The sequence below is a fragment of the Urocampus carinirostris genome, chromosome 18 (assembly GCF_059441175.1).
Source record: "Urocampus carinirostris isolate Australia breed hairy pipefish chromosome 18, RoL_Ucar_1.0, whole genome shotgun sequence".
Classification (NCBI taxonomy): Eukaryota; Metazoa; Chordata; class Actinopteri; order Syngnathiformes; family Syngnathidae; genus Urocampus; species Urocampus carinirostris.
The window spans coordinates 10,428,694-10,572,872 of record NC_142366.1 but is presented as its reverse complement, the minus strand read 5'-3'; the positions used below and the strand labels follow the sequence as shown (position 1 = coordinate 10,572,872).

At 38.1% G+C, this 144,179-nt stretch overlaps 3 protein-coding genes across 5 annotated transcripts; 1 reads left to right on the top strand and 2 right to left on the bottom strand.

The window, feature by feature from the left end:
- The first annotated feature begins 32,070 nt into the window (after positions 1-32,070).
- Positions 32,071-39,680, top strand: LOC148348342 (xin actin-binding repeat-containing protein 1-like). Its single transcript, XM_088322860.1, is given in 4 exon segments — positions 32,071-32,190; positions 32,385-32,597; positions 35,488-39,020; positions 39,022-39,680. Coding segments are annotated over 4 exon segments (4,053 nt in total). The 3' UTR covers positions 39,209-39,680.
- A 1,735-nt stretch (positions 39,681-41,415) lies between these two features.
- On the bottom strand, positions 41,416-102,977 carry map3k22 (mitogen-activated protein kinase kinase kinase 22). Its single transcript, XM_088322385.1, has 18 exons — positions 102,629-102,977; positions 83,449-83,538; positions 81,818-81,862; positions 71,451-71,560; positions 69,373-69,410; positions 64,248-64,347; positions 63,019-63,135; positions 62,741-62,855; positions 61,183-61,316; positions 58,676-58,749; positions 57,014-57,075; positions 53,971-54,042; positions 53,486-53,647; positions 51,427-51,575; positions 49,796-49,927; positions 49,424-49,553; positions 47,598-47,775; positions 41,416-44,828 (listed from the first exon to the last, which is right to left on the bottom strand). The coding sequence occupies exons 2-18, from the start codon at positions 83,465-83,467 to the stop codon at positions 44,591-44,593; spliced, it is 1,875 nt and encodes a 624-aa protein (XP_088178511.1). The 5' UTR covers positions 83,468-83,538; positions 102,629-102,977; the 3' UTR covers positions 41,416-44,590.
- A 1,375-nt stretch (positions 102,978-104,352) lies between these two features.
- Positions 104,353-142,368, bottom strand: dlec1 (DLEC1 cilia and flagella associated protein). Of its 3 annotated transcripts, XM_088322543.1 has the most exons (39): positions 142,269-142,368; positions 141,993-142,096; positions 141,751-141,873; positions 141,523-141,679; positions 139,305-139,418; positions 139,069-139,226; positions 138,800-139,002; positions 136,095-136,179; positions 135,921-136,008; positions 134,720-134,893; positions 134,525-134,661; positions 133,691-133,783; positions 132,387-132,477; positions 132,166-132,328; positions 131,902-132,094; positions 128,613-128,689; positions 128,378-128,546; positions 126,368-126,464; positions 126,176-126,306; positions 124,786-124,947; positions 124,588-124,718; positions 124,363-124,513; positions 123,352-123,468; positions 123,159-123,280; positions 122,931-123,098; positions 121,267-121,334; positions 121,055-121,206; positions 116,831-116,946; positions 116,693-116,763; positions 116,219-116,418; positions 115,283-115,423; positions 115,091-115,213; positions 114,926-115,020; positions 114,140-114,224; positions 113,885-114,082; positions 112,316-112,468; positions 112,102-112,252; positions 110,967-111,087; positions 104,353-110,901 (listed from the first exon to the last, which is right to left on the bottom strand). In XM_088322543.1, exons 2-39 carry the CDS (start codon positions 142,092-142,094, stop codon positions 110,802-110,804), a joined length of 4,980 nt encoding a protein of 1,659 aa, XP_088178669.1. In that variant the 5' UTR covers positions 142,095-142,096; positions 142,269-142,368; the 3' UTR covers positions 104,353-110,801. The 3 variants fall into 3 exon arrangements, with proteins under 3 accessions (XP_088178669.1, XP_088178668.1, XP_088178670.1); XM_088322542.1 differs by having other exon boundaries at positions 122,931-123,280; XM_088322544.1 differs by lacking the exon at positions 142,269-142,368 and having other exon boundaries at positions 122,931-123,280; positions 141,751-141,894; positions 141,993-142,087.
- Positions 142,369-144,179: the final 1,811 nt, after the last annotated feature.

The window sequence follows — 144,179 nt, the reverse complement described above, 5'->3', positions numbered from 1 at the left end:
AAAACTTTTATCCAATAAAAAAACACTGATTTGTATAGTGGGCAAAAATACATAAACTATTATATCAATGTTTATTTTTATTTAAAAAAAAAAATACTAGGTCAAGAAGTTTGTATTTCTTTTTCACTATGGAATCCCCACTGAGATCGGCGCCATGATCTTCCGGTATCATGCCTCAACGCTCTGTCGTGTATCACCAGCTCCCGCTCACACCGGACAACACAGAGCCATCTAGTGGTTGAATATTACACATTGTAAGTTTATTATCTAGAACAAGGGTCAGGAACCTTTTTGACCCAAAGAGTCATAAAAGCAAAAATATGAAAAAAAAATGTGTGGAGAGAGCCACAACTTAGATTTTAAAGTCAAATTCAACAAAACCGCCATCCTGGCACTCCAGACGTAAATGGATTCTTTAGCACATTTTATTCCACAGTCTGATGTTTATTTATTTGATCAAATCTAAAAAAGATGAACAATGCCATAGCCTGTGTCCCATATGAATATAAATATACCAAATAAAATTTGTCTCCTTACCGCATTTACTTAAGAGTGTTGACATTTTTGTGCTAAATACTGATTTCAAACCATGGTGCGAGCAACTCTCACAAAATACCGCAAATGAAGATACCAACATATTTAGCTTTAGTGCAGACGGTGCTGGGCGAGGAGGAGTGTGCGAGCCCTGTGTATAGCTCCGCTGATTCCCATAGCACACCCAATCAAATTGCTCTAGGTACTTTGCAAGAGCTCCTGGGTGCTTAAAGATTGTTATGTGGCTTTTCATCATAATGTGTCTCAACAATTAACATAGGTTGTTTGATGAGCTTCAATATAAAGGATTGTTTAGCAATTAACAGCCAAAGCTGGGTGTGTTGGTGTGACACCTAGACTGAAAACTGGAGTCAAAATTCTGTGCTATATATAGAGTACTGAACCCAGATATCATTCAGTACTGGCCTCGCATGTACAACAAGTACTACAATTTGACAAAAAATGTTAAATAGTTGCACAAGTTCTCTTGTATCTTTGAGCCATACATACTCATGAAAAGAGCCACACAGACGCTGTCCAACCACATTTTGTATGGTAAAGGTTTATATGAGTATGTTTAAGGCTTGTATAAGAAGCCTTTATTGTTTTGTACTAAAGGAGAAACATTTAATCAAATTATATTCTCTATAAAGATGAATAAAGTGAGGTATTTTTTACTTTTTAACTTGCACTTCAAGAGGCCCTCCTCCGTGGTAAAAAGTGGCCGAAAAAAAGCGTTCCGACCATTTTCTCAAACGCATCAAGCTTTCTCATTCCACTTTCGTTTCAAAAGAAACAGCTACCCTATTGCTTACACTTTACACCAACCATATTGAATGGATGCACGAGATAACAAACAATAAAAATGTCAAATTTCTTAGCGCTGTTATCATTACACAAAAACCAGGAAGTAGAAGCTGGATTTCTTCTTCGATGCTGGGTGACCTCTCAGAGTGCCACGTGGTGGGAAGAAGCACTAATCTACTGTCCTCTACTCTGAAAAAGGTGCACACGATATCAAATGTAACTTACAGCAATGTCCGGATATTGTTCGACATCCCGAAAAAAATGATCGTATCTGCCAGAATCCGTGAATCGAATGTAGGTTGGTCGGGAGGCATTTGTATATAGCCCGCGAGTCTTAGGTTCCCTTCCCCTGATCTAGAACATAGTATTTAGCTCATTATAAGAAATAATATGGTAGAGATCACCGCAGAGAATGTATATAAAGGGCTATGATGATTAGGCAAAGGAAACACCTCTGCACAGTTCCAAAGCCGGATGGAGCCCTCTGGTGGATGGAGGCTTACTAGACTCTAACAATTTTATTCAATTATTGATCCAATACCTCAGTTTTTTCTTTGTTTTTTTTTTTTTTTTAAATTATAATTTAGTGCCACTTTCAAGTGATTTCCTTGCCCTTTTATGCAGAAATCGACCCCTCGTTTTTCTTGTCAAATCCAAAGCTGCATTTATTACACAGATTAGCATTATCTTTAACATCTTACTTACTTACTAGTGTTGTTTTTTTTACTATGTTTTCTGAGGAGGATGGGCTTTCCCAGTACACGAGCCCGCCTGCATTCCTAAGCCTGTCCGTTACTTTAATGCTTGATACTCAATTTTGAAATTGTCAAGATTATAAATGTTTCTTCTAACAAAGAACATACTAGAAATCAAACAGCTTTAAAAACCACAAGCAATGTAAATTTGGATCCCTCCTCCCTCCTCCCATCCCTTCTCCTCCTACTTCCCTCCCAGAGTGATTCCTCGACCTTAAACCTCCTCTGTGTTCTTACAATCCGCCCCAGGGGAGGCGGGTGCAAAGTCTGCCTCTGTCTGGCTGTTCCCATGGCAACCACCAGGTGAGCAGACAGACACGGCAAGGACACGTGACTGGCTCCAGATGCTCAGGAAGAACCGGAAAAAGCAGAAGTCTGAAGGTCCGTCTGCTCGCAGAGCAGATTGTGTGACTGTTCCAGGAGGAGAAGGTCGGACTACAGGGGGCAACAGATGTGTCACAAGTACTGAACATCAATGAATTGCGCTGCAGCTGCAAATAAAAAAGAGGACATGGCATGAAGAAAGGAGGACGTTTGTGAAATCCGAGACGTGGCCGTAAAAGTGGATGGGGCCCTTGGTTTATGAGGGTCTCCGAGTGGAAGGTTAGGAGCTTATGAGATCATGGGGAGGATTAATGAACAGTTAACCAATTATCGGATGATCATTATATATATATATATATATATATATATATATATATATATATATATATATATATATATATATATATATATATATATATATATATATATATATATATATATATATATATATATATATATGAAGATATTAGTGTTGACTCAAAATAAAATATTTGCCTTGGGTTTGGTCCTTTGAGTTTGATTCAATCAGTGAACAAGGGGTAAAGTGGTTTTCTAGAGGAATAAGTAAGAGTATTTTCTTTGTTTGTTTAGTTAACTTTGTACAAGTTATATATTAAAAGTGGTGTATGTAACCTCAAACTTGCATTTGCCATGTTCTGGCAGAAATCATCAATGCAGTTCCTTTTTGTGAAATTGTTAGATGTGTTTAAATCAACTCTCTTTTCCATCTTTTTTAACATTTGAACTGTATTTGAGACAGTCCTTTTCTTAATTTTAATATTTTCATTCTACAATTAAAAACAAAACATTTATTTGTTTAATGATTAACTTTGTAGCTAATACATTACATGATATAAAATATCCCACTATTGTCTTTGCAAAACTTAATTTAAGAAAATATTTTTGATCCTATGAGATCAGTGTAACAATTTATCAACAACACAAGTAAATCCAACACATCAAAATGTTTTTTTTGCTTATCAAATTGTTTTGGATTTCTTTTAATTTTTAAAATGAATAATTAACCCAATCTATAGTAAATTTTACCCAGTTTATATAGTCCAAAATTAAAGTTTGAACATATACATATATATATATATATATATATATATATATATATATATATATATATATATATATATATATATATATATATATATATATATATATATATATATATATATATATATATATATATATATATATATATATATATATACTGGACTGTCTCAGAAAATTAGAATATTGTGATAAAGTTCTTTATTTTCTGTAATGCAATTAAAAAAACAAAAATGTCATACATTCTGGATTCATTACACATCAACTGAACTATTTCAAGCCTTTTATTATTTTGATATTGCTGAATTTGGCTTACAGCTTAAGAAAACTCAAAAATCCTATCTCAAAATATTAGAATATCATGAAAAAGTATACAAGTAAGCTATTCAACTAATCACCTGAATCATCTAATTAACTCGAAACACCTTGCGAGGGTTTCCTGAGCCTTAAAAACACTCAGCTTGGTTCAGTAAACTAAATCACAAGTATGGGGAAGACTGCTGATCTGACTGCTTTCCAGAGGACCATCATTGATACCCTCCATCAGGAGGGTAAGACACAAAAAGAAATTTCTCAAAGAGCAGGCTGTTCACAGAGTGCAGTTTCAAAGCATATCCACAAAAAGTCTGTTGGAAGGGAAAAATGTGGCCGGAAACGCTGCACAACCAAGAGAGATGACCGCAGCCTTAACAAAATTGTGAAGAAGAGCCGCTTCCAGAATTTGGGGGAGCTTGAAAGACAGTGGGCTGAAGCTGGAGTCCAGGTATCAAAAGCCACAGTTCACAGACGTGTCCGGGAAATGGGCTACAATAGCCGTATTCCCATGGTCAAGCCACTTCTGAACTCAAGACAACGGAAGAAGCGTCTGACTTGGGCTATGGAGAAGAAGCACTGGACAGTTGCAGAGTGGTCCAAAGTCCTCTTTTCAGACGAAAGCAAGTTTTGCATTTCATTTGGAAGTCAAGGCGCCAGAGTCTGGAGAAAGGCTGGAGAGGAGCAAAATCCAAGTTGCTTGAAATCCAGTGTGAAGTTCCCACAGTCAGCAATGGTTTGGGGAGCCATGTCAGCTGCTGGTGTTGGTCCACTGTGGTTCATCAAGTCCAGAGTAAATGCAACTGTGTACCAAGAGATTTTAGAGCACTACATGCTTCCATCTGCTGAAAAGCTCTATGGAGATGAGGATTTCATTTTCCAGCATGATCTGGCACCTGCCCACAGTGCCAAAACCACCAGTAACTGGTGCACTGACCATGGCATCACTGTCCTTGATTGGCCTGCTAATTCCCCTGACCTGAACCCCATCGAAAATTTGTGGGGTATAGTTAAGAAGAAGATGAAAGACACCAGACCTACAAATGCAAATGAGCTGAAGGCCGCTATCGAAGCATCCTGGGCATCAATAACACCTCAGCAATGCCACAGGCTGATTGCCTCCATGCCACGCCGGATTGATGCAGTAATCCGTGCAAAAGGATTCCCAACCAAGTACTGAGTGCATCAATGGACATTTTCAAATGTTTGATTTAGTTTTGCTGTAATAAAATTATTTTTTTACTTGGTCTGTATTCTAATATTTTGAGATAGGATTTTTGAGTTTTTTTCAGCTGTAAGCCAAAATCAGCAATATTCAAATAATAAAAGGCTTGAAATAGTTCAGTTGATGTGTAATGAATCCAGAATGTATGACATTTTTGTTTTTTTTAATTGCATTACAGAAAATAAAGAACTTTATCACAATATTCTAATTTTCTGAGACAGTCCAGTATATATAATATATATATATATGTATATAAAAAGAAACACAACACGAAAAGACCGACAGTTTGACAAAAAGGACAGTGGCGTATTCCCAGAAGTAATATGTTTACAAAAAACATCCGAGTTGGCAGCAACGGTTGTTGCGGAAATACTATTCATCAAATAGATAACCCTATTGAGAGAGGTCTCCCAATCGATACTTTGATCAATAAGGGTCCTGCCCCTTAGGTGCCTATTCATCTTAATTGTTCGTTTTGGTAAAGGCATGTGGATCCAGTTCGCTAGAAACCTCCAGGAAAGTCAAGAATAAACCCTTTAAGTCAATGTGGAGCCCGTGGGTGCCCTGCGACTGTCCAGCAACCGGTTCAGGGTGTCCCCTGCCCACTGCCGAAGATAGCTGGGATGGGCTCCAGCTCCCCCGCAACTATACTGAGGATAAGCGGTGTAGATAATGGATGGATGGACGGATGGAGCCCGTGGGCACCTGGTATCCCCGTGAAACCACCTGTGGTGGATCATTGTGAGTTTCTGGAAATTTGATCAAAATTGTTGACGTAAATGAGCCTATAGATCATAAGCATAATTTAACTGCCCATATACAGTGCAGCCTATTTCAAGCCTACTTATAATAATTACAACCTAGTAATAACATACTAGTAACATAGTAACACAATCACACAATTAAAATAGTTTTTATTGCCATTGATAATAACGTAGTGAACATTGTTTGCCACAAGATTAGAGATGGTACCCCAGTAATTACACGTAATAGAAAGAGAAAGCTAAGGTAATAAAAATGTCAGCATAAAAAGGCAACATACTTAGAAGATAGTGCTTGAAGACTGGCCTCAGTTGTAAAAACAGCGCAATGAAAAATATACATGATAAGTTATAATCATCCATCCATTCATTATCTGCACCGCTTATCCTCAGTAGGGTCGTGGGGTTGTGTGGAGCCCATCCCAACTATTTTCGAGCTGTAGGCAGGGGACACCCTGAACTGGTTGTGAGCCAGTCGCAGGGCACACAGAGACAGACAACTCACTTGCTCATTCACACCTGGGGACAATTTGGACCGGCTGATTAACCTGACATGCATGTTTTTGGGAATGTGGAAGGAAACCCACGCAGGCACAGGCAGAACATGCAAACTCCACGCAGGGATGCTGCGGTAGCTGGACTTGAATCCTGAACCTCAGCACTGTGGGGCTGCCCGCTTAACACCCACCCGCCGTGCCGCCTCGTTGTTAATTATATGTTATGGAAATCACTCTAGCATTGGTGTTTAACTGACCCTATTTAAACTGATAATAATTACAATATAGGCAGTGGCCATCTGCATGGACAAAATCAACCTTCAATTCACCATCAATTAACATCCTAGCCGAAGAACAGGCAGGTTTCAGGGAGAGAAGGAGCACCACAGACCATGTTTTTAATCTATGCATCCTATGTGAGAAGTTTCAACAATACCAGAGAAACCTGTATCACGTTTTTATTAATTTCAAGAAGACGTTTGACAGACTATGGCAAGCCGCTTTATAGGCATTCTGCGGAAGTACAATATGGGTCAGAATAAGAAATCATGCAAACCCATGATGAGGGACAAGAGCATAGAAGTGAAATCAAAGCTCGGACACATGCAAGCACTGGTTACTTCCATCTTCCTCTACCCTTGCAAGACATGAACGCTTACAGCAAAAATGGAAAAGAAAATCCATGAACATGCAAAGCAACAAGAAATTTCTTCGCATCAGCTACTTAGCCCATGAGACAAACGAAACGGTGTGTAACACCATCTGGTTTGGACCCTACGAAGAACTGTCGTCGACTGTGCTCGGACGGAAACTTCAGCGGCATGGTCTTATCACAAGATCATCAGGATTGGCCAAGGGAGGAGGAGATGAGGAAGACCGAATAAGAACTGCGACAACAACATTAAGGAATGGACTGGTGCCACCTCTGCCACGACCGAAGAACAGGCCATGGACCGTCAACAGTAGAGAAGGCTGTCCAGAGTTGACTCCTCATTGATGCCCCAACACCCCATGCGGTTAGGGGATCCGTGAACCGTGATATAATATATAGTACATAATATAGCCATAATACAGAAATGACAAGTTATTTTTTAAATGCATATCAAACGGGTAGCCCTTTGCGTCAATCAGTTTAAAATAAATTATCAGTGTAAATCACCCAATGCCTTTATACACGGGAGCCCATTTTAACCCCACTTCAACATGCTTGATAATCACTCAGTCCCCTTATACAAAGCAGGGAGCTGCTAAGTGGTTGCCTGGCCCTATCCTAAATTCTAATATTTACAACTTAGTAATAACATGATGATCACATAAAATTTACAAAATACGTTAGTTTAGATATGTAGATCAAACTTGTAGCCTTTTGTGTTGATCAGTAACTAAAAAAATAGCTCTCTGTAAATCCCCCAGTGCCCTTTTACAAGGCAGTGGTTGACTGAGCCCATTCTTATTCCTACTTTAAATAATTACAACTTGCTAATAACATAATAGTAACGACATAGCACGGTAATGGCATGATATGTTGTTAATTTTATGTTAAGTAAACCATTCAGTTTATACAAGGCAGGTATATGTATTAGTAGTTGCCCGATCCTATATGAACTCCTAATGATTACAATATTGCAATAACAGAGTAATAAGGGGATCAGTTATTTTAGATAGTCATATAAAACTGGTAGCCCCTCACGCAAAACAGTAAAAATAAAAAAATAGCTCTCTGTAAATCTGAGCCTATTTTTAGCCTACTTTTAAGAATAGTATCATATTACAAAAATAGTTAAATGGTTAATTTAATATGTGGGCAGCACGGCGGCTGAGTGGTTATTGCATGTGTGGCACAGTTCTGAGGTCATAAGATTGAATCTTCCTGTGTGGAATTTACATGTTCTCCTCATGCTTGGGTGGGTTTACTCCGGGCACTCCAGTTTCCTGCCACATTATAAAACATGCATATCAGGTTAATTGGCTGGTTCAAATTGTCCCCAGGTGTAAATGAGCGAGTGAGTTTTCTGTCTGTCTGCCCTGCGACTGGCTGGAAACCAGTTCAAGGTGTCCCCTGCCCACTGCCGGAAAATGGCTGTGATTGGCTCCAGCGCCCCTGTGACCCAATTGAGGATAAGTGGTGCAGATAATGGATGGATGGATTAATTTAATGTTATTTAAATCACTCAATGCCCCTATACAAGGAAGGGAGATGTCCAAGTTGTTGACTAACCCTATTCTAACAGAATGACACTTTACGCTGAAAACAACGGTGACCAGATGACGAATGTGTTGTATCTGAATCCGGAGGCTTCTCCTACTACAAACAACCATGGGAATCATTAGTTTTCGTTTCATGTAGGGACGCAAACCCATCCTGGAGAGGGATGGGCACCGCCAGGGTATACTCTCCCTGTCATGTCCTGCACAGTTGTCATGGCGCCCAGCTGGCCCCGCCCCTTGACACCGGCTGAGACGCATTGGACTGATTGCTTTTGGAGTACTTAAACGCTCCTTTTGGGACTGCCCGTTGCGAGATCATTGTTTAACCCTCGTTGAAACCCTGTTCATGCCCGTTTGATCTGAGTAATGCTTAGTTTGTAATTTTGATTGCCTTTGAACCTGTTTTGTTTTGTTTTTGGTCCGTTTGTGTGTTGGACAACTTTTCTTTCCTAATTAAAGTGACAGATCGTCTAGGCATATGAGTACTGACTTCCTGCTTCCCCGTCCGTTTACTGACATTCCCAAGGCACACCACAAGAAGTGGAGCCCCAACGACCTAAGTGGTTAAGAGATCTGTGAACTGTGAACCATGAATTTCATAGAAGAACAACATGGCAAGACATTTTACATATGCATAAAAACTGTGAGCCTTTCGTAACAAAAAATAGCCATCTAAAAGGTTTTTGACCCCGACCCTAAGTTTTCCAGGAAAAATACTTTTTATAGCACTCTATGGACTTGAATTTGGATCTCAAATGTTACTTTGGAAGTGGATGCATCCCGAGCTGACCTGTATTTGACACGGCTGGCCCAGTGCAGCTGCCATGCAATCTAAACACAAGCCTGCTGAGAAGCATGAGCTCATAACAACACGTGCATTCCTTCACCATGTCATCACGGTAGCCGCAAGTGACACGCTGACACACCTAAGTTCACGTTATTTCAGATTTTTGTTTTTCAGTCTTTCGTCAGTGTGCCACACACACTTCCATCACCAGGAGTAAAATGCAAGTTCCCATTTTTTATTTAGGAAGGTCGTAAACAACTATATCTCTGATCCCTTTATTGTTTGAGTGAATTTATAATGGATGCTTGCTAAAAAGATTAAAAGCAGTTTATTTGGAAGATTAAGTTATTTTCATGCTCTGCAATTAATTTGATGAATTTGATCAAGTATTTAAATTATTTGCTGAGAATATTTTTAAAAACATAAGGAAGATAAAAGTTGGTCAAAATTATCCACTCTCTGCTATGTAGCACAATTTTTGGTCATTTTTAATATTTGACCGAATTTATGAGAAAAACATTGAAAATCTCATTAGCTGCACCGCTTATCCTCAGTAGGGTCGCGGGGGTGCTGGAGCCCGTCCCAGCAATCATCGGGCAGTGGGCAGGGGACACCCGGAACTGGTTGCCAGCCAATCGCAGGGCACACAGGGACAGACAACTCGCTCACTCATTTACACCTAGGGACAATTTGGACCGGCCAATCCACCTGAAATGCATGTCTTTGGAATGTGGGAGGAAACCTGAGTGTCCGGAGGAAACCCACGCAAGCACGGGGAGAACATACAAACTCCGCACAGGAAGTCCCGTAGCTGGATTTGGACCCACACAGGAGGTTCCCAAGACCTTACTGAGCCACACACGCGCTAACCACTGCGCCGCCGTGCTGCCCACAATAAATATCTTTTCACATAATTTTTTAGGTAGTAAAAAAGAAAATAACCGTTTTTACTATTCCTAATAAATGTATTAAAATTATAGTAATTACATAATTTTTTTTTTTTATATTCAATGGTAGTGAAATTATTGTATGAGAAATAAAACATGAAAAATGTATAAAACATAAATATTGTTTCAAATAGTTTTTCTGATAAAGTAAAATCATGAAACTATTTTTTTAACTATTTCAAAGGGACAGTGTGTAATATTTACTGCTTCCTAGTGGTAAGAAAAACACTTTCATTCAGGAGAAAAAAACATTGATTTGAATAATAGGCAAAAATACATGAACTACCATACCAATGTTAATTTTTATAAATATTCTTAGGTCGAGATATTTGTGCTTCTTTCACATAGCAAAATCCATACCTAGTAGTCGTCTTCATGTTTTGTCTGTCATCTTGCTGATACGCTGTGCTCATTTGATACTGTTTTTTGTTTGCATTATACAATACAGTCAAATATTACACTATTTACCTTTACGTAACCCAAAAATGTTTAACAAAAACTTTTTCCAATATCAATCTCTACTTTTCAGCACTCCATTTCTGAAAATCACTCAGTGGGTCCCCTGTGATCAGAGAGCCCGGAGCAGGTGCTTCATCTCCACCCGCCTCGCGTGTCGTGCACTTTCCCCTTCATGGCAAAAGCTTCACTGTGGACCCGTGCCGCTTTCCCGCCGGGGCCTTTTTGCAGACTCCAGAAAAGGTTTGCTCGGCGTTGCTGTGGATTCCTTACCCCTCTGCCTGCGGGCTCTATAAATAGCGACTGTCAGATATTTTCACTCCCGTGGTGTGCACACTCGGTGGGCGATGCAGTGTATTAATAACCAATGTGACCCGAGTGCTGCCTAGGGAGAGAACAGGGGGAGAGGAAAAGAAATGGCGTGCCAGAACTCCAGAGGGACCACACGTGACCGATTTGAGTGGTTGATTGATTCCAATTTGATTGTGTTTGTCAGTATATTTTTTCTAAATTACCATCAGAGACTAACGTGCCAGGTGCCTTGTTTGTTTCTTTCTTGGGAACGATCACTTATCCACTGAGGTGGGATGCGTTGTTTGAGATTTTCTTAAAAAGTTGAATGTAGAACATTTTCTCCATTAGGTATGTGTGAACAATGCCCAACTGAGTTCCTAATGATTATAATCCTTTTTTCTACAGCAACTATCTGCTTTCATTTTACTTTTAGGCATGCTGTCTGGGACATGAACCACATTAGAAAGCAGGAATGGAGGGACGTCTCGCATGAAAATGGTGTAATTAACAAAAGGCCCATTTCAAGTACAGTGCAAATGCCAACTCAGAAAAAATGAAAAAGGAGAGTTTATTAAAGCGTATTTAAGAAATGCACATACTTGAACACGCAACGTAAGGAGCTTGACACAGGCTGCAATGACACAGGCCAGGAAATGGCGTCAGCAAGTAGAGAAGTTTCAATTTCTGTACAGCACCCGTAAAAGCTGTATAGATTGGGGGTCAGCAACCTGCAATTCCAGAGCTGCATGTGGGTCTTTAGTGCTGCCCTAGTGGCTTCAGGAGCCTTCTCGGACATGTTTTAAGATGGATTTTCTTTCTTCTGTGATGGTTTCTGTAGGAAGACAAACATGACACAAGGATACTTAACATTTTCCAATCTTTTAATTTTTGTTTTAGAATAGATATAAATGCCAAATGACTTACTTTTATGCATGAATCTCCTTTTTGTTTTAATTCAAAAATAGGTTTATATGAGCCTTTTATTCTCTTTGGCTTCAGACATTTTTTTGGGTCACATATGGATCTTTCAACATTTTGGGTTGCTGACCCCTGGTCTAGATTATAAGTCACCAGGAAGCCGCCTAAGAATAAATACATGACCAAAATAATTTTTAAAATTAGCATACAATTTATACAGTAATCCCTCAATTTTTGTGGGGGGTGCCTCCCAAAAAGGCCCCGCGATAGTCAAAACCCGCAAAGCACAAACCTTCATGTTTCTATTAATTACTCAAATATGTGTACATTTAGACCAAAAAATACAACCCAATCTACAGGCTCAAGCTTTTGTTTAACAAATAAAAGTACTGTACTTTATAAACCTTTTTTTAAACTAATAGCTGTATACTGTCAAATAAATTTAAAATATTTTTGTAGCAATATTCCACAGTTGATTCAGGAAACCATCTGCTTTTTTACTTCAGATTGTCATGATTACTCATTACACTCACCCGGGCCCGCTTGTTTGGCGCCAGCTGCCGCTGGTTACCTGATTGCTTCCCCCTCCTATTTAAGCTCAGTCCTTTCACTCGCCTGTTGTCAGTCTATCAGCGAACCTCTGTTTTCACAAGGCAAGCATTTTTTACTCTGACTCCCGTCGGTCCCGTTTTGTCACCTGTTTTCCACTTGTCCGGTCCTGATTTCCCTGTTTGTCTCCTGCTACGACCGTTTTTTTGAACCCTGACCACGTTCTGATCTCCCGTCCCGGCTAACTACCTGTTTTTGTCCCCGACCACATTCTGATGTCCCGTCCCAGCTAATGACCTGTTTTTCCGTCTAACTACGCTACAAACTCCCGCTCCGAAAGATTCACTTCCGCATTCAGAACACGCTCCGATCCCATGAGCGGCTTTCTTCCCGCGTCCGGCGAGCACCGTATCGCTGGCACTGACTTTCCTCTATATTTCAATCAACTTGTGCATAATGTCACGCATCTGGGTCCTCCTTCTGTTCTGGTCTTGACAGAGATGATATTTTGTCAAAAAAAAATTGGGTTTACAAATGCTTTTACCTTCCTTTAGCATATGGAGAAGTCCAACTTTGTCGACGAAAGGAAGCATCTGCCACAGTCTTTTGGTGCTTTTGTCGGTCCAGAGTTTTGTTGACATGACGGCTTTTAGAGAAACTCATTGAAATAGATTTGCACACACGTATTGTAGGTTCGTCAATCGGTTTTACGTACATGTAGAACTCAGACCACAGCGTTATTGACGCACAGGCTGACAAAGGCAGGAGTCGGGCAGGACTTTTTAGCCAAACACAATGCAAAACACAATAAGCGATAATTATCGGTGAAGCTAAAACCGCAAAAATACAGTGAGGGATTACTGTATATGTAAATCACTCAGTACCCTTGTCCACTGCAGAAGTTTTAATGGTTGACTATACTATTTTTTTAACTTTATTCTAATAATAACATATTAGTGACAATATAGTACAACATAACAACTTGTTATTTTACAAATGCATATAATCCCTAATAGTTAACAAAAACTAGCTGATAGCTTCAAAAATGTTGGTGACCCCTGATATAAAGCTATGATGAAACGACTGAACAATACGAAAGGCTTACGAGCCTCGACAGCAGATCGCAGATTGAATTTCATACCTGAGAATTGATATCAAAGTGGGTGTAATATCCCAGATGAGTGCTGCTAATCGGCCTTGACATGAACGCATCTTGCCCTATCCGGGCCATTCAACCTCAAGATGATTTTTAGACGTATCAAGAATGAATAGTGAGCATCCCATTTTGATTTTGGACAAATACGTTTTCAATTGATTTAATTTTATGTATTTTTGTATTTATTTCCATGTGTATTCAAAATATTTACTAAATGAATGTAACATATGAATTGAGTTATTTTGATTCATCTATTTGTTTGTTTTCTTGTGTATTTACACATGTATTTACGTTTACATTTATTTGTTAATTGTATCATTCATCCATTTGTTTATATGTTTGTTTTTTATTAGATATTTTGATTAAATTATATTATTTATTATTTATGTAGGTAGGTATAAGTAAATGTATGTATTTATTTAATCAGAGAAGTCGTCTTTCATTCAAGGGTGCCCATTCACACTGAAAGATTATTAACTAAGGTGTGCCATAAGGATCCTTATTTGTTTATCTGCTGCTCTCTATTTTCATCAAGGACCTGTCAAATGCTTGTTTGGCTTTCAGATTTGTATTTACACTGTTGACTCAGTGAATGTTCAAGTTCCAATACTAGTCAATAATTGAGATTTGGTATTTTTCATTCTCGGTAATTAAGCGATAAAGCAATAAACATATTTGTTAAGAATTCAATGCCGTTCCAAATGAAGCTAATGTTACTTGTGCACAACCGTTACTTGTACAGTAGAAAAATGATAACCTAAAATAATAAAATGTATCAAAAAGAAAGATTAATGAAATTATAAATTGATTAAAAAATGTATTCATGAGGAAAATAATACTACCATCATTATTATCATTATTCGATTAATTATGATTTGATTTCTTTTTAAGTTTCTATATTTATTTTTATTTTTTTAGTTAATCGGCAAACATTACATTATTTTACAAATAGCTTTTTCCTGTAGAGTGTTTATGATCCAAACATGTTTTGTTTAATCATGATGATTGTTTTATAAGTGCTTTTTTAGGATTTATTATCATTTGTCTTGCTTTCTTTAGGATTTATTATCATTTGTCTTGCTAAATTAATTATTTTGTTCAGTATTTATGATCTGAAAATGTTTTCTGTCATGGGTGCTCAATCATCCAAATCATACCAAAATGTATTCGTATTGCACTTTTCAGACAACAAATTGCAACTCAAAGTATACTCAACGGTATGAAAGTATACTTATAGATTGACTGAACAACTCAAAGACATTCAATGTAAAAAAGACATTCAATGTAAAATAAGAACATGAAATGCCTATTTTTTCCGATCTAACATCCCAGATCTGCAAAGAAATCTGATGCAGACACAAACGAAATAAACGAAATGAATGAAATAAATAAGATAATTTAAAAAAGACCAAATAAATGAAATAAGGTCAAAGGTCTCTCAGAATGTCAAATTCATTTAAGGGTTTTTTAGCGTCACCTTGTGTGAAACTGGCTTGTAAAATATCACCACTGTGACTTCGTCCACAACTGCTTATGTAAGCAATGCTCTGCATTGCAAACCAAATGCTCACCGCCTGAGCGATAACAGATAAGCGCCCGCTTCACTTTAGTCGGTGCAGGACATTCCAGATCGCATTTCAAAAAAAAAATAAGCCGGGTGGAGTGTAACCGCAAACTTGTTTTCCGGAGTAAACTTAGTTGATAAAAAGCAATCCCATACAGCGACCTTTTATCAAACTAAAGTAGAACCACCCTTTCATTGTTTTACTCTCGTCCTTCCTCCCAGACTTCATAAATCCCGGCCTTTATCGTCATCCACTTTCCCCGGGTACCCCACCCCCCCCAACTGGCGCCATGTCGGGGTGGGGGGGGTCAGTCGGGGTTCCATCCTGGTAAAAAGAACATAAAACATGAATGAAAAAAAGAAACAAATAGTGACTCATTTGGTTTCCCCGTAAAATACAACTGGTAATTATGGTCTCCTAGCAACCTGAGCAACATGGTGACACATTTACTCATATTCTCACATATTCCAGCTCTCAAGACATTGTGTCCCTGCACCAGACGTGTTGTATGTGTTGTATTTTTTCACCTCCCATTTGACCCCTAACTTAAAAAAATTGGTATTTAACAGAAGTGAAACAGAGCAGTTGTATCAATATATATAAATATATAACTGTAAATATGTATGAGCCAAGAATCCCAAAAAGTTTAGATTTAGCAAATGATCAAGTGTAAGGTGATGAAGCACTATTAAAGTTTCCTTGATCACGTTAAATAACAGCATGCCTGTGTCTTTGATAATGATTCTAAAAAGCTTTCCTTAAAGTTAAACTAACTCAAATTAAAACGACTATGATTAAGAGTATTACATTTTTGAATGACATCACCAATATTAAAACGCAATACAAGCCAATGTTATAGTATCTTTAAGGCTTTAAAATTAAGTTAACTCAGTTTAAAACGATTTTAACGAGTTGAATTTGTGACAACAACTTTAACTCAGCAGTTGAAGCTTTAATGCTTTACCGTTGACTTCACTGATATGTGAACAGCTATATGAGCCAAGTTGTTGGAAGGTCTGAATGATCAATTTATCAAATCATTTGAGTGATCTAAAAGATTTGTTCATGGATTCCTTAACTGTCAGGGTCGTAGGGGCACTACTTCCTTTGGTGTGTCTTGGGCAAGTACATTCTTGTTGCGCCCATCCCTCTCCAGTTCGTATTACAAGATACTTAACCAATTATAATCGGACAATGTGTCAGAGCCAGAACAGATCGTAGACCCAAACGCGTAACGTTTCACACAAAGCTTTTTTGGAGAATCAAAGAAGTCAGGGGCGGGGAAACAAACAACGGCGATCCGGTCCTTCCTGGGCAGGAGGAGCAAGGGGCTCACGGGATATAAACGTGGACGGAATGCGAAAACAAGTCGAGTTGCCAGTACGGGCGATCGGAGTGTGGTCGATGTGCAAAGACGGGTCGATTAGCCGGCGGAGGAGATTGGAGCATGTTCGGTGGGCAAAACCGGATCAAGTAGCCGGAGACGTTTGGGAAGTCAGGGACAGACGAGCAAGATACTCGACAGGACGGAAGAGATGGGATAGATACCATATACAGGATGTAGGATGGTTCCGGAACAGAACAGGAGCCAGAGTCAAAATGCTTGCTTAGCAAGTGCGGAGGTTCGTTGACGGACTGACAAGGAGTGAATGGAGTACTGAGTTTAAATAGGAGGGGGAACCAATCAGGCAATGAGCAAAAGCTGACGCCAAACGAGCGGGCACAGGTGAGGGCATTGGGTAATTGTAGAACAATGTTTGGTTTATTTCAACAAATTGCCTCTTTCACCTAAGCTCCAGAAAAAGGGAAAAGGGAATATATGTACATATACAGTCATATGCAAAAGTTTGCCTACTTTTGTTTAAGTAATTATTGCACAATTTCTGTAAATCCTTTCAACTTCATTTTCACTTCTCAGATATCCGAACAACCAATGATTTATAAGGGAAAATCTTGAAAATGATCAGGGGTGCCCAAACTTTTGCATACGACTGTATACCTGTACATATAAACATATATAACTATATAAATATATATAAAATGTGTTCACCATGATTTTCTTTTCTTTTTTTAATTCCTCAGCATTGAAGTCCTATCAATTGCATACCTGGAAACACTACCACTCTCCGTGTCAGTTTTCAACCCTCAAAAACATTTTTAAAAATATTCAGCTTTTTTAAAAGTAAACAACTACAAAAATCTAAAAAATCAAAACGAGTATTTTAGTGTATGATCATGTTATTTTAAAGCGAGACTAAGTCTTTGTGCGTGAATAAACCGCTTCTACGATCACATTAGATTTCCATTGTGGTAAATGTTTGCTACTTCTGGATTCCAAAATAGGCAAATGTTGTTTCTTTTCTTTAATATTCTGGATTGTGTTTCACACGTAAATCTGGTGTGCATGATAAAATCTACCCCTTTTTAATGACAAAGGGTTGGCAAGTATCTTATTTGATTGCATACTTGCAAAGTCCAATAAACTATCTCTTTCTTCACACACATGCAAACTTTCTGATCGATCATTCCTGCCACTTCCTCGACCTACGGTAACCCCGTCGCCGTGGAGCCCATCGGGGTCGCTTGCTGACCGCATCGGCCTCCTAAACCGAGCAAAGCAGCTTAAACTTCCCCGACCACACGTGTGAAACGTGCAATACTGCTTGACACACAAAACACATGCAGGGCTATCCTACCACGCTCTGTGCAAAGCTAATGAGGTGGGCGGAGTCTGTGCCAGAGGGAGGGCGTGACGTAGAGTTGGGTCACGCCTACTCAGCTGGACTGAAGCACGTTCCTCTTCACAAGCACCTGCAGGAAAACAGAGAAAACGGAGAACACAACTCATGTCGAGTGCATGTGGAAAGCGGAGGGGGTGTTCCCACTAATGGCAGGCATGTGTTCCAGGAACGTTACTGGGTCGGAGAAAAAAAACTGACATTGATTTCCTTTAACATGCAGCAAACGAGCACAAATGAAATGAAAGCAGTGCTTCTCCGAAGTTGTTGGGTTTTTTTGTGACTCCTACTATAACCTTGTGATTTACAATTAATCAATTAAACAAGTGGTTCTCAACTTGCCTGAGTTCAGGACCCGCCATCACACCTTAATTACAAGCCATGACACAAATGAAGAAAAAAATCCACTTTGCAAATTTTTGGGAAGAAAGGATAGTGCAGATATCGTACAACGAGTAAGGTTTCAGGCGATTGTTCGTTAGTTGCTTCAGTGCAATACTCTGTATGTTAAAGGTTTATACAAGTATGTTTAGGGCTTGTATAAGTAACCTGTATTGTTTTGTACTAAAAAAAACAATTTCATAAAATAATATTCTCTATAAAGATAAATAAAGTTGAGTTTAACTTACTTTTGGAAGATGCACTCCAAGAGGTCCTCCTCCACGCTAAAAAGTGGCCGAAAAAAAGCGTTCCGACCATTTTCTCAAACGCATAAAGCTTTCTCATTCCACTTTGGTTTCAAAAGAAACGGCTACCCTATTGCTTACAATTTACACCAACCATATTGAATGGATGTCGTCAAAGCGATACAGTACACGTTGTCATGATTACACGTGAACCAGGAAGTAGAAGCTGGAGTTCTTCTTCAATGTGGATGCATGGTGACCTCTCAGAGTGCCACACGGTGGGAGGAAGCACTAAAGTACTGTCCTATACTCCGAAAAAGGTGCACACAATACAAAATCTAACTTACAGCAATGTCCGGATATTTTTTAACATCCCGAAAAAATGATCGTATCTGGCGGAATCCGTAAGTCAAATGTCTGTAAATGTGACAAAAATATGTTAGCATCCCAAAAAGTCAATCACAGCATCCTTCCATAAGTAGTAAACCTTCCCATAATTTTATAAAAGTAAATAAATGTGAGGTATTTTTGCATAGAATTGAAAGGCATTGTTAAAGTATTTAGTTAGTGAGCAGTGGTGTTTTTAAAATGTTGTTTTTTACTATTAGATGATGTAAAATTATATATACAGTGTCCCTTTATAATTCCAGTGAAGTAAAAATATCTGTTTTTAAACCCTGTGTTTAGCTTTTGGAAGGATTTTTAATCAAATACATTTTTTGCATATTATTGTTATCATTAGCGTTAGTTAGTTAGTTAGTTAGTTAGTTAGTTAGTTAGTTAGTTAGTTAGTTAGTTAGTTAGTTAGTTAGTTAGTTAGTTAGTTAGTTAGTTAGTTAGTTAGTTGGTTGGTTGGTTGGTTGGTCAGTGTTGAATGCGTTTTTCTTCAGCATGTTTGTTTTTCTGGATTTTGAAAAGCAGTGACATATTTTAATATTACAACATTAACTAACTTATGCCTCTTTTGCACTACATGGCCTCAGCTAAGTACTTTTCCGAGTCTCCTTTTCCATTATAGTTGTACCCATGGTACCGTGATTTGATGTCATCACCATGTACAGGCGACATACTCTCTCCCTTGGTCAAATTTGCGACCTACAATATATCAAATTGGCTTATTCTCCATCCAAACTTGTGACTATAAATATTTTCAGGTGTCACATATAAAGTGTACTCAATTTTAAATGATTAAAAAAAACATATAAAACAATATATGTGGGGTTGTAATGTATTACTGATGTGTCTCTGGGGCCATAAAATCATACTACAAGAGGAACTAGTAGCTCTAAATTTATTTAATTTGATAGGATCTTGTATTAACTCATTATTGTTTAGGCAAGAGGACATTTTTTATTTTACTTTATTTTATTTTTTCTACTGTTAACTGTCTTTACATTGTACTGTTTACTTTATATACACTTGACTACAGTACGATAACTTTGTACAAACAGAAGGTATTTCAGTGATCATGTTGACTTGTCAGTTTTGAGTGCAATGTCCAGTTGTGTATGGTTTTTATTTCAGTTGTGGATACTTTACATGAGAGGTGAACAATTTATATCTTTCTATTTTTTAGTCTTTATGTGGTGTATTTTTACGAACTGTAGAACAACCGTAATTTCATTGTCGCAATACAATGAAAATAAAGATGATTCTGATTCTCAAATGGGCACATCAGCACATACCTGTAATTCCTGATGCAGTGTTCGGCCTTCGTCCCTATTTATAAATTATTGCCAGGAATAAATGTATTGTTTTGTAACTTGAAAGACACGTTTTCATTATAGTTTATATTAAGGATTTAAGTATTTAAAATGCCAGAACATTTTAAACAAGTTGAATAATAATAAAGGAAAACACTTGTATGTAAAAAAAAGTATTCATTTTATCTTCTCACAAGATTGTTGTAATAAAAATATATTTGTACACAAAAGAGTCTTTGGCTGGGTCTACAGGTGCATCGATCTCAGGCAAAGTTGCAAAGGTGAATGTCTCTTCTTGACTATGTGGTGCTGAAACCTGGAATGCTGACAAATTTTTTTTTGTATTTTGTTTTTTGTCAGACTGATCCCGTTTCGCCCATTTTGGCGCTAATCCAGATAGTCTCACTTACTGGAAGCAGACCAATTGTAGATTGTTATATTGCAGTGTTTTTCAACCAGCGGGCTGGGGCACACTTGTGTGCTGTTGTCTAGTGTACCGCAGAAAATTTCCCATTTCATCTTTGCAAAAAAACCTGCCATTGTTTTTTTCTTCATATGACCACCCAAATAATTGGCAGCAGATTACAATTTTTATATACTAATTATGTTTTTCTTCAGATGTATGATTTTCTATAAAGATTAGATTAAAAAAAGGCAACTGAAAGAAAATGTAAGATTCCACTACAAAAATGATCAAATCAAAGATCTTGTACATCATTTTCCTGGTGTAGTTGTTCTTAATTTACCCAAAAAATGTCTGAAAAAAGTTAGAACATAGTAAAAAATGTTTTTTTCCCCCTGGCAGATATTTTGTTTTCTCATATTAAGTTTGTTGTTGTTATCATGTTTCCATAGAAACAAGATAGAAATGTTGTGAAACATGAAAAACAGGTTAAAATTGTGGTAAAATTACAGTAAAATGGTTAACTATAATGAAATGAAGAAAACCTTTTGTAGTATGATTTTAGTGATCTTATAATTTAAGCTTTAGAAAAAAATGGTGCCGGGAATGAATTTTTCAACATTTTCAACAGATGGTGCGCGAAAAAAAGTGTGCCATAAGGTCCAATAAACCTGATATATTGTCATGTTACACTGGCAAATGTTATCCTATGGAAGGAATCACAAACTCTAATGTTATTTTGAATGAAGTAGATCGACTTTATTTTATATGTAATAAGACAAAGAGACCAGTAACCTCCCACCGGATTTGTTCATTGACTGCACCACACCAACTGGCCAACTGAAAATAATTTTTCGAAAAGGTAATACGCGGACACACTATTGCGGCTCTGTTTTGGATGCCGCTCTCAGGGAAGATCCGTCGCTGACCAATCAGTGGTCTGCAGTGACCCATGTGACATTTTAGTCCCCGGGATGGTGTCCGGGAACAAGAACCAGGTACTTTTTTATAATGGAAAACCAAAAAGGCAAGGCAAGGCAAGGAAGTCTAGAACTGTGTAGTGGAAAAGTGCCTTTGCTATCTAACTAGTTAGTTAGTTAGTTAGTTAGTTAGTTAGTTAGTTAGTTAGTTAGTTAGTTAGTTAGTTAGTTAGTTAGTTAGTTAGTTAGTTAGTTAGTTAGTTAGTTTTGTTCTGTAATGGAGTGGTAAGCACATTCGCCTAACACACGAAAGGTCCCCGGTTCGACACCTGGTGGAAACATATGCTGGCCTGGAGAGGGTTTGGTATATATGTACATACACTCGTTTTTGCATTTTACTGGAGCTTAGGCGAAAAAAAGCAATTTGATGAAACAAACCAAACATTGTCCGATTATAATTGGTTAAGTAACTTGTAATACGAACTGGAGAAGGATGGGCGCCACCAAGCTGTACTTGCCCAAGACACATCACAGGAAGTGGTCCCCCTATGACCCTAGTGGTTCAAGGATCCAAACAAAAAAACAAACAGATGGTACAAGTGTACAGACGCTGTATTTTTAATATTCCAACAAAGTGGGTATTTCAGTTTCTTAACCTGTTTTTAAAATATTGTCTTTTAGCTTTTTAAAAGGTTGCTAACTATGTGTAAGATCGAAGAGAGACCCTTATCTTTACTTTCTTTTATTAAAAATGAGAAAAAACTGGGGCAGCACGGCGGCGCAGTGGTTAGCGTGTGCGGCACAGTTCTAAGGTCTTGGGAACCTCCTGTGTGGGTTCAAATCCAGCTACCGGACTTACAGTGCGGAGTTTGTATGTTCTCCCCGTGCTTGCGTGGGTTTTCTCCGGGCACTCCGGTTTCCTCCCACATTCCAAAGACATGCATTTCAGGTGGATTGGCCGGTCCAAATTGTCCCTAGGTGTGAATGAGCAAGCGAGTTGTCTGTCCCTGTGTGCCCTGCGATTGGCTGGCAACCAGTTCAGGGTGTCCCCTGCCCACTGCCCGATGATTGCTGGGATGGGCTCCAGCACCCCTGCGACCCCACTGAGGATAAGCGGTGCAGCTGGTGAGATGAGATGAGATGAGATGAGAAAAAACTGTAACATTTCTCCCTGATTCCTAGAGATAGCCCGTATTCATGGAAGTTATAAAACATCCTTTTGGTTCACATTTAGCAATTCACATGTATTCATTGTACAAACAACCCAACTTTCAATTCCAAGTTCTCTAGAACTTAGTAGAGATGTTCTCGTAATAAACAAAATACCCCCAAAAAATGCACCCTTACCCAGAATGCTTCAAATAGCTTCCTTAGAATAGAAGTAACGCGACTGCTTTGGAAAGACTGCACATTATTTTCCTGATCAATCAGTCATGTCAATTTTAATAATAGAATTATGAGTCACGCACACATGGACGCATCCTGGTGCAAGGGCGAACTGTTGCATTGCATTACTTAGTATTCGAGTACTGCGCACAAGAAAGCGCGTCAAATAAGGAGAACAAGGAGCAAGATGAGGTTCTGCACACATATTCAGAGTCGCTACACAACAATGTGCTGTGTTTACGAACTGAACTGAATTGAACCCTGTTTCTCACTGACTCAATTTGGCCTGGACTAACCTCGAGTCTGTACAAGGAAGTGCGTTAGTCTGGTCTTTAGCACTCTCTACTGGAAAGGAGAAAAATTGCTCCTTGATCAGCGTACTGTACTTTCATAACATGTTTTGATTGATTGATTGATTGATTGATTGATTGATTGACATTTAAAAAAAACACAGGATTACAATGAATTAAAAATCAACTTCGACAAACAATTTATAAAGCAGAAGGGGGGAAAAAAGAGCTGACAGCCCACTTTTCACATTAATCAAATCATGTAAATAGGTTAACAAAATATTATTATATGACAAATGCATCACATCATATTATCATTCAAAAGAGAAAGAAAATAATAATGAACGCTTGAGTTATTATAAGGTCAGATGATAATGTAGGATTATAAATTCTCACCACACCATTTGATTGAACATAATCACACACAAACAAACACAATGTTGATAAATATATAAATGTATGTTTATATGTTTTTTGTTTGTTTGTTTGTCCTTTTCATTCATTCATGCATGGTTATAGTCGAACAATATAAACGTGAAGTGTCAAAATGACCTGGCATTTCTAGTATGATTCATGAATCGAGTCGTTCTCAAGTAGGGTTAGACCTAGGGGTCGGGAACCTCTGGCTTGCGAGCCATACTGTATATGGGTTTTTTCATGAGTACATATTGCTCGAAAATAAAATAGGACTTGCGCAAATGTTATTATGTTGCCTAATGCTAAGCCAATAGTCAAAGCCAAAACAATACTTTTTCATGATGGGTTCGGTCCAGTATATAGGAGGTAGTTCTTCCTAGGGGGGTATGCCAAAGAATAATTGAGAAGCACTGGTTTAATGTACCCTTCAATCAATTTTGCTTTATATTCTCTCTTGAGGGCAGCACGGAATAGTGCGTGTGTGGCACAGTTCTGAGGTTGTGAGATCAAAAATTCATGTGTGGAGTTTGCATGTTCTCCCCGTGCTTGCGTGGGTTTCCTCCGGGCACTCCGGTTACCTCCCACATTCCAAAAACATGCATGTCAGCTTAATTGGCCGGTCCAAATTGTCCCTAGATGTGAATGAGCAAGTGAGTTGTCTGTCCCTGTGTGCCCTGTGAGTGGCTGGCAACCAGTTCAGGGTGTCCCCTGCCCACTGCCCGAAGATAGCTGGGATGGGCTCCAGCACCCCCAGAGACCCTACTGAGGATAAGCAATGCAGATAATGGATGGATGGATGGATGGATTCTCTCTTGAAGGTGTGAAGGCCTAACAAGTTTTTCAAGTCATTATCCAAGGTGTTTCACAAGTTTGGTCCATTTCAAGTAATGTTTTTTTTTTGTTTTGTTTAAGTTTGTCATATTTCCCCAGAATTGTTTTCTCTGAAAGAAGCATCGTAAATATGCTGGTAAGCTTCTGTTTGCATTTCTATACATTATCATCTGAGCAATTTACTTCATGATCAAATCATGTAACTGTGTCTATGAATAGGTTATGAGTATGTGCTCTATGGCTAGTTTCAAAAAATATTCTGATCGCTTTTATTCTGTGTCATAAAATGAGGATTTCATGTTTGTAATGTAGATAATAATTCTCGGCTGGTTGATTAAACCTTCAATGTGTTTTTTAGGTCTTTTATACCTCTGCGGGGTTTCCAGTCCAAAAGATGGCACATCACAAATTCCTTTTCATCTGTGAAGCGCGTCTGAGGCCGAGAGGGTGGGAGCGAGGGTTCCAGTCACGGGAGTATTCGCCTTTTGTTTCTTGCCTCAGGGGGGAATGCTTCTTTCTTTGTCTCAAGACTTATTAGCAGAATTGCAAGAAGAAGGAAGGGTTTATGTGTACCGACAATAGCTGCTATTGTCTTCCAGAGCTCCACGTGAATGACACGTTTTTGACATATAAAGAGCAAGTAAATTAAATCGGTGATAGCAGTGTGGTAAATTATACTCAGCAGTTTGCAAACCTGATTAGTAAATTCAAATATGTGAACAGAATGGGTTGTGCTATTTTATTTTATTTTTTTTGCTTATACTGTTGCCCTATAGCAGTGCTTTTCAATTATTTTTTATCATTATCTGTCACGTTCCCACTCTTAAAAAGAAACCCTCTCCCCGCTAATTTAAGTGCAAATGAGCAAATGATTTAAAAATGTCAACGTATTTTTCTGATTTTAAGTATTTTTTTAAATTAAATGTTTGACTGAATTTGGAGACAGTGCTGTTAGATTTCATATCTATAATAGAAAGGAGCCAAAAAAACTTTTAAAAAAAATATGCAAAGACACCAATTTAATTCTATATGTTTCGTAATTGTCAAGACCAGAACCGAAGGAGGACCCAGATGCGTAACTATACTCACAAGTTTATTGAAAAATAGAGGAAAATTAGCGCCAGCGATCCGGTGCTCACTGGATGCGGGAAGCAAGCCGCTCACGGGATCTGAGCGTGTTCTGAATGCGGAAGTGGATCTTCCGGAGTGGGAGATCGTGGCGTGGTAGATGGGAAAAACAGGTTATTAGCCGGGACGGGTGATCAGAACCTGGTCGGGGTCAAAAAACGAGTCGTAGCCAGAGACAAACGGGGAAATCAGGAACGGACGAGTGGAAAACAGGTGACAAAACGTGACCGACGGGAGTCAGAGTCAAAAATGCTAGCCTTGTTTAAACAGAGGTTTGCTGATGGACTGACAACAGGCGAGTGCAAGGACTGAGCTTAAATAGGACGGGGAACAATTCAGGTAACCAGCAGCAGCTGGCGCCAAACGAGCGGGAACAGGTGAGTGTAATGAGTAATCATGACAGTAATACCTTAAAAGGCTCGCCTGGGACTTTGATTTCAATTGAAATAATAATAGGATGGGTTTCATCATTGTTTTCTGATTGATACAGGGATATGTAGAACATTTGAAATGGTATATAAATGGCAAACACAGCTTTGGGACTGGCGACATCTAATGGACATACTTGAGATTACAGGCCAAAGAGCTCATTTTCCTATTGTGCTTCTCTCGGAATTGTCTCGCGTAGTGTTTTATGTTTGATTATATGTTCAAATGAAGACTCGCACACAGATGTATGTTCATCAGCTTTACCGAAAACTTCAGTGCCTGCATTACAAGTTGGTGCACCTGTCAAACTGCTCCGGGTAGAACACATACATTGTAACATCTTCCCTTTTTTTTTTTTCTTTAAATCCACCCCCCCACATTAACATTGAAAGCAAGGGCTCATGAGGTAAACACAACACAACAATCCAACATTTACAGGTAGATCGTCCCTTTGTGTTAAACTAAGTCCCGGAGGTGTGTTAACAACCCTGCCGCATCTGCTGGTGGTGACACCAGTCTGGGCCATCTGAGGATCCGGCACAGCTGGTGAGCAGGGTTGAGGTGTGTCTGTGACTTGATCACCACCACTAGGGCTGAGGTGGACGGGACCCCGCTGACCGCCTCTGCTGATGGTGAGACCCCTGGTGCTGGCCTCAGGTCTCTACGGTTGCGTCTCAGCACAGTCTTATTATCCAGCTTCACCAAATAGGACCCACTCTGGTCCTGTCATACCACCGATGTAAATGTCCAGACAGTGTGTCCAGCCACTTGTTACTGTACTTGCACCTGATCTCCATTCTGCAGAAGCCGTTGCCCGTAGCCCCTCTATTGTAATAGCGAGCCTGTCTGAGCATGTTTTCCTGCACAGCGTTATCAGTGTCCACAATTGCAGGTTTAAGCAGATTTTCACACATTGGGCAGTAATGTCTTTGTCTGTCGACTCATCAGTCTTTGTGCAAGACTGGCCTGGAAATCCTGCGCAGGGGTGTTTATGTGAGCCAGTATGGCTAAGTAAGGGTCCAACTTTGCCTTCAGGGCTTCCCCTATTAATCTTTTAGCCGTTTTGACGGTAGACTCTGCTTTTCCATTGCTTTGGGGATATGTGGGCGATGATGTTACGTGTTCAAATTCCCAAGACTGGCTGAATCTCTTAAACTCCTGTGAGCTATATTGTGGGCCATTGTCCGAAAACACCACATCAGGCACACCATAGCGAGCGAAATGTGCCTTTAATTCGTGGATAACTGTGGTGGACTAGGTATCGGGCAGATAATCAACTTCCCAAAAATTTGAGAAATAGTCCACAGTCACTAAGTAGTCTTCATCATTAAAGGTGAAAATGTATGTGCCCACTTTTGCTCATGGCCTCAATGGGAAGTATTGGCTCTTTCTGTTGCCATGTGTCTACTTCTTTGCACACTTTGCACTTCCCATTATGTGTTTTAAATTGTTCATGCACAATACCAATACACACATTCGCTTACTGTTCTTTTGCAGTTTTCAATCCCTAAATTTGAGGCATGAATCTTTTCCATAATTTCTTGTCTTAGAGCTGTTGGGACGACAGCCCTCTCTCCCCAAAACATTGTTTTGTACAGTTAGCTCATCTCTCATGGAAAAATATGGCCTCATCTTGAGCTCAACCTGTCCTTTATCCTCCGGTCATCTTGCAGTATTCTCTGTTTCAGCACCTGGAGGGCCTGGTCCCGTTTCGTCTCACCTTGGATTTTCAATTTCAATTGTTTCAATTTCCGCTTCAACAGAACCCTCAACTGCATATATTGGAAAGTATGCTCTGCTCATCGTATCTGCAACAAGCATCAGCCTGCCTGGAACAAACACTACGTCTATGTCATATTTCTGAAGCCTCAATAGCATTCTTTGTAGCCTCTTTGGGGCACTAAGCAGAGGCTTCTGTGTGATGGTTTTGAGTGGTTTATGGTCAGAGTGCACCTTTCTGCCATGTGTGTATTGGTGAAATGTTTCCATTCCAAATAAAATGGTGTGGAACTCCTTTTCAATTTGTGCATATCTTCTTTCTGTAGAGGTGAGTGCCCTACTGGCGTATGCTATAGGTTGGCCTACCTGCAAAAGTGCTGCGCCTAGCCCAATTTCGGATGATTTATTGGAGAGTGAGTTCCTCCATAGGATTGTAATACTTCAATACTGGTGCTGTGGCTATCACCTCTTTTATTGTTCAAGAGGCATATTTCTACATGTCAGTCCATTTCCGGGATCACATCCTTGTGTGTCAGTTGCCTCATGACCTCACAGCTATCCGATAGATTTGAGCAGAATTTTGCGAGATACTTCACCATTCCAAGCAATGACCCTTGATGTCGGTGGGTCTTGGCATTTCTTGTGCCTTAAGTGCCTGTGTCAGCCTGTGCTGAAATACCCCAGAAGCTGGCATGATCCCCATTGGCATTCTCCTCCACCTGAACCTCCGGAATGGCGTCGCAAATGTTGTCATGTAGCTGGAGCGCTCTGTCAGTTTCACATGCCAGAATCCATTTTTTACATAACACACCATGAATACCCTGGCATTTGCCAGGTCAGGCAGGACATCCTCAATAGTTGGTAATGGAAATTGCTGTCTTTTTAGTGTTCTGTTCAGAGGTATGGGATCAATACAGATGGAGCAGTGGTTAGCGCGTGTGTGGCACAGTTCTGAGGTCATGAGAACGAATCTCCTGTGTGGAGTTTGCATGTTCCCCCATGCTTGCGTGGGTTTCCTCCGGGCACTCCGTCTTCCTCCCACTTTCCAAAAAATTGCACGTCAGGTTAATTGGCCGGTCCAAATTGACTCTAGGTGTGAATTAGCGAGGGAATTGTCTGTCCCTGTGTGCCCTGCGACTGGCTGGCAACCAGTTCAGTGTGTCCCCTGCCCACTGCCTGAAGATAGCCGGGATGGGCTCCAGCACCCCCGCGACCCTACTGTGGATGGATGGGTAGATGGATGGATCAATACAGATCCTCAGCTTTCCTGATGGTTTCCTAACCAGGACCATGTTACTGAACCAATCTGTGCTCTTTTCAACTGGTGTAATTATTTCTCTTGCCACCAGGCTTGTCAGTTCCTGCTTTAGCTTTTTCAGACCTAATGCATCCATTGTCTTTTTACGTTCGTTTACGCTGTCCTCCGCTTCTTCTTTCACCTCGCCTTCTCTATTCGACATCTGTTCGCGTATATGAGTTCGATAGTACCGCTGCCAACATGTTTTATGTTTAATATTACATTTAAATTAAGACTCACACACAGATGTATGTTCATCAGCTTTACTGGAAACTTCAGTGCCTGTATTACAAGTCGTGCACCTGTTAAACCGCACTGGGTAGAACACATACATTGTAACACGGGGCACATAAAATGGTGTGGCGGGCCATGTTTGGCCCGGGGGCCATCAGTTTTTCAAATGTGCCCAATGGTCAAAATCTATCAAAGCACCTTAAAACAACACTTGAGATGCGAAAATTAATTGTCCCATATTTTTTATTTAAACCTTTTATATTGTTATATTTTTGCTAAGAAAATATGTACAGTAACGCCTCAACCTTTAAAAATGGCAATATAATGTATAGTTAGAAACATACGGTATCCTTAAATGAAGGGCGGACTTTTGTAATTGAAATTTTGTATCGTGACGTGAAATTTCAGTGGTCAATGTCGAAGACACAAGAAAATAATATTGGAAAAAATATTAACATAAAAACCTTTTTTTACTTTGGAGTGTCGCATCAACGCAACGTCTCTGATCTTGACATGTGACTTTAATTGCAACCTAAGCCATGGTTGCTTTACATTTTTTATTTTTTTAAATGTTACTTTTATATTTTTTTTTGTTTTAAGTACATCCAATTCACAAATGTAAAATATATTTTTAAGTCAAAATTACGCAACATACTTTTCATCAATCTTTTTTTTTTCCACATGCCATTAACAACGAGTGACAAAATGGCCGCCTTTTGGAAATGGATGAAAGGTGACAATAACATTTTGCTTTTTAATTTATATTAACAAGGGAACTTATAATTGTATGTCACACAATATGTTAATATATATTAACTTGTCAATGTCCTTTTGGAAGTAGGGTTAATTTGTGAAAGTTAAGCGTTAAAAACTATTGAAAACGCACATGGCCACTAAGCTAATTCCACCTATGGTTTATTTACCCCTAATATCAAATTGATTGATTCCCACTTCACCTTGAACCACTATCTTAACTATTTTATCTTTCCCAAATTATGGAGCAGCCCACTGTTTATAGATTCACATGTAGAGGGGCACACTGTTTTATTTGTGACTGTAAATTAGTCAATGACCGACTAAAAAAACAAGCCCGGTGTTATGCCATATTTTCCAACTCGGGCGAATTTTCCTACCAGAGGCTGATTCGACCAGAACAGTAGTACAATATTTTCATTATTCTTGTGTATTTTGTATAATATATATTCAAAAATAATTGATTATTTGTGTTGATGGGTTCAATAATGATAGCTAAGTATTTAGTGTAAGAGGCAAAAAGTCGCACAAAAGCGCCGTTTTAGTGGCTCGCAAACGTCTTTCTTTGTAAAGATGCCGCCGGTGTTCTACCCTTCTTGCTACTAAATATGTGTTATTGAATCTATGTTTCATAAAATATACGTAATGAAAATGTTATATTACTGATATAGTTCATCTGGAGGGATGAAAGCATGACCAACTTGGGTGCCGAGGTGCTTAACTTGTTTGGGTGTTTTGGTATTTGAGTTGGCCATGGTCCAAAAATGTGTGTGTGTTTTTTGCTACTTTTTCCCTTTTTTATTTTCTTTGTTTTTGTATGTGTTTGTCTTGCTTTCGGTCACGCCTCTCCAGGGATACGACCTGGGTAGGTAGGTAGGTAGGTAGGTAGGTAGGTAGGTAGGTAGGTAGGTAGGTAGGTGGGTAGGTGGGTAGGTAGGTAGGTAGGTAGGTAGGTAGGTAGGTAGGTAGGTAGGTAGGTAGGTAGGTAGGTAGGTAGACATAGTCGAATGCTTTGGTAGGAAAATTCCCCTGAGTAGGAAAATATGGCAGAACACCGGTTTAGCTAACCTGCTGTCGTGGATATCCCATTATTGATCTCGGTTCTACACAGCGAGCAGAGTGACATTAGCAGGTAAAAAAAATCCAATATTTAATAACCGACCTGTTAGTCCGATCCGAAAAATAATAATACATAAGTATATTGACCGGAAATTTATTTGGAAACGGTCATTTTCATTACCTAAACTACCATTTAAAGCTAGCATGAATGCCAGTCCTTTTTGAAATTTTAATTTAATCATAATTTAAACCAGTGATTTTCAACCACTGTGCACTAGTGTGCGGTGAGAGATCGTCAGGTGTGCCGTGAGAAATTATCCAATGTCACATTTTAAAATTTAGATTTTATAAAACATTTATGAATCATTTTCTGCAAATATTATGTCATTGTCAAGTGTCTGTGCTGTAAAAACTGGGGGTATTATAAATTATAATTAAACGTACTGTTCGGTGTCATTTTATAACATTTTTGGTAAGTGGTGTACTGCAAAATTTTTCCAATGTAAAAAAAACGTACCCTGGCTCAGAAAAGTTTGAAAAACACTGATTTAAACAATGATTGATAACAGGTATCCAGTTTTCATTCAGTCGATTCCAGTTTTTGCATAGTTTTTGCGCCCTCAAGTGGTCCTAAGGTGTATTGTGACATAAAATAGAATACAGAGAGGGCGCCGCCAGGCTGTTCTTGCCCAAGACACACCACAGGAAATGTTGCCTCTCCGACCCTAGTGGTTCAGGGATCCAAACATACAATAAGTTAAGAATATCGTACTTGTCATTGATAATAATGTTGTGAACATTGTTTACGCCAAGATTAGACATTGCATCTAGGATGAACATGAAATAACATATTTAACAGTTTTAGAATTAAATCTAATACTAGGATATTAGGGCAATATTAGGCTCTGTTTTAAACTGTGCTCTTACAACTTTGACATTGAAGTTTGAAACGGTTCTAAATATTTTCAACAGTTTATTTGAAAATGGAGTGGAAGAGCACACTCATGCGTACCCAGTCCCAACGTAACATCCACTCATCATACGACAAACCTTGAAGGACATATGCCCGGATACTCAGCAGGGCTGTGTCTGTGTCTAAGTTTGTAAAACAAACACTTTCCTAATTTATATATTTCAAATATATTGCCTCTTTAATGCATTAATATGACCCCAGCAGATATCAAGCTGCAACTGAAGATACTAGCACTGGTTCCATAAGTTATCAGTTCAAAAGGTAGCTTTTTATTTTGAGGCACATTTAGCAAATTCAATCTAGCATGTTCTTCCCTGATTGGAGAATACATCAATGACGTCGCTCGTCAACGGCACACGGGAAAGAAAAACCCTTCAGCTAGAGCTTTCGAAGACCACAGAGGAAAATGGATCGCTCTTTGCACAGAGCAAGTCGACAGGGAGCCTTCAAAACCACGCTGGTGTGTCCATTGAGGCCTTGAGGGTGTGTTTTGAGATGAGCAATAAGCCAGCTAAAACCCTCACAACAAAAGATGAGGCAATGCTTCCAAAGATGTCAAGATGGCCTTGATGGGAGAGATCAATGAGTCTGTGGCGGAGTGGCCCGGCAAGAGTGATGCAAAGGCAATGAACTCTTCACCTGAGGTAAAGAAAGATTGATATCCTGAGTCCATGGTATTTATTTCATACGTTCGATTATTTCCAATATTTATTGATAATAAAAAAACAATTATGGGAAAACTATATATGTTTAATATTATATGTTAAAAACCTTTCAAATATTTTGGTTAGCAATTAAATATGATTTATGTAGTTATAATAGTTAAAATACAGACCCTTCCCTACTTACGAACATTCGAGTTACTAACAACGGTACACACAAACATTTTCTTCGGGATGTCGAAATATATCCGGACATTGCTGTAAGTTAGGTTTTGTATTGTGTGCACATTTGTCCGAGTGGAGGACAGTGCTGTCGTGTTTCATTCCGTCGCGTGGCGCTGTGAGAGGTCACCCAGCATCCACCCCAAAGAAGAAATCCGGCTTCTACTTCCTGGTTTGTGTGTATACACACTGCACTGTATCTCTAGCATGTTTATCTTTCGGTTTCAAAACAATACAGGTTACTTATACAAGCCTTAAACATACTTAGATAAACCTTAAACATACATTCCATACAAAATATAGCACTGGAGCAACTTACGTACAAATTAAACTTACGGAGGATCGTTCGTAAGTAGCGTCTGTAGATATAAATTACATTCCCTGTAAGAAGAAAATTAGGGCTTCAAAATGACATTTCCATTAATTCTTTAGAAAAAAAGGCCTCATGACATTGATTTCATATTGATTAAGGGTTATGTCATTTAATTCAAATTAATTAAGTCTATGTAAATATTAGACACAGTTTGTAGGAAAAAGGTTGACTTGTCATAATATCCTAATTTCAAAACATTTCCAGAAATGTTAATGTGAAATGATTGTTTTTCTTCACTTCTTTAAAATATGTTCTAAATACATGTATTTTAAATAACCTATATAATATGCATTGTTATTATGTATTACATCTTATAATTACAGTATTTAAAAAATAAGCCTTTGTTTTATTTTATTTGCCATTTTCATTATCCATGTAATAATGGCAGATAATTTTCAATGTACATGAGTTTTAAATGATGAAAAATTCAATTTTTTACTACAGTGCAGACATTAAAAACGCTCAACAGCACAACATGGGCAGCAAAACGTATTTTTTATTTTAAGCGGACACAAAGTCGAAGTACTTGGATCTTTTAGTTGAAAGCTCCTATAATGCATTTCACTACACTCAATAACAACGTAATGCTTCATTTTTTTTCCTTTTGTCAACTAATTGAGTGCAATAGTGTTAAGAACCAGATATCTTTTACAATTATCTGCCTTTGTGTGAATTAAACGGCCTGCTTTGCATAGATAATTATAGCTTTTTTTTTTTTATTACACCATTGAAGGTGGTGACATCAACCTGGACAGGGAAACAGAAAATAGTCGCAGGTACCAAAACTGAAGAAATGGCAGCCTCCAATTTTGGTGGTTTGAATAGTACATAATCATTAACTATGGAGCAACACACACCGATGTACATTTTGAGCATCAAATTCGCATTCGTGTTCAATACCATAAACATGCCAAACCTTTCAGACATTATCGTCAGTGTATTTTTTTGCACGGATGAACAGTCATTTATAAGCTCTACAGATTGTTTTAAGCCCCTAAACTGTTCCTATGTGGGTGTACCATTCTTGCTACATGTAGGATTCTTAAAAAGTTGTCCAGCTCCTTAGAAAGCTGAATGTGACCATGTCAATGGAAAGAGTAAAGGGGTGAGATTGGATTGACTCCACCTTGTGTGACCGTGGCTGAGTCCTCTAGTGCCGGACGGAAATAGTCGGCCGGGGGTGGGCCTCTTACAACAGTCAGCTGTCACCAGAGCAGGAGCGCAAATCAACTTGTGGCCACAGCACGGATACGTAATGGGATATTATTGAGAAAATACTCGGATAACTGTTTTTTTTTTTAAAACAGGATAGCTAGTTGGTGGTGAGTAGCCTTAGAACTATTAATCAAAACTTGATAAAAATGTCTTCCTTTTAGGAAAAAAAGAGACTAAGTGGATTTGGAATGATTCGTTGGGGCAGGAAACATACTGCTTTCTTATATGTTATATTAGATTTGAAAAAAAATGTACAGTATTTTGTCAATGGTTAACATGCCCCTTTAGTTCTCGGTGAGTGAACTCAAGCGGGTTATTTTTAACCGACACGTAACAGTTGCTACAAAAAAGCACCAGAGCAAATAAAATCTGACCTGCGTTCAAGAAGATTTTTTTCTTTTGTTTGATTTCATCTTAAATTTGTGCTCTGTCATAAGTGAAAGACTGAGATCAGTTTCTGACTCCCAAAAATGATCTCACAAGGTGGCTAAACAAGACAAAAAGCAGAGAGCATCAAAATTACTAATGTCTTCCTTATTAAGTAGTGCCAATAAAGTGTGATTTTGATAGGTTTAAGATTATGCCTGCTGAGCGTTCTCTAAATGTATTATTTGTAATATTCTCTCTTTTTAGTCACAAGCTCGGTCATCTGAACTTAAAAGAGGAGCAAAGCAACTGAAGGTAAGTTGATTTTACAAGCAAGACTTGATGTATTGGACTGTCCTGACAAAACAGCTGCATGTTGTTTGTGCAACACTCGCTGTATCGTTAGGCTTTACTTTTGGAGTGCCTACAAGTATGGAGTCCAGCGCACTAACTGCTGCTTTTGCGCATCAATAAGCTGCTATGAGGAAGATCCTACAAGCATTAACGGAAGCATGTTTGCACATGTTGGAGCACGGCACCTCAAAACAGACTTTGTTTCAAAAGATGACTGTCGCTCTGTTCTCATAAGATGGAGAAAGACACCCAGCTGAAAAGGGAAGACCGCCTTGACCACGGACCACATAACAATCCTGAGACACCATCACAACAATTTCCCCAAGCATCTATGGAGAGCCTGCAACACCAGCGGCAAAAAATTGAGCTAAAAAGACTCCTCAAGCACACGCATCCTGAGCTGAAAATGCTAGACGATGTTGTTGATGAGGTTTTGAGCTCAGAGGTTGAAGAGACAGCTGATAAAACTGGATATGAGGGGGAGGTCCATTCCAGATGCCAGATATTTGAGAGCTGTTCTCAATATTCATTTGGGGAAGTCAAAAAAGGCAATATCTGTTGTTCATCTACAAACGAGAGACCTGGTCTTGATCTCAGTAGAGACTCTGAAGATGACAAAAGAATTGATATGGATGTAACCAAGAAAATCTTTAAAAGTCAGTGCTTGGATCAAACAGCGTCGAGTCCCAAAAAGGTTTATACTCCTGTTGACTTACCCCAAGAACACCTAAGACAGGATGACAACCAGGAGCAACTAAGACCACATGAAGCTGGCAACATTAGAGGAGAAGAAAACGATGAATTATACAGTCATGATGTCCAAAAAGAACCCCAGGGTTGTCTGAAAATGAGGGCATCTTTTATCCAGAACAACCCATTTATATCTAAAAACGTTGATCATTCCTGTGCTCCTGAGGCAAAATCCAAAATGACAACCGAAGAAGACTACGCCACCAGGGTGAAGGACAGAACTAATTTGTTTGAATTAATGCCGTTTGACAAAATCAGACACCAAAACAAGGACGAAGTGGAGATACTGCTCGAGCCGCTCAAAGAATCGCTGAACTCTCTTCATCACTTTAATGCCATTCACGCTGACGGTTCTATTATTGAGGTGAACGAGACCACGCGGGCAAAAAAGGCCAAGTATACAAGAACAGCAAACGGACCCGAGATTGATTACGACAATGTTTCTGAGGGGAATTTTCAAAACTTCATACTTCGGGTGCTACCACGAGCAAAGCTTAAACCTCAGGTGACTTACATGATTGAAATTTGCCATGGAGTGGTTAAAAGCACATCTGTCAATGTACCGGTGAACCCGGATCAGTTCACAGGCACACAAGAGATGGAGTGTAACACCGCCAATGTGGTTCAGCTTGTGGAGGACATTCTTAATCGAGACAATTCTCTCAGGAAAGGAGTAATCATCCAGGAGGCTGCTGAAAAGTCGGCAGATATAATTGTTTACTCTCTGTATAGTTTTTTGGATGAGGAAGACGTGCGACGATATAGTCCACAGGACTATTCCGTGGAAACGTATCAAAGAAAATCATCCTTAACTCATCTAGATGATGATGCCTGTCAGGTGTCTCTCAGACCTGAAGTGACAAAGAAAGGGAATGTGAAACTATTTAAGAGTTATATTGAAAAAGGCCAGCTGAAGGACATGAAAATTCTTCAGGAAAAGTCAACAGTTGAAAGAAAGGAAGTTCCTTCAAAACAGATGTTGGAACAAGACTCTGATAATGATCCTGAACAGACAGTTGATCTTGGCGGTACTCCAGATTGGGTACCAGTGGATATAAAAAAACTGAGAAGCATGTTCTCTGACAATAAAACACCAGATCAGTCCAATCAATTAGTCAACAAAGATCTTCCATGTACAAACACGATGTCCAAGATTTTCACAGGACACAATGTGTCCATTGAAAAAAGTCCCCTACTTGCAGTGAATGACACTGGAAAACATGATGAAAACAAAACGTCAAAGTCAAGTAGCCAACTAGAACCAAAACCAGACTTCATTTCTGTTACGCAGTGTGATTACCGAGCACACCAGGAAAGTAGAAAGCCAAACGGTGAAGATGAAACTTCAGACCTCAAAATTCGAATCGATAACCTCCAACAAACCACAAAGGAAGCACAATGTCTACATGAGTCATTGCAACGAAAACAGAAATCCAAATGTGTAGAATTTATCGAGCAACCGGTGAATGTAGCACGTGACTTCAATTCACAAATGAATGATCACAAGCCCCCAGAAGATATTGGAGATGCACTAAAATGCCTGGGTCAAATGGTTCCAGAGGAAGACCATTCCCAAGCTGTTGAGGTTATTTCAAGAGTTTTGGAAACACAAGAAGAGGAGGAAGTTGTGTTTCAGGGAAAACTCAAAGCAGCTTTAGATTCATTAGAGTCAAAAATGAACGTCACCCAGGGAGACTTCAAAACAGCTATGATATACAGAAACGCCTCAAAACCTTACAGAGAAAGTGTCAAAACGGCAATCAACAAAGATGCTTGTCTTACGGAATCTCAAACTCAAGGGCTTTTAAATCAAGTCAATGCAACAGAATCGAGTAGCAATGCCAGATATAAATCTGATTCACAGAAAAGCAAAAAGCCTATAGGACTCAAACCAGCAATTCCTCCAAAACCTGAACACTTAAAAGCCAAACCACTAAACAATGATAAAGATGCAACAGATAGTAACAAGCAAACTCTGAATATGTCTGAAGAACTCAGAAACTCGAAAGAACATGATGTTGTCAGTCAAGAAAATTTGAGTGAAGAAGGGTCACAAATGTCCCAAATGGCTAAAAAACACAGTGAAAAATCATGTGTCTTAGTAGGAAGCTTTGACAGAGGAGAGAAAAATGACTTAGTTCAACAGAAAATGGTCGAGGACATTCCAGTCCAAGATACAACTGAAACTGAGGACGCCGTTATGACTTTTAATAAAGCCTGCAAAACATTTGGGGGTACAAATGACCCTCCAAAAAAGAAAACCCCTGTGAAGCCAAAAAGAGGGAAAATGGCCCAACCTGATAACCAAATTTCAAACCACAAGCAAGTAATTGACCAGTGTGGTAAGGTCGACTCGAAGACAACAACGAGACAGGCAGAGACTGAAGACGAACGACGTCAACGTCTGTCTGTCCACATGGATGAGATCATGCGAAGTGACATTGGGACTGCCATAGCGATTTTCCACAACCTTCAGAAGCAGGAGGAGCTCCAGGGGATCCTTGGCCGGGTTCGAGAGATCGAAGAGGACACGCGTGAAGTCGACGTGAAGGCCCTCAGAAATGTTTTTGAGAATGTCCCTGATTTGGTGGTCCCCTCCAAAGAAAGTCAGAAAATGGAAGTAGCACACAAAGAAGAGAGTACAATGGCATCCTCCATGGCACATGTTTTTGGAGATCTCGAAAGAGCCAGCAAGGAAATTATGACTCTCAAGGTACAGACCTTAGCTCGCCTCGTCCACATAGAGGAAGCCGTAAAAAAAGCTCTTTATTCCGTCTCCACTTTGAAATCCGATTCTGATATCGCCAGTTTGTCGGGCCTGTTCAAGGAGTCATTGGGAAGTGTGCAAGGATCCCTACCAGTTGACAAATGTCTCCCAGTTTCACTAGAACCCAGTAAATGTTTCCAGACTTCCCCATCTTTTATATCGACCCAGTCAGCTGCTACTAAGTCTGAAACACCAGAGCTCCTGGTAAACCAGGCTCCTCCGCAGAGTCCAGAGAAATTCTGCTCAACCAACGTGCCTCCCGCAAAAATAAATTAGTGAACTAAAGTTACAAACCACCCAGGAAGGGAGCAGAACCTCTGGCACAGTCACCGTAAACCACCAGAGGTGGGACGCTGGAGGAAGCCGTGTTTACTCGTCAATCACAGTTTTAATTACTCATCTACTGATCCGGAAAACCGAATATAGCTCGTCATTCTGATTATGTAAACGGTCACAATACCTGATAATACTCTTCCAACTGCGAGTATTCCTATTGCAATGGACGGGTTGGTCCATAAATATTCTGATTATTTGGCATGTATACACATTCGAACAATCTGACTGCACGCAGTTTCAGCACTGTGGGACTTGTAGTAAATAGATGAATGAAGCACGCAAACTCTGGTTTACTGGTTAAAAAACCCTTGTGTGTGTTGGTTGATTTTTTTCACAGGGCATTTCAGAATTTTCTGTCTCCATTGTGTAAATGCTACAGTTGAATCCATCCATTTATGGTGTTAGTGATATGCTTTTGAAAAGTTAAATAAGGAAACGTCTATTTGCATAATGACGTCGCTCCCGCTTTACTCTTGGAATCAGATTACTCGCAAGCGGTTATTTGTTTGTCTCTAGGCATGTAAACGATTCATTCGCATTGATCCAGAAATCCAATATTCAGTTCTCAATCAGATTATTGCCTGCATATAAATAAATCATTGTGATATTTGTTACGTCTGTTGTGCACAGAAGTTATGTTATACCTGACATGTGTTTTGTGATGTTTCTGTTTTATTTTTTTTCAAAGTTAGTTGGTTTTCAACTGGTCAGTCTCTTGTCTCGTCAGTTAACAAAAGTCTGCAACGGACATGTTCTCTCTGTCTGAATCCAGTTTAACCCATGGAAAAAGTGAATGAGGACAAAGAATTTTTTCACGAAAGTGGCCTCTGCTGTAAAATACGCAAAAAAAAGTTAGCTGAGACGTCAGGAACGAAACATATGTTGGAGGTTTTCCAATTTGATCAAATGGGTGATTGATTCAACTTTGTGAGAATCTTTCTGGAATCCCCTCTTTTCATTGCCGTTAATGAATTTAGTCACTCTAGATTTGGGGGTCACCAATGTGGTGCTTGCTGATTGAAGGTAGAAGGTATAGTACAAGACCCATAACTGGCACCTTGTGCTCAATTCGTAGCCTAAACAATTACGTCCCCTTACACGGGGAGCTCTAATCGGTGATTCACATTCGACAATTGTTCCAAAGGAAAAAACGAGGACTTCAGACGCACTCAGCTCAAGGACCTCTGGCTTCTCCAGACCTTAATCGTCAAGTTGGAGGATTAAGATGTGAGTAAAGACTTGCACATTAATGTCATTTATTTCTTCGGGCATGAACATCTCTCACCTTAAGGAGAAATTCACCGTGGTGTATCTGATGATTGATCAGACTTGAAAGGACATTAAATAAATACATTGTACATTTTATTTTGGTATTCTGTTCATAGTTTAAATCATGTCTGCCTGTGGTCAACAACTTTCTTTACTTCCAAGCTTAGTTTGAGCAGAAAAAGTCAAACAATATTGTGTACTGATTTTTGATCTAAAATGAGGTGTGCACATCATACACAAATTCGTTCTTTGGCACTGAATGTGTTATTTTGGCTACCATGACAACACAATCCAGTAAAAAACGTGCAAAAGTCCCTTTAAATTATTAGGATATTATACTTTACGAACCACAATACTGAGAGGCACTACGAAAACTTTTTTTTTCTTATTCATTTTGAACTGCTTGATTCTGGTTTTATGATTTTTTTTTCTTTAATCTACGGAAATTATCTGTTTAATTCCTATTGATAAGGGATGTTGTCACATTACCTTTTTTCCCAAGAAAGTCCTAGTGTAATTTTAAAGCTATGACAAAATACCAACCATAGCCAGCAGATGACAGCATTGCATTATATATAACCCGGAGCTTTACACTTAGATAGATAGATACTTTGTTCATCCCCGAAGGGAAATTCACATTTCCAGCAGCATCCCTGAGCTGAGAACAATCGAAAAATAACACGGGAGCTGCTGGAGTGGCTGCCATTCGTGACGGCGCCAGAAGAAAAGATTCAATTTGAATCATGTACAAACAAACAAACAATTGGATCATGTACAAACAACAAACAAACAAAATATTCATGTTTCAATAAGTGGAGTGTTAATAAAATGGGGGGAAAATAATTTCTGATACTGATATAACCAGGTAAAACTAATTTTAAGTTACCTGTCCAAATGAATGTTGTGCCATCTCACCTTTCCCACTCTCTCTCCTCTCACCTCTCCCACTCTCTCTCCTGCAGTTGACTTAACTGTTTTAAGGACTTAGCTCCGGTAAGAAATTGAATGTTTTTGTAATATTGATATAAAAAAAAGACAACACTTTTCTTAAATCTTTATTTTTAAAATGACAAATTTTCTCTAATTAAAAAAGACAGAATGACTGCACAAAGCAATATAAGTATTTTTTTTCTTCAGGCTTTGTCTTCGGAAAAGAGACAATCCAATCCAAAACAGTCACAATACAATCAACTGAGGAAAACAGCTTATGTCATGTATTTAAAAGTGCGGAACAAATACATATTTACAGGATCCTTTCAGCAATTCTTTATCCAAAGCAGGTAAGGCACACATGATTTGATTGCTCCTCTAGAAAAAGTGCCAAAACATCACCCTCCTCAACCTTTTTTTTTGGTTGTTCTTTTTGTGATCTGCTATAAATTGCGGAAAGGCAAAGGCGTGATCGAAAAGGAACTGCATCCGTTTTAAGAGAGCTGCCAGAAAACAGGAATACTGTTTAAAAAGGAAAATAAAGGCAATTGCCAATAGTTGGCAGTGCTCCACGTTCTTTGGTCATTTAAACAGACTGGAATGGATGTGATATTGCTTTGAGTATTTGTGTATGCTATATATATATATATATATATATATATATATATATGTAACATAAGTAGAAAATTATCAGACACACCAAATACAAAGTTGGTGAGGTATCAAAAAAAGTGCAATGTACAATCCTTTCTGTATGTTTCTTAACAAAATGAATTCCTTCCCAAGGTCGTTTCGAAGCAGAGACTTATAAGCCATTGAAAGAAAACTGCTGTCTATTTTAAAGGCACCGATGGAGAGAAGCTCTTTTTATATCAAGATATGGGAATAAAAGCGGCAAGGAGCATCAGAGCCACAATGGATGTGTTAAAGGGAGGCCAGGTAAGGCAAGGCAAGACAAGTTTTTTTATGTTCCTTTGCAGAGTTCTGTTTGAAAGGCACTGGCGGATAAATATGCTGCGACTGCTCTGAGGCTCTGTTACGATACTTGGCAAAATTAGAAAAGACAATATTTGATAATAATTTCCCCGTGTTGTTATTACAGTAGACCCCTGGGATACGACGACACCACCTAAGGGCGTTTTTTCAGCCCCCCCTTACGTCATTTTCCCCAATGTGTGGCATCGACACATTATTTTCTGTGTCAAAAAATGTACAAAATTCAAACCTTGCAATGTTCATATTTATGACAAGTTAAGTATCTAAGATTCTTGTCTGCTTATGGTCGACGTCATATAAAATGCTAATGTGCTATTGGTCTGCGTCTCGCCATCATGAAAATGCAGATACGGTATTGGCTGAACTGATTCCCACAATGTCTTTCTCTTCATTCAGTTATTATTTGTACTTAATATATTTGCAATGGGTCCAAGACTTATAGTGATGTTAAAGGGAGAAACGAATAGATGGTAACTATAGCGTTAAGCTTGCGACTATCAAGAAATGACAAATCACTACCCTCACTAAGTTGTATGGCCATAACCAATCGATGATCTGTATGTACTATTATGAATAATGAGGCTATTAAAGCTAAAAAAAAAATTGTTGGCATGACAATACTCGCAAATTGAAGTTTTCTAACATTTCATTTTTAATCTTCCATATCCTCCCCCCCTCTACATCCACCCGCCACTCCACTTGACCAGGTCATGTCACACCTAGTTTATATAATGAGGTTTTCCTTTACATGTATATTTATTTATTATGTCATTTTATTATATTTACACATATTACACATTTCTACTTACTATACATTATTTATTGCTATTTTAATGTTATCCATTTATAAAGCCATTTCACTTAGCGATGCCGGCCTTAGAAACTGATACATGTCATATCCTGGGGTCTACTGAATTTAGTTAAGCTGAAAAGCTTCATTTAGACAAAAGTAGTGCTTTGTTCATCTGTAACGGGAGTTATCTTTTTCAATGTGACACATTGTTCATTTATGTCATCGCTATCTGAAATCACAACAGTATAACTTTACATATCTGCTTCTATATTGCAAGGCAGTATTACAATACCACAAAAAATACTGATCTGAAATTGATCATTTCGGTTTTCACGCTATTACCTAATACAACAGCGTAAATTACTCAGGATGAAACAATCTCATTTTCTTAATGATGAATATCCTTTTAACTGTGAATTTTTATGTAAAAAGAAAATATCTAAAAAAAACTGTAAAATTGCACTTATAAGCCAACAATGTGGCAATTTATACGCCATATATTAACATTTTCCTACAAATCGGTACTGTCACGTATGAATAAAAAATACTGTCACTGTTTGATGTCAGATATTTTTGGAATAGGCATTGAAAATCCTCTTAAGGGACAGTGTGTATTTTAGCGCCTCCAGTGGTAAATTAATTTTTAAAAAACGAGTTCAAAAGCAAAAATACATGAACTTTCCTATAAACATGCATTTTTCAAAATTCCTTGCAGATGGAGAAATTTGGATTTAAAAAAAAAAAATGAGTATCACCAAAAGGGAGCTGGCAATGTGTGCCCAACTACCTCAAAAAGCCTGGGCAAATAAATGAGCAGTAAAATGGTGTGTTTAGGTCATGGAGTGTCTGTAGTTTGTCTTCCTTGGGCTCTTTAGCACTTGTTTTGCACTACACCAGGGGTCTCCAACCTTTTTGAGAGCTACTTTTTCTTAGTAAAATATGTATAAGGCTACTAGTTTTATTTGCATTTCTAAAATAACGCATTTTAAAATTACCAAGTTAATTTTTGAAAACCAAATTAAATAGATTCAGTCAACCACTAAAACAATGTTTTTAATATAAAATCAAAATGACCCATTACTGTTGAGCTATTTCCAGAACTGGTCCGTGGGCTACCCTGTGTCCGGGAGCACCACATTGGCAACCCTTGCACTACAATCATAACGTTAAATCTGGTGTTCAAATAATACACACTGTCCCTTTTAGAATTTTTGTATATTGCCGGATCAATGGCATCACAACAATGGCGCTGATTAGCTCCACTGAGCTACAGCTCCCATGGGGCCGTTTTGCAACATCATCTAGACTCCCGAGATAAAAAAAAAACAAAACTTACATACAGGTCGATGTGTATTTTTTTTGCGTTGTCTTATAAAAAAATAGAATCCCCTTCTGACAGAGGCTAACAAGTTTACAGTACTACCGCAGCCAATCACAGCTGCTTGCTCCAATGCTAAGCTAGCACAGCGGCCCCAAAAGTCTGTGCGTGGTAGGCAATCACTTGGGGCCAAAGCCCCCCTGGACAAAGGGGTGCCCCAGCAGGACATCGGCAGTGGGCCGCCACTTTTCCTCCACGAAAACTTGCCGCAGGAAGTCCCGGCAAGCGTCAGAAACACCCTCTGGAAGTGCTGGCTTGGTAGGCTGTGTGGCGATCTTGAAGATGGCCGCCATTGCCTCGAACTCAGCCCACGGAGGTTTTTGGGTTAGCATCTCCACCACGGTGCACGCCACGCTCCTGCAAATCGGAAAAGACAAGATTTGAGCTACACAGTGTCCAAATTACAAGGTAGGCCTCCAAGAACAACTGATAATTACAACCTGGTAGTCACATCATTCTAACATTGTAACTACAGTACTGAGTTATTTTCGAAATGCATGTCAAACTGGTGGCCCTTGGCGCGAATCTATAACAAAAAAAAAAAAGCTTGCTGAAAATTCCAGACTTCAGGGCACACCTGATTAAAAGCCACACACAGAAATTTAAGAAAGAAACTTTTTTCCCCCACAAGCCATGCTGGGTTTTAAGCTACAGGATTTCAAAAAGTCTTAGGAATGAACTCATTCACGTCCATTTCCTCCATTCAAAAACAAAAAATCACCGGGGAAATGTATAGTACCGAAAAGTAACACGTTTGCCGCTATTAAGACACTTGTTCGCAGATGTCAATCTTTCTCATAAATCGGCATAAATATATCCACAGGAGTAAGACAAAAACATTCTCAAAACTCAAAGTATTTTTCACGAATTCCTTAACCGCATGGGTCGTCGGGGCACCAATGACGACGCAACTCTGGACAGCCTTCTCCACTGTTGACAGTCCCTGGCCTGTTCTTGGATCGTGGCAAATTTGGCCTAAGTCCATTCCTCAATGTCGTTGGACTGTGCCCCGGAGAATGATCGTGGCCACTCCCGATGATCTTGTTACGTGACCATACCACTGAAGTTTCAGTCTGCACAGAGTTGGCAACAGTTCTTCCTAGGATCTAAAATGCTCTCTAAGGAGGGTACGCACCATTTTGTTTGTCACATGGGCTGAGTACCTGATGCCCAGAAGCTTCGTGTAGAATTGCATCTCCATGGCCTGGATTTCCTTTTCAAGTTGTGCTGTGAGAGTGTGTCTCGCAAGCATAGAGGAAGATGGAAGTAACCAGTGCTTGCATCGTTTGGATCTTTGAATTCACTGCTATGTTCATGTCCCTCCAGATGGGTTCAAATCTGGTAAGTAAGTACAGCTGTGGTATAAACTATCCTGGCCATGATTTCCGGTTCTAACGCCTTTTCTGATATGACAGCAACAAGATATTTAAATTTGGTGACAGGTTAAGGTATCACCAAAATGTATTGTACTGACCAAAATTCAGAATCCTGTACACATGCTGAGCAATGCAACCGATCTTAAGCTTTCCCCTTCTTTGCGCACATGATAAAAGTAATAGAGAGAAGGCAAAGTCTTGCTCCTACTCTATTAAAAAAAATTATACATGCCGACATTAGTTACCAACTAAGGAGGGGATACACAATTCATCGGGCTCACAATTATGAAACTGATATCTTAATATGACGTCACGGTCTCTGGCCTGATAAGAAAAATATACCCGATAATATCAGAAGACACTAGTTTTTAAAAAGATGACAAGAATTTATGTATACCGATTTATTCTATGTAGTAGTAGCAATACTTGATCTCCTCTCTCACTTTATCATGTGTGCCAGGGATGGGAAAGCTTAAGATCAGTCACATGGCTTAGCATGTGTACAGGCTGTCATGATTATACAGGCTTCTGAATTTTAGTCAGTACAAGACATTAAGTTTTGAGAATATTTTTGTCACACTCATGAATCTGCAAACAAGTGTCTTAATAGCGGCACAATGTGTTATTTTTCGGTCCTAGACATTTACTCCCTGATTTTTTTGTAATGTAAAAATGTACGTGAACGAGAGGATTTTTATGGCTTTTTAAGCCTGCAACTGAAAATCTAGTGCGACTTGTTCAAAAATAAGTTCCTTCCTTAAATTTGCGTGGGTGGCTAATAATCAGATGCTCTCTGCTGTCCGGAATTTTTATAGTAAGTTGTTTTCAAAACGCATTACAAACTGGTTTCCCTTCACGCTGATCAATGAAATATAGCTCACAGCATTTAAAAAAAGGATATTTTCCAGCTGTAGGACAAGGTAGGCAAATATTTAGTTTCAGTTTTACAAAAAAAATATACAAAAGCTGTTTAGGTTATTGTCTGAAAAATGAAACAAAAAAATCATTTGTGTTCTCCAAAAACTACGGTGAAACAAAATACTTAAAAATGAGAAATATTGTAAGAATTTTATGAACATAATTTGTAAAAATAAACACCTTTCCTTTTATCTCAACCTTTTCCACCATTAAAATTAAATTACAGTTAAAGAAAAACATTTTAATGTAATTCTGTTTTTCCCGAAATGTTCTTACAATGCCAATCCTCGTTGCAATTTTAAAAAGGTAATACCATATTTTCTGGATTCTAAGGCACACCTTTAAAAATAGTCTTTTGTAAAATAATTTTCATATTTAAATCACACGTGTGATGGCTGAGGTCGCATTTAAAAAATCTGAAAATAATGGAAACATGAACTATTATCAGGATATTTTGTTTTGCAACTAAAATAGATGTATTCATAAATGTGCATTTTCTGGGCTATAGGCATGATGCTCCTGTAAATTTTTGTTTTATAGGTGCGCCTTATTGTCCGGAAAGTACTGAGTTTTTCAGTAAACTGCAAAAAGGTTTGCTTAGGATGCCAAGCCAAAGCAATGACGTGAAACTCAACAACGGTTATGTGATTGTAGAACACCAGAGGGCACTCTGTTGCATCCTTTCGCTTGTAACAGTAATTTGAAACGCTTCAAAGTAAAAGAGAAAAAAATGAACGAATCTATGAAATGAATTAAGAAACGGCTAAAACATGAGAGAAGACTATTACAGTTGTACAGTCAACCTGCAATTATTACATACACAATTTCTTACCAGACATCGGCCTTGCGCCCGTATCCCTCGCCATTGATAACTTCGGGACTCATCCAGTACGGTGTTCCAGTGACTGACTTGATGCCTGTGCCGGACATGCAAATGGTCTGGATTCGCTTGCTGGCCCCAAAGTCGCCCAGCTTCACGTTTCCCGAGGAGTCCCTCAGGATGTTGGCACCTTGGGCACAGGAAACACAGATTAGGCCCAACTAAACAAATCGTAGAACTTACGTGCACAAGATCTTGCAAAGTACAATGCAGCACTTTGATACATAAAAAACATTTCAAAATTCTAAGAGTCAATTCATTCTAATCAGGGTTGGGTAGGGTTACTTTAACTGGATTACTTTAATACCAAATATGCTAATAAAAGACAAAATAAACTAAATATGAATAAAATTACTAAATTTTGAGCAAGCTTGGGGAGTAACGGAATACATGGAACGGCAAAAATCATGTTGGCAAGCTTTTTGGATTTATTTTCTTTTTGTTTCTCTCGCATTTTATGTTAGTTTTGCCGGAGATAAAAGCCAGGAGAGAAAGCTTACCACGTGTTGTGAGTCATAATTTGATTCATATTTAGTTTCTTTTGTCTTTTATTAGCGTATTTGGTATTGGAGTAATCCAAAAGTAATTGAAAGTAATCCAGTTAAAGTAACCCTACCAACCCTGATGCTAATACTGGAAACAATGAAAATAGATTCGGTAGCAGATAAGAAAAAGCTTCCTTTTCAGGAAAAACTCTGAATCACAAATCAGCAACATTCTGAAAAGCAAACTGGAACGCAAAGGACGAAGCAATCATCATTGATACGGAGCAGCTAACAACAAAGGCAGCAATCCATAGTTCTCAGCCAAGTAGCTAATAATAGAGGCTTGAGAAGGAATCAGTGGAAAAAAGTCGCATGACCTGCTGTTGAAGGCGAGAGATGAGGAATGATGTACAGTAGCAAGCTTTATTTACCGAGAGCAGCTAACAGTTTTACAATAGCAGTGAGCCACAGCCTGCAGACCCACCGTCAAAGACGAATAAGAACAAAGCAAGGTTTATTAACAATAGCTGCTAGCCATTGCCTGCGGCCAAGTGGCTAACCTGACTGGCTAGAGAAGAAAATAGGAGAAAAAAGGCAAGATGGTCATGATTGTTATCAGTATAAAGCTCTTGTGATTACAAATCATTTGGGGAAAATATAAGATGCCACAAAACATATTGTGACGAAAATATAACTTAGGAGGAAGCTATAAAATCTTAAATTCAGAATTAAGCCGGATATTTACAAGAATAAAGGTGTGACACTCGGAAAATAATTATAATATATGAATACAAAGTTACAAAAAAATTGCCGTAGGGCTACAAAATTCATAAGGTGATAAAATACAGGCAAGTCAATTATGAGAAGTCGTGTTATCTTATTAGAACAATATTCCGGAGTTACAACACTTCTTGTTAATGTAAGAAAAACAGTCATCTGGTTGCAAGAATAAGATGTGAAAATGACACAAATCTGTTCAAGTTAAAAGAGCAAACTCAATGCACTCACTAAACTAAAGAATTCTCGATTTGGCAAGAATAAAATATTAAAAACTCGAATGCAGCAAATAAATCTTGTTCTTTGGGGAGCGCTAGATTACTAGAATTCTCGAGTGGTTGTGCTTCCACCAACACAGAGTGGAAACCCCCCTGCTGTGTATTTACTCAAACGGACCACCCGCTATCGCATCTCTCCAGGCCTGACTTCAAGTCGAGGGACTCAAAGTGCCTCTGAAGCAAGGTCTTACATTGAAGCAAGCAGAAAAAGTTAGGAATGAAATATATATTTTTTTACCTTTGATGTCTCTATGGACAATCATGTTGCTGTGCAGGTAGGAAACGCCTTGCAGGATCTGCCGGCTGTACCTCCTCGTCACCTTCTCCGTCAAAGCGCCGTAAGCCTTCAGCTGGTCCTTTATCGAACCCTGCAAAAACAGGCCAACTTTAGAAAATCCACCTTTTACGTTATCGCCTGCGTCAATGTCGAGACGGCGATAAAAACGCTGTCTTGTAAATATTAAAAACAGTCAGAACGATCCGTGTTGCTCAGTCTTTGGGAAAAATAATCCCTCAAAGCGAGCGTACGGGAGGCTGACATTTCCGAGAGAAACTGACGTTAATCGTTCTTTTTACGGCGGCGATTTTCCTTTTTTTGTTCCTCACGCACCCCGGGCATGTACTCCACGAAGATGGTGAGCTTCCTCTGCTCCATGTCCCGTAAGCAGCCGTAGTACTGCACGATTCTTTCATGGTGCAGGTTCTTCAGCAGCTGGATCTCGCACTCCAGTGCATTCACCTCCTACAGAAAAAGGAAAAAAAAACACCCAGAATTAGAAATATCTTAAATCCTGAACTACATGCAGCTATTTTTTTCTACATTTTAAACACCGCGGCTTACAATACCATGCGGCTATTATTATTATTATTAAGATTTTATTTGAATTTGCATTAAAATATAAACAGGATTGTAACAAATCATTCTCAAAACAATACTCAATGTTCTGTACAGAGTACATTTCAAAAGCCTGAACCAGCACAACACTTTTTTTTGACACGCAACTGATCTTAAGCTCTCCCATCCCTTGCACACATGACAAAGTAATAGAGACCACTACTAAATGAAAAATAATTATACTTGCCGACACTAGTTAATAACTAAGAAGGAGTACACAATTATTATTGGGCTGACATTACTGATGTGTGAGCTGATAACAGCCTAAAATGATATCGGTTTTCAGCCCGGTAGGAAGATTATACCTGATGGTTACCTGCTGCCCAACAAAAATTTTCTATCAGCGGCAATACTTGACAATACTTAAAAAGATTCCAAGTATTTATGTAGAATATTTTTTTATGTCGTAGTAGCAATACTTGGGCTCCTCTCTATCTCTTTGTCATGTGTGCAAGGGATGAGAGACCTTAAGATCAGTTGCCAGTTGCATGTCTAAGAATATGCTGTGATTGTACAGGCTTCTGAATTTTAGTCAGTATCGTACGCTAAGTTTTGTTTATAGAATGTTTTTGTTGCATTCTTGCCAATTTATTTAATATTGACTGCGGCGCTACTTAAGATTGACGAGTGTCTTAATCGCAGCACAATGTGTTACCTTTCTGTATCTCCAGACAGAAGAGCAGTTTCAGCGACAGACTGCTGTCACTGTCTTGTACTACGGACAGACTGAAGAGATCTTTTCTTCCTCATGCCATGAGGCTCTTTAACTCCACCCGGCAGAGTAAAGGCCCACATTAAACCACACCACCTACATTGGATATTACCGAATCTTACTGCAATATGTATTCTGTGTAGCACTATTTAGTTACTCTATATAACACGCTACAGTGGGCATTTGCACGTCACACTGGGTATTTGTATATTGTATTCTTTTGGCTTTATTATTGTACTGTTCTCAGCTCAGGGATGCTGCTGGAAATGTGAATTTCCCTTAGGGGATGAATAAAGTATCTATCTATCTATCTATCTAAACATTTCCAGCCTCATTTTTTTTAATCTAAGCAATACACGTGAATGAGTTTGCTTTAATGGCTGCTTAAGCATGCAGCTTAAGATCCGCTGCGGCTTGAACAAAAAAAGTTGACTTTCTTCCTTAAATTTGCGCATGTGGCTTTTTATCAGACGCGCTCTGCATTGTGGAATAGGGGAAGCTAAAACTTTAACTTCAAGGAATTTAACAGAAACTGAAAACTGTCATTACCATTAAAGGTACACACCTACGACGTCTATAGCTGTCAGTGGCACTTATTGTGTGAACTTTGTTTTTTTTTGTTCCCCTGGCTCACCTTGCTGGTGTCCTGGCAGTCCGGGTCGAAGGGCACCTGCTTGGCGGCTAGCTCGCGGCCCGTGTCGGCATCGTAGCACAGGTAAACTTCGCCGAAAGCGCCGCGCCCCAGCAGTTTACCCTGCCGCCAGTTGACTGGTGCTCGGGGAGCTGTGGAAACGACAACACGGTAAGAATGTTGAAAAGATTGCTAAATAAAGGCTTGCTACGCCTTTCATGGCCAAATTCAAGAACATTGTCAAGCACTTTCAACACCAATTTTTCCAGTACATTCAAAGGACGAAATTTGGATGTTTTTCGGCTTTGATGACTAAAATAAAGTCGCAATCTGGCTGCTAGCACATACTACGATCTGCTTCAATAATGCACACGCAACCTTAACACGTCACACTTGTTTACAAACACAGAGTTGTGTAGTTGAGTTCAATATGGAAGATTAAAAAACAAAACAATATAAAAACAGAAAAACGAGCCAAATTTTGACTGATTTTAATGATATTGATTGCTCCGAAGCAGAGAGCATTTCATTTTTCAATCTTAGAAAATGCCAAACTTTTGCCTTTTGTTTAACTTACTTTAATTTAAATTTTTTTTGCTCTTTTTTCAGAAGATCTGTGTCTACATTGGTTAAAATAAAATTGTAAAAAGTATTTTTTTTTGCAGTTAATATTTCTAATTTGTATTTTATTATTTTGCACTTTCTAAAATTTTGTGTTGCTCTTTGAACTTAAATCTGTTCAGTGTGTAAAAATGAAAATTGTTTTGTATTTTACATATTTTTGGTAGATCTATGAATAATTTGTTTTGCATGTATTTTGAAGAAATTCCCTGCAAAATATTTTGATATGACTAATTATTAAATAATTTGTCGCATAATATTTTATTATTATAGATGATATAATCTGAGGGGTCGTTTGGACGCCAAAAGAGACGCTTTTCAAAAAAGATCCCGAATTCCCATGACTAGTTTGATAAAAGCTTTTCATGAAATAAAAAATAAATGTAAAATGTAAATGGTTTGCATTTATATAGCGCTAAGTAGCATTGATTCCTGCTCTATTGCCATGTAAAACACGTGCTTAATAGCTTCATCGGTGATGGATTATTGGGAATGTCTCGGAAATTTGATTTCTAAATAGCATGATGTAATAGTGGTCGACTCAGACAATTTTTTAACCCACTTCTAATAATTACAACATAGTAATAACATGTTATTTTGGAAATGCATATCACACTGGTAGCTAGCTCTGGGTTAATCATCCACAAATAAAATGTGCTCTCAGCTTCAAAAGGGTAGGTGACACCTGCTCTGTTGGTATGTCAAACAAATGATAATTAGCATCACCGGTGATGGGTCATTATGATTGTCTAGGAAATTCTATTTCCAACTGCAATGATGTTTAATTGGTTGACAGTGCCCATTTTTATCCTACTAATAATTACAATAGTACCCCTGGAGTACTATTGCAATCTCAAACATATGCTAATTTGCTTCACCAGTGATGGGACATTGGGATTGAAAGGGAAATCTGATTTCTAACTAGCATAATGCTTTGGTGGTTGACTGATCCTATTTTAACCCTACTCTTTTGTTCCAACATAGCACCGAAGTGTGCCTTTCAATCCAATACAATTTGTATACCAAATTGGAAATGCATCATGACAATGATATGCTACTACTGACGGTAACCATTTATGAATGAATGGTTTAATTTTAGCATCAAAATACGTTCTGTTTATGTTCTTTGAAATATATTTTTATTAACGACTTTTTTTTACACAACCCTTTAATTTTGTGCACCATGTAGTATGGAAATATGATAATAGCATGATAGTAACAACATAGTAATAACATATTTTAGGAATGTATAATAAATAAATGCATGTCAAGTTGGTAGCCAGCCCATTGCGCTAATCATAATCTGTTATCCCAAGCATATGCTTACTAGATAGCGGTTAGCTAATTGACTTGGCTAACAAATACAAGTATTTTCTACAATCCTTTTCTGTAAAATGGCAAAACAAAAAGACTAATTTGCAGTGGATGAATATGAACTCACATTTAGCCGTGCTTCGTTGGCAGCTTTTGTCTGCGTTGCGTCCCAACGTTCTCATTTCTGCATACTGGAGGCCGTCGCCGTTGTAGCTTCGCGAGCGGCTTGAGGGAACCAGCTGGAAAAGGTTTTCCTGCGGCATAAAGCTGCGCGGAAGTGTCCTGCGACCTGCCAGAAAAGACGTTTTTGACATATTGATTTTTTGTCTCCTTGCCGCGCATATGTTTTCTTTACAGGTGTTTCTTTAGCGGAGACACTCCGGTTCCCCGGTCGCTCGCTTCCTGTCTGAGGGGAAGCCGGGGCGGCTGTGTTTGTTAAACGTGTTCAGATTCAACAGAGGGAAATGTAGATTATTGCTTGGTTGAAAGGCCCCCCTTTAAACCCGGGATTTGTCTGCTCCCCCCGACCGTCCGCCACCCCTTTTCTGCTTTCACGCAGAGTGTTATTTGCATTAGCTGACACTAAAATGAGATGTGTGTTGCTATACTTACGGTCGCCGTAATCTTTGCTCCGATTGGGCAACTGGAACTGGCGAGGAAAAGTCCCGCCCTTCCCATGGCGACCTAATGGAGAACACACACGCTTGCGTTAATTGTGTTTTAGTTTTTCTTCCATGGAAAAAGCTGTATGACTGCTTACAATGACAGCTAGCTCCTGGTGTGAAAAGCATCGATAGAAAGATAGTAGGTAGCTAGCTACAAAATTAGCCAGCAGTTAAATACTGAAAAGAAAATCTAATGATGCTAGTAGCTAACCTCTAGAACAGGAGTGGCGAACAAGTTTGACACAAAGAACCAAAATTTTTAACAGAGAGTCAAAGAGCCACACTACGCACTAACCTGCCATGACAGACAGACAGACACAAACACACACAATTAAAAACATATTATTTCCCATAACACACTCCTCTCCTTACAATACAACAAGTATTGTTCTTGTGTTGATTTCAAGGAAAAGTTCCACCCTTAATACACACAAAAAAACCTAAACATGAAACAAGGAAAAGAGCCACAGTATATAGAAAACATGATGAGGCAAAGAGCTGCATTCTTAATGGCCAAGAGCCGCATGCTGCTCTAGAGCCACGTGTTCGCCACCCCTGCTCTAGAACATTAAACTTGTTTAACATTTTCAAGAGAAAAAACAGTTTGCAGAATTTACAAGAATGACTAAATAAATGCAAATAGATAGTTTAAGGCGAACTACTGGAAAACAATCCAATAAACTACACGGCTAAGCTAGTTACTAGAAAAGGAAATTGGCTTGCAGTTAGCTAGGGAAAGACAGTCAAATGGTTTTACTAGACTATTAAAGGCTAACTAAAAGAAAACTAGGTAGCTAAAAGTTAACTACTTAACATTTTTTTAAATCCAACTCCAAGGCCAATATTTAGCCACTGAACAAGAAACTGACCGGCACCTAGCAAATGGGAAGACAGTAGCGTTTTTACTAGAATGTTAGAGGCTAACGAAAACTCCTGAAAAAAATACTGATAAAACAACAATGCAACTAACTACTAAGTGGAAAATGAAACTGGCGAACAGTTAGCCAATGGAAAGACAGTCTAATGGTTTTACTAGAATATTAGAGGCCAAGTAAATTAAAACTAAAAAACTAAAAGACAACTACTGGAAAGATGATCTACTGATACAACTTCACTTCAAGAAGCTATATACCAAACAAGAAACTGGCAAGCAGCTAGCCAATGGTAAGACAGTCTAATAGTTTAACTACAACGTCAAAAGCTAACTAAAAAAAAACTAGGCAGCTAAAAGCCAACTACTGAAAAGACAATCTACCAATACAACTTCACTATTAGAAGCTAGATACCAAAACAGGAAACTGGCTAGCCCCTAGCCAATGGTAAGACAGTTTAATGGTTTTACTATAATATTAGAGGCTAACTCAAGAAAACTAAATAGTTACAAGCCAACTACTTATAAGACAATCTACTGAAACAACTTAATTTCTAGAAGCTAGACACCAAAACAGGAAACTGGCTAGCACCTAACCAATGGAAAGACTGTCTATAGTTGAACCAGTAGCATTAGCTAGCGAGTCCCCAAATTTCCCACATCGACCAACTTGAAATCTGCGGAGTTCCCACAGAGGAAACCAAAGGTCACACGTCGCTAGCTTAGCCTTTAGCACCCAACCCAAAGGAGCTGTAACAGTAAACAGGTGGAGGACGACCATTGACGTAAAGGCAAAAAGCGGCGAGAAGTGAGAGAAAGGCACGGGCAATTGAAAGCAGCTGTGAAATGACGCGGCAGCTCACATGTTTGCGGCCGTCTCCCTTGGCGACAGAGAGTTATTTTTTATGTTTGGCCGCGCAGCGAAGAGGAAAAATTGACTCACGGGGAATGATAAACAAAGTGCGGAGTGTGGGGCAGATTTACATTAGGCCGGCGAGCTAGTGTGTGCACAAACACGTGCTACGCTGCAGGAACTTTCCAACAAAGGTGCAAAAATGGGGTGCAGTGTTGTGGACTTTTACATGTCACTTCGTTCAGCACTACTAAAATACAGTAGTTAGGTCATGTTTATTTCCATAGGCCCTAATCACAAAAGGTCACAGGGCTGCACAGACACACCATTATACAAATACTTATTCTACTCAAATACTTTAAAAATGAAGTAAATCAAGGAAATCGCAAATTGAGAAAATATTCTTATATTTTACATGATTAATGGGTTATAAATTAAAGGCACAGTGTGGAATATTTAGTGCCTCCTTGTGGTATGAAAATCCTTTATTCAGTAAAAAAAGGATTTGGATAATAAGCAAGAATACATTAACTTTCAAACCAATTTTAATTTTCATAAATATTCATAGTTTGAGAAATGTGTATTTTTTTACATAGCGGAATCCATACCTTGTAGTCACCACCATAATTGTCTGGCATTGTGCTGCTATGTTGTGCTCATTTTGCACTGGTTTTCGTTCACATTAGACAATATAGTGCCATCTAGCGATGTACATTTAAGTAAAATAAGAGAAATACTTCCTGGAGTTTTTTTCCCCAAATTAAAAAAAATATGTTTCTTATTTTAATAAATAGATAAAATGTAAGCAAAATAATACAAGGAAACTTATTTTACTGTTTCCTTTTTGTTGCTAATTTGTAAGAATATATTTATATTGTACTAAATAAGTTAAAAATGAAGTAAAATAAATATTTGTTTTACTGTAGACTTTATTGCTACTTTGAATATTTTTCTTATTTTACTAGATTAAAAAAATAAAGATAATATTTGCCCTACTTTAAAAGATGAACAAATTGAAAATATAGTACGTGAAAAAAAGACTCCCAAGAATTGATTTGTTTCAGTGCAATTCTACTCCAAGCCAGAAATGGCAGTCATGAGTAAAACATGACAAAGCACAACAATGAACTTTTAAATAAAATAAATTGTTTTTTTTCATTGTGACTAATTTATGAAAGGACAAAAAAATAAAAATAAATAATAATGAGAATCATGAATACCCAGGTATGATGTAAAAAAAAAAAAAAAAAAAAAAATTGAACTCACCTTTATATTCATAGTTGAGATTCAGGTAATTATTGTCTCGGTTGTTCTGCGAAAAAGGCGGGCTGCAAAGACAAAAGAAAACCTTATCTTCAAATGAAGTCTTGGTCCTTAATGGAATGGGGCCCTTCGGGGGGAAAAAAAAACAAACGTCGAAGCTACAAAGCTTAACTGATAAGCGTGAGGACAAAACTAATTCAAGTAAGCAAAAACTACAAATAAAATTGTCCTGAGGTCGGAATTTAGGTGCTTGGGATTTATTTCCTGTTACAGTGGTACACGCTTAATTTATTCCAGTATCATGCTCGAATTTCTTGTGTAACAAGCAATATGAAATAATTTAAAACAAATCGGTCCCGTCCCCCTGAAAGCATCCAAGTAAACCCTAAATAGCTATAGAACACATCTTCCTGATCACTAAAAACACATTCAAATCGTAGTGCTTCTTAAGATATACAGTAATAAGATAAATAAGATATTAAAGAAATCAAATGCGAGTTTATCATGAGCGCAATAACAAATAAGTGGTGGGGGTTGCAAGGAGCAATCACTGATACCAAATTATACATTTTCTCAATATCATATACTTTTTTGATCATTTCAAATTGTGTACAGCGTATAACCAATTTTATACAGTTGTTTTCTTTTTAAAGACCCATCTCATCTTGACCATTGTGACTAATCTAGATCGTCTTTGTCACTGGTTGCAGACAACAACTTCCTAGTAGATTGCTAATATTGTCGCAGTATTCCACAAAGTCTGTCCTGCTGTGAGTAAATAGGTGCAGAGTTGTGTTTGTAAGGTTTATTATCGCTCAATAAATAGGTCCCCTTATTATTGATTGCAAATCCGATCGACAGAGGTTGACCGATGTGCACTTACTGTACACTTAAAATGAGTTACTGTAACTTTATATAATTGTGTACACAAACATTTTTACACTTTTTTGACTGTAGTAGTTTACATGTTCAAACTGTATTAGTTGATGCAGGCGGTAAGCAGTTAACAAGGGGTTTTTAGGGGTAACCTGAGGGACTTCTCATGAACTGGATTTTTCTTCTTGAGCAAGCAAGATTTCTGCATATATGTATACTGAAATTGTCCTGTTCAGAGGCGTTAGTATAAAGAGGTACGACTGTATTTCCTCAAATCCATAAGGAGACTGGATTATGGGGGACCAGTTCTCAAACTCTCCTAGCCCGGCGCTTTCGTTCTGACATAGGCAGCGTGTGCGTGGCTCTAGTGTTGCGCCAACCCCTCCGTGTCCCATTAAATCTGTCTGATCCCTCTCTGGCCCCTCCCCAGGCTGACCCCGTCCGCACCAGCGTGACGTCTCTGGCTGACCGCGGGGCGTCGCGGGGGCCCCGGGCCCCTGGATAAGGGGGCAACGCGTGCCCGCTCGTAGGGAAAAGTTCCGAAGCGCCGGTTTCCTGCCATTGTTTTCGCCGCCTGGAGTGCAGATAAGCCTCGTGCAGGTAGGAGCCCTTTCCGCTCGCTCGCCCCCACGAGCACTTTTTTTCTCTCTCTCTTTTGCCTCCCCCGGTTAGTGCCCCGCTCTCAATGTCCTGTCTTATCCTCTAATGATAACGGCGGTGGAATCCGGGTTTGTGTCGCCCTGGCAACAGGAAAAAGGACCCGAATCAGGAGGTGACACCCCCCCTCACCTGTCAAGCGCTTGTTCGATGGATTGACAGCTGCTTGACAGCGAGTTACCGGCGCTCCCGAAAGCATCCAGCATCTGAAATAAAAAATGGAGGTGCACCAATTTAAAAAAAATAAGCAAAAACATTGTTGTCATGGCCAAATTCAAGCTTTTTTTAAGGATCTTCCAAGCCAATTTTCCAATTTCTCCACTACCGTTTAAAGAATAATACATTCTTCTACTGTTATAATATTAATTAAGAATACAATGTCGCTAATATAACTTATTTATCCCACCAACACTAACCTTATATTTAAAGTGGGTGCAAGACAAGAAAAGTAATTTCTTCTAAAGCGTAAAGGAGCTCTATGGAATTTGGAACTTTGTGACTCTCTGCCGCCATCATCTGGCTTGTGTTATCATTGAGGCCTAAGTAAGCTCATTCGTAATGCCTGTGCAAGTATGTTCATTTCTTGGAAACGCTCGAATAAGCCCTTGTTTATTTTTTTGTTTTAATTTTCAAGCACACACATTTTATTTTTCTTCATTCAATGTGTGGTCTTTTGAGTCAGATTGCCAAGAAACACGGCAACAATTTCAAGCATTTACAAGCAATTCACCCAAAATTCACACTTCACACAAATTTTGAAAGCACATTAAAATTAAAGCACTTCCAAAGATTTCAGGCAGCCATTTGAACCCTGTAGAAAGTAATGAATGACAAACATTATAATTTCCTCATTATTCCTATATTGGATTATTATTTCCTGTAGTTGGTTTGAAGTAGGACAATCGCTCGGTGAGAACGTATTCATTTCACATCTGTTTACTGAGATATTTGTGTATTTTTAATGGATCAATTTCATTGAATTATTATGTTTATATTTTTGAAGGTTACCTTTAATTTTTCATTGTAACTCATTTAGTCAGAGCGAGGGTCCGGCTCAACTCTGAAGAGAGTGATGACGCTTTACACCGAAAAACAATGGCCATCAGATGATGTAGATCAGGGGTGTCAAACTCATTTTAACGCGGGGGGCACACGATAGAACAAACATTCTCTTAGTAGATTAGAGAGAAACAAATAAGTGAAAGGAGGGGAGCGAAAAAGAGAGAGGGTTTGAAAAAGAGAGAAAAAGAAAAAGAGAGAAACAAAAGAAATACAAATAGTGGGAGAGAGGGGGAAGGAAAGAGAAAAAGAGGGAGAGAGAGAGAAATACAAGTACAGCGTTTGTGAGAGACACCTGGCTTTGGCAACATCAGGTGGACATATTTTAACTTTCAGCTCGTTTTTCTCTGGCGCTTCCCTCAGGGTTGTCTGGCGGGCCGGATTCAGTCCCTTAGCGGGCCTGATCCGGCCCATGGGCTGCCTGTTTGACACCTCTGATGCAGATGCTATATCAGCTGTACATGTCCCAGACATAACACAGAAAATGGTGCCCTGATGTTTCAGGCATTAAAAGATCCATGCATTGTGAATTATACCGTATATTCCAGACTTTAAGACGCAGTTAAAAACCCCAAACTGTCCGGTGCCCCTTAATTACAGAATACAGTAGATTGGAAATGGATACAGTATTTATAGGTGTGCATTACTACACGAGGTTTTACGGTATACTCTCGTATTTGCAGATTGACTGATGAATTGAAAAACATTGAATGCAACGGGATTTGAACCCGGGTCGGGGCAGTAAGAGAAACTTTACCTCTATTCACCAAGGGTACAAATGACATATGAAAATGCATTAGACTTCATCACTTTATCACACTATTTTTACTCATGGAGCCAAAATTTTAGAGAATGGAGAAAAAGTCTTTTAACAAAATAGATAGATAGATAGATAGATACTTTATTCATCCCCTAAGGGAAATTCACATTTCCAGCAGCATCCCTGAGCTGAGAACAGTACAATAAAAAAGCCAAAAGAATACAATATACAAATACCCAGTGTGACGTGCAAATGCCCACTGTAGCGTGTTATATAGAGTAACTAAATAGTGCTACACAGAATACATATTGCAGTAAGATTCGGTAATATCCAATGTAGGTGGTGTGGTTTAAATAAATAAATAATTTAAATAGTATACAGGCATATTATAGGTGCACATTAAACCACAATATGATTGACACGCGGGTGAGGAAATAGAAAGACAGTTTAACCTATGAGAATGAAAAACAAAATGCACTATGCAAATCAGTGTTTCTGGCACTGTGAGTAAAAATAGTTTAATAATGAGATAAAACCAATTGTCTTTTCATATGTCCCCTGTATAGCTAGTGGATAGGTTTTGCCGTTCTCACCGCCACTACTCAGGTTCAATTCCCGTTGCATACAATGTTTTGACTGATCAATCATTACACTAATATATCCTATAAGTGTATAACACGCGCAATGGTGCTTACTGTTAACTCAATGTGCCTTATAGTCCAATATGCTTTATATTTGAAAATGAATTGACAAAGGACTGTTTTTGAGGGTGCGTCTTATAATCCGGTGTGTTTTTTTAGATCCTAGGTGGTGCACATACATTAGGGTCTTGCATCTCAGGGATGAACTCGCCCTCACTGTGGATGCTGGTGTAGGAGCCCTGGCGAGCAATTTGCTGCTGCTCCTCAGGGACACTCCCTGGAGGGGGTGACGTCCGACCTGTGTGGAGTGAACCTGAGGGGATAAATGGTACAAAAAATTACATAGCGGCAAAACAGATCTGTAAGGGTGCACTAACACATTTTGTACAGAGTGAGGGTAATGAATGTTGACTTGCTATCGAGGGAGTAAGTATCCAACTCCCATCGGATAACTGGGAAAAAGGGGTTACTAAACTGACTGAGTAATGGGTATTCAACAGATACACAATAGCATTATTGATTTCAGTCATGTGGTAATCTTACTAAGCCACAGTTTTCCACTCTTCTCAGAGTTGTTTACGTCACGTCTTTTCGGATCCTGTCACCATTCAAAATAGCCACTACAATATAGTTAGAGAGCGATTTCGAATATGGCATTTTCTAATGCACTGAAAGAAAAGGTGATTGAGGGCTGATTCACCAAATATGTAAATGGTAAATGGTCTGCATTTATATAGCGCTTTTCAAGTCAATGAAGACTTCCCAAAGCGCTTTACAATGTGCTTCACACTTACCCATTCACACACACTCACACACCAATAGCGGCCGTGCAGCCATGCAAGACGCCAACGTGCTTATTGGGGGCATTAGGGATTCAGTGTCTTGCCCAAGGACACGTGAGCCCTTTATTTGGCAGCAGTAATACTGCGACAACCAACTCGTGTCGTTTGTGAATAAAAGGTCTCTCTTTTGTTCTATGTTGTTGACTTTAAAATTGTAAAGCAGAAAAAAGGTTAAAATTGTTTTGTGCGTTATATTTTTGTAGATCTATAAATATTTTAACAATATTTCCTGTGTTTTCAATGTTAAAGTGTTTAAATAAAAATGTCAAGTAAATTTTTTTCTTTTCTTCGCTTTGTTCTTTTTTTGTCTTTATTTTTCTCCCTTTGTAGTCATTCTGTGCAAAAATTTCGATCATAATTGGTATTGTATGGATTAAGCAACAAAAACAACAGGAAGAGCTGAGGCCATAAAAAAAAATAGTTCGTTAAAAATGGTCGGAATTACTCTCTATTCAAGTAAAATGGTCAAATATGTCACTGCAATTTTTTTGTATATATCAAGTAACTTTCCCTGGTAACTAGTTAATTTTACTATAGATTAATTCAGTTACTAACTCACTCACTGTTTGAAAAAAGTAGTGACTAACTATAACTAATTACTTGTTTAAAGTAACATGCCCAACAGTGGTATTCAAAGAATGTTATTTAGGTGTTTGAGGGTCACCTAATCTTTCAGGATATTAGTTAAGGCAATTCTTTAGGGAGTAAGTGGGATGCGTCTGTGCACCAACTACCATTGGATCGCTTGATTTCTAGGAAAAAGGGGGCACTAGACTGAGTAACAGGTATTTGTTTAGGGTTTTTGGGGGATGCGCCAATTCTATCAGGATGCTTGTTACAAGAAGTCATAAATGTGGTCATATTTCTGTCAATGTAAAGCTGCAAAAAAATTTACCTGTTGAGTGTTTGCGCACTCTCTCCGAGCCCTTCAGCAGCGAGCCTTTAAGGTCCCCCAGCGACCGTGACGACCTCATCTCGCTCTGCTTGTCTCTAGTGTTCACCTGAAGGTACTACGGGTAAAAAGGAAGAAGGTGCAAAGGGTTGAGAAAGGAAGTAAGGAAATGTCACCTGTGAAGTTGACTCTAAACTCGTATCAGCTTTAGGAGGAGGGCAACTTCCTTTCTTGTGTTTTCTACGTATGAGCTGTGTCATTTAGGGGTCGGGGGTTCTTACATGATTGTTCTTGGGGGTCTTGAGCAATATCCTGAGCAGACCATTGGTCACCATGCTGGAGCCAAGAGAAAACACCGCTTGATCCAGGTCCTCTTGGCTCTTGAGGGGCAGCAGCATCTTGGAAAAGCGTAGGCCGTAAGATAACAAACTCAAAAAACAAGGTAAAAATGGATGTTTACTCCCTTTTTTTCAAAAAGGATGAAATCAAAAACAAAAGCATGCTAACTTTTTTTGTTATACTTTTAGATAACATGGGTTTAGTGGGTCATCATAACTGACAAGCAAAGTGTCCAATTAAAAAGGCAGAGTGATTGCTTTATGACCCTCATGTGAAAAGGAGGCACTACATAAGAACAGTGGAAATAAACGATTGACGTCAACGACCTAATATATGGAGAGAATGATTTTTGACCATATATATCAATTGTGATTTACACAAGGTGGCATAAAATCATTCTCTTTGTTACATTAGTACGAGTCCTAGATTGCATTTACTGTCCATTTATGTGAACAGCACAATGAAACAAAGGAGAATATTTTTAATATTTCCAATTTTGGGTACAATCTAATAGTCTAAAACAAAAAAGTCATAAATTGCAGATGCTGTCCATTCGTGTCAACTACATATAACAAAGGAGAATGAAGTATGACCCCAAATGCCATTTTTCATTTACTGATTTTGACAAATGAAAGGAGGGGTCATAAATCGCAGACAATGTCTTACCATCTCAACTACACAATGTGTGAGAGTAATTTTTCACACCATTCACAAACGGCATAAATCATTGTCCTTGTTTACATCATGTAGTTGACAAGGATGGACAGCGTCTTCAAAAACAAAAAAGATAATTAAGAACACCATAAGTAACACATGACATTTTGGTTCATAAATCATTCTTGTTGGTTACATACATGTCATTGTCACAAATGGACAGCATCTGCCTATTCTCCAAACCTTTCTTCTAGAACATTTTATTTTATGACCTCCAATTGGCAAAAGAGTCATAAAATCGTCCGCCCGCCTTTAAATTTTACATAATGCCGGTCATTGATGAACCAATAAACGTAAACTATGTTGATTGTGAAATATTTCACCTTTAATCTGACAGTTTTTTGTTCTGAACATTAAAATACTTTTCAGTGTACACTAATGCATTAAATTTAGGACTTCTTTTTTAATTCGACTCATTTCCTCTGAAATCTGCTTTGCTGATTATGCAATAATGTACCTCTTTCTCCATGAAGAACATGTCCATCTGCTGACCAAAAGCCTCGGTCACCTTCTGGAGGAGCTCTTTGATCTTCAGAGGCCTCTGGAATGGAATGATCCTGGGAAAAACAGGTCATTAACTCATTAATTAACTGGTTATGAACTGATTGGGAACACATAATCCTTAACTTATTGGCTATTATATGTAAATTCCAGAGTACAAGCCGCTACTTTTTGTTAAGCACACTGACACCAGTTACTAACTGAGGAGGGGTACACTACAATTATTGGGCTGACGGTCATCGGTCTGATCACAACCTACTATGACGTTTTTAACCCGATATGAAAAATACACCCATTAGTTAGTTATCTGCTGCCACACTGAAATATTCCATCAGCCAACACTGCTTGTAAGAAAGATTCCAAGCACTTAAGTAGAATTATTTTCTATGAAATAGTAGAAATCACTTTGTCACATGTGCAAGGGATGGGAGCGCTTAAAATCAGTCGCATGGCTCATGATGTTTACAGGCTTCTGAATTTAAGTCAGTGCAGTACATTCCGTTTTGTTTTGAGAATGTTTTTATTTGACTCCTGATTATATGTTGATGCCAATTTATTTAAGGTTAAGTGGCTTGCCAGTTGATTAAGATTGACAGTTGCGGACAATCTGCAAATGAGTGTCTTAATCACGACACAATGTGTTATGAAATGAAATGAAATGATCGAAATGATCTGCATTTATATAGCGCTTTTCAAGTCAATGACTTCCCAAAGCACTTTACATTGTGCTTCACATTTCCCAATAGCGGCCGTGATCTGTGCAGCCATGTAAGGCGCTAACCTGCTTATTGGGGGTATAGGGGTATCAGTGTCTTACCCAAGGACACTTCGGCATGTAACACGGACAAGCCGGGATTCGAACTGGGACCCCTCAATCCTAAAACGATCGCTCTACCTCCTGAGCTACTGCCGCCCCAAGAGAGAGACAATGTGTTACTATTCTGTACTAGACATTTCCCCGCTTTTTTTTTTCAAAATGTAAGAAATGTGAATGAATCCATCATTTTGGCCGTGGCTTAAAATCCGGTGCGACTTATACCAAAACGAAATAGTTTTTCTTAAATTTGAGCATGCGGCTTTTATTCAGGTGCGCTCTGTATTCTGGAATTTACTCGAATTGTTTTTCAAAAATAGTATTGCAACGCCGGTTGATTATTCAGAGTTCCATGGAATGCAGTTGAGTCATTTCAGAGCCTGGCTTCACGTTAGCCATTTTGCACTATTTAAAAAGCGGTGCGGCACAGGAAGTGGTTGCGGTGGGACGTGGGAGACAAGCGTCCTCGCCACTATTTCCTATGTGATTGATGCTAATTCGCGCCATAGTGCAGGTTAGTAATTTCAGCATCCAGAAGGTTTTGTTTTGACTTTCCTCCCTGGGATTTAGGCAGAGTGTGGCAAGTCTTTAATAGCAGACTTCCTAAAGTTCAAGGCAGCGCACCCCGTTTGCTGTGACAAGACCTGGCACATATTACCCCCTCGACCCCACCTCCTCACCCAATCTAAAAACAAGTCAAAACAAATCACTTATTATAAAAAAAGCTTCCTTTTAAGTATTCTTATTGGTTTTTATAAAGGCTCCGTGGAGAGGTGGTGCACCGGAGGAACGTCGACATGTTCTATAAGCGATACCACCGAGCCGCCAGCAATCATGTGCGCCGCTCGCCTACGTGTGCTTTCTTATCCGCAGCGTGTAAACGTTTGCGAATTAAACCCAAACAAACAAATGGGTGCGAGGGTGCGCCATCAGTGTCGACCACCCCTACCCCACCACTCTTCATGCTAACTTCGGCTCACACACAAAGGCAGATGGGAAGCTTCCTGAGAGGAAGCGGGGTGGTTAGAAAGAAGGGGGGGAAAAAAACGAAAGAAAAAGTGGAACGCTAGCAAAACGCAGCAGGATGTCTGAGTGAAAGATAGACGCCGAGATATTTACAGAAAAAGAACGCTGACGGGTCTGGAAAAACCGAATGCGCTATTGCACGATTCTGCAGTTGGGATTTACCTCGTGCACCACTACATTAGCAGTGAGACGGTTGCCGAATCCATTTATTTTAAGAAAGAAAAAAAATGCATGAAAAATATTCAAAAATGCCCCGATTTTTTTTTTTTAAAAACCCAATGTGTATTGTCTAATGCAGGGGTGTCAAAGTCATTTTAACTCGGGGGCCACACGATAGAACAAACATTCTGTTGGGGGCCGGACTAGTAGATTAAAGAGAAAGAAAAAGAGGGATAAAGAAATAAGAGAAAGAGGGAGGGAAAAGGAGAGAGGGCGGGACAAAGAAAGAAACAGAGAGAGAGGGTGAGAGCGTGAGAAGCAAAAGATAAAAAGTCGTGAGAGAGGGAGGAAAAGAAAGGGAGAGGAAGAAGGAAATCCAAAAAGAAATAGAAAGACAGAAGGAGAGAAAAGAAAGCGCAAAGGGTAGGAAGAGAGAAAGAGAAAAGAGAGAAAGAGAAAAAAAGGAAGGTAGAGGAAAAGAGGTTAAAAGACAGAGAAAGAGACAAAGAGCAACAAAGGAAGAGAAAAAGAGAGACACAGAGAGTGAAAGAGACTGAGACAGAGTGGGAGAAAAGGAGTGGAAAGGGAAAAAAAGAACGAGAGAGAGAGAGAGAGAAAGAGAGAGAGAAAGACATACAAGTACAGTGTCTTTGTGAGAGGCACCTGGCTTTGGCAACATCAAGTTGACATATTTCAACCTGCAGCTTGTTTTTCTCTTGCGCTTCTCTGAGTGTTGTCTCGCTGGGAGACACTAGATATTACACACTGTCCCTTTAAGCAAGGGAGAAGGGTTGTCCTGGTTCACTCATAAATATTTTATTGGGGGTGTATTGGGTAAAAAGCGAGTGCATTGAGGTCTATAGCAATATTTATTGCATCAAATAATAAATACTTTAAAGAATTCACCAGGCTCAAAGATAAATGTCCTCATAAAAAGTATGACAAAGTATTTAAAACCATTGCAATTTATGAAAAAGTATGAGCACAGTATGAAAAACTGCAGCAAAAAGAACAGAAAATCGGTAAAAGAAAATACAGTCAGTTAAGTAAAAAAAAAAGTTAAAAATAAGAAGAAGTATAAAAATACATAAAATACATCATTCTGAAAGGGGACGGGACCAATATAAGATACATTATTTCGATATTGGATGAACAGAAAAGAAATAAACTGCCTTTCAAACCAAAAACATAGCAAAATAATTGCTAATGTCAAATAGGTTTTACTTGATTGCAGTTTTACTAGTTTGAGGTATTTTCATTGTATGTGCTAACGTATTTACACTTCAGCCTGCGACGCTCGTGAAGCGTTTTTACGACAGCCTGGAACAAAGAAACGGTCTTCCCGTGATTTTGTAGAACAGCGTTCCCCGTCCACAATGGAATCCAATTGGAACCACTTTTCTTTTCATTGGCAAGCGTCGGGCCAGGAAACGAACAAAAAAAATCATAATCATTTTCCTTCAGAGTGCTCTCGGCAAATGTCTAAAGTTACTGTACTTGGCTTTATTTAACAAATGGGATGTTTCCAAAGCAATTGCTTCACTTTACTCGCTCAGATCAGACACAATGTACTCTGCAGTCACTTCATATCACACTCGAGCGAAACAGCCTGTTCCGAATTACAGTAAATCCCACGTCTTTCATCAAAGACGCCAAGGACGATCTGCCCTTTTGAGTTACGGGGAGGTTTTGACGTAAATCCGAGTACTTCTACTTTCTCGCTTTCGGATGAGGAAGGAAAGGCATATCTGTTTGGAGCGGCGTCCTCTTTATCACACACATCATCTGGGAGTATAAACAGAGACTGTTTAGTTGCGATCTGACTTCCCAGAATGCACTCCTACCACGGGGAAACCGGCGAACGCTCATTAAGATAGGAACGAACTGCTTCACTGATGGGGAAATGACGTAGACAGGCTAGGCATTTTTTCTCCTAGATCACCACTGAACAGCAAAATTTGCAAGCCATGACCTCTTTTTAATGTTTAGAGGGACATTTTGTATCATTCATAGAATAGAATATACCTTTATTGTCATGGTTACAAAATGGGTTGAACATATTGTGACAACAAGGTTCTTGGACAATTTCAAGCACTTTTTAGGGACTTTCAAAGCCATATTATTATTATTATGTTTTCATTTTCTACAGTATCATTTAAAAAAAAGAACTGTGCAAATCATGTATTTTGCAGATCTATCTGCGATTTTTAATCTCTGATGTGCATTTCCCAAGACATATAATTTTTAGATCTTTAAATCTTTTCCCATACTGGTGTTCAGTGAAATGTCAGTAATATGTAGTTGACATTTTCAGTTACAAGAAGTTCTTCCTTTTACAATTTACCACTTCCTTCATTTTTATAATAAATAAATGTCTGTAAAAGATACAGAATCATTGCACTAATTCACATTTCATAATGCCCTGTTTAGGTGTAGCATGCACGATGATGCTTTATAGGACAATGTCATACAGACTTATGCCGGCTGCCATTAATCACAAGGGAAGAAGAAATGCAACGGCAAAACCAAGTTACTAGGAAGCAGTGCCTGTGTCATTTTTAAGCAGACTTGTTAAGATAAATGGCAACAATTTCAAGTACTTAGAAGCACTTCACCCAAAATTCAAGCACTTTTCAATCCTTGAAAACACAACATTAAAATTCAAGCATTTTCAAGGATTTTAAGCATCCGTACGGACCCTGTTGTCATTTAAAACAAAATAATTTTTAAAATTATGTATTTTACTCCTAGGAGGCGCAACATATGGACACTATCCTCTTAATAATAACTATTTTGTACTGTATACATATAGAAAAAATATCTTGAGAGGAACCCTCAAAATACCTCTTTAATGAGAGCTAACATTTACGTGTAATCCCCCCCCCCAAAAAAAAAAACCTGGCCATTTAAAACCTAAAGTGAGGCGTTGATTTCAGCATCCTGAATCTAAAATGTAAAAGCCCCATTCACCCCCCACAACCTCCTTAAATGTCATGCAAAAAAGTTTTCATTTTTGCATGTCAGCCAGGCATGTAACTGTGATTCCTCCGCAAAAAAATGCAAGAGTGACTGAACTACTTACCGTTTTTCTCGCTCGTGCTCCAGCTTGACTCTTAAATCCTGTCGAAGCAAAAACAAACACAACAGTAAATTTACTGAGCCGAGGGGTAATTTCAATTTCATGTCGTTTTGTCGAAAAGTGCAGACTGTGCAGTAATTGTTTTATTGCACCTAAAATTTGAAATGAAAATGGAATGACTTTCTACAAGACTTCAAAGCACCTCATTAAACTCTAGCTATTTATGTTTATGTGGAAAGGGGCCAATAAAAAGGCCCACCACAATTCATTTTAAGCAGACTTTGGACACATAAAGTTATCAGGTGATGTGATTGCATCTATTTTTAGAAGCAGGAATCTGGAGGAGCCTGCGAGTCTCCAAGATGTGATGTCATGATGAAAGAAAAGCGAGCGCCAGCCATTGGCTGTGAGGTGGGTGTAGTCCCGCCTCTTAAGGCCCCGCCTCCGAAACTCCACTTTCTTTGTTTATCCTTTTATTTTATCTCTGGCTGCACATTGGAAACAGTTGTTAAGTTTTATAGCGGTTACTGTGAACTTATTTGTTTTGGTAACGGACAAACAAAAATGCTTTATCCAATTGCAAGCATGAAGATTGTGAGCAGTATAAGTCGTCCATATTTGTGTTGTTTTAAGCATTTGAACACATTTTGATTGTGAAATATTGTTTGCGTTTGTAGAGGAGGAAAAGAAATAAGTCTTGCCCCGTTTACAGATTGTTGTATGATTGGCCTTTTTTGTCATTACACAAGAGTATAAAAAATTTGGAGGGCTTTTCCTCTCAGCGTAAGTAAATAAATTAAAAATATAAAAATGTGGAGAAGGATGAAAACGTGAAAAAACAATGTATTGATGATATACAGTGCAATAAATATATGCGTAGTCACAATGGCAGTTACATTACATTGTGCTCATGGACACTCATTTATTATTCTTATTTTAAATATTTATTTTCTTGTTTGAGAAAATTTTGAAACTTTTATATGTATTATTGAAATAATATCATCACATGACCAAATTTTTAGGATGACTTTGTTTTTAAATAGATTTTTTTATTATAGGTTTTTTTCTCCTAAATTAAAGGAAATAAACAGAGGTGTCTGGTATTGCAGATAGCAAATTATGTTGTTCATTTAAACAAAAAATAATAAATAATTAATAAAAAAATATATATATATATATGCTTATTTTTTTTATTTTTTTCCTTTTGCATTTTAATCATGGTGATTATTTTACATATTTGATTTTACTTATGCATGTAAATCTTATTCTAAAACAAAATACGGACAGGATTCCCATTTTAGGAAAAAAGGATAATGAAAATAACACCAAAAAAATTAAAATTTGCAACCATTTAAAAAAAAAAATGCTACTTTTGTATTTTTAGAGTTAAAACATTATAGGCCGCCATTTAAACTCATTGGTTTTATTTTACCTGTTTCATTTTAGTATATTTAATTCTAAATAAAAAATACACAAATTGGTTTTAGAAAATAAAAAGATCAGTAAAAAAATGTATTTTTTAAAACACATATTGGCCACAGTTTTATATATTTTGCCTATCTGTTTGTATTTTTAGTTAAAATATAATAAGTTCATATATTTTCATTTGAAATAATTGTAATGATTTTTCTTATTTTATTTTACCTATGTTAGTAAATGTAATTCTAATTAAAAAATACAGTAATAGAATTTCTATATAAAAAATTGACAACAAGTATAAACATTGTCAAAAAATAATTAAAATTGGAAAACAAGTCAAATAATTTTTCCCTGTATTTTTATTTTTTTTATTTTGCATTGTAAATTGTTATGCTTTACCCATTTTATTTTACTTATCTTAGTAAATCAATTTCATTTCAGGAAGAATTTGATAACAAAAAAATTTAATTAAAATCAGCAGTAATTGTTATCTAAAATAAAATCGACCGATAGGGCAAAGTGTAGAATGAGATTTCATGTTATGTCCCTAATATGTGGCAAATATTTTTCTCCATACATGTCCACCATGATTATGAACTAAACATTTGTATCATTAATTTTTATCAGGTCATAAAAATGAAAAATGGAACAACTTAAGTTACCTGTTTGTAGAACAAAGTTCTGCTCTTGGGCTTGTGACTGTTGTTCTGATTGTAGCAGCAGCCCAAGGCTGCGAGGTCCTTCATGATGGAGTTAAGCGCCTCCTCGTCATCTACACCGGAAAACAAAAAAGAGTTGACCCACATTGCCGATGGAGGTGCACCGTAATTAATCAAATCCTGCTTCTGGAGACCGATACCCTTTTAACTGCATGCTACATTTAGAAATACCATAAATTCTGGACTACCAGCCGCACAAACATTCTCAAAAACTCAATATACTGCATTGACTAAAAGTCAGTACATTCACAAAAGCCTGGACACATGCTAAACCATGACACTTATCTTAAGCTCTCCCATCCCTTGCACGCACGACAAAGTGATAGAAGAGATCAAGTGTGTTGCCCTCATCGGGAATGTTTTTCTTTAATAAATAAGTTACTGTGTTCAAAATGTAAAACGGGACAAGTTCATGAAGAAGTGTTCGACATAGATGTTTTGTGTTAAATAATACTACTTCCACATTTTCCGCATCACTTCCTGTTTCGGCGATCTAGGTGTACTGTTACCCATTGCTAAATCTATTGCACCCTGGTCATCCTGGAAGGGGGATTACCACTTGTGAGGCTCCTTCTCTAGGTTTCTTATTTTCCTTGTGATGAGGTTTTGAGTTTTTCCTTGCCTGCATTTTGTTTTAAGATCAGGGGATGGTGTAATTGTAACCTGTGTAGTCCTTTGAGACATTTTTGTGATGAAGAGCTATTCAAATAAATGTGACTTGGTTTAACTTGTAAGTAGTCTCTCACAATGGCTGACAGGATGGCAGCATGTTCAATCTATCTCCTTCCATGTTTAAGGATTAACAAGGCAATGCAGTGAGTTGTTAAAAGTGTTTATATGATGTATAAACAACTATATCTAGTAATAGTCCGACAGATGTAAAGTCCATGTACTTTATTTTCGTGAACTTATTGGAACATGGTCTCATTGCATTGTTATTCTTATTTTGCAGTTTTCACCATCCAGAGAAGGAAATGAAAGCTTGAGTTACACGTCCACTGTGGTCTCTGTCCTTCTTTGTTAGTTTAGCTCGGTGACATTACAACAAGTGTTGCTACTACTACAATAAAAACAAAAATTATTTTACATGCCAAAACTAGTTACTAACTAAGAAAAGGTACACAAGAATTATTGGTCTGACTGTTATCGGACTGATAACAGGCTAATATGACGTCACTGCTTTCGTCCCAATAGGTAAAATATACACGATAATTAATCACCTGCTGCCGAACTTAAATATTCCATTGGCACTACTTGTTAAAAATATATTAAGCTTTTGTGTTTAATAGTATTTTATGTAGTAGTAGCAATACTTGGTCTCCTATCACTTTGTAACATGCCCAAGGCATTGCAGAGCTAAAGATTATAAACATAGCTATGCTTGTGCACAGGCTCTTCTGATTATATGGGCTTCTGAATTTTAGTCAGTACAGTGCATTGAGTTCCCTTTTGGTTTTGTTGCACTCGTGCATGTATGTGAATACCAATTTCATTGATATTGACTGCTGCGCTGGTCTTATTGCGGAACAATGTGTTGCTTTTCTGTACTAGACATTTCCCAGCTTATTGCTTTACCGTGCAACAAAAATAAATGAATGAGTTCATTTTTATGGCTGTTTAAGTCTGTCGCTTAAAATCCGATGCGTCTTGTACAAAAGCAAAGAAGAGTTTTTTTCCTTAAATTTGCGTATGCAGCTTTCAATCGCGTGCGCTTTGGAGTCCAGAAATTAGCCTAAAATCAATTCTTATGATCCATCTACTACACGGAAAAAGGGCGAGGCTCCCAGGTAACTATTTCTCCTCCACATTTTTCCTACATCGAGTACGTTTTTATTGTTCTCGATCTCGTGCCTCGTCTAAAGTCCTCGTGCCTACGCAAAGAACTAAATACTGATACGAGCACAAAAGCAGGATTATTTCCAATGACCTTTCCATCAGAAGTTGCTTAATCAAATCTGGTTTTGCTGTGTATGTGCCTAGCGAAGCTCCGCCTATTTGCCTAACACAAATAAACCACTACCAGTTATCTCCTTAAGATACAGGGCAAACAATCACTGAGTGGGAAAGTAGTAATTGGTTTCATGGAAGTACTGTTATGGATTCCTCGTTGTTTGTATTTTCAGGGTGGACGGGTAGGGATGCTCGGTATCAGAATCAAGGTCATATTTTGAGGTATTCGCAACAAGTGATCAATAATGGTATTGACATTGGTATTAATTGTCAGCTGTAGGATCTGAATCTTGTGTGTTTCATGCAAAAAGTTTCAGAAAAAAATTGAATGAAACACTAAAATTATCACAATTTCATATACTACTGAGAATATGATTTTTTTAAATTGTTGTTGGGGGAGGAGGAATCAAAAGTACTTATTGTATCGGCACCAAGTATCGGTGAATTTTGATGATTTGAGTAGTAGTATAGGTTGGGGTGTGAAAATGTAGTCATAAACATCTATTTTATTTGTAGATTATTTGTGTAATATTTTAGGGGTGGTATTTTTTCTATAATCTTTCTAATTTTTTATTTTTTCTATATAAAATTTTGTTAAGATGATGACTTACTATCATAAAATATTGAGTAATATAAGTGTCACTGTGGGGACACACATTTAGCACACACGATATTTTAAATGTTTAATGTAGTATGTTTTTATATTTACTATTGTCATATAAATCTACTAACTAACTATTTTTGTAACATCTTATATTTGATATTTTGAAAAATAAGAAATACAAATCTTATATATTCCACACTTTTCATTTAATTTTATCAACTTGTTCTACTGTTTTGTAAATAGTTGAATATATTTAAATTTTCTAAATATTTGTGCAATTTTTAAATTATGGTTTCATGGAAGTATTTTATCTTTTGACATTCTTATATTTCTCGTTAATATGTGTGTCCATTTGTAGGATTAATTTACTATTGATTAGCATACATTTTCATTATATTTTGAATATTGTCCAGTATCACACATTTTCATTAATTTAATTATTGAATTGAATAAATACGTAATTGTTGTGATGGTTTTCTTTATGATCTTGCTGTCTTTTTATTTGGAATGAGTCCTAAATATTTTAAAATTTTATTTGGTTTGTTTTTTGTTTTTATTTACTACTCTTAATTTTGCTGGAGCCATTTTTTATTATTTCGCATGGTGTTTCAAAATAATTTTGTAGTTTCCAAATACACAGTTTTTAAATAGGATTTTATTTTTTCCTAACATTCTTTCCTTTCAGCTTTATAATTTCCTTTTTTAACGTGTTACTGGCATTTTTTTCCCGAAATGAGCTCGAGCATTGTTTGTATCTGATTGCGAAAGCGTCTTGACTTGCCTTTCGCCACTCCTGTGAGCAAATATTGCCGATGGAGATATGAACTTTCCGTGGTGTTTCATCAGCACTCAAGCTCACTTTGATCCCTTATCTCCCCAGTTTTCATTGTTTAGACAGAAACCATAAAGTGATAATGGAGTAGATAGTGTGGAAAAAAAAATGACATAGCTTGCACACAACGAAAGAGTGAAATGACTTTAAAACGAGTTACAAGGTAAGCCGTCGCATCAGGAAGTGACTCACTATGTCGGTCCAGAGTAAGAATTATCCCACATCAGGAAATCAATCTTTCTTTCTTTTTTCCATAAACTCACTGAGTGGAAAATAACTTTTAGGTTTTGGAAGATCTGTGAAGGCTTTGACTGTCTCGAAATCAGCTAAACTTGGATAATGCGACATTAGCTTATGACGTTAGCGCCGTGTTTGCCATGTTTTAAATGACGTTAGCGGTAAACTTTATTAAAAATAAATGAATAAAATAAAAATTTTAAAAAACGTGACATTTATTGTAGTACAAGAGGCCCTTTGGTAAGTAAATCATACTTGCTCTCATGTGTAACATTGTACTCTCTTGCATGCACAACTAAACTTTCAACACATTCATGCTCATGCAAAACTATTCTGTACTATCTCAAACACTATGATATCATCTCAAACATATGATACTCTCAATCACACACTACTCTCTCACTTACAATACTATACTCTCTTACATATACTACTCTTCTTTCTCACACACACTACTAGACTCTCACGCATAGTATTATACTCTCATTCACACACTACTCTCACATAGACGACTATACTTTCTCACATATACTACTATACACTCTCACATATACTACTATACTCTCTCACACAAACTGCTATTCTCTCACACACACACACAACTACTCTCACACATACTTTACTCACACACAAACTACTATTTTCTCTCACACATTTAGAGACAGATAATAGTTTCATGTGTGTGAAAGCATAGTAGTGTGTGTATGAGAGTATAATAGTACGTGTGAGAGAATATAGTGTGAGTGTATAATAGTCTTCCATACTCTTACACATATAGAGTATAGTAGTGTGTGTATGACAGTATAGTATCGGTGTAACAGCATAGTAGTGTGTGCGTATGAGAGTATAATTGTATATGTGAGAGAGTATAGTCGTATTTATGAGAGTAGTATGTGTGTACAGTAGTATGTATAAGAGTACAGTGAAACCTCGGTTTTCGAATGCCTCTCAGTTCGAACAAATCGGTTCTCGACCAAAAATTTCGAGAAATTCTTGCTTCGCTTTTCGTTCAAAAAAATCGGAGTTCGAACGCCGGTACGCTAGGGTGCGATGCTGAGCGGCGTACGGGTGTAGATCGTGTAGATTGCCCCCACCCCTCGTGAAGAACTGTTATGACGTGCGCGCGCACTTCTTTTCGCCTTCGCTTTTAATATCGGTGAACGGAGTGTTTTAGCCCCTAATTATGCCTCCGAAGAAGATCGGTGCAAGCGGCAAAGTTGCTACAGGTGAAAAAAGAAGAGTAGTGCATACAACTATTGCATTTAAGAAATAAATAAGAGCAAAATGAAGAAGGTGTGCGAGTTTCCCTTCTTTCGAGGGAATAGAGCATGGCTTCTGCAGACCACCACAAAGGTAAGAAATCCTATTCGTAATTCTTTTCTTTATCCTTTAACTGCTCACCACTTTTTGTGGAGATCCGGGTGCTAAATGACGTGTAAACGGCCAGATTTTTTTATTTTTACACGTTCATGTTAGCGTAATCTTTCGTACGGAAGATTACGCTAACGCGAACGTACGATTAGCCTGGGTTAGCTTCATGTTTACGTTCATGGTAAACATTTAGGGTGTTGGAACGGATTAAAACGATTTTACATCACTTTTAATGGGAAAAACGATTTTCGGTGATCGAACAAATCGGTTTTCGAACAGGGTTCTGGAACGGATTATGGTCGAGAGCCGAGGTTCCACTGTATAGTACTATATACAAGTGACTATAATAGTATTTGTGGGTTGGTATGACTGTGTCTGAATGAGAGTATAGATGTGCACGTGTGAGAGTATAATGTAATATACGAGAGCGAGTATGATCTACTTCTCAAACGACCTCTCATAGAGTCGAGTGGAGTCTTGTTCTGATTTTATTGCCCGCAGTCGGTCTGCTTTGCGCTGTGTGCTTGCAGTCAAGGATACAAAACAAAACAACACTGGCCACAAGTTTTGGAGTAATGCACGAGTGAAGGAACGGGACAACAACAGCAGGGGTTGGGGGTTGCTGGGGATTGCCTTGGCCCTTTGCTGTCAACAATTAGGGAAGGTAATCGGAATCGCATTTGGAGAACGTCTGTGAACCGAGGAGAGTTCTGGCTCTTATTAATCTTGGTCAAGGGAAGGATAGTAGCAAAATAATTTTGATGCAGAGGATTGAGATCAGGTTTCAGTGGGTTGCAGGCCTCTGCCTAGGTAAAATTATGCTAAGAAAAGAAAAATATATATATTTACGGTCATTTAAGCTTTTTAAATTACAATGGCTATAATAATAAAACATTCACAGTTCTCCCTTTAATTCTTCCAAACTCAGGGGAGGGGTTTACAGCTAAAGTGGAACTAAGTACTGCTTAATTTTTTGCAAAGTTGGTTTGAAGAAAATGTAAGACCTTTTAAGGCTTTAATTTGCGGCTATCAAATTGAAGACTTTTTCCAGTTTTTAAGACCACACGGGAACCATGCGTTCAAAAAGTTTGGGGTCGCTTAGAAATTTCCATTCTTTGACAAAACCAAAGTCCCTCTCACTGTATCAACTATACTTCCTATTTCTTTTGTAACTCATTTGATTAATAAAATAGTATAAAAGCATTCAATTCAAAAGCTGACCATCCGCCTTAAAATACGGTGCGCCTTATATACTATATGGATCAATAGAGTCGCAATAAGTATTGCGACTACAGTAAGCAGAGCCGACTCGATTTTCCCCTGTAGAAGAAGTAGTGCGCAGTGCATGCTGGGATATATATACCGCCGTTCCATTTCCTAACCAATATGTCAATCATCATTTGGATCAGTCATTATTGTCTAATGTTATTCTGAGGTAAAGGAAGTGGGTCCTTTTAAGCATTTACAGGCTTGTATAGGCTAAAGCGGGGTAAAATAAAGCCCGCGTTTGGTCGAAAAAGATCTGAATCACAAGTTAGGTTGGTGTGCAGCCTAAAGAAAATAATTTTACTTGTCTGTTTATTTGTAAACAAGAATTATGGGGATAAACAGAAGGCTAGCAACAAGCAACGTCCATCGATGCAGAGACACGTATTTGCTTCTCTGTTGATGTTCCTACTGTAGCGCCTAATAGTCCGGTGCGCCCTATGTGTGGAAAATATATGACTAAAGACTATTTTTGGAGGGTGTGCGCCTTACAATGCGGTGTGCCTTATAGTGGCGAAAAAACGGTAAAGCTCAGTATTTGCATATTTTCATTTCATGTCTGTGGATGTTTGGTCAAAAATGGCTGAAGCTACTAAAATCAGATAATAATAATAATAATAATAATGCATTTTATTTAAAAGCGCCTTTCAGACCACCCAAGGACACTGTACAGACAATGGAAAAAAATACAATTTAAAAAGTTGTAAGCGAAATAATAAATAAAAACAAGACATGGCCAGTTCCACCAAAAATGGCATTACTGTTATGGAAAAAGCAATATTATACAGCTAACATCCTATTTATGAATGGATTTGGTTCTAACCAACTGCTTTTAAATCTATTACGATGATGACTATTTACCAAATTGAATTTAGTGGTAGATTGCTGTGCCAGCTGCCTGTCAAAATTGTCAAACCTGTTGCTGTGCTGCTACTTGTTGCTCTTTTTTTAATTCATTATCTGGCACAGCACCTGCTGGTTGCAAGTTGGATGTTACTTGTACCTAAGTAAAAATAACGATACTTTTAAATTTGGTTTCGCCGTTACAGTCGAGTGATATTCCCATGCCCACTTCGTGCTTTAGAGTCAGAAAGAGACATTCCACTTTCCTTGAATTCAGCACAAGATATTTATTTTATTTTCGGCATGTGAACTAGATGTGATGCCGTTTTCCCAGCATAAATGTACTAATACTACTGTAAAAAGGATGAAAGATAACTGCAATAATAATTACAGAAATGAATCAATATTTAAACAATAAATAATACAATAAATACAAACTAAAATCAATACATCGTTTAATTAATAAAACAGAAATTTAAACTAGGTTTAAAAATAGAAGCAGCGTAGTTCCCAGCTAGCAACATTAGACAATGGAGACCGGTTGCTTAGCCATTGCATCATTGCTCCGCAACACTTTTTTTTCAAGCTTCCATCTGGAGTGAAGTAAAGAAAATAAATAAATAAAATGGGCCTATTAAAGCATAAGGGGATTTTCCAAGAGTTATAAAAGTCTGTAAAATATTGCGTCCTTGCAAGACCTCACATGTCATGAGCTCCAGTCATAATGCCTCTGTTGAGTTTTGCAACATTAGCTTCGTGCATTCGAGTCTAAGTAGAGACGCTACGTTAGCTTCTCATGCTAGCCGCCGACCAGCTATACCAGTTGTTTTCTTTTGCTTGTCAGGCAACGAAACGGCGGCTTAAAGATTTAACGGGCCTGCGACTTGCAAGCAAAACAAAAGAGAGAGGCTGAATAAAGACACGGAGGGGGATTTCCTGGTGCCGAGTGACACATCAGGGCAAAGGCATCCGGCAGGATTAGCGGCCAGGGACTAACTTGGACTCGCCTCTGCAAAGCGAACACAATGTAAAAAATGTTTGAAAAGTTAACGTTTGACGGACCTGAATGGAGATGCCGTAGGGGAGAGTTCAGTTTTGTTAAACTATATTCACATACTTCCTGTTGAAACTTGGACATCAGTTCTTGGGATTTGTTCATGTGTTATATAATGAAGAAAACTTGCTAACTCTGACCATTTGTGACACAAGCATTAGGGTCTTCATTTCTATTGTTTGTTAATGCTATTAAATGTAATACAAATATACTACTTTAAAGAAATTGAAATAAAAAAGAATATACAGGGATAACTTGTTTTTTGTGCAGCCAGTACTGCAGAAATAGTAAATGAACGACATTTCCTAGTAAAATAATGTTCTATCTGTCTATATTATTTCTCATTTTAGGTATGTATTTTATTTTATCACAAACATGTTTTTTCTTATATCAACTGAAAGAATACGAAAACAAATAAGTAAATCAGTAATATTCACAAGTAGAATACTATTGTTCCATCTGTGTATATTTTGCTCAGTTTAAGTATTTTCATTGTATCATAAAAAATGTTTTCACATATATCAAGTAAAAATAATATTACCATAAAAGTAAATAAATAATATTAACAAATAGAATACTACTGTTCTATCAGTACATATTTTCTTCAAATTTTAAGTATTTTATATCCTATAAAACCTTTTTATATGAAGTGAAAAAAATATATATTACCAAAGAAAAAATAATAAATTTAAAAAAAATTCTAATTCTAATCATTATCCTCATTTTAAGTATTTTCTTTTAATTTGGTTCATAAGTAATTTTGTTTTTTATTCTTTCTTCTATCACTATATTTTTGATTGCGGGTCTACATTGCAATAATGAAAAAAAAAGATAAAAAAAACAATAATAAATTAAAAAATACTTAAATATACTAAATGAAAACATTACCTTGAAAGAACTGTTTTCACTTTCATCTAATTGCATTAATAAATTATTTTACGAGATTAAAGAAATTAACATACTGAAAAATCCAGACAAAAGGCCGCAACTTTTTTCCCAAGCTTTCAACCCTGCGGCTTATACAATGATGCGGCCAATGTATGCATTTTTCTAACAGCCGCCAGGTGCACACTAACAGTAAAGGTAAGTGTGAGGCAGGTGGAATATATGTGTCGAGGATGTAACTTCGAGCTTTGTGCATGAATAAAACTAGCAATAACAGACCCTCTCATGGAAAATGTGTCAATCGAAACGGGACTGCCAATTACCATATTTGGATTCATTTCACAAGTCTTTTTATTTGTAAACAAAATAGTGTGGCGAAACAAACGGATTACAAGAAGCAACGTCCAACGAAGCAGAAATGTATCAGGCGGATTTCTATTTATCTGTCAGCATTATCGTTTTAGAGTAAATATTTTGGATTCTATGGATTGTCCTTCATGTAACAAAGCCATTTTCGCAGACGTTCAAAAAGTAGAAGACGGTGTTTCTCTGATGAGTATATTTTGAAATGGTTATATCTTGAATCCCAAAAGTTTAGGCTTTCCAGTGATATGTGGCATGACTTATTTCAGTGACTTGTGACAGTGTACAGACAGAAAGTCCGGTGGGCCGTCAGAAAGTTAAGGGGTTAAGGTACCGTATATTATTAAAACTCTTTCGGTGTAAAAATCTCATGTTTCAACGTGGGCACATGCAGCTTACAGTCAGGTGCGGCTTATGTACGTACAAAATATTTTTCTCTTTAAAAATGTAATGGGTGCGGCTTATAATCAAGTGTATTTTACGGTTGTTTTTACAATGTGGAGCTGCAAGCACAATGTAAAAAATTGAATTAAATGCCAAAAATAGGGACTATTTAAAAATATGGTCGAACGAGAAAAACATACTAAAAATGAGCAAAATTATTGGCCAAAAGGACACATTTTTACAGTGAATTTATATTTTTTTCTAGTTACGAAAAGTCATTTGATTTTTTTCTTTGCTCAAAGTTATTAGTTCGATTTGCTTTCATAAAAGTTTTTATGTCATACAATACATTAAAGTATTTTTCTAATTTAAAAAGAGCATGTTTTGCACGTGTGTTTGACATGTTAGATTGAATACTGACTAACATATTTCAATGAAGGGGATTGCTACAACTGGCTTGAGCAACTGCTGTGTGAGCAGAAAAATGGGAACCGACTAGTGAGCAGATGCTGGAAACTCGCCTTGTAAGTTCCTGGGCTGTCGGGGTCCATTTTGGAGACCGTCATCTGTATAGAAAAAAAAAGACAGATTTAACCTTCATCGAGTCAAAATGACCCGCCACAGTGTTTTTAAAAACTCTGAAAAAATACCATAAATTAAATTTTAGTTAACGTTAAATGTGACTTTTCCTAGATTGGTCGCAACAGCAGGAAATAATGAAACGCTATTTTTATTCACATATCATTTAAGCTGTATAAATAAGTACAAAAATTGTATCTATAAGGACGACGTTTGCTTAGAGAAAGAAAAGTCACACATGCCTTGGCTAAGAAAAATATATTAATATTGTTTTCGGGTGGCATTATCTTAACTGTACACATTATTTGGTTTAGTAAATAAAAGTAAATATTCAAATGCTTATGCACAGAGTGGGAAAGCCCATAGGACAAATTTGTCCATTTATGGCTGTGAGGTCTCACGTCAATCAAAATATATGGCAGCAATGATATGTTAAAGGTGTACAAAACATTAATATACTGTATGTACAGTACACTTTGTGTGTGTCTAGTACTAAAAAGAAAACACATAAGGTTGCGATTACGACAATAATTTGTGGGGTTGGTCAGGTCGCTGTCAATCTTAACCAATCAGCCGTATTTTCCTCACTGAAAAGGCGCAGCTCATTAAAAAATTAGTTTGTTATTGTATTATATAGAAAATTATTGGCTGAGGGATATATAAGACGTGCTGGACTTTTGAGCATATGGAATTAAAACTAAAATAAGACCTACGGTGCATAAAATTTAAATAATGTATTTTATCAAACATAAATTAACATTGTGACATCTGGTTTGACCACTAAAATTAATTTTAGCAACAATCAATTAACATGTCAACCACAAGAGGGCCCTCAAAGACCACTCTATATGTTTTTCAAAGGCAGAACAGTTACTGTATGCTGTATCATCTTAAAAACAATTCAAATAAGAGGACGTAATTTTGTACAAAACGTTAATAGAAAACCAAAATCTTTATTGAAGTAATCCCAATAGGTTTCATACTTGCGGACAGTTATTGTCCAAAGCAACAACAGAAGTGGATTTGCAATGAAGGTTTGAAAGTTGGTGTCCTAGCTGCCTTCCAAGTTCTGCGCTTCTCTTCTTCCCGTTTTGCAACAAACAATTAACATGTCAACCACAAGAGGACACTCAAAGACCACTCTATATGTTTCTCAAAGGCAGAACAGTTACGGTATCATATAATTGTAATTCTGCATTTACCACCACATTTTCCGGTATATAAGGCTCACTTTAAAATGTCTGGCCAATTTGGGGTTTTTAGGTGCGCCTTAAAGTACATAGGCAGTAACATGACAGAAAAATGTTATCACATAAATAACCATCAGCTCGATAATTATCTTGCACCCAAGATATTTCTATCGGATGTTTTCATCATTTCATTGTCTTAAAGTTGGAAATGCCTCCACACCGTACATACTCCAAAAGGGCATAAAAAGGAGGGAACATTATACAAAACATTGTCGTTAAACAAAACGGGCCATCTGGTGCTGCTGCTTGCACACTTTTTTAATGCGTTATTTTCTTTTCCTCGACCAAAGGAAGTGAAAGGAAGGAGCGCTCTGGCCACTTACCCATGTTTACTGTCATCATCAGGAAGTGGCCTTGTTGAACTCGAGCGCGGAGCTCAACTTCCCTCGGCCGGCCGCAAACTCCTCTTCAACCTGAAGGACGCAAAAAACGGCATTTGATAATTGTCCTTTTGGACAGCAGCGGAATCCTGAAAATTCCCACAACTGTGTTTTTCTCGACAGGAGGGAACGGCTAAGGGATTGTGGTGCGTTTGATGTGGTTCCACGGCCCGTCCTACCTACGATGCACTGGCATCAGGTTGTCACGGTGACATGCACCGAGTGCTCCGCTATTGCAAGGAGGCCCTCCAGAGAAATAACAACCACCGGCACCAGAGTAGACACCTGGTAATGATGTCGGTCTTTAACATTTGTATTTTTCAAAATGGGGAAAACATGCTTATTCTGCACGGGGATGCTGAATCAAACTTTAGAACCTGGAGCGAAGGTCAGCACGCAAGACAAACCACTAGTCCAATGTGCTGCCTGCAGTGCAATTAATGATAGTGTTTGCACTTAATTAGAAATCGATTTTTGGGCTTTTTGTTTTGAGCCATTTACGGTTGTGAAGTCTCGCGTGAAGCAAATTTATGGCAGGTACACACTGTGTGTCTAGTCCTAAAAATAGCACACACTGTTGCAATTAAGACACATTTAACACTCATGCATAGAAAAATACACGGAAATTTCATATTTTTGTTAGTATCGTGTTTGTCTAAAGGTAACTTTAACTCTAAGTTGAAGCTTAAAAGCTTTAACAGCAATAACATGTTTTAAAACCTAACTAACTCCTACTTAAAGCTTTAAATCTTTTACTTGAACAATAAAAACGTTTTAAACTTTTTTAATATGAAAAAAGAACTGAAAGTTAAAGGTGTTAAATCAAAGCCTTATCTTTAACAGTATGAATATTTAAAAAACTAATTAACCTGAATATAATATTTAAAATGTTTGATTTAAGAGCAGTAATAAACTATGCTTTGAAAGCAGATTTATTCTTTCACTCCCTCCTCCCCTTCTTCTCTCTCCTTTAACAGTAATATGTTTTGAAATACGAATTTACTCAACTAAAGCTTTGAAGCGTTTAATTTAACAGGGATAAAAAAGATTTTCAAATAAACAGCTGTGTCAAAAAATAACTGGCAGATTAATTTGTTTTTAGAATAGAAACACAAATTGATTCATTAAAATATGAATGCAAATAGAACTAGTTCTTTAAAGTCCATTAAAACATGTAAAGTTAACAATGTATCCAAACCTGCAGTTTGGAGAATCTGTAAAATAGAAAAAATGAGAATAATAATACTTATGCAGTACTAAATTCCACTACTTTTATTATCCAATAAAACCAATTGAAGCAACAAAAAAATGTACACCTCAAACTACAGACTTTTGCATGAAAGTAATGGCAACTTCCGGTTTAAATATTTCTAGTTCCTGATTGCAAAATGCCCACAAGTTACTAAACGACATCAATATCAGCCATTAACACATATTCCAATTCCTCAATCTGCAATTTGTTCAATAAAGAAAAAAATAAATACATTTAATTAAATTGCTTCAAATATGCTTGTTTGTTTACAATATTAAATGTGCATTGTGGAGATTGTTACCCTTTGCCATACTTTACTTTAGGCTATTTTGAATGCAACAACGCAGATTTTAAAAAGTTGCTTTAGAAAAATACCTATAGTATATATGGCCCCAACGCATAGCTTTTTCAAATGAAAACAGCTTTCCACTGTCAACAGATGAAAAGTGAACCATGCTGTACCAGATAACAGTTGATCTGTTTCTATTGGTTATGACAGGATACAGCTGTGATTTGGGATATGCTTGCAGCTTTAAAATTGTACAATAAGGAAACGCTTATTATTTAGAGCAGTTATAAAGAAAAAAAAGCACAGTAAAAAGGCTGATGTTTCAATCTTCCAACATCGTAAAAGAAACCAATGTTATATCTTGACAAACGGGGTGTGTCTCAATACTTTGGTTCATGTAATAAATTACTTTGAGAAGGCTAAATGTGTCGCCTCCATTACGATGTTCACGAGGCTTTCAGGGGTAAAATATAGAGCAGTCTAGGTCTGCAGACAGATATATTGGATGCTGTAATTATCCACAGAGCGCGTGCAGTGAGACAAATAGCAGCCCTTTGCCTGACTGTCTGTTTTTTTTACCGATGTGCGTTTTAACATGAGTGGAAACGAGCAACAAAACAGCAAACAAATGGGAACCTGTGAAAAAAACATCTGCCTCTAGAGCAAAGACCACCAAGATGCTGTGAGGCAGAGGTATCAAACTCAAGAGGGCCGGACTAGTAGGTTTAAGAGGGAAAGGGGGGGGGGGGGGGGTTCTAGAGAGAGAAAGACAGAAGAGAAAGAGGAGAGAAAAAAGTGTGAGTGAAATCCAGAAGAGAGATTAATAGAGAGAAAAAGAGAAAAAAGGGAAAGAGTGATAAAGAGACAGGACACAAAAAGCTAAGGAGAAAGAGAGAACAAGAAAGAAGGGGAAAGTGAGAAAAGGAGAGGGACAGAATGAGATAAAGAGAGAAAGAGAAGTGAAGGAGAAAGAGGGGGAAAGAGAGAAAAGAAAGAAAGACAGAGAAAGCAAGAGGAAGAGCACAATATGAGAAAGGGAGAAAAGAGAGAGGGACAAAGATAGAGACTTAAAATACATCGTGCGGCTCTTCCCCCCAAAAATGCATTTTTTGCTTTTGTGCCTCTTTGAGTCGAAAAGGTTCCCGAACCCCTGCGCAAAAGGTGAAGAAAATAGACTGCCACTCTTGTTTTCCAAAGCTGCACATCTTAGAACAGTAGACCCCTGGGTTACAGTAGCGTTCCCACCTTTATATGTTTACATTATGGTGTGGGATGTTTTTGACCTCTGTTGCAGCGTTTTCCTACACGACAAACACAACAATTTGTTTTGCGTGTATAAAAAAAGAACAAAAAACAAACATTGCACTGATTGTGCATATGACTGTGCATGTTACGTCTTAAAAAGCCTGTCTGCTATTGGTCAACCACATATAAGTTGCAGGTCTCCTCATGGTTTGCGTCACAGCATTAAAAAGATGCTGAAATGCTATTGGCTGGATTCCCACCCACAATGCCTTTCTCCGTCTGTCTTGGGTTCGGAATCTCATGTTTCGTAAAGTACCTTGCCAGTTAGTGCAATACAATACAGTATTTTTTTGCATTGTATTTATTAGCTATGGGCCCTAAGACTTGCAGTAATGCTATAAAGGAAGAAGCCAAAACATGATAACCATGGGAAAAGAGCTAGCAATTATAAAAGACATACAAAAAAGGCTCATGCATTGTTACGCTCGCTAAGGAATATGGGTTTGAACAAATTTATTGACACTGATAACAGAAAACAATCATGACAATCTCAACAGCAATTAAGCACATTCACAATATTATATTTCAATATGACGTTTAACAGCAAACACAATGTGAGGTTTGAACAACCTTTCTCGAAAATCTTAATAGCAATCAAGCATATTCACAATTTCATTATATGACATCTTTGTTAGTGTCGATAATATAGCCATAAACAGTGGATGATTAATGCTATTAAAAATATAAGAGCAATTAAATCAAGGAAATATTCTAGGGGCATGACAATCCTTGCAAGTGGAAGTTTTAAAAAAAAGTTTCATTTTTAATCTCCACCCCTCTCTGCATCCAGTGTACCAACTCAACTGACGTCACACTTGGGGTAAATAAAATGTCATTTTTCCTTTATATGTGTTTTATTTAATCATATAAACATTATTTAGAAGTAGTACTTACTGCATCCTACTTTGTTACTAATGTTTCATATGTATATATAAATGTAATGTTTAGACTTGTATAATCAAGGGTTTGAAAGCATTAGCTGAATTAAGTTTATATCCCCCCAATGCAAAAAAATCACAATGAGGGAAACTCTGCTGTATCTGGGGAATTTGACTTTGCGTTTATTTATAATTTTCAGGACCGACTTTCTTTTTTTCTCCATTCTCTAACATCCGTTTCTGCCACCATGAGTAAAAATAGTGTGATAATTAGATAAAATATCAGGACTCTCCATTTGTCAGCTGTGGTCTAGTGCAGTGATCTTCAATCACTGTGCCACAGCCCACTGGTGTTCCTGCGACACATATATTAGTCGCCGCATTGTGCCATGGAAACTTCCAATTAGTGTGCCTGTGCGGTATGATGAAAGTTATTTTTTGTTTGGATTTACTTTAACTGGAGATGTAACGGCACTGACTGAGGGTGTCCCCAAGGATTTTTCAATGTAAGAAATGTGCTTTGGCTCAAAAAGGTTGAAAAAAAACTGGTCTAGTGTTTAAGAGTCAGTGGTCTTCCTTTGAGACCCAGGTAGCATAAAACCTCGTGTGGTTTAAATATTGTACACGAATAAATATTGTACGCATTTCTATTCTTATCCAACTCATTTTCCGGTATATAAGGCGCATTGAGTTATAAGACACACTTTATAATTTCTGGCCAACTAGGGATTTTCAGTTGTGTCTTATAGTCTGAAAAATGTAGTAATTGCTTTGGATCAAACCCACAAACTCAAGCCTGCGAGACAAACTCTGAGGCACACCATTAAATTTACAAATTTGGTATAACTGCCTACAAATGTTGCATATTTCAACATTGATCAACACCAACTACTGCCGGTCCTTTCTTGAGTTAGACCTTGCTAACCAGAATCAACAACGCTTCTTGCCCTAAAAGAAAGAGGACAAGCGGTTTAGGAACACCCGACGGTCCGATCTATTAATGCCTGAGTCCTGAGTGCCAGCGAGCCACCAGATGGCCCATCTGTTTCTCCTCAAAGCCTGAAAATCACTGCCCGTCGCAAGTCGAAGTGTACCGAGTGATCGCCATCCCAACGCTGATCACACTTCTTGGCAAACAATCGTTGCTTTTTGGGCCAACGCCAATTGCTCAAGCGGTGAGTGAGAATCATTTAGATGGTAATCTCTAAATCTTAAAAATGCAATTGGAGAGGAAATATACCTGTTTTTTTTGCATTAAATCTATACATATTCATTTGATATATTCCAATTACTTTCCTGAATAATGCATTTTAAAGACAGCCTGTCTTGTATTTGTCATACTGAGCAGTGACGTCATCAGAGGGACACCATAATCCTAGCAAACCACATTGTTTTACGTGTTTATTAGTCTAACAGGTTACAAGAGTTTTAAACAAAGTTTTGCTACGTTTTGAGAAGAATGCCTCGGCATTGTGACGCAAGTGGATGCAGTAATGGTACAACAAAGAGCAAGCAGCCAAAATGGGTTAAATGGCAAAAGAAAACCACACACAGAGAGCCGCCAACGAGGGACTAATCAAGACCAATCAAAGAAGGGCGACTAGTCGCAGCCTCAGGGTAAAGACTTGAGGGTGGCCGTCCCAAAAAAAAACTCGCCGATCAGCTAGGCTAACTGGGAAACAACAACGAAAAGCGGTAACGGCGAGAAACGCAAAGCTGGCCGGGAATAAACCAACCAAGTTACATGGCGATATCGTCGCTAAATCCGGGCTAGCGGATCCGAAAACACTGAGTGGGCAGCCATGCTAGTCGGTAACCAACAATGAAAAGTTGAAACGGCAACAGCAATGAAAGTGAAGCCAGGCAGTAGTAAACCAAGGGAAACGGCAAAACAACACATAGTAAGCAGCTAAAAGGGAGCTATCTGGGCAAAATTATACCACCCGCAACACACGCAGCAAGAACCACAGACAAAAAGCTACAATTGCCTACCTCCATGCAGAAATGAGCGGTATGCAATCTCTGTTTAGTACAATCGCAGTCTTTTTTGGAGCTGATCTAACATGTTGTGTTAACGGGATTCACAATATTGAAATTATTGTGTTCCGTCAATGACATCACAGCTCTAAGGCAAACAAGCCATATGGTTCAACTTTGAGATTAAATTTCTCAAGTCCTGTGGCACGTGGAATATTTTGCAACATATTGCATAATTGTGAGGAGGAACACTCCACGTTCTGTGCCTAATTTAATATACATGTTTGGGACTACCTTTAAGGCGCGATATCACCCAATAAAGAACATTGATGTCTAACAGAGCTCCCTTCCGCTGCAGTGGTATTTTTGAAACTCTTGATTAAAGGGAAGTCGTAGCCCATCCATACTAGCGTCTCTCTGCTCCGTTGCGTCACTATCAAAACAGGGGAACTCCCTGCGCTCTTTCTGCCGCTTGCTCTTGGGAGACTTGAGAGGTGAAAGGTTTTTATCTGCAGCTGTGTGAGCTCACAACTGACATCATCTTCGTGGAGACCCGAAGATCTGGAACAACTTTATTGAGGAATATGCAGGGATCCCTCAAACGTATCCAATGCCAAAATATGAAACAATATTTGTATAGTTTTTCTCAAAACCTTTGAACTCCAATTTTATCTGAACCTAGAGAGTTGCATTGTGTAACCCATAAAGACAGTGCTACAGGTTTTTTCTTCAGTGGAGTTTTAGTACTGTTCAACAATTGAATAAATTGGAAAATGGTGTATACAATTTAGGGATGCACTGAAATGAAAATGTGGGGCGGAAACAAAAAAAAACACAAATTAAAACATTCGGCAGAACAAAAATGAAACACAGAAAACACTGACAGGCATGTTACCGGGATGCGGAGGGATACGAATGCCAGGCAAGAGGGGTTGTTCGGCTTGCGAGTTAGTTACGCAAGGTCCTTTTTGGTTAGTGATAGGAATTTTAAGGAGAGTGCCGAGCAACGCCGAGCCGTTCCGCTTTGTCTAAATAAATTAAACAACACAGAATACACAAAAACTCTTATTTTCAATTCTGGTTCTGTTCGCCAATTTAAATGAGTAAACGTGCATTCAACAGCCTTCACAATAATCCTCTGATGAGAGTTCTACAAAGAAAAGCACGGTTTTGCGTAATCCTGCTGACGGAAAGAGTTCAAACCTCTGCCAAAAATCACCCACAACGCTATACGGATTTTCCACAAATGCATTTGTTTTGGACCACCATGTTGCAGTGAAATTTGGCTTCATGTTAATCTGATGCTGGACTAGAATTTGAAGTGTGACCGAGCAACTTTGCACTTGGGCGAAAAAAATGTCCTCCAACAGTGGACCAGACAACGGTCGTGCAAACAAACAAATCAACAAGGGATGCCTGAAGGCGATCCTGCAGGCAACAATGTACTGATGAGTTATGGATGTTAAAGCACAAAGGCTTTGTTGAGCAAATGCGCAACGAATGTTCACAGTCGGATTTCTCTAATCGATTGTTGACGATGGACGTAAATATCTATCACGTAAAAACGTGACTTTAGTCAAGATACAGTAGGCCCCCAGAATACAACAAATAGCATAGGGTAAAAACCTATGGTGTTGAGTTCTGAACCCCCAGTACCCCATATAAAAACATTAGAATAAAAAAGGTTGGCAGAAACAGAAAGGTTGGCAGAAACAGATCTGTCAAATTTCCTTAGGGGAGGGGGCGTAAGGTGACCATATTTGGCCATGCTCACTCTCAGCATTAGTTTTTCTTTTTGTGTCATGTTTTGATTAATGTATCCAACAATACCTTCAATAAAACATTTCATTTCGTATTTCGAATAACAAAGTATACAGCAAGTATTACTTACATGGAAATCCCGTGCAACATTGTAAACATACATGAAAGGCTAGATTAAATTTTTATAACCGGGGTATGAGGTGGCTTGAGCCAGAACAGTCAAGTTAATGGTTGGGGGCAGAGGGAAGGGGTAGATTTTAGTTGAAAGATATTTTAAAGCTTCCACTTGTGAAAATTGTCATGCTTGTAAAAGATTTCCTTGCTTTATTTCCTTCCTTTTTTTTTTGATAACATTCTTTGAATATCAATTGGTTTTGGCCATTCAATTTAGCTAGGATAGCGTTGTGTATGCGTTATTTGCCAATCTTGATCAAATGCAAGCTTCATTTTCATGGTTATCATGGTTTTGTTTCTCCTTTTGGCATCCCTGCAAGTCTTGGGACTCATATAGTTGGAAAAATAAAACTCACATCGTCTTTACAGAGCACGTGAGATTCTAATCTGGTTGAAGAGACAGAAATGCATTGTTAGAGACAATTCTGCAAACAGCATATCAGAATATACCATGCCAGAATCACTCAATGGTAGATTTCTCTGTTAATTGATGAACATTTAAACTCATAGAGATGGTTTTGCCTCCTTTCCAAGTTTTATACGGATCAACATTTTTTTTTAACTTTTTTAGACTGAGCCATGGTGCACATCAAACAATATTTCACATTGAGACAATTCTTACCAAGTATTTCAAAGTGGGCAGGGCAGCTTTAAACCACTCCTAAGTGATTGGGAACACACCTGACTTACATTGTTATGGTTTTTATGGCTCTTAGTCTCTCCTAAGGCTGAGGAATCAGTTAATAATTACTCATCATCTGTCATTCTTTAAACGCTAACCTCATTCAAATATGGAAACCTCTAAATCACATTGGTTAAACTCACGCTCCGTGGAACACTCACAGATCACCCACTGTAGCTGTATTTGCTGACTACCATTTATCAACCAGTGTTATTTTACTTAAAATTCAATTCACAAACATGCCATTTAACATGCCATTTAAGGCAATACAAAAACAATATATAAAATTAGATGCAATCTAAGAGCGAAGTTCCCATATTCAGGTAAACATTTTAAGAAACAATAATAGAGATCAGAAATACTTTAAAATTCTTAAAACAATTATAGAATCAGAATTAACTTTATAATTGTATTGCTACGAACACATTACGGTGGCACTCCAGTTGGCATTTAAATTAGTGTTTGTATAATATTTTGCCACTTTCTATTCTGCATGAGCTTCGCTGAGTTAAATAAACCCTAGTGAATATGAATGTTAATTGTTGTTTTGCTTTTTTTCCACAAATGCAACATTGATAACCATTACAATAGATTGAATCTTTGTGAAGGAAACATACTGGGGGGGAAACCCTCAATAATCGTTTTATAATGTAATCTACATCGCAGAATCATAGTTTAATTGTGAGCCTCCGAACAGACCCCTAACCCAGCTAAGGCACACTTTTTATGCCATTAATTTACTAATCCAGCCCTCAATATAAAAATGTGAGAAATTCAAAAAGGTACAGATAATTTTCAAACCACTTTCTGCAGACATATTGAAGTTCTCTACTGATTCCGTGTGACACAATCCCAGACAGTGAGTGTAAAAGTCACTCGAACCACCACAGAAACACCTTGTATTCACACAGTGGACAAGAGCAAATCACGGTGAAATGTCAAACGCGGTTTCCAAAATAACAAACATCAACAGCAGATGAAGTCACACAGGGGGACGGGCGCCAGAACCCCCAGCGGAGGACACGTTGCTACACAGTGCAGGAAGCGTGGGAGTGATTATTTAGTGAGACGTTTTGGTGACTGGCTCCTTCAAGAAAAACAAAAGGTCAGCGGTGGGGGTGCCCTGTCCGTCCAGCTAGTGACAGCCAAGTCTGTGGTCGCCCTGCATGAGTCACCAGATGGCAGGTTCTGGGAAGTGAACGGACAAGAGAATGTCACCTTACTGGAGAGGTTGTCAGACACAAGCTACATGCTTCATTACATCCTCCTGGAAACTTAATGTAGACTGTGCCTCCTTTTTGCTCTTAACGTTCTAAGTAAGGCTAACAGAAAATATCTCAAATTTGCCAGGAACTGCATATGAGTTCAAACTAAGATAGCAGAATTCATGTCATGTCCTATTGTGTTTCCTGGGTGAAAAAAAAGGATTGCCTTGTGTTTGAAAAGTCTGGTGAGAATCCTGAAATCTAACAAACAATAAAATCTGTGGGAGAGTTAAAAATATAAATAAAACAGCATTATTATAGTGGACACTCAGGATAAAACAATCCTGCATTATGATATTTTCACTTTCATGGTTCATTGATCCCTTAACCGTTAAGGTCAGAAGAGCACCACTTCCTGTGGTGTTTCTATTGAAAATACAGCCTGGCTGCGCCCATTCCTCCCCAGGCCGTTTCTTTGGGAAGGGTTCGTGAAATAACATGTTTTTTTCTGCCCTTCTTTACTGCATTTCCCCAGTGTACAACATATAAAAACTATTATTTTGCATGTCTAAAAACTTGGAAATTTCTATGGTTGTGCGTATGTAGAGCTAGGTTTTAAAGAAGCGTGCCTGCTATTTGTTTGCATCATGAAAATGCAAATATCTTATTGGCTGAATTAACTCGCACAATGCCTTTCACTTTTTATTCAGTTCAGAATCTGGTTCACAAAGACTTTGTGAGTCCACAATACAATACTGTCTTTATTCACTTTGGGTACCAAGGCTTGCAGTGATGCTAAAGGGAGAAGCAAACACATGATCACCATTGAAATGAAGCTTGAGAGTATCAAGAAATACGAAGAAGCATATAAATTGCTACCCTCACAAGGTTGCATGGCTGTAACCAATCACCGACTGTAACAACTACTAAAGATAAGGAGGAGATTAAAGCAAAGGATATGACAATCGTCGCAAGTGGAAGGTTTGAATTCAGTACAATTTTTAATCTACTGTCTCCACCTCCTCTGCATCCACTTGTTACTCCAGTTGACTAGCTTAAGTCATTTACATGTATATTTATTTCTAATGTAATTTAATCATGTTCGCATATACTACACATACGTGGTACTTACCATACACTCTTTTGTTATTTTAATGTTTTAATACCAGGGTTTGGAAGGCATGAAATACGCATTACCATAGCTTTCTATCCCTGGCCATACGGTGGCCTACTGTACAGTTAAGAAATGACCAAATCAAGTGACACGATTTTGGAAGGATCCTAAACACAATAACTCTAGAATAGACTCAACAGCGAAAAAAAAGATCGGCCTCCAACTAAGTGGCGTCTATATTAGCTAGCCTGATAAGTGGATTAGTGTGCCGTTATCGCTGGCCAAAAATAGCCGAAATTCTCTGGCGAATCGGGGAGATGCGTATTCTCACCCCGGGAGGAATTCTGGAGTTAAGCCGCCATCTCCATTATGCGCTGACACACTATTAAAAGTGCAATCATTCATTGGTGGCGAGACAGAATGTTAAACAGCTGTGGTCCAGCAACAGGAGAGAGTGTTTATGTTTTGCCGTCAAGCAATCCTTGGTCTCAGGCCCTCGGTACTCAAGAGTGTTCCATTTCAGCAAAGGAGAACGGCAAAAAAGCTGGAACAATGTGTAAAAAGCTAATTTGTGGTTCAACTATATTGTTTCTGGAATAGACTTGTGTTACGTTTTTAAATTACGATGTATGGAAATAAACAAATTGAGAGAATTTGGCATTGACATTACATTGGAGCAGAGTTTTTCAACCGGTGTGTCCTGAGACCTTGTCTAACGTGCCACATAGAATTTCCAAATTTTGACCTTTCAAAAAGCATGCCAGTCTTCATTATTTTCACTTGCTCCAGTGATCAGCCAAATAACATTCATTCATTAACATTTATTCACCAGATTACATTAGGGCTGCAACAACTAATTCATTAAAACGGTTAAGACCGATTATTAAAAGATTTGGCAACTAATTTGATCATCATCCTTTTTATTGTGATTTAAAAGTCACCGAGTATGTTATATCAATGCAAATAACACAGATGAGATTCTGAGAGTTATTGTACCTCTTTAGTCCGGCAGAGGGCGCCAATACTGTTTGATTAAACATTGCATCATTGCAAACAAAATTGACTTGAACGTTTCAACTTTGTAGGCAAGTCACGTTTGACTGTTTTATCATAAAATAAAGTAAATAATTTTCAAGGGAACAAATTGTGCTGCAGAAGAAAGAGGAAAGAAAATGAAAATAAGTAAATCAAATAAATAAAGTACAAAGAAAAATAATGATGACAAGTGTAACTCTACACATGGGGTAGATTCTTAAGCATGTTATATATCAGGGGTGGCGAACACGTGGCTCTAGAGCCACATGCGGCTCTTGGCCAATAAGAATGCAGCTCTTTGCCTAACCATATTTTCTATATACTGTGGCTCATTGCCTTGTTTCATGTTTATTTTTTGTGTGTATTGAGGGTGGACACTTTCCTTGAAATCAACACAAGAACAATACTTGTTGTAAGGAGAGGAGTGTGTTATGGGAAATATTTTTTTAATTGGTTGTGTTTGTGTGTGTCTGTATGTCATGGCAGGTCAGTGCGTGGTGAAGCTCTTTGACTCTCACAGTTAAAAATGTCGGCTCTTTGTGTCAAACTTGTTCGCCACCCCTGTTATATATCATTTTCATATTGGAAATGGGCATCATATTCAAAGATCTAACCAAAAAAAAAAAGTGTTAACATTTTGTACGTATTTTGTAGATAAAAAATTTGTAACACAATAAATGAAATGTATTGGTTTTTCATGTTTTGTTTTGTATGATAAGTCCAAATAAAATATGATCTTTGGATAAGGTGGTAGGAAAAGAGTATATTACATATTTTTGTAGCATATATTTGTATGTATTTTTGTTTATTTTCAAGTTAATTGACAACTACTTTTTGTATTGTTTTAGATTGTAGACTATTCTGTTGTTTATTGCAGTATTCTGTCCAGAACTTGTTTAAATAAAATAAATATGTCTTTAACAAATTACATTCATTGATTGAACAGAAAAAAATAAAAAATGTATTGATTATGAAAATAATCGTATAACGCAGCCCTAGATTACTTCTTTTTTCTTGCTATACAAGGTGTCTCAAAAATAGAATATTGTGATCGTTATTTATTTTCTCTAATGCAGTAAAAAAGCAAACATTACATACGTTCTGGATTCCTTACAAATTTTACTGAAATATTCCAGGCCTTTTTTTTTATCTATTCCTGATTATGGCTTAAATGCTTCCAGTATCATTTTTTCAGGGTATTCTAATATTTTAAGATGAGACATTTGAGTTTTAGTTATGATTAGAAAAAAGTAATAACATGAAACTGGAGCCAGGATATTCAATGAGCAATGTGTTTTGGGATTTTTTTTTAATAGGCTCAACAAAGTAGAGAAACACAGCATTAGAGAGAAAAAAAATAATTATAAAGTGAGATACGAACAGAATAGTCGCACTTGTTCTTGATAACGCCGTAGTGTACATTGTTTGCAACAAGATTAGACATGGATAAACAAGATAAACAAAGACTCAAAAGACAAATATGAGATAACCAATGTCGGGGTAAATGTGCAAAAATATTCAAAAGGTAGACTGGCTCAAGTTTTTGTTAGGGCTGCAACGATTAATCGACGCAGACAAAAATCGATAACAGAAATAGTAGACAATAAATTTCGTTTTTTACTATTGTCGCTAACAGAGTAATCTGTACATTAATATAATCTCAGTTGAAAGCAGTTATAAGCAACGGCCAATAGCAACTGTCTCTCGAGCAGTAGTACAAACATACGGAAAAGAAGGGCACCACTTGGAGCATTTTAGCCTGATTATGGCCATTAAAATCACTACTAGCAAAGTTTGTAAAGCATACCGCACGGTAGTAGATTGGTGATACAGGAACATTTTAAGAGCACATCGGACACGTGAACAAAACGGAGTCTGACTCGCCTAGATAAGGCGGCAGTAGCTCAGGAGGTAAATGCTTGTCTTGGGATCAAGAGGGCGCAGATTCGATTCCCGTCTCCTCCGTGTTATATGTCGAAGTGTCCTTGGGCAAAACACTGAATCCCTAATGCCCCCTGATGCTGCGTTCGGTGTGTGTGTGAATGGGTAAGAGTGAAGTACATTGTAAAGCGCTTTACGAGGTCTTCATTGACTTGAAAAGCGCTATATAGACATACTTGCATTTATAAGATCCAAGTATGGTTTTAGCCAGCATTTATAAGATCCAAGTATGGTTTTAGCCAATCATTTTGATTGTACATTTTATATGTGTATATTGGCTATAAAAGAGAGCATGAGTATTATGCCAGACATTGCCGGAAAAACGTATTTGAAATTAAATGCATGCAGTCTGAAGAACATAGGGCAGTAGTAAAAAAAAAGACAAAAGACCGAATGATTTTGATTTTAAAATGTTGGGAATGGTTGACCACTTTTGTTACAGACTTTGCAATTGACCACTGAATGTACTTCACAAAATGCAAAAAACATTTTTTCTATGTTATTAATTATTATCTGATTGTTCAGCTAATCTTGTTCCAATAGTCGGGGAAAAGTCTACTGTTAAAATAGTTGTTCGTTGCAGCCCTAGTTGTGGCTCAAAAAAGGTTGAGAAACTCATGAGAGAGAAAAATAATTCTTAAATGTTTTTAACATCATGGATTTATTTTCTCTGCTAGAATTAAAAAAAGTTTTGTAAAATTAATTTACACAGACTAATTGGTGCACTGAGCGAGGTCTGCATGCAAGTGTGTGTTGTCTATCCAGCCGTCCTCAATGCAGACAACCATTGTCCTCTAACTCAAACAAGCCGTTGCAGACAAAGCTCCATCGGGGCAACTTCCTCTTCGGGAGTTTGGGCAGAGCGGGGGTGCGAGTTTCAAACCCTGAACTCTCACAGATAAGGACGGGGGGGTAACCCCTGGTGGCCCCTGAAAGGTTTCAAGCGCCACTGTGCTAAACGCAAAAAACGGCCTGCACATTTGTGTTTCCTGCCTCGATTCGCTTACTGCAAAACTATGGTCTAAAGCACTGGTTCTCAACTAGTCAGACTTCAGGACACACCATTTCATCTTAATGACTAGTGCCACCCAGATCAAGAAAAAAAAACACTCCTCAAATTTATCCAATAAAAATGTTTAAGCAGTTACAAGCAGATATAGTATAATATGTTCACCTTTAAAAATGTTTAAAATAAAATAAAAAATGACCAGCAAAAGGAAAACAACTTCACGTACTGTATATTTCCGCATATAAGCCTACATCGCATATAAAGGACCCCCTAAAACTGCATTTAAATAGCCATATACAGAAAGAAATTCAAATTCCATTTTAAACCATTTACTGTACCTTCGAGGAGCACTTCAACGGCAGACACTCGTAGACTATTTTCGTATTTTGCAATTGTTTACTTATTCGAATAAATTGTTGTCGTCACTGTTTTCCACTTATCCATACCTTTATCACTAACTTTTTTTAGGACCCATTATTATGTGCAGAAAAGGGAAACAAAACCAACAAAAATACCATAAATTGAGATGTGGTCCATCTCAAAGGCACCAATTCACTGAACTGGTAAAAGAGAGTACATTCACCATCTGCTGTTAAGGAGTGTAATCGACACTCCTTTTTTTTTTTTTTTTTTTTTAGAAAGACTGGTCCGCAACCCACTTTTGGGCTCAGACCCACCAGTTGAGAAACCCTGGTCTTAAGAGCCAATCCATGGGGCTACATAGCATGAAAGCATCCCACCCACAAAGCAAACTTTCTTCATCTTTGTAGCGTAACTGAGCAACGTCTAAAATGAGGCCTTTTGCTGTTCAGGCGCTTGTGAGTCACTGTAACCTTTGGCAGCAGCAGAAAGTGTCTGACAAGTGGCCTGCTTTATGCACATTTAAGATAACGGGACTTTGTATCAACTTGAACTTTTCCATGGGTTTTATTTTTGGTACAATTAGATGACCTGCACCCCCCCCAATAAAGGCGGAAACTGAAGCCAGACAAACGACATTCGGTTGAGAAAAAAAAACAATTAGCCCTTTAATGTGCAACATGAAATAATCAGTAATTTATATAAGGCAGGAGTTTCCTGGCCACGGCATGATAGTTTGAGGCCCCTAAATTAATATAAATGTTTAAAGGGACAGTGTAATTAAGAACCTCCTGGTGGTAAAATTATTTCATAGTAAAAAAGATATTTATAAAAGAAGCAACAATAGATTAACTCTGATATAAACATGAATGTTTTAAAATACTCGTAGGCCAAAAACTTCACGTCTTGCATAACACGGGCTACTTGTCTGCCAAAAACTCCAAATACTATTTTTCTTTTTTTCCTTTACTCATACCTGTCAAACTGTACGTTTTTGCCATACAAGGTACGTTTATTATGCATTTTAAGACGTGTACGACGTACAAGAAAATCTGTACGAAAAAATGCAAATTTGTCAATTATGGGTGCCATCCTCTCTCTCTGTATCGTTTTTTTCGTTGCAAAAGAAGCGAGCGGTTTGATGCGACTGTGCGCATGCATCTGCCGCCTCGGATTGCATGTGGTAGTTATGTAGTGAAAGGAAGTCCGTCTCTTTTTAGAGAACAGTCTTTTTCGGCTCAACTCATTAAAGAGAGCCAGCTCTCAAACGGCTCACTTGCTTTGAAGCATTATATTACGAATCATTATTATTGTATAAAGAAGTTAAGAGAAAAGGAAGTATAAAAGGAGAAAATGAAAAAAAGACAGGTTTCTGGTTATCCCTTCAATCAGTATATTACCAACAACAATTTAATGCAGAAAATGAATTAATAATTCGAATAAGAAAATGTATTATTGTACTTAATTATATTTGCATGTATTTTTTCCTTCTAAAGTGAACGTCCAAGCTACTTAGTTTTTTAACTTTTTTTTATAATAAACCTCATTCATGTCGAGCAACTCAGTATCTCACAACAAAATGTTAATTAACAATATATATGATATAACGAAACACATGTACAATATAACATGTTAAACTACATAAATAAATAAGTTTGAAAAAAGAATATGGCGTAAGATTATTTTGTATTTTGTAACGGAAAATACAACATTTTGTAAGGGCATGGAGGCCGTGGAGGTTGACAGGTATGTTGTCTTTCTTCCTTTTATAAAATTTCTCATTTCTTTTTCCCTTTTTTTCCCATTTTCTTCGTGAAAGACCGAACAAAAATATTAAAAAAAAATTTTACGTTTGGGCCATTTTGAGTATCCGTGGTTTGTGTTCTTCCCTGTTTTAGCACTCTTGTAGCACAACATCTAGTGGTCAGATAAAAGACACAGTCCATTTAATTTAAGTGACACCTACACAGATTATGTATTCATTTATTACAAATTAATAGATTTTCATATTCATTATTGATTTCTGTAGCATCTTTTTTGAATTTATGAGAAACGTGGAAACTTTTAATCAAAAATGTGGACCAACATTATCCAAAACCTTGCTTCAGCAGCATTTTCCATGTAATTTGTTTGGCTCTATATACTGAACACTCTAATAATTGAATCAAGATAATTGTCCTTTAGTTTCAGCAGAGAACAAAATCAGTAACTCATTAGCTTTTCTCAGGCAACTAGTGCAAAACCGGTACAACTCACTTAGCCAGTCGATGTCAAAAATGCAAGTTCATGTGTATGTTTGAGTATTTTTCCATTGTTTATCTGATCGTACTTTAATTGTCAGATTCATGGCGACACAAATTAGCTCGGCGCAAGTTAGCACGTTTAATCTGATAATACCAATGACAAGCTAGCTTCTATCGTGGCATTGAGACGGAACAACTCACTTCCTCTGGATAAAGATCAAGAAATGTGTTCAATTATTTTGTTACATCCTTTGAGACTTGCAAATGTCTGAAACAGGCTAAACAAAATTGGAATACTGTAGCACTGAAAGAGAGGGCTCTAAAAATCACTCACCGATTTGTCAGGAATGTAAAAATATGTGATTTGCATGTTGATTCATCATTGGCAATAAGAACATTAAAAGTTAGACATCAGTTTAAATGAACAAAAATAAAATTGAGGGGCTACCGCGTACGCAACACAGTTCTGAGGTCATGGGATCAATTTCAGATACCAGCCTTCCTTTGCAGAGTTTGCATGTTCTCCCTGTGCTTGCGTGGGTTTCCTCCGGGCACTCCGGTTTCTCCCCACATTCCAAAAACATGCATGTCAGGTTAATTGGCCACTCCAAATTGACCCTAGGTGTGAATGAGCAAGTGAGCTGTCTGTCTCTTTGTGCCCTGCAACCAGCTGGCAACCAGTTCTGGGTGTCCCCTGCCCACTGCCCGGGGACAGATGGGACGGGCTCCAGCACCCCTGCGACCCTACTGAGGATAAGCGGTGCAGATAATGGATTGCTGGATGGATAGGCTTCAGGGGTCATACACCCTTTTCATAGCCAAATTCAAACATGTTTTAAGGACTTTCAATGCTAAATTTCCAGGTTCTCCAGTACCACAAAACAAAACAAAAAATCCAGTGTGAATTGTGTATATTGCAGATAAATATACACAAATATGATTATCATATGCGATTTTTAATCTATCATGTGCATTTATCAAGACATAAGTTTTTAAAAATCTAAGTCAATTGCTAATAGATTTGCTTTTGAGACAAATCTCCACCCAAATAGGTGTTGGGTAAAGATGTCAGTAATATGAGCTTACATTTGCAGTTGCAGGAAGTTCTTCCAATTACAAATTACCACTGAAAAACGTTTCCTTCATTTTTTGTATGGCCCCATAATAAATGTCCGCAGCTGATAATTATTGCATTAATACATGTTAAATAGTGTCCTGTTTAGGTTTAGCATGCACCTGTCCTCTCGGGTGCATCTTGTAGGAGGTGATGACGCTTCAAAGGACAATACCTTACAAACTAATACCAGCGGCAGTTAATTGCGAGGGAAGAAATGCAATTGCAAAGCGAAGCCACCAGAGAACTGTCAGCATCATTTTTTTCAGCAGACTTGTTGAGAAACATGCTAATAATTGCAAGCATTTGCAAGCACTTTACCGAAAATTCAAGCACTTTTTAGTTCCTGAAATCGCAACATTAAAATTCAAGGATTTACAATTACTTCAAGCACTGTCCTGTTTACGGTCTAATTTTTGCTGGATGTGTTAATTAGCATTCCCTATGGTAAGGCGTGGTACTGCAAGTGTGTTACACCAAATATAACGACAAAGTAATGTGTCATGTTTTCTTGCGGGAGACTGGGGGAGGGGGCGTTGGGGTGGATGTTCTTCGGAAGATATTTTAGAAGACAAATTTTAAGATATTACCAGATATGTGTAAACATAGAGAAGATGCTCGACAGGCCACTTGAAATGAATTAGTTCAACATTATAAAAGTAACTCAAAGTTGTCAGTTTGCGACACTGTCGTAAAACCCGCCGATTTATCAATCCAGCAAGTTCATTTTAATAGTTAAGTGGCGTAAACAGGAAATAACTTTGTGTTTGACTGCATTTCTTACCTCGTTACCTCAACGTCTCCATCCTTCGAATGGTTCTTGCGGGGCGAGTAAAGAGAAAAAATAAGTAATTTATCCAAGAAAGAAAACTAAATTGTTTTAAAAGATAAATAAATAAAGATTTCCAACTGGTGCTGAGCAAATGTTCCACCGGGGAAAAAAGGAGAAAAAAACCACTGCGCGCTGTTATCCGAAAACTGAGGCCGAAATGGCCAAAAAAAGAAGGCTTTAATCCACTTGAAACATCCAGAAGCGAGGTTGGTTCTTTCCAGCACCGAGAATGTTGACGTTTCTACGGGGAAAAGTTTCTCCCACCGTCGCCCTAACCTCCGCCAAGACTACACAAGCAAATAGAAAAACGTCGGTAGAGGTAGGGGAGAGCGCGTGTGTCGTCACGACCTGCGTCATGACCAGGAAGTGGCGACGGTCTACGTTGGCGCCTGTACAAAATGAGTTCAAATGATCGATAGCGACCTCTAGTGGTTTAAATAGCACAATTACATGATTTGAACAATTGGAATCTTCCATCGATCCAATATCTACACCGCCCAACCTCACAAGGGTCGCGGGGACAATGAGAATATTTTTCGAGCAAAATGAGGCTTTTACTTTTAGTGGGAAAAAAATAATCACGTTACTACTATTTTTTATTTGAAGTATAGTAGTTCTTATTTTGTAAAATGAAAACAAGGCCACATCTTCAGCTAGATATATTGCTCATTAAATAGTACAGTACTTGTTTTGTAGTGACATAATTCTTAAAAAATATCAATTGTAAAAAAAAATTACATTTTAATTACATTATTTTACACGTGCGTTTTGAAATCGTAATAAAATATCATTAATAATACATATTTTATGATAAAACAATTCTTAGTCATAAAAATATGTTAAAAATGTTTTCATTTTTCAGAACATAAATTTATTTAATGTGATAGAATATATATATTGCTTGTATTATTTAATGTTTTATTAAAAATGTGTCACGGTTGCCGGGGCACCCAATTTGCCCCGCCCGTGGGCACCAGCTGTAGCTTGTTAACAGATTGGCTCCCTGTCAGTATTTAAACTCTGTCCTATCAGTACCCTTTTGTCGGTCTGTTTGCAAATCTCCGTTTTACACGGCAAGCCCTTTTTGCTTGTCGTGTGTTTTTGCTCCGGTTTTTTCTCCCGCTACGATCTGTTTGATCTCGACCACGTCTACTCTCCCGTCCTGAATTATGACCTGTTTTGATCTCAACCATGTCTGTTCTCCCGTCCCGAATAACGACCCATTTTCTGATATCGACCATGTTTTTGCTCTTCTATCCCGGCTACTGACCCGTTTTTCCGGTTCCCGACACTGCCATCGCTCGCCACAGAAGTCCCACTTCCGCATCTGAGCAACCTACTCCCCGCAACCAGCGATCTCTGGATCGTGTGTACTCCTTTCCCTTCTTCCCAATAAAACTGTCAAACGTTACGCAGGTGGGTCCTGTCTCCGTTCTAGTCTTGACAGAATGTGTGAAAAGAACAAAACATGTTCTGTACATAATTTTTTAACTATAATAAAAATTGTTTTGGTAAAAAGAATAATGTACAAAAAAGCAGATTCAAAAGTTGTGAGTATTTTGGGTTTTATTTTTTTACATATTTTTACTATTTTAAGAATTATTTTTTTGTAAAATAATGAATATTCTAATGAACAGTACTACTTTGAATATTTTTTTACTATATAAGGAGAACAATTACTAAACAACGTGTCTAAAGTTTTATTTTTACAAAAAAAAAGACAAATACTCAAAATGAACACATTTACCGGTACTTGCCATAAAAGACAATGAATAATTAAATACACAATTGAAATATCATTGATATAAACGCTGTGAAACATTGATTGCAACAACATTAGTCATTGCACTCCAGGGTTTGAACATGTAATAAAGACTTTGAAGAGAAAAAGATGAAAAGACGATCAGAATAAAAATGCACAACGTGGTGTTTAGAAAACTGTCCAAAGATATCATAATAATGCAATGAAAAATAATAGTGCATTGTAACAATAGTGCAATGAAAAGAAGTCCAATAACATTTAGCAGTCACAATTAAAAATACCCAAATAAGTCCCAAGGTATATATTTTCAGTTTTGTTTTACCGGGGAAAGAGCTTGAAATATATACAGTATTATTTAAAAATCAGAAAAATAATCCTTTATCACCCAATGGGGCACAACATTTTTTTCAGGACTTGTTCCATGTTTCAGAAAATGATTATATTTCATTATCATTATGTATCTAAATTTAGGACCTATATAAAAAAAACAAATAATATTTAACAACTATCTTGGCTTCAATCACTGTTTTTAGTATTCTTGTTGGTCTTTTTTGTTGTGATTTTATTTTTCAGTGCTGGAGAGGCTCATTACAGAAAAAGTTGATAATAAACATGTATTGACTATTACAGTATAGTATGCCAGTAGTCAGCTCAATGGATAAATAAGTACCTCGGCAACTATGTTCATAGTATCCGAAGTGGCCGGAGGAAACTCACGCAAGCAGAGGGAGAACAAGCAAACTCCGCACAGAGAGGATGCCAGCTGGATTTGAACCCAGAACTGCGCTGTGGACGCACTAACCACTCATCTGCCCTGCCGCCCAGGTTCACGGTAATATAACACAATTTTACACAACCCTACAAAATGGCAGAATTGTATGACATAAAACTAAATTCATCTCATCTCATCAGCCATACCGCTTATCCACTAAATTATTATGAATTATTTCTAAGCATTTTACATCAGTAACAGGATTAATAACATGAAGTGATGAACCTTGTTTAGTGGAATTAAGAAGGTAGAAAAACAAAATAGGTTGTGAGGGTCCCCTTAAAAGGGCCTCAAAGCACACAACATGGGGGCAGCAGCCAATTACAACTCTGTTGACCTTCAGATCAGCCGCGTTTCATTGTGATCAAACATGCCCTTGCTGTGCATGTGTGGAAAGCTGCAAGAGTGCAGAGAATATCAATCGGATATTTGCATTCCCTAGTGGATTTTTTTCTCTTTCTGGATGATTTTTGGGTTGCTGCAGATGTGTTTGCCACATGAAGCGGCATTTATTTGTTTTATCTGGTTTGACTTGAACAGGTTTGCGCACACTTTTTCAGTGAGCTACTTACAATTTACTGGCGTATTGATATTATTTAAGATTAGGGACACCTTTTTTTGTGCTTTGCATATTAATCACGGCTCACAGATACCTTTAACTGCCTTGGTCGGTGCTAAGGTGTGTCTTGGGCAAGAACAGCCTGGTGGCACCCATCCCTTTCTATGGGGTAGGGGTTCTCTCCCACACATTTAAGCTTTTCATCAGGGATGTCAAACTCAGTTGAGCTCTGGGGCCGGACGGATCAAAACCTTCTGTTCTCAGATGGGCTGGATCAGTAAAAAAAATGTCAATTACATGTATGTAGCTTTGTTTTTCAGTATTATCATTCAGCTTATATTGTAACCTACCTTTCATCTTAAAATCACGGATAAACACAACACATTTATTCACAATGGGGGAAAAGACTGAGTGAATGTAATTTTACACCCAACCCAACTGTTACAATTATGAGCCTTCGCGCAGAAGGACAGGCGAATGCGCAGGGGAGACAACTGTTTGCGACCATGCTGGTGGGGGACAGGTCAGTAAAATATAAATTGGACTGTGATGCAAGTTGCAATATTCTTACATTACATCTGCTGACAACATTGGAGCAGACGCAACAGGTCCTTGTCATGTACAATAAAAGCACCCTGAAGCCTTTGGGCAAATGCAAGATTAAAAAAAGAAATCCGAGAAACAGGAAACTGTACAAACTTTAGTTCATGGTGGGTGACGGGGAGGCATCTGTGCCATTGCTGGGGAACAAAGCTGTGCAGGGCATGGATCTAGTGGGAATACAGAGAGAAAATACCATGGCCATTGATGACATAGTTCAACAAGCAGACAGCAAGGACAAACACTGGAGAAGAAGCAGATCAGGGAGCAATACCCACAGGTGTTTGAGGGAGATGGCTGTTTGTCTGGCACATATGAGCTGGAAGTGGATCCAAGCATAACACCAGTGAAACTACCAAAGCGGAGAGTTTCAGTGTCTCTGATTAACCCACTGAAGCAAGAACTGACAAGCCTGGTGGCAAAAGAAATAATTACACCAGTTGAAAAAAGCACAGATTGGATCAGTAACATTGTCCTGGTTAGGAACCCATCAGGAAAGCTGAGGATCTGTATTGATCCCAAACCTCTAAACAGAGCACTAAAGAGACAACACTTTCCATTACAACTATTGAAGATGTCTTCCCAGACCTGGCAAATGCCAGGGTATTCACAGTGTGTGATGTAAAAAATGGATTCTGGCATGTGAAACTGACAGAGCGCTCCAGCTACATGACAACATTTGCGATGCCATTCGGAAGGTTCAAGTGGAGAATGCCGATGGGGATCAGCTCAGCTCCTGAAGTGTTTCAGCACAGGCTGACACAGGCACTTGAGGGGGTACCAGGCATATGCATTATAGCTGTTGATATACTGATTGGAGAAGAAGAAAATCAGGACATGGCAGTGAGAGACCATGACGAGAAACTGAAAAGACTCCTTGAGCGATGCAGATCATGCAACATCAAACTGAATTTTGATAAACTGAAGTTGAGACAGAGGGAGGTGCCAAACATAGGTCACAGGCTGACATCTGAGGGCTTGAAAGTTGACCCGGAGAAGGTACGCGCCGTACAAGAAATGCCTAGACCCACCAACATCAAGGGCCTAGAGATTGCTCGGAATGGTAACTATCTCGCAAAATTCTGCCCACACCTAGCGGATAGCTGTGAGGTCCTGAGGCAACTGACACACAAGGATGTGATCTGGGAATGGACTGACATACAGGAATTTACCTTTGGGACAATAAAAGGCATGATAGCCACAGCACCAGTATTGAAGTATTACAATCCTATAAAGGAACTTACTCTCCAATGTGATTCATCCGAAACTGGGCTGGGTGCAGCACTTTTGCAGGTAGGCCAACCTATAGCATACGCCAGTAGGGCACTAACCTCTACAGAGAGAGGATATGCACAAATAGTTAAGGAGTGCCTTGCCATTCTATTCGGAGTGGAAAATTTTCACCAATACATCAATGGCAGAAAGGTAGTGGTACAATCTGACCATAAACCACTCGAAACCATCACATGGAATCCTCCGCTTAGTGCCCCAAAGAGGCTACAAAGAATGCTATTGAGGCTTCAGAAATATGACATGGACATAGTGTTTGTTCCAGGCAGAATGATGCTTGTTGCAGATACGCTGAGCAGGGCATACCTACCAGAATATGCAGTTGAGGGTTCTGTTGAAGCTGAGATTGAAACAGTGAGTATGATGAATTACTTACCCATTTCAGAGGAGAGACGACAAAAAATCCAAGGTGAGACTGAAAGGGACCAGGCCCTCCAGGTGCTGAAACAGAGACTACTGAAAGGATGGCCGGAGGATAAAGGACAGGTTGAGCTGGAGGTGAGACCATATTTTTCCATGCGAGATGAGCTAACTGTACAGAACAATGTCATCTTTCTGGGAGAAAGGGCTGTCGTCCCAACAGCTCTAAGACAAGAAATTATGGAAAAGATTCATGCCTCACATTTAGGGATTGAAAACTGCATCAGAAGAGCAAGAGAATGTGTTTATTGGCTAGGTAACAGCTTAAGACATATATTGGGAAGTGCCAAGTGTGCAGAGATGTAGACACACTAAAACAGAAAGAACCATGACTGAGCCATGACTTCCCATTGAGGCCATGGGCAAAAGTGGGCACAGACATTTTCACCTTTAATGATAAAGACTACGTAGTGACTGTGGACTATTTCTCCAATTTTTGGGAAGTTGACTATCTGCCTGATACCAAGTCCACTTCAGTCATCCACAAATTGTATTGTTCTCAGCTCAGGGATGCTGCTGGAAATGTGAATTTCCCTTAGGGGATGAATAAAGTATCTATCTATCTATCTATCTATCTAAATTAAAGGCACATTTTGCTCGCCATGGTGTGCTTGATGTGGTGTTTTTGGACAATGGCCCACAATATAGCTCACAGGAGTTTAAGAGATTCAGCCAGTCTTGGGAATTTGAAAATGTAACATCATCGCCCACATATCCCCAAAGCAATGGAAAAGCAGAGTCTGCCGTCAAGACAGCTAAAAGATTAATGGGGAGAGCCCTGCGGGCAAAGTCGGACCCTTACCTAGCCATACTGGCTCACAGAAACACTCCTGCGCAGGGTTTCCAGGCTAGTCCTGCTCAAAGACTGATGAGCCGACGGACAAAGACATTACTGCCCACGTGTGAAAATCTGCTTAAACCTGCAATTGTGGACACTGATAACACTGTGCAGGAAAACAAGCTCAGACAAGCTCGCTATTACAACAAAGGGGCTAGCGGACTACAGCCGCTAAAGAATGGAGAACAGGTGCGAGTACAGGAACAAGTGGCTGCTACATCGGTGGTACGACAGGACCAGAGAAGGTCCTATTCGGTGGAGCTAAATAATGGGACTGTGCTGAGACGCAACCGTTGACAACTGAGGCCAGCACCAGGGGTCTCACCAGCAGCAGAGACGGTCAGCGAGGTCCCGCCCACCTCAGCCCCTAGTGGTGGTGATCACATCACAGACACACCTCAACCCTGCTCACCAGCTGCTGTGCCAGATCATCAGATGGCCCAAACTGGTGTCACCACCACCAGATGCGGCACGGTTGTTAGGAGGCCTGCACACCTCCGGGACTTTATTTAACACAATGTGACGATATAACGGAAAATGTTAGATTAGGTGAAGCACTGTTGTGTTTGTGTTAGCTTTACCTCATGAGCCATTACTTTTAATGTTCAGGTGGGCAGGTCTAGTTTAAAAAAAAAAAACACCAAAAAAAAAAGGGAAGATGTTACAATATATGTGTTTCACCCGGTGCGGTTATGAGGGGGCACCAACTTGCAATGAACACACTGAAGTTTCCGGTAAAGCTGAGTGACATACACCTGTGTGCGAGTCTTCATTTAAATGTAATATCTAACATAAAACACCATCTCACCACAGTATACAAACTCAACGCTGCCCTCTAGCAGCCGGAGATATCATTTTGTTAGCATTTATTTGAAAAATTAATAACTTTTGATAGAAATGACTTAGAGACTCACTACCTTTTTGACATACTCGGAAATCTATGGCGAGCTCGATAAATCTTCCAACAGACCAGATATGACCCACAGGCCGTATGTTTGCCGTGCATGCTCTACGTCTATAACATTATTCATTTTTCTCCAAAGGAAATGATGAAAATACGAGCTAATCATGGCACAAAAAGGTGTAATTTATGGTTTGGATTTGTCATACAAAAATAGATGTAATTATTGTTGTGATAATGGTTGTATTATAAGATATATTATTGTGGGGTTGCACAACATCTGCCCCACAGTTCAGAGGTCCTGGGTTCAATTCCAGCTACTGTTGTACCACATTTGTATGCTCTCGGAAAACGCATATTGTAGTTCACAGGCCACCCACAGGTTCCCGCAGGCACCAGGTAGCCCACTAAAAAAGCTGAGTAGCCCGCAACCCCGTTCTCAAAATAGCTCACCAGTAATTAGTCATTGTGATTTTCTGGGAAAAGTGCCTTCTGCTTGCAGCAATATGGGATTGGAGATGATTGATCGCGACCGCACGAGTCCAGTTTATCCGATGCAGAAGTACAGTAACTTCAAGAAAATAGCCGCCAGGCCCTACAAAAATGCACACTGCCGGGACCAATATGCGAGAGGTGATATTGGGTCACAACTGCACAGGTGCAGTTCACCTTTTGGTGGACAGAAAGGTAAAATAAGAGCTGCCAGACTCAACAAGAGTGCTCTGCCGGTCCCCGCTCGCAGCAATATGCGATCAGAGATAATGAATTGCGGCCACACGAGTGCAGTTCACCATGCGTTCTGTTGGCACCCGCTCACATCAATATCTGATCTGGGATAATGGATCGAAAAGTAATTTTGAATCTGTGATGCCCTGAGGCCACTAAGTGCGAAGTAACGTATTAGTTGTTGAATTATACAGTTTCTATAAGTTGATACAGCAACTTCAAAAAAAAAAATAACACCTGAAAAAGGTCATTTTCAACTACATATGTCGGGATCCTGTGCCTTGCAGCTGCAGGATGAGAGGACTCCTCTCTAGGATGGAGGTGATCACCACCGTGGCCCTGTACTGCTTCACCTCGCTGCCACACAAAACATGAGAGGAGATAAAGTCCAATAAAGGCCCGACATTGTTGTGCAACGCTACCTGGCTGTAAAACTGATCTCCAAACGTTGGCACTGGTCACCGGTGGGCTGCTGGTCCTTGGGGCGAAGATGCCCGCAGGTGGGCGATACGTTGAACACGTGGGAGGAGTCTTCACTCGACTCTGGTGAGATAGATAAGCACAAAGTTGTTGATAATATTAATATTATTATTTTACCTTCCCCAAGGAGCTCAGTGTTTCTGATTCATAATCGATTCTCATATCATCGTTGCCCCCTTTTTTAATCTTTTTTTTGTAATTACCGGTATTGTTTTACTCAAACAGCTAGTTATAATATTGTTCTAGAATAAATAAGGGCATTGTTTTAATTTATCATTACAGCGACAACTAATTCAAAATAGTGCACAAAAAAACACATAAATAATTCCCTTTTGTCAAAAGCTTTTGCTCATTTTATTTATTTATTCATTTTTTGCCCCAAAATCATTGTTTACAAGAATTAATATGTTAAATATAATGAAATAAAAATAAATGAAGAGAAAAAATATTTCAAGCCTGGCACAACATCAAGAAATTAAAATACTATTTAAAATATAGTAAAATAGAAAAAAAATACTTAATGTCAACGTTTTTTGTTTGCCAGTGGTAATGATTACTGTTTAGAATGATTAGTTTAAGTATACTAAAATAAAAAAAGAATAGGTGCAAAATTTTCAACGACACTGACAGAAAATTTTAAAAATTAAACAAAATTACCAGATAATTTATCGCAAAATAGGAAAAAAATATTATATTTGGTGAGATAACATAACATTGTTCCATCTTTCAAGCCATCTTCCTTAAAGGTAGTCCCAAATTTCCACTTCAAGATTTCGCTTCACTCCAGGACCCTCTCTCCCGTTTTCCCCATCCCTAAATAAACGTGGTCCGCGTCTGTTTGATCCGTGACAAAAGACCTGCCATTTCTTTGTGTTACAACTAAGATTACTCAATGTTACTAGCCCTTGCAGTAATTATTTCACTGTGGGTCAAAACTTCAGTGTTACCTTTCAAATGAGACAATACCTTTCATAATCTCCAAAGGATTCAAAAACAGCATTTAATTTAATTTGGGTACATCTTAAATTGGGATTTTAGGTCAATTTTACAGAATCCCTTCACTAGGTAGGCACATACCTATGACCAAAGACCAGCGGGTCTGTGAGCCGAGACTAAAGAGCTTGACCTCTTTGGCTTGGGACTGGCCCAAGTAACAAAGTCCAAAATTGATGTGGTTGCTGGAGAGGCACAGTGTAGCCAGCTTCACGTGGGCGCAGAGTGGCACTTTCTGAAAAGAAGGTGCAACCTAAGCTGAAGAAACTTTCAGTTATTGCTAAGGTGTCCTCCAAACCTGTAGGCTGTTGTTGCTGTAGTGAATTAGGAGATCCTGCTGGATCTTAAGATGCTTGCATCCGCTGTCTCTGCAGATGACCAGCGCCATGTCTTCTCTCGGATGCTCCACGTTTTCCAAAAGCGATGGCGAGCAGCAGAAAGCCACCCTCACCTGTGCAAAACAAAATATTGTAAAGGTGCAAGAATAAATTGAGATAGTGATAAAATGCAATAAAATAATAATAAACAACCAATTCATTTTCAATTAACAGACAATTTTGATTATTTTAAGAATGACTTATCTGTTTTGTCTATTTAACCTTCATTTTTTAATGTATCATTTAAAGGGATGGTGTGTAAAATTCAGTGCCAACTAGTGGTACAAATTAATGGACATTTTGAAGTCGTGTAAGAACATTTAGGCAAAATATATTGAAAATCCAAATCCACAAAATAAATGTTCTTTTTCCATTAGCAGATAATCATGTCATTTATTTATCTTATTTGTTCATGCCTGTCTTTATTTCAGTTTAATAATCGACCTCCTCAGTTGCCTGCAGATTGTTCAGATCAGGAGATGGTGTAAAGGTATTATGTAGTCTGTGCAGCACTTTGAGACTTCTTGTGATTAAGGGCTAAACAAGTCAAGCTGACTTGACTTGTTTTGGGGCAGCACGGCGGCACAGTGGTTAGCGTGTGTGCGGCACAGTTCTGAGGTCATGAGATCGAACCTGCCGTGTGGAGTTTGCATGTTCTGCCCATGCTTGCGTTGGTTTCCTCCGCGCACTCCGGTTTCTTCCCATATTCCAAAAACATGCATGTCGGGTTAATTGGCCGGTCCAAATTGTCCCTAGGCGTGAATGAGCAAGAGAATTGTCTGTCTCTGTGTGCCCTGCGACTGGCTGGCAACCAGTTCAGGGTGTCCCCTGCCCACTACCCGGAGATAGCTGGGATATGTTCCTCCACCCCCGCTATACCTTATTATATATATTATATTATATATACATATTAGTTATACCTCAACAGACCAAATTGATTCTTTCCTAGAAGGTCTTATCTAGAATTGCAAGTATCTTGAGCAAATTTTTCAGATACAAAACAACTGAAAGCCAATTAATTTGTTCCCAGCCTCCCAAAACTATCCAAGCCAACCCTTAATAGCTATAAAACATGTCTTCACGATCACAAAAAACACATTCAAAGAGTAATTGAACATAAAAATGCAGTCATAAGACAAATAAGATGATAATACAATGACTTGTCCAGTCTCGAGTGGTAACGTCTATAAATTCTCGAAACTTTTCTTTCATGTGTCAGGCAAATTGTTTGCTTGAAAGACATCTCGAATCTAGAACTTTTCATAGCTCAAAAAGCACCTATGTAGAGGTAACACTGTATTCATTTTTTGCCTATTATATACTGAATGCGTAGTGACATTTTTTTTAAAATGCAACAGCAATATTTTCGACTTGAATAATTAATACATTCAAAAATACCTCACATTAAAGTGTAGTTACATTTATTTTACATAGCAATTCAATTTACTTACATCAAGCCATTTGATCTGAGGTATGTGTGTTGCTCATACCAGTAAGCTATTCTGTGAATGCAGAACCAGCAGTTGGGGGTCCACCTCTGACGATTTGCTGGAGACGCTGGAGCAAGCCCGGGGGGGAACCTTAAGCACCGTAAACGGTGGCTGACACTTGAGTCGAAAGCGGAGTGGCATCTCGGTGGGGTTTTTTAACAAGAAACTCTGCACATTGTCGAATTCCTCTAGGAATATCTGCAAACGTTTCGCAAAATGATTCCCAGTTCATCCATTATCTTCCGGCGCACTCACCTCGTCTCCCTCTGTCTTTATCAAATCGCCGGCTGAGGTATTAAACTCCAACACCTTGCTGTCGTCTTCCATTTGGACTAAGAGCCTACGGAACCAAATTGTGCCTGTATTATTATTATTTATTTGTTTTAGAAATAATACTAAATTCTACGGTGCTATGAACCTGTAAAATAAAAAACAATACAAAACAGCTGCCATCCCAGCTGTTAGCGACCATCATAGCCCTGTGCTGCTGACATGCAGGGTTATGGCTAAGAGCTCCCAGTATCATCCATACCTGATCTCGTTACCAGAAACCTTGTTGCTGCCAGAAGTCAACCACATGTCCAGGAAGTTAAGGACCATTTCTCTCTGAGGTGGATACCTGCGCTGGGGATTTTTTAGAGTGCCTTAGGGGGTGGCTTTTCCCAGCACTATCTTTGCCAATAATAGGTGAGCCTGGTGGCGTGGGTGAGCCCATGGCGACCAGTTCTCAATATGGCTGGCGGGTCGCACTGTTCTAACAATGTTTGTATTTAACAATGCTTAGTTTGAGATAATAAAAAGTAAAACAAAATTTCATACTGATTAGGGGTGTACGTTGTACACGATTGTGCTTTCTACACAAATAATTACGGTACTGTATTTTACATTTTCAAACTTGGGCTAGATTGTCTAAAAATAAATTATTCAAAAATGTGAAAAATATATATAGTTTTTTGTAATATTTTTCATGTTCTATTTAAAAAAAAAAAAGAAAAGAGTTCAAAAACCCTGTTCTTAGCAGCAGTATATCTCATTGCCTACACTGCAGGCTTGACCAGGGCATGGAGATCCACTCTGATGGGCTCCAGATCCAAACCTTGCAGCCGTTTCACCCTACCAGGGATACGTGATGCCTCCTGGAACAAAAATAAGGAAGAAAAATTATTAACTATCAGCTATTATTTAGCTGCTATTTGAGTATGCTACCTCTGAATCCAGACTGATGAAGCCTAGGGCCAAACCGACGCATCTGGATTCACAGGACGTCGCAGAAAGGGTGAGTGGGGTGAACGAAACATTAACTGTGTTATTGCTTTGCGCAGGGATCACCTGCACACAAAATTATACATCTGACTTCAAATTAGAAGACGAAGGCAGAATAAAATGCCGTAAGCGTACGATTTGCTGCGGTGTGATACAGTAGGGCTCGTCAGACTTGTCTCCCACATGTGGTCGAATGTGGACGGACAATATTTTTTTCCTCTTGGGACCAAATCTGTTGTCTTCAATCTTGGTTGAATTGTTTTCCTGCTCTGTACCCTGAAATCCAAAAAGTGAGAATATTATTGGTTAGAAGGGAAGAGTTGTGTTTTAAAATAAGGTGGAGCCACATGGTATTACTATGAGTTGCAAGTTTTGTAATAATATTCAACGTTGTTGAGCGATTAATTTGAACTTTTATCGTTAAGCACATATCGTCACTGCTATTCCAAAAAACATAGGCAAGGGTTGGGAACCCAAAATGTTGAAGGACTATATTGGACTGAAAAATAACCAAACCAAACATGTCTGGAGCCAAAGAAAATGATAAGCCTTGCATAAGCCTTATAAGGATGGAAAACACATACTGTATCCATCTATATTTATTGGAAAACGTGAAAAATATGTCTGTTTGTCCTCCTACAGAAACCATATATTTTTCCATTATAAAACATTATTTGAAATGGGGCAGGGAGACACTGGGAACAGCCATGCTAATCCGCAGGAAGTTTAGCAGGTGAAGAAGGCCAATTTGTTGGGGATACAAAGCATATATTTATAGCTAAAGTGCTAAATTTTCTGTAGGCCTACAAAAATGAGTCACTAAGGCAAAAATTGGCTGGCACCGGCACTTCCCATTTGGCACTAAATGAGTTAATAGTTATATTATTAATTTTTTGACAATTTTTTGGTGAACATTCTAGATAGTTTATCGGATTATTGCTTTCTGGAAAATAATGTTTACATTTAGACACTTGCAATTGTCACAAAATTTCTGTTACAAACTGACATCCGTTAAGTAGCGAAACCGCGATAAGTAAAGTACAGCAAATGATTACTCTATACAATACTTACAGCGGAGCTTAGGAGAGAAGATTCCGAGCTTAATGTGGGAGCCCTTTTCCAGGTTGCCTCCCCGTTGGAAATCCTTGCCGCCTCTCTGATGGTGTCGTCGATGGCCTTGAGCGGAAAAGTGTCCCCGTACGACATCAGCACGTCTACCAGTTTACGATCGTTTGGGATCACGTTGTACGTCTCCCAGTCCAGACGGATATCTGTACAAAAAAGGAGATTATATTATTTGATTTATATTAAAACAGTCAAACCTCTTTATACGTGCACCTCTAGACACGCGAGTTTCACTATACGGGATAAATTTGGAATAAAAATCTTGCTCGACATATGACATACAGTATTAGTTTTGAATTATGTAAAATCAAGAAAATGTTCTTGTTATACCAGCATTTTGAGATAATTGAACAAACCTGGGAGAAATTAAGGTACTGTGCAGAGGTACCACTGTAATTATGCTTTGGAAGTGCCACTCACCAAACAAGGTGGGGTTGTTGATGCGAAGGGAACGGCAAATTGTGTCACCTCCAGATAAGCGAGTGCCAAACCTTAAAATGCCATCAATTTTAAGAAATGTGGTTGGAATTTTGAATTTGGTTGTGAAGTTGCACTCACTGTACGTTGGGACCTTGGTACTGGTCATCAGGCCGCGGGCCGGTGATTTGGAAGTACAGCGGGCAGCCTTTTACTTTCATCTTCATGGGGACAAGGCTGGGTTCAAGGTCCCCCACCTGTAATCAGAATCAAATATGGTGGGCTCTACTCAAAAGATGAGGTTACAAATATGAGGAACAGAAAAATTGTAGATGAGCATGTTAGATTTCGGATGTTCTCTGTTTAATATCACCTTGGTGAGGCAACCGTATTTGTTCGTGGATAACACACTTTTTTTTTACCTAAACAAAAACTCAAAATTTAGGTGCATGTTATACGTGCGGTTTTACGGTAATATAATACCATATGTGTTCAATGATTGATCAGTGGAAAAATATCGTTGACAACAATCGCAATACAATGGATGCGAGGGGATCCCAAACCCATGTCACGACTTTGAGCACATCCTAACCCTTATTCCACCAGTAATATAAAAGACAAACAATGTTAGAGAATGGAGAAAACAGAAATCCGTGCTGAAAGACATAAATAATCCCAAAAAATCACAACGAGAGAAATAATTTAATGATGGATTGGACTTGAGGGACATTAAATAAATACATTGTAAATTGTATGCTGTTATTGTGTTCATTGTTTATATTGTAAAATAATGATTTTTATCATGGTCCCACATATTTAGCTACGTTTGTTACTTACAATGATGAGTTTGAGCTGAAAAAATAGAAACAATATTTTAAACAAACTTTTAATGAGAAATTAGGGGATCACATTATACCCCGGTGCATTATAAACAACTAAATACAGTAGTTCATTTTTTATTAATGTATCCATTCATTAAATCATTGATTTTCCATTACAGGGGTCGTGGGTTAAAATAGCTATTTCAATTGTTTATATACTGGACTGTCTCAGAAAATTAGAATATTGTGATAAAGTTCTTTATTTTCTGTAATGCAATTAAAAAAACAAAAATGTCATACATTCTGGATTCATTACACATCAACTGAACTATTTCAAGCCTTTTATTATTTGAATATTGCTTAATTTGGCTTACAGCTTAAGAAAACTCAAAAATCCTATCTCAAAATATTAGAATATCATGAAAAAGTATACAAGTAGGCTATTCAACTAATCACCTGAATCATCTAATTAACTCGAAACACCTTGCGAGGGTTTCCTGAGCCTTAAAAACACTCAGCTTGGTTCAGTAAACTAAATCACTGCTGATCTGACTGCTGTCCAGAGGACCATCATTGATACCCTCCATCAGGAGGGTAAGACACAAAAAGAAATTTCTCAAAGAGCAGGCTGTTCACAGAGTGCAGTTTCAAAGCATATCCACAAAAAGTCTGTTGGAAGGGAAAAATGTGGCCGGAAACGCTGCACAACCAAGAGAGATGACCGCAGCCTTGACAAAATTGTGAAGAAGAGCCGCTTCCAGAATTTGAGGGAGCTTCAAAGACAGTGGGCTGAAGCTGGAGTCCAGGTATCAAAAGCCACAGTTCACAGACGTGTCCGGGAAATGGGCTACAATAGCCGTATTCCCATGGTCAAGCCACTTCTGAACTCAAGACAACGGAAGAAGCGTCTGACTTGGGCTATGGAGAAGAAGCACTGGACAGTTGCAGAGTGGTCCAAAGTCCTCTTTTCAGACGAAAGCAAGTTTTGCATTTCATTTGGAAGTCAAGGCGCCAGAGTCTGGAGAAAGACTGGAGAAGAGCAAAATCCAAGTTGCTTGAAATCCAGTGTGAAGTTCCCACAGTCAGCAATGGTTTGGGGAGCCATGTCAGCTGCTGGTGTTGGTCCACTGTGTTTCATCAAGTCCAGAGTAAATGCAACTGTGTACCAAGAGATTTTAGAGCACTACATGCTTCCATCTGCTGAAAAGCTCTATGGAGATGAGTATTTCATTTTCCAGCATGAACTGGCACCTGCCCACAGTGCCAAAACCACCAGTAACTGGTGCACTGACCATGGCATCACTGTCCTTGATTGGCCTGCTAATTCCCCTGACCTGAACCCCATCGAGAATTTGTGGGGTATAGTTAAGAAGAAGATGAAAGACACCAGACCTACAAATGCAAATGAGCTGAAGGCCGCTATCGAAGCATCCTGGGCATCAATAACACCTCAGCAATGCCACAGGCTGATTGCCTCCATGCCACGCCGGATTGATGCAGTAATCCGTGCAAAAGGATTCCCAACCAAGTACTGAGTGCATCAATGGACATTTTCAAATGTTTGATTTAGTTTTGCTGTTATAAAATTATTTTTTTTACTTGGTCTTCTAATATTTTGAGATAGGATTTTTGAGTTTTTTTCAGCTGTAAGCCAAAATCAGCAATATTCAAATAATAAAAGGCTTGAAATAGTTCAGTTGATGTGTAATGAATCCAGAATGTATGACATTTTTGTTTTTTTAATTGCATTACAGAAAATAAAGAACTTTTTCACAATATTCTAATTTTCTGAGACAGTCCAGTATGTATTTATTATCATCCCATTGATAAAATAAAAATCGAACTGAAGTGAAATACTTTGTGTAACACAATGATTTGAAAATAATATTGAAAAAGAGATTCTAGGCTTTTTTCTTTGAGAGTATTCTTAAATGTATTCTTTTATTGAGATTTTTCTGTTTATTTGATATCAAGCATATTATTCCAAATATTTTTCATGACTTATTATTTTTTTATATTTTCATGTTTTTTTTTCATTTCCTTAGAAGTTCTATTAAAGCTTGTTTTAATACCATAAATAAATATTACACTTAAATTAAAAAAATATATTATAGAAGAAAAAAAAATTCAGCTCCAGAAATTCGTCAGAGAAAGATAAGTTTTTTTTCCCCCAAGTAAATCCAATGTGCTTTCATAGTACAGTAATTAAAAACAGGAAAGGTAATATTAAAAAATACAATTCCCCAAATCAAGAAAAAATGTTTTAAATTGCTTTATTGAAAAAAGATTTTCACCATAACAGAACATTAAAAATTACTCCTCAAAAAAACCCCAATAATGATTTAGAAAACAAGTTTTAAGCTTCTGTAGTCTTTATTTGTACAATAATTTTTGGGCATGTTTCTTTATGTATTTTTTATGAGTGTAACGGGTGTAATAATAACTTTTATTTTATTGAAATTCCTGCTAAAATATGTGTATAGTTTTTGGTAAATGTCCTGCAATGCTGAGTCCAACAGTGCCATCTGCTGGTATGGGGTGGGGTTTGGTTTTGGCTTCTAACATGTGACCAGGAGGCGGGGTTTTGTCAGTTTAACCAGAGTACTACAAAGGTAAGACATATCTTTTGGTGCTCCACAAAATAAGTTAATTTTAAACTTTATAACCCCAGCTGACAAATCTCTCACCATGCATAGTAATGTGATTGATATTGTCAAGCTGTTTAGGTTTATTTTCGTTTTGTTTCTGTTTTACTAAATCTTAATTCCCCTTGTAGAGATCAAAGAGATCAGACCCAGCAGAAAAAGCTAATGTTGTGACTCATCCATTTGCAGGTAAATTGTACCCATTTTTATACTCATTATTGTTTTTATTCCTATTTTTCAAATACATTAAAAAAAGGATGATGTTGGTTAAAATTCAGAGTAAAGAAAAACATGTTGAATTCATTGTAAACGTTAAAAATCCACTATACGATCTCTTGTTAAAATGCAAAGATTTATAAATGTAGTGTGATATTCTAAAATGTATTTTCTGTAAAGTGAAAAGACAGCTCTTTGATATGCTTTGTTGTCAGTTTAACCAGAGTACTACAAAGAGATCAAAGAGATCAGACCCAGCAGAAAAAGCTAATGTTGTGACTCATACATTTGCAGAACTGTAATAATAAAAACCTCATCATCCAGTCCAGCGTGAATGTGGATCTTTGGTGGGACACGTACAACGCGGTTACATGAGCATTTTATTTTCCCGAAAGCATTTGGCTGTGAGTGTCATTATTCAATTTATCCTTTCCTTTTTTTCTTTTTTTTTCCCCAAAAAAGTGTACCTTTTTTAGAGTCATTTTTAAAATTATTTCTTTTTTTTTTCTGTTTCAAAATATTTCTTTTTTTTCTACAGAATTTTTACATTATATGTTTTGCCTGATTTTTGTGAACTTTTTTTAATGTCAGGGGGAGATATTAGTCCTAAATAGAACAATATATTGAAGAAGAAAAAAACACAAACTAACACAGTAGTTATCAAGAGTACCGGTAGTACCTACCTCGCAAACAAGATTATCTCTGTACTCCCCCCACATGTCGCTGTAGGCGGTCACCTCCAGGGTTTGAGTCTCGAAAGGTTCCAGCATTCCGGCGCTTGGCACGATAAAGAAGGCCGCACCTTTGCCGTTAGCCAGCAGGTCGCTCAAAAAGTCTGTATATTAAAAATTGTTGCTCGTTTCCAGCCTCATGTTTAAAACTTTTCTTTACGTACCTTTGTGTGATTGCTCCTCTAATTTCCTGGCCTGGACCGAGTGAAGCGGCTTCTTCATATATTGTGATCTTCGATACAAAAGTGGGACAACATTATTGGCTTGTTTAGTCCAGTGTTTCTCAACCTTTCGTGAACCAAGGCTGTTTTTTTTTTGGTTTTTGTTATTTTTTTCAAAAAATCTTATGGCACACCGCCTGTAGAAAATGTTAAACAAATTCTGCTAACTACTACTAATTAGTTAGTCAATTAATGTCGGTAAGGCCACTTAGATACTCAACAACAGCATTCTATTTGACTGTAATTCGCTCTGGAGTACAAGTCTCACAAGCGATAAAATGCATGATGAGGAAGAAAAAAAACATAGAAGTCGCACTAAAGTATAAGTCGTGTAAAATTAGGCCTTTCAGATATTAGATAGAAGACTTGAGCTAATCAGTTAGGTAGCTATAACTTGCTTGGCATCTTACTATCTAAAAGCACACTTCACACATTATCCAGTTTGAACCACTTAAGACCATTGGATCTCACATTGGCGGGGTTAAGTGTATCCACAGCATTAAGCCCTTCCCAGTTGTTTTTGCAAAAGTGACAGTGTTGAAATTCAACACAAGCCTAGGGGGCTTTCTTGTGGTTTAGAATGAAAATAACATGTGAAATGATATAACAATAATATGTTAATAATTTCACGCATACTGTATGTCACTAAAGAGTATAAGGCTGTGGTGTTTATGGGTGGTTAATACATTTTTTGAAGAAATAATAAATTAACCAATTAAACTGAAGAACTAAGTATATTCTTTTCAAAACATGTCTTGCACCACATACGTTTTTAGATTATTATATCATGAAAAACAGATTAAAAAATGATGTTTCCTTTAGTTGTTGCAGGCTGGATGTCAAGTGGTGACGGACCCTCAAGGATGAAGACCCGTTCAGGAAGAGGACAACGGAATGTGGTGTTTTGAAGCAGTTGTTGGCTGTGGGCGGCTGAAGGCTTCTTTGAGGTCACTGGCTGTGTCCCACCGGGTTGGTCGCAGTCTCAATCAGGTTTGGGGCACTGGCAAGCAAGGTTCTCTCATTGCTTGTTAAGCCTGGGCTGGGTCAGAATCATTTTGATTGCGTGCGGGCCAGGATTTGGTCCTGTGCTGCTTGTTTGGCTGGGCTCTAGCCTTGCTAAAAATGAACTTTTCCCCCTTGTTAGCCAGACCTCTTGTTCCCGCACTGGCTTCTTGTAAAATGAATTGCGAAGTGACCGGCAACCTGGCTCTTGGCTCCGGTCTGGCCAGTCCCTTAGGGAGGTGGGTGGGGGGGCTGTTGTCACAGCAACCTTTGATGCGCACATGCAAGATAACACCCCAGCACCCAAGATAACAAAAATCACACCCCAGAGTGATCAGATAATGTCACTGTGAATAGTTGAATTAAAGCATAGTATTCAGTTCACATGTTCTGGAATTGCAAAACGGGATCCTGACCCAACGTTGAATGCGCTACAAGGCACACCCACAGCCAAACCATGAAAAAACATATAGTCTGGAAAATACAGTAATTATGAACTTCCCACTAATTATATGATATAGGAAAATTTCATGACAAGTTCTCACGGCATACAAGTGTGCTGGTTGAGAAACACTGGTTTAATTGCTAAATATTGACGTAAGTACCTTCTCTTTGAAGGGCTGCTGGGCTTCGGGGCATCAGAGTTGAAATACTCTGCACGGATGGCGAAGGACGCCGGGATGGCAGTGTGATTGGTCATCAGCAGCTGCTCGGTAACAGGTTGGGCCAGCAGCACTTCACCAAAATTGACAATCAATTTGGTTTGCGCTGAGCTGAGGAGAGAGTTCCAATTATTTGGAACTTGAAACAAAAATAAAAGTAAATATTTCAACCTTGTGCCAGGGAGTGAGTAGGACACTCTGAGACTTTGAGTGGTAGGTGCTAGGATGCTGAGAATGAGAGGTGAGCTCATGCCCTCCACCGTGCAGAGCGCAACCACGTCATTCAGTGCCGACTGAGGTAAGAGCCATCAAAATAAATATTACCAAAAACATAAAAATGACAAGCATTACACGGGCGTCTTACATCTGTGTGGGACACGAAGGAGATGGTGATGTCCAAGGTGGCATTAGGTCCAAGAGTGCCCGACTGGGGGTCAAAACTGGCTGAACAAAGAAATGCCTGCTGACCCTTTAGCTCATCCTGAAAACAAAATCAGTTTAGTCAAATTGGCAAATTTTGTTTCCATTCTTTTATTTCTTTACTTAGAGGGACACAGTGTAATACTTGACCACTAGATTTCGCGGTATTGTGCAGTGCAACCGAATCGAGTGCTATAAAGCACACGGGAAAATAAACACTAAGGAGAGTTTAAGTGGCCAAACTGAACCATTTTTCTCCAATTTTTTTTTGCACAGCCTTTAACAAGGTTTTTGGGGGTAAGCTTAGCAGCAAGCATGTCAGTTCCCACTAGATGAGCTTAATTTTCTTTTGTGTAAAAAAATACATGTTTCCTGACCTATAAATATTTATAAAAAAAATACATGCTTATATGACAGTTCATTTAGTTTGGCACATTATTCAAATTAATATAGTTTTTTTTTAATGATTGAAATTTTTTTTTTCCACTCATTCCCTTCAAACCAGGGGTCTCAAGTTCGGGGCCTGGCCCGCAGCATGATAGTTTGAGGCCCCAGCCTTAGTATGAAAATCTAAAAGGACAGTGTGTATTATTAAGCGCCTCATTGTTTAAATCATATTTAAAATAAGCAAACATACATGAACTATGAAATAAACGTACAGTACATGTTTTAAAATACTCAGAGGTAGAGAAATTTGATCGACATAACATTAGCCTCATTTAGATGGAGCTTACATCATTGTTGGCCATCTTGCTGCTACAGGTAGCCCAAAAAACAAACAAAAACTGTCTTTTTTCTTTCTTTTTTTAACCTTGTTTTTGCTTTGCTATTTTCTTCTTTTCTCTTTTTTTTCAAATTGTTTTCAACTTTCTTTGTGTTTTTACTTCTTCCCCTTTTTTCCATCTTATTTTTGATTCTGCCCAACCTCACTCAGACAACTAGCTGTAACACGTACCACCCAGGAGAAGTTGGACGGCAAGAGCGTCTGATTGAAGAGCGTGACTGTTCCTTCTGCTGGGATGCCCATGTAAAGCTCGGAGAGGAGCAACTCGCAACCGAGCAGGCACAACTGAGGGGACTGCACGTCTGCCCGAAGCAGGAGATGACTGCCAATTTTAAAACAAAGATAGCCTCAAAGAAGAAGGTACCAAAGGAAGCAAGAACATAACAAATTCCCTACCATCCTGTCCCATCCTCCACTGACAGCTCCAACTCGGTAACAAACTCCTGGCAGAACTGCGGCCTGAAATGGATGTCCACATTGCAGCCAGTCAAAGGGGGAAGCACACCGCTGCACGGCTCCACAATTAACTATAAGCACACAAACAGATTGTGGAAATCAACCTTCCACAAGTGTGTTGTTATCACCAAGTTGAACCTGTGGGTCTTGGCCTTCCTCTTGATTCTTGTGCACCTCCACCAGGGTCCAAGTGGCCACCAGGTGAGTTACGTTGTCCAGGTAAAGCGTCTTGTGGCTCTCATCCCCGAGTCTCATGAGACCGAAGTCCACGCTAGGCTTGCTGATAGTCACGTTGGGACCCTTGGAAGAAATATACAGTACATGCAAAATGAGAGGTTCAAGATACAAAAGAATAGTACAGATGCATGATATCGATGTCATCTTAGTCTTATTTAGGTTATTGGGGCTTGCCAGGGTGGCTGACACTAGTTGTGACTGCCTTCTTGTCGCCGTTTACCAATAACAAAGTAGAAATTTCAAACTAAAGGTAAAATGAATTACTATGAATTAAATGTTATTTTATAGGGACACTGTGTAATATTTGACCAATAGATGTTACTGTGTTGTGTAGTGCAACTAAAAACGAGTGCAACAAAGCACAAAGGAGAATACAAACTATTGGTGGGTACCCTTAGCAGCAATATGGTGGACAATCATGTCAATTCCCTTTTGATGAGCCTCATTTAATGTAAAATACATGCAAATTTCTCGAGTTACAAGTATTTTAAAAAATACACATGTACTGTATATGATAATTAATGTATTTTTGCTCATTATTCAGATCAATAATGTTTTTTGGGGGGGGGAACGAATGTTTTTTTTTTTTTACCACTGTGAGGCACTAAATAATACACATTGTCGGTTTAGGGGAAAAATATTTCTCCTCAAGAGTTCAATCTTAGTATCGATATTGGTACAGGTTTGAAGTGAAATTTCACAGAAAATCGCTACCAAAGCAAATTGGGCCTGGATAAAGATTGATATAAAAAATATAAATACATAAATGAATACAATTTAAAAAATGTGATAGAAATAAAAACTTAACTTTATATGGCATGTATGTGTACTTATACATAGTATGAGAATACTTACCCAACATAATTTATTTAAATAAATGAATGAATGAAACTTTATTTCGAACATGAAAAAACAAAAACAAAACAAAACAAAAAGTAAAAAAACAAAAACAATGCTAATGCAACATGTCCGAAAAGGAATAGGAAGAAGCATATGCTTATTTAATCCTACCCCTTTGACTTCCTTATAGTGTCTCACAGCTAGATCTTAGGTTCATATTACAAGACAGTAGGAAAATATTAATAATAATAATAATAAACCATATTTCTTCTTTTATATTTCGAGCTATACAAAAAGTAGCACAAAAAATCACATAAGAGAAGGTAACAAATTATTTTAACAAAAGAGGAAAAAGAACAGAAATCTTCACTTTTAGAATGAATTTAGTACTTAAAGCAAGAAATGCAACAAAGCCCCCTCTTAATCTAAATTTCGCAATGCATTTCTTTACCTTGAAGGTAACCTCCACAGCCAGGGTGACGGGTTCGCTTCGGTGCTCAATGTGGCAGTGCATGCTGGTCACCAGCTTCTCTGGTTTGCCTCCCGTCAACACCAGGTTGAAAACAAAACACTCATTCTCCTCTGGAAGGGAAGAGAGGAAATAGTATACATTTCTTGTGCGAAAGCAGTTTTTATTACTTACCTATTTTTCCAGTTGCGGGATCCACTTCTATTTCATGACAACTGCTACTATGTTCCTCCCATTGAAAGGAGATGGCTGTTTTGCTGTAATTCCACATCTGAACAACACATACATGTTAAAATTAGTGTGTAATAATTCACCACTAGAGGTCGTTGAAGCCTAGAATGGAGGGTAAACGTGAGGATTAGAAGAAGACACATTATGCAAGCCCGAAGGATACCACTTTGCATAATTTGTAAAGCTACTTCCGTAGTTTCTTGCGTGAACAAGGATGGATTTCAGTCAGCAACAGGACATGAAATTTGGTGTTAATTCCCCCAGCAACAGCAAAAGGCAGCTGGAGTTGGTCAGAGCTGGTGGAAGTGACTTACTGCTGCTGTCGGGAGAAGCTAATAAAAAGGAACAATTACTAGAGCAATAGAGAATTTGGAAAACATGGGGACCCTGAACCACGGAACTCAGCGACGTTAGTCATAAAATAGTAGCCAAACATATCAGCTTCTCAAGTTGTGTAATACAATTACAAATTTCTAAGCCTACAGGTCTTGAACAAAAATCAAGTTTATGACATAGTGCATGTGTTTTTATTAACTATATAAATCAATAATGCAGAGGTGGGCAAACTCTTTTGACTTGCAGGCCACATTGGTTTAAAGAAAAATTGCATAGGGGCCAGGCCAGAGAAAAAAAATGATGATTGATGTATCACATTTTTTGTATATGCCGATAGTCATAAATCAGCTTCCTCGGCAAAACATGAGTAAAAAATATAAGATAAGCCACTCCAAAAGCCATTTTTTCTCATTTGCATTTACCTGCAAGTTAGGTTTCATTGGCTATTTGTTTATAAAGGCCCCATTTCATCCAATTGTTTTTGAAACACTCAAAATTACAAATAAATATACATATTTACAAATAACTGTTTTTATCGAAAAGTAATAACAGAGTAATATCTCCCTTTTCAAGCACTAAACTTTAGCATTTGCATTGAAAACATGCAATAGGGTTTCTTATGATGTTTTATTTCTCATCTCATCTCATTAGCTGCACCGCTTATCCTCAGTAGGGTCGCGGGGGTGCTGGAGCCCATCCCAGCAATCATCGGGCAGTGGGCAGGGGACACCCTGAACTGGTTGCCAGCCAATCGCAGGGCAAACAGGGACAGACAACTCGCTCGCTCATTCACACCTAGGGACAATTTGGACCGGCAAATCCACCTGAAATGCATGTCTTTGGAATGTGGGAGGAAACAGGAGTGCCTGGAGGAAACCCACGCAAGCACGGGGAGAACATACAAGCTCCGCACAGGAAATCCGGTAGCTGGATTTGAACTCACACAGGACACATGCACACACATCTGCTGCCCATGTTTTATCTATTATTATATTATCTATTTAAATTTAATATTGTGATAAATAGAATTGATTTTTTTCAACAAAAAAAAGCAAGTAGAGAAAAATGTAGCTACCTATTTGAATGCCATTCCTTTTTATTTTATTTTTATTTTTTTATGAAAAACCTGAATTTTAGAAATTTGCTGGTAGATTTCATATTTATTATAGAGAGGAGCCAAAGCTTCTTTAAGCTTCTGCAAAGACATCCAGGCGCTACTTTATCCTTGTGTTTTTTTAATCCAGGTAAGTGCAATCGTATTGCCTTAAACATCATGTCTATGAATTCTGTTTAGGGTAAAATAACATTGGGATTGTTTGTTTCCTCAAATGTTCTCTGATTAATAAATGATAGTCAGCAAACACAGCTTTAGGAATGGTGCTTAGCTTGGGCGACATTGAGTGGACATATTTAAAACTACAGTTCATTGTTTGTTGTAAGCACCTCATTATTGTCATGTGCTTCTATCAGCTTTGTATTGCGGGTCGGGTCGAATCAGTTTGTGTGCTGTAATAGGATTTTATTATAATAATGAAGTGATTTTACACCACTATGGGTCACTAAAAAATAAACACTTAGGCTTAAAAGTACAATTCATAAACAATGAGTGGTAAAAACCTTAAAGTGTCTCCGCGTGGTTGTAGAGATAAAAAGTTCGCCAGGAATGACGAGGGCGTAGGGCTCAAGCAGGATGTTGAAAGGCTCGGTCGCACCCTTGACTTCGATCTCCATGACGGTAGCGTCGCTCACCTTGGAACCGATGCGCACCGGCTGATTGTTGCCGGTCCTGCAGGGAAACCAAAAGGCATCAGAAGCAAAGAAAAGAAAAATAACATGGATACAAAGCCTTTACCCATCGTTACTGGACTCGGATGGAAGCTGGGGGACGTCGCTTAGGACCAAATGGAACACGCTGTGGTAATCTTGCATCTTAAATAATCATTAAGGAAAAAGTAATCATTTGGTAATGTTCATAAATGAATTTTAGTGTATTTATACAAAAATAGAGAAAAAAATTGAGTGAATTGTAGAAAATGATCAGCATAAAATTAACATGTCTGATAGTTTTGATCAAGGAAGTGAATCAAGGAAGCAAGGTTTTGGGTGCTCTAAAGAGAGTGATGAGCAACAAGAGTACAAGAGGGGACTGTGTGAGAGTGTGATTGTGCCGACTGTGTTATAGAGACAAATCTGGAGTAGTAGTGGAACCGAGCTAGCGTATGGATAAGAGAGCAGTTGGTTGGTTAGGACACATGGAGAGGATGGATGAAGAGCGAATGTTGAAGAGGATCTACAGAGCAAAAGTAAATGGAAGGAGACCAAGAGGAAGGCCGCTATTGACGTGGATGGATGGTGTTATTAGTGCTCTGCAGGAAAAGGGTCTAAATATATGTTGGTGATAGGAATGAGTGGAGAGGTGTTGTGAAAGGATAGTAGCATGTTTGGACATGTTCTAAGGGATGGGCACCCGAATGATGCGGCAGAGGTAAACCAGTGAAAGCTGTCGAGCCCTGCTGTTGAACAGAAGAGTGTGTTGTGTCACCCTGACCCGAGTGACGTGGCTGCTTTCTTGTGTCCGTTTCATCTGGAGGGACGAAATATGACCGACTTTGGTGCCGTGGTGCTCTACTTGTTTGGGTGTTGGGGCATTTGGGTTGGCCATGATCCCAAAAAATTTGTGTGTGATTTTTTTTTTGCAACCTTTTCCCTTTTTTATTTTCTTTGTTTTTTGTATGTGTTTGTCTTGCTGTCGGTCACCCCTCTCGAGGGATATGACCAGAAAGATAGATCGATAGATAGTTTTGATCATTATACATATCATTTTTCTCTGAATATATACAACTATCTTAATTTGCTTTTCAGGTTATGTTTTAATATTTGGATATAGTTTTTAAATAAAAGAAAAATAGAAACAGAATGATCTAGTTTGGAGCTGCAAACAGACTTCAAAACCCCCCCAAATAAAATAAGTAATTTTAGATATATTTAAAAAAAAGATAACTAAAAATAAGAAAAATATACCATATATAAATAAATATTATCTCATCTCATCTCATCAGCCATACCGCTTATCCTCATTAGGGTCGCGGGGGGGCTGGAGCCCATCCCAGCCATCTCCGGGCAGTGGGCAGGGGACACCCTGAACTGGTTGCCAGCCAATCGCAGGGCACACAGGGACAGACTCATTCGCTCATTCACACCTAGGGACAATTTGGACCGGCCAATTCACCTGAAATGCATGTTTTTGGAATGTGGGAGGAAACCGGAGTGCCCGGAGGAAACCCACGCAAGCACGGGGAGAACATACAAACTCCGCACAGGAAGTCTGGAGCTGGATTTGAACCCACGACAGGTTCCCATGACATGAAGTGTGCCGCACAAGCGCTAACCACTGCGCCGCCGTGCTGCCCCTAAATAAATATGTGAACATTTATTTTTTAGTAATAATGTAATAGTAATTTTAAAATGTAATAATAATGTAAATGATATAATAAAATAAATACATACACTTTAAAGACATTTTTGTCTAATACCTAACTAGATTTTTTTTTTGCATACAGCTCAATTTCAGTGATCCACTGTGGAGTAGCAAGCACATGCACAAAAATTTGTATACAAATAAAATAAATCTGTAAAAAAAGAAACTTAATACCTAAAATGATGGGAAAAATAATCGTAAGAATGAATCTTTTACCATATTTTTCCCACTTTTAAAAGTCTGGACAATCAGGCACACGTACAAACACCAATTTGGCCATAAATCTGAAAATGCACATTTCGACCCGTTGTGCCTTATACGTATACCGCAAAATATGGTAGATAAGATAGAAAATGAATACGTTATTTTAACGTGTGTGTTACTACACAAGGTTTTATACTGTATACTACCGTATTTATGCAATGATTGAACAAATCGAAAGCATCGCTGACCATAATCCCAAACGGGAATCAAACCCTGATTGCGCTGGTGAGAGCATAGACTCATAACCACTAGACTACCAGTGACACAGATGACATACAAAAAGACATTAGATTTTACCTTATAACATTATTTTTAATCACAGTGCCAGAGACAAATGGAAAAGAATTGAGACAACAGAAAGTCATCCTGAAAGATGTAAATAAACGCAAAAAAAGCAAAAAGAGGTAAACAACCCTTTGGTGTATCCGATGATCAAACTACTGTAAAATTCGGACTATAGAGCACAGCTGAATATAAGACACACCCAGTACATTTTTAAAGGAAAAAACATTTGTACATACATAATCCGCAATAGACCATAAGATGCATGTGCCCACATTGAAACCTGAGATATTTACAAAGATGGACGGTACACTGAATAAGATTTAACAATATACAGGACCTTAACCCCTTAAGGTTCCGCCGGCCTGCCAGTGGGCCACTGATCTTTTGATAAACAAATATGTGTCTGTACGATGTCAACAGTCACTGAAATTCGTCATGCCACATATCATTGGAAAGTTTAAACTCTTGGGATTCGAGATTATGACGACCATTTCAAAATACTCAGCAGAGAAACATTACGATCAGTCTTAAACAAGATACCTGAAAACTATACAGCCGGCGTAACTCACTATTACATCCCCTGGCCGTCTTCAACTTTTTGAATGTCCGTTTAAATGGCTTTCCATAGATTCCAACTGTGTAAAATATTAAACCCAAAACACACAATAATGCCAATGGATGAATGAAAATCCTCCTAAAACATTTCTGCTTCGTTGGACGTTGCTTCTTGTAATCCATTGGTTTCACCACATTATTTGCGTTTACATATAAATAGGCTTGTAAAATTTTTCCCAATATGGTAGTTAGCACTCCCCTTTCGATTGACACCTTTTCCACAATGAGGGTCTGTTCATGCTAATTTTGCTTATGCACAAAGCGGAGTTACATTAAACTTGTGTCTCCCTCGACACATATTCTCCACCTGTCTCACTCCTACCTTTACTGCTCGGGCACCCCAGGCAGCCGTTAGAAACAATGCATAAATTAGCCGCATTATTGCATAAGCCGCAGGGTTGAAAGCTTGCGAAAAAGATTGCGGCCTACAGTCCGAATTTTACTTTATTTATGGCTGGCTGGCCTTAAGATCCAGTGTGCTTTATGGAAAATACAGTACCTCTTTAGGAGAGAAAGTGATGGTGAACTCTCGTTCTTGACATGGAGCCAGAATTCCCAGATTCGGGCTGATTTGGAAAATGCCATCTCTGTCGTGTCTGTACTGAATGTGGATGGGCTCGGGGATTTCACCCGGAAGAAGCGGTACGATGTTTGGCTTCATGACCTGCCAGTGGAAAGGCAGCTCCAAGTGGCTTCAACAAAAAAAGATTGTATTTTACAAAGACTTTATATGGAACATTTAATTTGTACGAGGGACTCATACACGTTGTTTCTGATGATGATCGTCTTTTCCTGCACCGTGTGAGTGTTGCAAGAGTCAAATCGGATAAAGTAGTCGGCGGTGATGTCGTGCACTTCCCCCAAAACGGGAGGGTGATCCTTTCCGGAAACGTACAACAGCTCGAGCGCTATCAGCTGGCCCTCGCCTACGGGCGAAAAATTGAGTCTTGATTTCAAAATGGAATTAACGTGAAGTCGTCTCACCTTGGATGGAAATGTCTTTCACTTGGCAGTTGTCACACACAATGGTGAAGACTTGGCAAATCCGTTCTGTGGTGGAGGGAAAGAAAAGTGCCTACAAGAAAACCCAATTTCTATTATGCAATAGTGTACACTTGATTTTTTTATTGACTGCTGTGAAAATTGTCTCTCCCTCTTTTTTATTTTTTGACATTTTCCAACATTTTTTATATATTCGTCTTGTAGTATAAGAAAAATGAAATCCTTCAAATATCGAATTAGCATATGGCAGATACCTTGCCAAAACTTGTTTTTTATGAAAAAAAAATCTTAAAATTAGCAAAATCATCACCCTATCTAATCATTTTAAACATTGCTATCCTATGATTTATTTTAATAGTTATTTTTTTCAAATAAATATTTTAGCAAACAGTATTTCATCAGCCAAATCAGACAATTTTTAATATTTCCTTTTTTTTTGGAATGAGAAATTTTTAAAAATTGGAAAGATAAAATGGTTAATAAAAATACTACAAGACAATCCTTTTATTTTACTAGGTAAAAATATAGTTAAACATTTTATTTACTACCTTCAAAATAGTGTTTTACTATCTATGCCTTTAAAAAAGTGTGTTTGCTTTTTACAAGTATCTTTTTTTATTTTAATAGGAAAATTAAGTTACTAATCAATGCATTAAATGCACTTGCTTTATATAAGTATCGTTTTTCTTTTTTCAGTAGTAAATCTTTTTTCTAAGATAAATACTTGAGATTAGCAAAACAATATTGCATCTGCCATATCAGACAACTTTACATATTCACAAGTGTCCTTTTTATCCAATTAAAGTTAAAAAAAGGATAAAAACATAAGTAAATTGAAAAAAATAATGGTGCGTAATCATACTAATAGTAATATTGTACTATTTTCAAAATTTGTTTTATTCTAAGTAAAAATAATAGTAAAACATTTGTATCCACTTCATTCAAAATGTTGTTATTGCTAATCAAAGCCCTAAATGCACTTTCTTCATACATCATTTTTCTAATTCCAATAGTGAAAATAAAATTAGGAAAAGTGATTAGGAAAAATATTATGATTAATAAAATAACAATATTATATTAGTTTTTCTTATTTTACAAGTTAAAGTTATTTATAGATCATTTTTATTTACTGCATTCAAAATGTAGCTTTTACTAATCTATGCCTTACTGTACTTGGTTTATTATATATGCGCAATAAAATCTAAATCAAATATCATCAATGTCATGATTACATTAACTCTTCCAGCAAGTCTTGGAAAATACATTTTTATTCAGCAGAGGCTCACCTCAACAACGGTGGTCTCTCCAGGTTGCAGGGCGAAGAAAGCTGGACTGATAGCAAAAGGAGGCTGGTCAGTATAACAACTGTTAACAATCATCTGGATAGATTTAACAAAATAACAGAAAAAATGTTAGTCGTTGCAAAGTAAATAAACCAAAAAGTGAGATACAGCAGGCCCCCATGTTACCACATCCCAAGCTTATCATATATTTTCAATACGATGTGGAACACAATGTTTTTTTGGCCCCTTGTTACGGAATTTGCCCCAATATACAACATAGACACAAAATTATTTCTCTTGTCGAAAAGAGAAAAAATTCAAAATTTGCAATGTTCGTCTGATGTTTGTGTAAATTATTTCACCAAAATGGATGCCTTCTATTGGTCGACTGCATATAAAATGCTTGTCTTCTATTAGTTTGCATCATGGCATCATGAAAATGATGTCATGCTTTTGGCTGAAACTCCCTCTTTCTTTGTTCAATTGAGAATCTTGTGCCTCAAACTTTTATTTTTTTTCAGCTGTAGGTCTGAAGACTTGTCACGCCAAAGGTAAATAAATATAATTTTTCTTTCCATATATATTTATTAATAATGTTATTCAATCATAAACATGACCATTGCATATAAGTAGAACTTACTAAGTAGGATTGTGTTAATTATGCTTCGTATGTGTATACAATTTTTATGTTTTTATCTGGACTTCCAGGGGTTTATCATTACCTTATTATCATAGGTTTCCAATCCCTGCCTTATGAAAGTTTTACCTCACGATCCCCACATCAGAACAGACTAATGTTGTATCCCAGGGGTCCACTGTATCAAAAATAAATCCTACCCTGGGATTGGTGATTGGCCACTGGTTCTTCGGAATGATAAAGAAAGTGCCAGAACTAAGCCCAATGTTCTGACAGTGGAATTCAACACATCTCACTCCACCAATGAGACAATAACCGCAGTCCAGGACACTTGGCACTGCAAAAAATAAAATGTTCAGTATGCAAAGTTATTATCTACTGTAAAAGTGACTCACATGTCAGAATAGGAGGTGGTCTCTGCGCTTTGATGGGCACCACAAGGACATGCTCGCCTTGACTTTCCACCACTATTTGGTCCTCGTAGTCGGCCAGTGAGTCTGGAGCAAAGCGTACTGTGAACTTACAACTCATGCCTGGAGCCACAACGCCACCTTTGCCGGGGAATCTCCCTAAAAAATCGTAATAAATATATCAGAAGGACAAGATAACAAAGTGTGTGAAAAAATAAATGATTGGCCCTTATTGTCATTATACAAGTACAGTATAACAAAATCAGAGGTCTTTTTTCTCAGGGCAAACTTTTTAAAAAAATTAAAGAGGTAGAAATGTGCAAAAGGATAAAAAAATAATAATAATATACAATAAGTATGTGCATGATACATTTATACATTGTTCAAGTTCCAGTACAGTATTGTACTGTATTGGTCATGGTGCCGAATACAAGTATTGGCTGCCCTCTAGTGGCGGTTTTAAAATAACGACTTAAAATAAATAAAAAAATAAATAAAAGATAATCTGCCATTTGCAATATTTTCCTTTTACAACAAATGTATATTTTTTTACAAATACGACCCAGGCAGTTGCGGGTTTGTGAACCGTGAATATGCACACTATTTAAACGTTACGATTATCAATTCTAAATTATTATAATATATTAAAAAATAACATCAAATTTTCTTTTCTTTTTTTTTTTTTTTCATGTTAAGATTTTCTTTTTACAAGGATAAAATAATGCTTTAAAGCAACAAAATCATCTGGTATTTGCAGTCTTAAGATTTATTATTTTAGAATATTTTAGTTTTATTTCATGTTGTACCAACATGCTCACTATTTTAGTTTTACTATTGGTTTTATTATATTCCTTTAAAAATGTTGAATGTTTTATTATTTTTCATTGTTATTTATCATTGTTATTTATCATAACTGTTTTTATTATTATAACTATTATTGAAGTAGTTAGTGTCATTATTTCTTTGTTAGTAAAAAGAAAAGAATTGAATAAAGTATAGAAAACAATACATAATAAAAATAATAATACATAAAATGCAATTGGCAAATATTTTCGCCAAAAGGCCATCATTTAATTTATTTTTTCTCAGTTTTTGGCACACATGAGATATTTTGATGATAGCTTGTGAAATTTAAAACAATGGGGAACTATCTTGAAGGACATTGTAAAAAAATAATTCCGCTCACCGAGACCAATACTGAAGTAAGAACTGCTCGGCGGGAGGACCCGAATGTCCCGGCTGGAAAAGGCCACATTTTTTAGCTCCAGTGTTGACTAAGACAGAAGGAAAATAGACAATGCAATTACGGTTTACCTTCAAAACACAGAAATGTTTCAGCAGAGAATTGTAAGATAATTACCTCATAGACTTGTCCAACACTGTATACTGTGAAGAGCACAACAGGTGGTTTGGGCAGGAAAACCTGAGTAGGACTGTGTGTAGGGCTTCGAATGACAAAAAAAAACAACAGTACATTTATTCCAAGAGGTGGAATATAGTGTGTATTCCCCTAAAAAACTGCTTTGAATGTTTTAACGTTTACAGTCTTCATAGGGAATAAATGATTTACTCCCATTGAGATCCAGACCATATTTGCATAAATCCCGTTTTTGTTGGTGCAGTGTACCCTCACCATATTGCAGTTCATTTTTCACTGTCTTGCTACTTCACTGATTTGCATCGGGCATTTGTTGGCCTTGAGAGGGATGGGCGCCACCAGGCTGTACTTGCCAAGCGACACCACAGGAAATGGTTCCCCTACAACCCTAGTGGTTAAGGAATACAACCAAGCGTGGTGTTCTGCATTCTGATTGACCTAAACAGTTCCTCCGCCTATTCTCTAATTGTGCTTCAATAACGTTGCGGTATAAGACAGTAGACCCTGGTATACAGCAATAATCTGTTCTGAGGTAGAAATTGAAAAGTGAAATTGCCACATAGCAGGGATAGATATCTATGGTAATTAGTTAATGTTGTTCAAAACCCCTGGGTACCTCATATAGTAAAATTAAAATCACAATTTATTTGTAATATATAGGCACATGATTAAATAACATTGTAAATAAATACAGTGTACTTTTAAAGGAAAAATGAATTTATTTATTTTTTTGATATGACATAATTTGAGCTGGTACAGTAGAATTCCTGTGTGGATGAAAGGGGAGAAGGCGGATACAATTAAAACTGATTTTAAAACTTCCACTCGCGAAGATTGTCATGCCCTTAGAAGACTTAGTTGACTTAACTCTTGTTATTGTCAAGAACGTCGATTGGTTAAGGCTATGCCCCTTATTTTACCCAATCGCAAGCTTCGTTTCCATGGTTATCATGTTTCTGCTTCCCCCTTAAGCATCACTGCAAGCCTTGGAACCCACAAAAAACAAGTATTGGTCATAAAATACAGTATTGTATCGCTGACTTGCTAAGAAGCTTAACAAAGCAAACCAGATTCTTAACTTGATGAAGAAAAAGGCATTGTGGGAGGTTGTTCGACCAGTAGCATATCTGCATTTTCATGATGTCATGATGCAAACCAATAGTAGACCAGCCTTTTATATGAGGTAGATCATGGGTGTCCAAACTTTTCAGAAAGCGGGGTTAGGTTTGTTAAGCTGAAAACGTGTAAGGGCCAACTATTCAGCCTGGCATTCTTTGAACAGTCTTTAATAAACACAGCCTCTCTCAAAGGTTTACAGTGTTTAGTGATCAGCGTCGCGACCTCATAGCTCGCCTTTGGATTTTTTGCCCAGCAGGGTCTCGTGAAAAAGCGCTGATGCGCCATTAAAACAGATTAGTTGCTTAACCTTTTCACAGCGTTTGTTTCCAGTTAGCTTTTGGTAGTCATTTGATAACATGTTAAATTAGGCAGACACAGTTGTTTCAGATTTCGGTGAAAAAAATATTATCAATTCCGGACAATAAGCCGCAAATTTTGTCACAAACTTTCAACCATGCGGCTTACGTAATGTCACGGCTAATTTATGCATTCTATTTAGTTATTCTATATAACACGCTACAGTGGGCATTTGCACGTCACACTGGGTATTTGTATATTGTATTCTTTTTGCTTTATTATTGTATTGTTCTCAGCGAAGGGATGCTGCTGGAAATGTGAATTTCCCTTCGGGGATGAATAAAGTATCTATCTATCTTTCTATCTATCTTAGCCGCGAGGGACACCAAAACAGTAAAGGTAACAACTGGAATATATGTGTCAAGGAAGACGCGAGGTTCTCATGTGTTTGGAATAAATATTTTACATGGTTGGATTCTATCAAATGTCCTTGATATGACAAAGTCATTTTAGAAGACATTCAAAGAAGTTGCAGAAGCCAGGGGGTTTAAAGGTGAGCTTTGTAGTTTTCAAGTATCTTGTTTCAGACTAATCGAGATGTTTTTCTAAAAATATATTTTAGCTTTGCAGTGATATGTGGCATGACGTATATCAGTGACTGGTGACATCGTACAGACATGAATTTGTTTATCAATAGTCCAGCCGCCTACCGGTGGGCCATCGGAACGTTAAGGGTTTAAGATACCATGTATTATTAAAAGTCTTTCTGTGTACCGTTTCTTTGTAAATATCTCATGTTTCAATGTGGGCACATGCAGCTTATAGTCAGGTGCGGCTTGTGTATGTACAAAATTGATTTTCCTTAAAAACTTACTGCGTGCGGCTTATGATCAGGTGCACTCTATTGTCCGGAATTTACTCGTCCTGGAAGTGGCTGCTCTCACAGTCAACATTTCTTTTCTTATTCACAGTCGCCATGTCCAAAATGGAGTGGGCTAAAATTCTCACAGAAATGGCCCCGGGGCTGGACTTTGGACATGTCTGATGTAGACCAATAGCAGATGGGCATCTTGAAAACGTAACTATACATGTGCAAGAACCCCGCAAAATTTGAATTTTGTAAGTTTTGGGGCATGATAAATATTTTTTTGTATGGTGGAGGAAACTTCGTAACGAGGGTCCCAAACAAAAGTGGAAACTTCATAAGGCGGGGTTGTCGTATCCCGGGGTGTCTATTGTACAATAAAAGCACATTTGAAAATTCTACGTACCTTTCCGCCTCCTCCGTGCTCTCCCTTTTAACAGCTTGGGGTCGGATGAGGGAGGCGGCACCCTGGTGGGGTTTGGGAGATAGGAAACGAGGATTTTGAAGGATGCGTTGTCGCTCCTTCATTTTCTGAAGTTTTTCCTTTCCCTCAGCCCGATCGATTGCGCTTGGCTCATCCATCCACTTCGGCCGGGGAGGATTTAGTGTCTTCTCAGGGAGAGAAAAACTCATGAAATTCAAGTGTTTAAGAAAAAAATTCGAGCCGTTACTGACCTCGACGGGTGATTTCCTGTTCCTTAAGACCAGAGAGCTGCACTCCAGAGTCTGGCTGGACTCGGAATCGTTCCTTTTTTTCCACAGCGTACTGTTGGGGAAATCGTTTGCTATGCGTAAGGTGTAAGCGATGGTTGGTCTGGTAAGATCTGGTTTTACTGAAAGGGGAATGTAACAAAATCTGATAAGGTGATTAAAAAAACACATAATAAAATAAATGTTAGAAGAAAAATTACCAACTGCAGGAGCCTTCATTTGTATTTTTTGCGGCTTTAAATAGTCCAGAGGGGAAATCAGGTCGTTTTTTTGGAGAAGACCTTCATCAACATGCCAGAGAAAAGCTGACTTGACTAGCAAAAATGGAAATAAGGTTAGACAAATAAAATTACTCTCAAAAGGAGCAACAATCAGATGAGTTTCTGTTCCAATTTTCAGAACCTAATATTTATTTAAAAAGTCCCTTGCCCCAAAAAACTCTTTAAATTTTCCAATACCTTTGAAAAAGTATCCTTCAGCGACAGACTGCTGTCACTGTCTTGTACCACGGACAGACTGAAGAGATCTTTTCTTCCTCATGCCATGAGGCTCTTTAACTCCACCCGGCGGAGTAAAGGCCCACACTTAACCACACCCCCTGCATTGCATATTACCGTACTTTTATTGCAGTGTGTATTTTATGTAGCACTATTTAAATACTCTATACAACACGCTACAGTGGGTATTAGCAAGTCACATTGGGTATTTGTATATTGTATTCCTTTTGCTTTATTATTGTATTGTTCTCAGCGAAGGGATGCTGCTGGAAATGTGAATTTCCCTGCGGGGATGAATAAAGTATCTATCTATCTATCTATCTATCTATCTATCTATCTATCTATCTATCTATCTATCTATCTATCTATCTATCTATCTATCTATCTATCTATCTATCTATCTAACTGATTTTTCCTCTTGTGTTCGGTATGGTAGCTGTGATTATCCAAATGTGCTGATAATCAAAAATGTTACAGTCTAGAAATTCTAAAATATGGATGAACATAAATAATTGTTATGCATCTAAGCCAAAGATCACCAACCTTTTTTTAATTTATTATTAGCATTAAGGGCTATCAGTTTGATATCAATACCTAAAATAAACACTTCTAACGTTATTATTATGTTGTTGTTGTTATTATGGGGAGATCATGCAAACTCCACTCAGGAAGGTTCGATCTCATGACCTCGGAACTGTGTCGCGCACGCGCTAACCAATAATAATTTTTAAAATCTTAGAAAATCACAATGACCCATCACTAGTGAGCTACTTTCAGAACTGTCCGCAGGCTACTCAGATGTTTTTAGGGGGTTATGTGAGCCACGCTGCAAACCTCTGATTCAAGCACTTTACCACCAATTAAAATGAGCAAAATGATCCAACAGTCTTATGTCTTTGTTCGATTATCCTGAATGATTATTGTGACCTTCATAATTTCCACTTAACAATGGACAATAATCAGCAATTACTTTTTTTAAGAATACCAAAAGATAAAGGCATAAAGATTACAAAATATCGGTATTGAAATATGTCACTGCGCAATATTTAGTCATTATTACATACTTCCATAATTTAGAACTTATGTATTTAACTAGTTGAAATAATTAAATTCACTTGAGTTTTATTTTGTAAAACTATCTCCTTCTTAAGCGGGATACACAATCAAAGACAGAAATCATCAATTTCAATTCATGAGGAAATGAGATCACAATAGGTATTGTCTAGCTTCCTTCTGTTTTAACATAATACAATTGATTTAGGTAAGGAGGTAGAGCGCTGGTCCAGAGATAAAAGATCGCAGGTTTGATTCCCAGCTCCTTCGTGTTGTATGCCGAAGTGTCCTTGGGCAAGACACTGAATCCCTTAATGCCCCCAACAAGTAGGTAGTTGACGCTGCTATAGGTCTGTTAATCGGTAAGTGTGAAGCACATTGTGAAGCGCTTTGAGAAGTCTTTATTTACTTGAAAAGTTCTATATAAATGCAGACCATTTACATTTCTCATTCACTTGAAAAGTTCTATATAAATGCAGACCATTTACATTTCTCATTAAGGGTTGAGCAGCTTTAGTAAGATTTAGCCAAAGATGACGTGGTGGTAGAAAAGTGCACCATTCAATTGTGTTTGACTTGTAATGAGTTTGGGTTCGTCTTATCGCCCTTTTTGTATAGGATGACGCCAAAACCTTAGCCTTTGCAAATTGAATTCCTACAGCCATACTCCGCTAGCTCATTTGGGAAGGTGTACGTTCCGGAATAAAACCTTGGAAATGCTCTTCTGTTCATATTAAAACCTGCCTTCTCAGAATCCCGAACCGATGAACCAGCCAAGAAAAGAAGCCTTACCTCAACACCCACAACACAGATTGCCTTTAGACTCTTGAGAATCGAGCCAGCAATCAAAAAAGAGGAAATTGCTCACCCGGAGGAAGGCCCTGAAGATCAGGTACATCCCTGAAGTCCTCTCTCATCCGTTCTGCAGTCCGCCGCTCCGTGCTAGCCGCCCGAGCTCTGGCGTGAATGATGTGGTTCTCCAGCATATCCGCCTCTTTTATACGCTGGTTGTATTCAGCCCGTACCTTTTTTATAAAGATCTTATTAGATACCAAGCAGCTTGTGATTTTTGCCCTATTCACACAATGAATTTTACCCGTTTGAGCTCTTCAACATATTTGTTATGATAGGTGGTCCTCCCCTTTGCCTTCATTAGGTGGCATGGTGTTACTTTGGTGTAAAGCTCCTTGAAGGTGCTGGCCAACACGTGAGAAATGTCCTTTTACACACAATAAAATATCTATGAACAATTGAAAAAAGATGGGGAACTTAAGCCAAGTTTAGTGGCACCACGTGTGTCCAGGGTCCACATTTTGAGAACCACTTCATATTGCTCACCTGCGACTTTGCAGAAGCAGGATTGTGACTGTCCACGGGTAGGTCCCAACGAGACGGTTTGGGATCGTGTCTCTCTAGTTGATCTTGGTTCTCCTGCAGCATGTCTGACATTAAAAATATATAAATATAAATAAAGTTGTGGCTACTAGCCACCAAACGTCAACGTTGTCATCTTGAAAGAACAGTGGTAACGTTAGCTACATTTTGTTATGTTATTACTTTCTCAACTAGTATTCAATGTTATTAGCTAACATGAGTAGAGCAATAGGACAGTACTTTGAAATCAAGCGTGTTGAATTTGCGACATCAAGATAGTCGTCATGGAAACCAACGCAAAGCCCGCCATTGGCATTTCTTCATATAGCAATATCTAAATCTGTACAAAAAACACATGTTGTTATTGTAGTCGGTCAAGACCGGGTATTGAACATGATACATTGTTTGTACAAAGTTTCAAAGGCTTTAATATTCCCGAATTTGGTCTTTTTTTTTTTTTGTTCTAATGTACTCACGGGTGTTGAAAAATTAGTTTCTGAAACTCACTGTAGGTCGTAGCGCAGTGCATTCTGGGAAAGAAAATATAGTTCACTAAAGTCGGCGATTTCAATAAGTACTTTGGTTGAAATTTTCTTTTATGAATCCAAAAAGAAATTTAATTTTTCAATTGAAAAAATATATGACTCGAGTCCAAATTTGTGGACGTAAAAGACTGGCTGACATTTTGTATATGGGTTACCATAACAACGCGTTCAGAATCTGGAAATAATAGTTCAAGTTTCCCGTACCGCTTAAAATTAAGGTAAACAAAATATGAATGGGGAGATGTTGTGAATAATTTTAAAATATTACCAAGGCAAGGACGGTATGTTAACTTTAGTATTCATCCGTAATAATTATTTTTGACAGCACTAGCTCAATTCCGTTCCATCAGTAGAGAGCAGCATATCACGAGAAATGTTGCCGTAGAAATTGATTATAAAACAATAAAATATGTATAAGCGCAGCAGCTACGCAGAATTTGTCATGCAAATTAAAAAAATACACGTTGAATGATTGGGGCTTGGTCCAAATCTATTCAATTTATATATTAAAGATATATGTAATATTTTAAAACTATTAAAAATAGTCATATTTGCAGATTACAATAACATTTTCTATTCAAATGATAATTATATTAATCTTGGTTAAAAAAATAATAATAATCATTAATTAATTAACCTAAAAACATGGATGGACATAAAGTCAAGTCAAGTCACATTTATTTATATAGCCCTTAATCACAAAATGTCTCAAAGGACTGCACAGGATTACAATGACACAATTACCTGATCCTAAACCAACATGAGGGCAAGGAACTCAAAACCTCAGCATGAGGAAAAAGAGACACATTGAGAAGGGACCTCACAAGTGGTAATCCCCCTCAGCATTACAGTACACAAACATAGTAAACACTAGGTAACATATTGAAAACTTGTCCAGAAAGTGCATAACAGCAACGACGCCCCCAGCCTGTAAACTAGTCCAGAAAGTCTATGACGGCCACGACGCAGCTTCCCATCTCTGCCATCTGGTCAATGCAGGCGTTGACATGCTTCAGGTCCGACGCTTGTCTGCTGACTCATCTCAAATCGTCCTTCTCCTTCGTATCACCACCAGGCGGGCAGTCGGAAAAAGACAGGATAGTACAGAATATGAGGTGGGCATCAATCATAAGCTTTGGAATAGAAGTGGGTCTTAAGTCTTGATTTAAAAACTTCCATTGAGGTTGCAGATTTTATCTCCGGAGGCAGGGCATTTCATAGCACCAGGGCCCGGATGGAGAACGCTCTCGAGCCTGCAGACTTCTTGGCTCTCAGAGTCACAAGTAGACCGGCATTTTCCAAGCGGAGACTCCGTGCAGGAACATAGGGGGGAATCAAATCAGAGAGATAAGAGGGTGCAAGTCCATGCAAACATTTGTATGTTAATAAAAAAAACCTTAAAGTCACATCTTAAGTGGACTGGGAGCCAATGCAAGTTGGCCGATACAGGAGTAATATGCTCAAACTTTTTTGTTTCAGTCAGAAGTCTAGCTGCCGCATTCTGAGCCAGCTGCAAACTTTTGATGCTATACATCGGAAGACCAGAAAGCAATACATTACAGTAATCAAGCCGAGAAGTAATAAACGTATGAATTAAAACCTCTGC

What these genes read in the sequence shown, in the direction of transcription:
- dlec1 (XM_088322542.1), bottom strand. Translation starts at nt 142,094, where the DNA reads ATGCTGCAGGAGAACCAAGATCAACTAGAGAGACACGATCCCAAACCG. An exon ending in ATGTTGAAGAGCTCAAACGG is followed by an intron (nt 141,680 to 141,750) that starts GTAAAATTCATT and finishes TTTATAAAAAAG; the next exon opens with GTACGGGCTGAATACAACCA. An exon ending in GAAAGACATTTCCATCCAAG is followed by an intron (nt 132,329 to 132,386) that starts GTGAGACGACTT and finishes TTTCGCCCGTAG; the next exon opens with GCGAGGGCCAGCTGATAGCG.
- map3k22 (XM_088322385.1), bottom strand. An exon ending in ACAGCCCAGGAACTTACAAG is followed by an intron (nt 71,561 to 81,817) that starts GCGAGTTTCCAG and finishes TTTCCGGTGTAG; the next exon opens with ATGACGAGGAGGCGCTTAAC. An exon ending in CTGAGATGCAAGACCCTAAT is followed by an intron (nt 58,750 to 61,182) that starts GTATGTGCACCA and finishes TTTTTATTTCAG; the next exon opens with ATGCTGGATGCTTTCGGGAG.